Consider the following 107,480-nt stretch of genomic DNA (forward strand, 5'->3'; position numbering starts at 1 on the left):
ATGGCTCGGCTACTCACTAAGTAAACTCGCAGAGCCATCGGGGGAGCTTAAGTACACGCTTCTAAAGTTTCTCACATCTTCACTGTTAGTTTTGGCTTCAGTTCGTATTAAAGCATAAAAACTAACTATTCACCCACTTCCACGTTACTAATCCTTTGATATTCAGCGTTCCACCAGAAGTCTAATCTAGCATCAGCACCTCGGGGGGGGGGGGAAAGAGAAGTACAGGCAAAGCTATTACACATGTCCGAACGGATCGAGTTAAAAACATGGAGAAACTTGGGTGAAGGATCATAGCGTTGTCCTCAGGATACCCATTACCTGTGTCCTGTAGTCAATACCTTGACCCTTCAAAAAAATATTAATAATTTGGCCACTCAATCCACGGCTGTTTGTGAGATGCTGCTGTGCGCAATTGGCTGCCATGTTTCGCCCACAAAATATAGTCAATGCATTTGACAGTATATCCTGTGAAGCGCTTTGAGACATCTCAAAGACGTGATAAGGTGCTGTATCAAATGCCAGGATTATTATTGTTATGTTGTTATAATTACAGAGTCTAACAATACAGAGGACTGCAAATTGAAGAAGGAAGAGTGAGGCAGATAAAGTGCTGGTGCTTTAAGAGCTGGAGACGCTGCGATGAGTTTTTGGTAACAGACAACATACCTGTATAAACTGAGAATCATACCCATGACCATAATATAAGACAGCGCACAGTATGTTATCCTCCCCTAAGACCTACCTGGTCCAACCTGGTCGCCATCAGCGATGTGAGACTCTATCCTGTGATGGCCACTATACTGTTATAATAATCATAAATGATATAGCACCTCATCATATCTCAAAGCACTTCACCAAAGTTAACTGTGAAGTGTTGTTACCGTGTGTCTGTATGTGTCTGGGCTTAACGTTTCATCCAAAGGACGGTATCTCAGGAAGTGGCTCCTACATCAACAAAATAACTCATTACATTTGTATCGCGCCTTTCACTTACCAGCCCTGCATCAGAGCATCAGCAATGCGGAGCTTGAACCCACAACTCGCTGTCTCAGTGCTACCAACTGAGCCAGGCTGTCACCTCTGTTAGAAACACAGAAACAGGCCATTCTGCATATCAACAACAACAACAACAAGATTCCACTTATAGAGCGCCTTTCACGTCGGGAGGACGTCCCAAGGCGCTGGACAGTTGGACCCGAGCATTGAGGGGAAATGGTCAGGGTGAGGGGAGGGAAGGGAGAGAGTGAGGAGGGGGGAAATGGTCAGGGTGAGGGAGGGAAGGGAGGGAGCGAGGAGGGGGTAGAGAGTCGAGAGGGGAGCTGAAGGCACGGTCGAAGAGAAAGGTCTTGAGACCGGCCTTGAAGGAGGAAAGGGAGGAAGCGGCGAAGGCACTGGGGGATGGAGCTCCAGAGCAAGTCTGCATCGGGAAGCAGCAGGAGTTGGGGGTGGGGGAGGGGGGTGAGTGGGGTGGGGTGGGGGAGGGGGGAGAGTGGGGTAAGAGAGAAAGTATTGTTCTCCACTTGAGCTAACAATCTTCTCCGCGCACCCCTTTTTTTTCAAGGGATTATCACGAAAAATAATACTGATCTTTGCATTTGATACAGAGCTTCATCACGTCCTTGAAACATCTCAAGGATGTACGGTAAAGTGTAGTGACTGTGTGGGCAAGCTCGACAGCCAATCTGTGCACAGCAACATTCCACAGTCTGCCATGTGAAGTGAACGACCGATTTTAGAATGGACGGACGCTGTTTCAACCACAAGGGTTTGTGACAGTTTCCAAAACGTCACCAGCTTCTGTGGAAAAGAAATACTTTTCTCATCTCTCCTCGAATCCCTCCTGTGATTTACCTTAAGTGTGTACGTCCTCTCGTCAACGAATACCTCACCGGTGGAACTAATCTATTACTATTTGTCCCAGCGGGACGTAGTAATCTCTTAGACTTCATAATCTCAGGTCAGTGCTCAAATTTCTCAGCACTCAGTGAAAAAAAAGCTGTAATTTACCTTTACTCAGCCCCAAATAACTAAACACACTTGGCTGTACAAGTAAAAACGTCTGATTAATATATTCCATCGGGCACAGAGAGGAAATGCATTTAAACTGCCCCCCAGCCCGATCTCTCCCAGAGACGGTCCAGTCTGTCAGGGGAAACGAAAGCGACAGAGAAAATTACAAACCCTCTCTTTTTGAGATTTTATTCGGGACACTGGGATGGATTGCAAAAAAACACACGGTTTACCTTTTGCAACCAGTCAACTGCAGTGTAGGCAAACTGCGGCTCCCAACAGCACTACGCGAACCCCAGTGGGATGAAGTGCAGACCAAAATCCCACAACACCATGATTTGTGACTCAATGCAGAAATTAAGGAATGTGGATTTGACAAAGGGAAAGTTTATGATTGAAAAAAAACATTTAAAAGCGACAAAAGTTTGATACTTTTCACTTTCCTTCACCGTGAGTCAGGGAAGCAATTTAACATAGTTAGCAAATGAGTAAATATAGAACTTGGGAGCATTTATTTTTATGTACACACGCAAGTAGTTAGCATACGGAATGCCCTGTCAGGAAAAGTAGTTGACGCAGAATATAAATTAGCTTTCCCACCATTTATCTAGTTCAGTCTGTGGAGTCCCAGCGCTTTGGGACATCCTCCCGACGTGAAAGGCGCTCTATAAACATAATTTTGTTGTTGTATTGTTGTTGTTGTAGCATATTGGTTGGAGCATATTCTGTAAAGTGCTCAACAACGTAATAAGGCGCTATATCAAATGCAAGGATTATTATTTTATTAGGAGTGAACTGCAGGAGTTTTAGGGGTGGGGGGAAAGGAGGTGGGGGGGGGGGGGGGGGGAAGGGTAGGTAAATCGGACTGAAATGTTTGCTCTGTAAAAGAACCGGCACAGACACAACGGGATGAATGGCCTTCTCCTGTGAGTGCTGTAAATGTCTAGGCTCTATGTAATGTGTTTATATATAAACATTATTGGCTCAAGGAAATTTAAAAAAAAAATCAAACTTGCATATCTAAGTGGCAGGAGGATTAAAGAATTTAAAATAATACAGAAATTTGATAGCCTACCAAGGCAAGGTATTCCAGCTAAAGGGAATAGGAGAGTCGCACAGCGTAATTATAAGCAAACAAAACCACAAGTTGAAGGAAACTTAATAACTTTGAGAGCAGAACAATCGCAGCTCATTACGCGCGGGACACAGAATTTCCTAGGAATCAACTGCAAACCTAAACTAACTGCCGTGGCTGACATAATGTATGGAAGGACACAGGAAGCCCAATGACTGCACAATGTCACATCTTGCTGCACCCCGACTCCTCCAGGAGCGAGCGAGCAGAGAAAACTCTGGCGAATTGTGTGGGGTGCATAATTGAGCTTCTTTCTACTGAACACGCAAAGGCCACCCTGATTACAATTCCCCTATAATATATAGTCAAGTATATATACTATAGATATATATATACACACACACGTTCACGTCTAGGCATCTATTATTCCACATGTAAACCATGGGTTTGGTCAGTCTAACGTACTCCCCGATAACCGTTAATTCTCCCACAGGAGTTCTGTAGCTCAGTGGTTAAAGAGCACTCACCTCGCAAGCGAGAGGACCCGAGTTTGATTCCCGGGCAGGGGGCGAAACGTTGGGCAAGTTTCCTTATTTCACATGCCTGTTTACCCAGTAAGTAGTTAGTTTGACTTTTCTGGGGCTAATAATTAATCCCTTCAAAATAAATAATAATTTGGTCACTCAATCCCTGACTGTGGGTGGGTCACTGCTGTGCGCAATTGGCTGCCACGTTTCGCTCACAAAATATATATATATCCTGTGAAGCGCTTTGAGAAATCTTCACGTTGCAATAAGGCGCTGTATCAAATGTAAGGATTATTATTATTATTATCCAAACCGCGCAGTTTCAGCTGTTAAGTCTATCCCAAACTTCCCACTTTCTCCTCTCTGCTGAAAATCCGGATCAGAAGTGAAATTTCAAGTCCCGCTGAAGGTAAAAGTAACATTTTGCGGATCCGAAAGACATTTTTTCTCAGGACCATTTGAAACCGGCAGCATCACAAATCATTTGGCTCCAACAAGAGTGATCCAACCGGTGGCCCATGGGCCACAACCGGCCCACGATCCATTTCCGACTTCATTGTTTTACCCCCCCCGTACTGCCTCGAGCAACCACAGGAGAGGCATCGCGGGAGTGACTCAGCAGGAGTATTTTATGAAGGTATCAGTGCTTATGTTGCAACATTGCTTAAGCAGCCCATGGATGTTTCTCAAATCCAGCATCTGGCCCTCAGCAGCCAGAAGGTTGGACCACCCTGGCCTATATACACAGTCAAGCTGTGTAATCCCCGTCCTCCCGCCATAAAAGACACAAAAGCAAGGATTAGGATTAGGATTTATTATCATAAACCCCACCACTGGAATTCTGATCCTCAGCCTTTTTACAGAAGTCCGCAAGACAATAGGATATCACACATGGAGCAAATGACTTGGGATCTAATCTTTTAAGACATTTACCTGTTAGCCAGTCAGTTGGATCTTACTTCATCCTTCCTCATTGTGGGTTCTACCCCCCAGTTCTTCACCTGTTGGTGGGGGGGGGGGGGGGGGGGGGGGGGGGGAGAGAGGGAGCGGTGCAGCAATAAACCCACCAAAACAGGAAGAGCACTGAATGCCAGTAGACTTTTTATTAAGACAGAAAGCCATTCAATACCCAACATTGGCCAGAGAGATGGCTAATGGACAAAGGAAACGACTCAAACAAGTAAGACATAGGGAATGATGGCAGCAACACCCAATGGAGGTCAATCCTGCCCCCGCTACGGACATTTTCTCCTTGATTTCAGGTGGTAAGCCTACCATAAAGAGACTTCCAGCCCATTAGAGGAAGTGTGAGAGAGCGAAAGAGAAGGGAGGAAGAGGACGTCCGAAGGCACTGGACAGTCAGGGATTGGGACCCGAGCAGGGAGTTGGGATCGGGAGGGGTGGAGGGTAGGAGCATGGCTGAAGGCACGGTCAAAGAGGAGGGACTTGAGACATGCTTTGAAGGAGGCGAGGGAGGGAGCGAGGTGGAAGGACTGTGGGGTGGACGCAGAGAGGCTGAAGGACCGACCTTCGAAGGTGGGGCAGAATAAGGAATGAGAATAAAACTTCAGGCTTCGATAATGAACAACCAGACCATACTTTATTGTAGATACTCAGCTACAATTACAAAAAAAACTATTAAAGGTAATTGTGATCCATAAGGTGCAGAATGCAAACCTTTGCAGCAAGTTTACAGTATGAATGAGATAGAATTCTGTGTCCTTTAAAGACTGCTGCAGCCGGTGTGATGATGACCCAACATCATTCAGTTTCATTGTCTTCCTTACGCACTCCATTCGGCTACAGGTTTAACCATGGTTTAAAATCACATTATTTACAGTACAGCACACGCCCGCAATACTCCAATGTCTCGCAAACACGCACTTTATCTTCTTTTTTTAAATCAATCACAGTTAATTCTGCCATAAAACAGGAACATTGCCGTTGCCGCCTCCATTAGAATTCTCGAGTGCATTTAAAAACAGTCACGTGTTGTACAGTGAACGAGAGAGAGACCGCAGGCACGCCATCGATAGCAGTTAATTACCTTTGACAAATTTTAGTACAGCAGCCGGTACCCGGAACGAAACAAGAACTTTTCTGTAAGCGTTATTAACAAACAATTACTTTGTTGTTTGAAATGAGGTAAAGCATGATGCCAAGTGCAATGCTCAAATCGTGCTACATGTGGACAACAGCAAAACAAAATTATGCATCTTGTGTCCAACAAAATGATTCGGGAAAGTTTCGTTCAAAAACATTTTTTTTTGCAGCATGAATTAGGACATAAGGTTTGCGAATGGTTAGGTTTACAGTGAAAAAATATTGTTTGATATAAAACATAAATGTAGAGTTTTCTAGCCAACACTTTTTTTTGCGTGTTTTTTTCTTTAATTAAAAAAAGTGTGACCATGTGATAATAACGCGACCTGTGAAAGCAGTATCTTTGTGAGAAACAAAATCTCTCTCTCTTCCGAGAGAGAGAGAAGAGAACATGTCCCACGGTTACATGCATGGGAGTGGAAGGTGGGCTGGTGGGAAGAGAGCGGAAGAGGAAACGAGAAAGAAAATGAGACAATAACTAGTGTACGGTAGTCAGTCGGTCGGTCGGTCAGTCAGTCAGTCAGTCAGGAAATGGATACAGGCCCATCGTTTGGATTGTGATGCATATTTTAAAATGAGGTTGTATCGATCAAATGACACACGTCAGCAGTTTTAAAAAAAATTATTACTCACTTTCAGCATATATATATATATATTTAAAAAAAACTACCCACTTTACGTTGCCAAGTTCACAGGCTTAAACGTTTTTACTTTCTACCACCTCTCTCTCCCACCTACCTCCTAAATCAGACCCAATAGTGAAATGAGGAGTCACCGGGAGCTTGTTTTTGGTCAGCTGGATGTCTGACACATGCGGAAAACCCATCTCCGTGCTTTAAGAGTATCCAGGTTGGCAAGAGCCAAGGATTGGGGACCCCAGAGTGTGCGTTGGGGCACTGCTGGAATCTAACCAGCTAGAACCACTTCCGAGAGAGAGAGAGAGAGAGAGAGAGAGAGAGCGAAAGAATCAAAGACAGATAATGGGAATTAAAACTGAACACCTTAAATAAGCAATTCAAATTACTACCTCCAATTCATTAACAAAAATAAAAACCACTACTAGCTCTAGATATCGTTAAGCACATGATAGCGAGGTGGGAAGATGGTGGGGAATTTGCGCCTGAACTCTTTATTTAAGGATTAAACGGCAGGAAGCAACGCATAGATCGCCCCAATCTTTCTTTTTTAAAAAAAAGTAAAAATTAATTAAAAAGAGGTATTATAGTTACAGTGCAAAAACAATTAAAAAAACATTTCAAGCATAAAACATAGCACCAACAAAAAAAACAGAAAACAAATAATAATAATCCTTGCATTTGATATAGCGCCTTATCACGCCTTTGAGACGTCTCAAAGCGCTTCACAGAATACACTGTAAAGTGAATTGACTGTATATTTTGTGGGTGAAACGCAGCAGCCAATTGCGCACAGCAGTGTCCCACAAACAGTCATGGATTGAGTGACCACATTATTATTTCTTTCTCTTTTTTTGAAGGGATTTTTACCCCTGGAAAAGCGATCCGCCAATCGACTAACAACCGGGTTCCTATTTACTGCTAGGTAAACAGAGGCATGAGGAGTAAGGAAACTTGCCTAACGTCTCGCCCTGCCCGGGAATCGAACCCAGGTCCTCTCGCTTGCGAGGCGAGTGCTCTAACCACTGAGCTACAGGACTCCAAATGCAGGCAAACAAGAACTGAGGTATTCGAGCGACTAATTGCAACCTACTGAAAAACAAAACCGCTACCTTAGGCTGAGCCTGAATCGGATGCATCCTCTTTATAAAAAGCTTCCATGCTGGTGAAATCACCTCATCCCTTTTCCGTGCCCACCCACATCACATTCCTGGCTTCCAGGAGGGAGGCGGGGGGTGGGGAAAGACCCCCACTGACGGAGAAGGAGTACACAAGCTCCGCCTCAGTAACGAACGTGAATGCACAGCTTTGGTGTAAGTGAATTGTAAAACGCTTATGGCCAGACACCAAGGACAGTCTGTCAGTCGGTGGTTGATTTTCTCCACCCCTTCTTCTAAACGGAAAGGTGCTTATATCAATAAAAAATAAAAATTAACCTTTTTTTTTACAAAAATCTGCAGCATATTCTGAATATGTCTAAGGTTACCGTCATTCGAGTAAAAGTTCCCGACTGTGTTAAGGACTAAAGACTAAATGGTTTGCTGCATTTGGAAACACTTCACACTCGGATCGTAGGCAGAACACACCTGGGTTCCTAGCGAGACCACATGGTGTGTAAATTTAGCTACATCTTGCATCAAAAATGTTTTAATACCTTGTTGACTCTTAAGTATCTGAAACCATTTTATCTGTATTAAAATATATCTGTAGCTACCTCTTGTTCTGCTATAAATTACATAGCCACAACCGGAAAGGAGGTCAGTCCAGGGTAACGGTTATCATCGTGCAATGCGTATTAAATGGGAATGTAAATCGCTTATAGAAATGTATCAAAGGTTCAGGAAATGAAAAGAAAAGAGTGGGGGGTTACTTTCAATTAAGGCAAAACCCTTTTGATTAAATGCAAGACTTAATATGTGGCATTGTTAAGTTGAACAATTATTACTTTTTAAAAAAAATGCCAGTTGCTCTTTTAAGTGAAACCTGTTCCTATCAAATTAAGTGCAAAGAAAGGATTGGGAATGCCATCTCTAAGTGTACAGACGACAAGGAAACAGGGCAATACTGGCACACTCGCTCGCTCACACCAGCTCACACACAACAGCTTACACACTGAGCGACCTCGCACTGGCACTAGTGCACAGATCAAGAGTTTCAAGATTACTAAAAAAAAATGTGCAATCTAAAGAACTAAATGACTTCCAGCATAATAAGCTTCCTGGCTCACTAACACAGAGCAAAAGCTTTAAATTTAAACCAAAGTAAACATTATGAGGGAACCTGACGATGGTATTTAAAAAAAACGCTCGCAAATGATATAAAGCACTCTCGTGATTAAGCTAGCAAAAGAGGAGGAAAAAGATTGTGTTTGCGCAAAAAATTTACTATACAACTACAATTAATCCTAAATTTTACATACGGTAGTTACAAATGCTTTACACCATCAGAGAACGACTGGTTTCACTTTCAAACCTGATCCAGTCTGACTCCAGGCAAGCTGCTGATGAGGGTGTGTGTGTGTGTGTGTGTTTTGGGGGCTGGGGTGAGGTGGGGGGGAAGAGATAGTAGGGGACCTCTCAGCTGGGTTGTATCTGAGGTTGGTTTGCCTTCAGGCTACGCAGCGCTCTGCGAGCTGCCGCGGATTTGGCGATCCGGTAACTCCTGCCGACTCCTTTGAACTTCCCTTTGCCAACCACCTCCACCGTCACACGCACCTTGCCATCGTACGTCCTCTCCGCGGGGCTGGGAGAGAAGAGAATCAGTCACGTCATTCAATCAGAATGTCTGCCTGGACCGAGTGGCCTGCCTCTATGTGTCTATCAATCAGTCAGAGAATGCTAGAACAACTTGCATTTATATAGCGTCCCAGGGCGCTTATGCTGTTCAGCTCCCGCTCCCTCCAGCAGATCAACAATCAATCAACTGGTAGCTGCCACTCAGAGCTTCATTAAAATAGTAAATCATTGTAAACTTACCTGAACTTGGCCGTCTCTGGTTCCATCTCCAGCAACTCCCGAACAGGAGAACGCGGGACATTGGCTGAGAATTTCTCTGTAAGACACAGCACAAGACGAAGACGTCAATCGCTGAGTTAAGACAGCTGGAGCAATGACATCAAAAGCCATCAAGAAGGGACTGACTACCTATGAGTGGTCTCATCATGGGGTAGTAAACTTGCCAAACAGTTTCCAAGGACATCCCACTGTCCATATAGATGGCCCCAGCAAGAGACTCGAAAATATCCCCCATGGCTTTGGGAACCTCTATATCTTCCTCTTTTTCCTCATCCTCCTCTGATCTCCTCAGCTGTAGTAAACACAGGCAGAAAAAAACACTTTAGCAGCACTCTCCTACAGTGTGTCTGTGTGTGTGTGGGGGGGGGGTGGAGAGAAAAGGGAATTAAGAGTGACGTCGCTAATCAACAGTAAAAAAAATCCCATTGTTGTCTTTCTTTATATCAACGATCTGTGGTTGGGTCTGAAGTGTGGTGTGAAAATAGTGTTTATTGTTGAATTAAGTTAATGTACGGGTATTTTAAGCTGTGAGACACTTCCCACAAAACAGATGGTGTTAATTAATAATATAATAATCCAAGCATTTGAGATAGCGCTTTTCACATCGTCTAGATTAAATACTCAGTCACACAGTTCAGCCTTCAGAAGCCGCTCAAGTGCTCAGACAGTGAAATCAACAACACCCCCAACGAGTAGGCCTGGTCAGCCCCTCGGACATTAAATGCTTATAATAATCCTTGCATTTGTTATAGCGCCTTTTCACAGAATACACTGTAAAGTGAATTGATTGTATATTTTGTGGGCGAAATGCGGCAGCCAATTGCATACAGCAGTGTCCCACAAACAGTCTTGGATTCAGTGACCAAATTATTATTATTTTATTAAAAAGGATCGTTACCCATGGCATAGTGATCCACCAATCAACTGACAAACTGGTAAACAGTGATGTGTAAAGTTAGGAAACTTGCCCAAGATTTCCCCCTGCCCGGGAATCGAACCCAGGTCCTCTCGCTTGCAAGGCTCTAGCCACTAACCTATAGGATTCGATAATTTATTTATTTCCTTTTAGGGAAAATTCAGTGCAACCTTGTGTATACAATGTCCCAATATTTGAATTTAGCCTCACCATAAACCTGCAATTTTAGGTCACCATGGAACAGGGTTAAGCGGGGGTTTGTTCCAGTATTGCTAAGGGCCTTGAGGTATCCTCCCCACATGAAAGCGTGGGGATAAATGGAGTTTTGTACTGCACGTCTCACTCAACAGCTTTGAAAAGGTGAAGAAACCAGAAACAGCAACCAGAAGCGAATGGGATTAACACTTGGATTATTAAAGGGTAACAGGGGAGGAGGAGTGAGGAAGCGAGATTAGCTTGGGGTAGGGGGGAGCTAGCATCCGTATAGTTGGCTGAATGGCCGCCCCATGATAAAAACTCGCCTCAGAATCCATTCCTTGCATCTCGTTCTTCTCCAGTTGGAACTGAACAAAGTCGTCTATAACATGGAACAACTCGGGCGAGATGGCTTTAAAGTATTTGTGATAATCGTACTTCACAGCTAAAGAAGCAAAGATGGTATTGTTGACCAGTGCCGAGCGCAGGTCAGTCAGCACGCCGGGAGAATGCTGCCGTGGATCTTCGTAAAGGTGCTTGGTTATGAGGTAGTCCAGAATTGCATCTCCAAGGAATTCCAGCCGCTGGTAACAATCTGAACATAGAGTTTGAGAATATATTACTGAGCATTTAAGATGGGAGGTAGATTCTAAGATGCAAACGTTTAACATTTTCAAATTATTGCGATGCGCAATTTTCAAATTAAAAACACTAAGCCCCTTTCCAGGGAGCGATGCTATAAAGCAGGGCGGAGGTCGGACCTCTTGGCTGCTGAGAGCCGGATGCCCTATTTGAGAGTCATTCGCAGGCCGCATAAGCACATTTTTTTGTGTTTTCCTTCCAGAAACATAACGTATACGGGTTATGGAGGGCCAGATGAAATGGGATGGGCGCCAGTTGACACCCTGCAGCAATTAAGTCACTAACTGGACTTGGATTTACCAACAACTTGCACTTACATAGCACCCTCCACCCAGGGCAGTGTCTCAGAGCGCTTAACAGTGGCGAAGCCTGACTCCAAGGTGGGGGTGGGGGGGGAGGGGAGGAGGAGGTGACCATAAGCGCGGACGAAGAGGAAGGTTATCAGGTGGGACTTGAAAAAGAGGAGAGGGGGAGGCAAGGCGGAGGGATAGAGGAAAAGTGTTCCAGAGTTTTGGGGCGTAGTGGCTGAAAGCAATCCTGACCAGCAGAATGTTAGCAATAATAATGAACGTAAGGCTAATGCCATCATTAGAACCTTTACTTCACAATTGTTGCTCTAAAGATGACTGCACAAACCTAAGATTCAGCCTCTCAGCCCCGAGGCTCTGGAACTCTATACCCCAGTGCCTTCGCCGCCTCCTCCCTTTCCTCCTTCAAGGCCGGTCTCAAGACGTTTCTCTTTGACTGTGCCTTCGGCTCCCCTCTCGACTCTCTACCCCCTCCTCGCTCCCTCCCTTCCCTCCCCTCACCCTGACCATTTCCCCCCTCCTCGCTCCCTCCCTTCCCTCCCCTCACCCTGACCATTTCCCCCCTCCTCGCTCCCTCCCTTCCCTCCCCTCACCCTGATCATTTCCCCCCTCCTCGCTCCCTCCCTTCCCTCCCCTCACCCTGACCATTTCCCCCCTCCTCGCTCCCTCCCTTCCCTCCCCTCACCCTGACCATTTCCCCCTTCCTCGCTCCCTCCCTTCCCTCCCCTCACCCTGACCATTTCCCCTCTGCTCGGGTCCTGACCCAACTGTACAGAGCCCTGGGATGTCCTCCCGACGTGAAAGGAGCTCTATAAATGGAATCTTGTTGTTGTTGCAGTACAACGTAAAGCTTTGTAGGTCTCTGATTTGCAGAAACTGGCAATGGGTCAACTCTTAAGGGCAACATAATGTTAGAAAATCAGAATTTAGAAGCAAAGAGCAGAGGGTTTAGAAGCAAAGAGCAGAGGGGACCTAAAGCTAAACCAGCTTTATTGTGGCAAGTAGCTGCACTTTTGGGTTGCAGGCAAAAGGCAATGGCAGCTTTAAACCTACAATAATAATAATCCTTGCATTTGATACAGTAACTTATCATGTCTTCGAGACGTCTCAAAGCGCTTCACAGAATATACTGTAAAGTGAATTGACTGTATTTTTGTGAGTGAAACTCTGCAGCCAATTGCACACAGTAGCGTTCCACAAACAGTCGTGGATGGAGTGACCAAATTGTTATTACTATTTTTTTTGAAGGGAAAGCAATTCACCAATCGACTAACAACCGGTTTCCTATTTACTGCTAGGTAAATAGAGGCGGGTGGAGTAAGGAAATTTGCCCAATGTTTCACTCTGCCGGGAATCAAACCCAGGTTCTCTCCCTTGCGAGGCGAGCGCTCTAACTACTAAGCTACAGGACTTCACAGTCTAATTGTCAGGACTTTACCTGTAATTGTGTTGTAGTGGTAGGAGGCATGGGTAAATGCCTGTAAAAGGTAGGCCTTGTTCTTAAACTTATAGTTTATCTTCTTCTCAAAGTTTTCATAGCCAGATATTAGGTGGCTCAATGTCCTCTCGGCATCTGGGTGATCAAACATGCATCTGGGAGGAATCTGCAGGTGGCCATATTCAAGGTCTTTACAAGGAAGCGGTTTCAGACTGGGCAACAAGATATCATCAGCCGTTCCACTCTCAGCCTTTTCCTTCAGACGAAGGACGCTCTGCTCCTTAGTCGCTCCTGCTTTCACCAGGGAACCTATCTTTTCTTCCACCGGGAGGACTTTCAGCCCCAGAGAGCAGAGGAAGAGTTGGGCTGCTCTCTCTCCACAACTGGTTAAGTAACAGCCCAGCAGAGCCTCCACACAGTCGGCGATGCTCTTGTCGGCAATGCACTGCTCAGTGTGCAGGTCGTAAGAGATCGACTGTTTGCCCGCGTCCACCCCGCCATTCTCCTCCGATGGATTCCAGAATCCCACCACAAAATCGTCTTCATCTGTGGCCTTGCTGGGATCCAGGTAGCACATGGCATCCCAGGAGCTGTAGTCAAACTCATCGCCCTCCAACGAGACATGCCCGCTCCCCGATGTGGATTTCTTGGGAGCCTTCCACTCGTAGCTTCCCTCGGTGGGTGGGAAGGCTGGCAGAGAAATCTTCTTCCCGAAGGCACCAGACCCCATGAGCATGTTATCGATGAATTTGATGTGCTCCTGATCGTACTCGGAAAAGTCGTCTTCATACTCGGTTTCTTCCTTGTGTGCTCTCCACATCAAATCTTCACGGAATTCAGGGTCCTCCTCCTCTACCTCGTCGTCATCTTCGTCCTCTTCATCCTCATAGGGCGCCCCATTGGCCAGTTGTTCTGCTCCAATCTGAAAGGAAATGCCAAGGTTAGACATGGTTTAGTTCTTCCCTCCTCTTCCCCCATCACATCAGCTTGCTGCCTCACCGTTCTCTCTACTGGTGGCAAAGGTTATACTAGTTCAAAAACATGGAAAGAGATTATACAGCACAATTTACAGTTCTATGGTGCCTTTCACATCAGGAGGATGCCTCTTTCACACACGTTTATCGCACACAAACACACTCCACTTTACATTGTATCCTGTGAAGCGCTTTTAGACAGTCCGATAATGTAATAAGGTGCTATATCAAATGCAAGGATTATGATATTGTTATAGCCAACCAGAAAGTTAAACTTGTAGCATTTAGTGACAGTGAGAGAAAGTTACCAAGCAACAGATTGTATATTCTGTACTGCACACGTGCAGCTGCTTCAACCAGACTCTTTCCTCCACCCCGGGAGAGATTAAAAAACAAATTGCTCTCATTTTTAACATTGTAAAGAGCTCTGATGGTTTTCAGAAGCAACCATATGAGCTACACCACACCTACCACATCTTTCAGCTCACTCTTGTCGGCAATGCACTTGTCCTGATTCACCACATAGCCAGGAGGGAGCCAATTCACAGGTGGATCAAATATTGACACCACCATTCGACTGGGGAGTCCTTTCTTTTTGCCAAGACGATAAAGATTACAGTTGCTTACCTAAACAGATGAAAGAATTGAACAATTTACAGCCAACAACAAGCGTAATGAAAATAATCTTCCTGAAAATAAAGCGTTTATTAATCATTAAATTATCAAAAGATCATTTTCAGAAGTATAAGATATCATTCATTTTATATGGAGTAGGAAAAGCACAGAACTTGCAATTCCTATAGTGCCATTTACATAAAGACGTCTGAAAGTGTGTAACAATAAGAGCAATGTCTACAAAGTTGAAGGAATTTAGAGGAAGCCAAAGGCATTGTTGAGGAGATGACTGGGAGGAGAGGGAAGAGAGAGAGAGAGAGAAAGAGAAAGAGACTGTGAGGCAAGACAATTTTGGTTGAAAATTCCAGAGGTTAGAGGTGAGGTGGCTGAATAAATTCCATTACAAACTTGACAAAGCCGTGCCTTTGTCATATCTATGACTGATTTCTTCAGCAACAGTGGCAGTGAGGTAGGAACTACGAACGGCCAGTGCAATTCCATTACCAACACTTAACAGATATTGCACCTACAGCTTAAACTGAACAGCAATCGACAGTAAATAATTTCCATAAACCCACTGCAGTCACAACACATAGCATTAATCTTTCAGTGTCAATGTCCTCAACGTGGATGGTCATAACAGTATGTGTGGCCCAAACGTTGACCACAGAACCATGTAGCACAGAAGAAGGCTATTTGGCATTTTGTGTTTGTGCCGGCTCTTTGAAAAGAGCTTCCAAATCAATCCCACTAGTCCGCTCTCCCCCCATAGCCCTGCAAACTTGTCCCCCCCAAAAAATTATCTATTTCTCTCTTAAAAGTTGTTATTGAGTCGGCTTCCACCACTCTTTCAGCCAATGCATTCCGGATCCCAACAACTCGCTCTGTGAAAAAATTTCTCCTCACCTCGCCTCTGTTTCTTTTAACAACTATTTTAAATCGGTGCCCTCAGGTTACCGACCCACCCGCCAGTGGGAATAGTTTCTCCTTGTTCATCATATTTGAACCCCGTCATAATTTTGAAAACTTCTATTACGTCTCCTCTTTTAACCTTCTCTGCTCCAAGGAGAATAATCCGAGCTTCTCGAGCCTCTCCTGATAACTGAAGCCCCTCATTCCTGGTACCATTCTGGTCAATCTCCTTTGCACCCTCTCCAATGCCTTGATATCCTTCCTAAAGTGTGGGGCCCAGAACTAAACACAGTACTCTAGCTGAGGCCTAACCAAACATGAACTAGAACACACTTTAAAGCAGACGAGGTGGGAATTTCCTTGTAACAAAATACGGACACCTTAAAGTGATATCAAGGCTGGAATGTAAATTTCAGATTTAGACGACTGATCAATTTGCCTCCTCCGTCTAAAGATGACTAAAGCTGGGATAGTTACCGGGGCACCTTTTCCATGTGAGACGGTGCAGGCCATAGGAGTATCACAGCCAAACAAAATCCAATCTACACCTTTCCGACACAGTGGCACTTGCCAGGAGGTAGCCACAGTTACAAACCAGGAAAAGGAGCCACGATATTTTTCTCTCCTTATTATGAGGCACGAAAGACAATTGTAGTGGCCTCCAACCCCCCACCCCAGTCAAGTCTACTGAATCTGGGACCTTTCCACACTGTGCGGTGGTTTGGGTTTTTCAAAAAAGAAACCCAAAACTTGTAATGTATCCTCTTCTCGACGGTCTAACCAAATGTACACCAAGGTCAGACTTTCTAAATTTCATCTGTGGTCATGGGAAGGCACTAAGCAGGAGCAATGTATAGCTCAGCATTTGGGGCCTTGAAAGAGAGGAGGAAAGAAAAGAGCAGCGAGACAGAAAACTAAGGAAAAGCGACACTCATTGCTCTTGCAGACATCCCAAGTTTTAAGTAAGAACAGCACTGCACAGCTGAGAAGCAAATCACTGGTTTGTGTGCGTGTGAGAAAGTATGTGTGGAATCCTTGCATTTGATATAGCGCCTTATCACGTCTTCGAGACACCTCAAAGCACTTCACAGAATTTACTATAAAGTGAATTGATTGTATATGTTGTGGGTGAAACATTCAAATTATCCTAAACTTTACATTCAGATTTAAATATTATATTGAGTTTTCCCACAGTGCTAACGATTTTGGGTTACTGATAACCAGCAGCTTTAGTGTCCTGCTCAAACTGAAGGTACAATAATAATAATCCTTGCATTTCACATAGTGACTTATCACGTTTTCGGAATGTCTCAAAAGCGCCTCGCAGAATATACTGCAAAGTGAATTGACTGTCAATTGTGTCCCAAGTGGTGTCGCACAAACAGTCGTGGATTGAGTGACCACATTTTTTTTCATTTGACATTTAATTTAGTTAAAAGATTCAACACTATCTTATGTGATGTGTTTTATAAAACAACTTCATAAAAGACACTTTGCAGTGGTTCATCAGTGAAACAGGAAACAAGCAGAAACATTAAACACAGGCTGTGTGTGCCCAATTCACCCCGTTCTAAACATAAAAACACTTGCCACTGTATCGGGTCTCTGCACAGACATTTGGCTATGCTTTTACTGGAAAACGATCATCCAGTTTAGCTCCAAAACCTGTCATGTCAAACGTTAGCTAGGAACATCACAACAGGGTGTGGAAAGCAGGGCTTAATGAATCATCGTAAAAATAAAAAAAACCTCTGGAGGCTGGCAACAAAATTAGGGTGCCCGGCGAAGCACAGCGTTTCAAGGAGAGTTTCCAGTGAAGTTTTATGCATAGTGATAGAGATTTTAGGGGACTGTAAATTATGCCCACATGTCCCTCATCTTAAGTACTGCTTTCAATTTTCACTTTGTATGTTGTGGCTACGATGGTTGTACAGTGCATCAATTAACTTGCAGCCCACCCTTCACATTGAAACCCAGAGGCAGCTATTTAGGCAGAAACGGGTAATGTTTTCCAGATGCCCTCTTTCTATTTTCTTTAAAACTGATTTATTAAGGAAACAGCTGTAATTACAACAATATAATTTAGAACACATTTCCTGCTAAATCATCCATTTTATTCTTTACACACCACACTCCGAAATAATTAACACGGCAATATTCTCTCCAATCTGAAATTATTCTGTCAGAACATGGCTTCATAACAGCTTTTCCTGGAGAAAGATTGTATTATTCCAGTGTATTATAGTACAATGTATAAATATGCCTCTAACAATCTGTCATTATCATGACACCTAGAAGACTCTCTAGAATTGATGCAAGCAGACTCTATAATCATCCAGTAACTCAAATGAAAAGTACAAGTGTTGAAACGCTTAAAAATCTTGCCACCAATGTATAAATAATAATTATAGTTATGACATTTGATTTTTTGACAGCTGAGAACAGATGGGATTTTTCCAGTGGTCGGCAAATCAGATTTCCTTATATTTTCCTGTCTCACGGTTGAATACGTATCAAAAAGGCCCTTTTCATCTCCACATCGCCTTTTTATCGGGGTCCACCGTTTTAAAGACAGACAGGGTTAATTGTCCCAGGAATGTTTTTTTTAATAAGAGCAAAAAGGCCTTTCGAAAGATATTGATGTCAGACCATGTTGAAACCAGACATCTAATTTCATCCGCCCAGCTATCAGTTTGTGACAATTAAACTCTACCTGTCAGTTCAGACGGCTATTCATTGCTTAAAAGGCCGATAACCTGTTTTAATTTAATATAAGTCTTCAAATTAGTTGGAATTCAATAGTTGTTTGAGAAAGGAGCTCTGAATCGTGAGCCAAGCTTTAGAATCAAAACTTTACAGCACAGAAGACAGCGTTGATTCAGCCCATCGTGTTTGCACAATTTCTCGAGTGAATAAGTAAGCATTTTGCTCTGCTGGAGCTAAGGCAATATCCTCTACATTCGTTCCCATATCTCAGTAGAAATACAAGGATCAAAAGCTGCCATCTATGGTATTCATCAAGAATACATTCACCATACTTAATCACAATTACCCGTGAAGCATTTAGAAATGTTTTGACGTGAGGTACTGAATTAGGCAATCTTTAGGTAAGGATTATAGAAAAAACACTTGGGCCCCATTAAACACAACAGAGCTTTCCTAGATCCATTCAGCTAATCCTGTAACAGCCTTGGACAGGAAGAAGCTGTTCCCCTCCCCCTCCATCATTCCTCCATTACAGAGAGATGACACTTCTTACACCGCAAGTTCGGGTTGAATAAAAAGCATAAGATTTCCTTTTCCTTTCAATTCAAACCAAATCAGCCGGTGAAGAAACTACTTAAAGCTAATACTTAGTGAAATGCTTAGCACACGCATCGAAAAACTGTGTCCAGGCGATCAATCTGTCTCTTATATACAAGTACTTAGATATACATGGGAGTCCCGTAGTGCAGTGGTTAGCGCGCTCGGCTTGCAAACGAGAGAACGCCAGTTCGATTCCCGGACGAGGCGAAACATTAGGCAAGTTTCTTTACTCCACACACCTTTGTTTACCTAGCAGCAAGCAGCAATCCAGTTGTTAGCCGATTGGCAGATCGCTTTCCGGGGGTAATAATCCAAAAAAATAAATACTAAGAAGAATTTGGTCACTTAATCCACGACTGTTTGCGGAACACTGCTGCGCGCAATTGGCTGCCGCATTTTGCCCACAAAATACACAGTAAATTCACATACCTTTGAGAGGTTTTGACAATGCTATATCAAATGCAAGGATTATTATTATAAACATTGCACATTTGATCATACTCAATTTGCTTCAGCAAATGTCTAAAATGACCCTTTTTTTTGCCTATATAAAATCTACACACATTCAAAGCTATCTTAAAGGGGTAATAAAACTGTCTCAGTTTGCATGATAAGGGTGACCTCCTAGCAACGATGGCTGCTTTATTCTTTGAATGAGTCTACCCAGCTCTGATGAGTGTATTATTCCAAATTATGAACAATGTCCCTTTAAATTTTTTTGTGTTCAAATCATCAAGGTAAGGGATATCACTTCTAGGAAATGAGCATGCAACTTGCAGGTCAGTTACAGCATGGGAATAGCAAAGGTCCCTCTTCTCTGCTTTACTAATATACTTCAATCACCAAACTCCGATCAGACACTAAATAGATATGACAATTCGTTTTGAATTATGGGGTTAGAGTCAGAGAAAGAAAGAGAGAGAAAGAGGGAGAGAGAAAGAAAGTTAGAAAGAGGGGAAGTGTGGTACTTGTCAAACTCCCTATGGAACAATTTTTTGGTTCGCACTGTAGCCAATTTGCTTATTGAGTATATCTGGGCAAAGATAATACCCGAGGTTTAGATTTGATCAGGCAGTTCAAGCGTGCTAAGGAGCTGATCCTGAATAGTATGTGCTCTGTTTGGCGTAGATAACTTACTAATAAGAGGGATTTCAAATCAAAATTAATTATTCAGCATTTCAATGGCAGGCACGCAAACAGCAATGCGTTTAAATGTAATCTCCCCTCAACGGTTTAACAGAAGACATTTTACTCCATTATGTCAGACAATGCAATCAAGACTCGAGTACAGGTTTCTCGAATTGGGGGTGGTGGTGGGGAGCAGAATCTGACTTGCGACATCTCCCGTCAGAAACACACAAGAGCAATGCGGTGAAGTATCAGTTCTGCACCCCAGATTCGGTGGACTCCGGAACATCGCCAGACTACGGCACTACCTCACCCCTCACGCTGCTGAAACCCTGGTTCACGCCTTTGTCACCTCAAGACTGGACTATGGGAACTCTCTCCTCGTCGGCCTTCCCGGCCCTCCCTCCACACTGCAGGTCATTCAGAACTCTGCAGCTCGTGTACTGTCCCGCACCGGACACCGCGACCACATCACTCCCACCCTCGCCCTCACCCTCGCCCTCACCATCGCTCGCCTCCACTGGCTCCCCATCCCCCAGAGGATCAAATTCAAGATCCTCATCCTCACCTACAAGGCCATTCACGGCCTCGCTCCCTCCTACCTCTCCGACCTACTATCACCCTACCTACCTGCCCGTACCCTCCGTTCCTCCGGCTCTGGTCTGCTCCACGTCCCCCGCCCCAACCGCCCTACCATCGGTGGTCGGGCCTTCAGCCTCTCAGCCCCGAGGCTCTGGAACTCCATCCCCCAGTGCCTTCGCCGCTTCCTCCCTTTCCTCCTTCAAGGCCGGTCTCAAAACCTTTCTCTTTGACCGAGCCTTCAGCTCCCCTCTCGACTCTCTTCCCCCTCCTCGCTCCCTCCCTTCCCTCCCCTCACCCTGACCATTTCCCCCCTCCTCGGGTCATGACCCAACTGTGCAGCGCCTTGGGACGTCCTCCTGACGTGAAAGGAGCTTTATAAATGGAATCTTGTTGTTGTTGACTTCTTGCGCAAAATACTAATAATAATTTGGCCACTGAACCCACGGCTGTTTGTCGGACACTCCTGTGCGCAATTGGCTGCTGCGTTTTGCCCACAAAATATTCAGTCAATTAATTTTACAGTATATTCCGTGAAGCGCTTTGAGACGTCTCAAAGACGTGATAAGGCGCTGTATCAAATGCAAGGATTATTATTATTATTATTATTATCTTGTCCAATGGTGAACCGAAGCCCGAATGCTGTTTGAGACTGAAATCTGAACTCAACCCTTGTAGGACAGGGACCAAGACTCTGGCCTTTGAGTATGTAGAGCAAGTAAGGGGAGTGCACACAGCATCATTCATGGCTATTCCCCAAGCTCTGAATTCACATCTATTCTACTTTAGTAAATAGTCAGGCAAATATGTCTGGGAAAGGAATGTTCAAAAGCACAGTTTCACTATGGTTTCATCCTAAAGTTTCCAACATATTGAAGAGTCCCCACTTTGCTATTTGTAACACTTTGCATCATTTTAATCCTATATATACTTTGCCAACCATCATCACCACTCATCATTTTCCAGCTAGACCATAGTAGTACTGTTTTAATTGTAACATGTGTTGAGAAGACATTACAAAACCATTTTTTTTATATAAAAAGGCGATCCTGTCATGCTACAAATAATGATTTCTTAGTGAAGAGGTTTTGTTTTTGGTGTTAAGCCTGATGGGGAGAAAAGATGCTCTCTCGAATGAACGTTAATTTGAAATGCAGTGATATTGGATTTCACTTTACCTTAAAGGGGAACAGTATACCCTGTATATACAATACTGTGTGCTGTGCTCCCCTCACATCACAATCAAACTACTTTTGGCGTACAGCACAACTACCCGATACTTTCGTTTCGGCTGCCAATCTCAATGACTGTTAGCTTAACAAATGCCAAAGTGGCACAGTGCCAGAAACAGGCAGTAACTCCAGCGTTCAACCAAATCCCTAACCCTAACCCCCCACCACTCCCCGCCATGGCCAATTCTCAACAGCAGCCAGAGATATTTAGAAAGGTGTTGGAGAAAGAGAGAGGAGAGATAAGAGAGAGAAGAGAAAGAGAGGATCGAGCGAGAGGGAGTGAAGAGAAAGAGAGCGAAGCGGAGAGAGAGAATTAGGAGAGAAAAGGGAGAGAGAGAGAAAAGGGAAAAAGAGACAAACCCACAACCTCTCACACACACAGAAAATCTAATTTCATTAGCAGTAGAACAAGGTCAGCAGGTTATGTTGTTTGCTTGCTCACACTAGAAGGTGGATGTGCAGCCTGAGAACAAAACAAAGCCATTCCCAAAAGCAAGGAGACTCATTTCAATATTATATATCCTTGAAAGCATACACATGGCAACAGTTGGTCAGGAAAATTATGAAAGTCTGCTTTCAATATTTTTGGAATGAGAAAAAGCAGTATCGAAAATGAAGGCCGCAAAATATAAAAGTTGGAATAAATCCTAACGAAAGTAGTTTATTGTATCTTTTCAAACACTCACCAAACTGCCGGTTTAAGACTCACCTTCTTGCTCCTCATGTAGGACAGCCGACCTTCATGGGCATCAGGGTATGTACAAAAGAGATATGTTGTTATAGCATGCTTCAAGAACGAATCACCAAGCATCTCAAGACGCTCCAGGTTGAAGCCGTCACTGGCATTTGACAAGGTCAAAGCTTGCAGAATCAGACCAGGGTTAGGGCCGAGGGTTTCAGTTGTATACACACCAGAAGGGCAATCACCCGGATCCAAGATCCACTGTGGAATTGCCAGAGGCTGTGAGGAATTGGAGGAAATTGCCTCTTTTGAGCAACCATCTGAGGTAGATTTGTTAGTAATTCTATCAAGGTTATTACTTTGTAGATTACATTCAACTCGGGGCTTGAGCTGGTTCTCACTGTTGTGTGTATTTTGCGCTGGAACTGAGGTAGTTGGCTGTACAAGTACATCGTGCCTGTAGGAGTTCCTTTGATTCCGCTGACAAACACAATCTTCGTTTATGAACTGGGTTTGGGTCTCGGAACAGACGCCATTGATCACTGTGGTCCTGGTGACTTTGTCAGCATCGCAGAGCTTTTTGGGTGACGGGTTCTTGAGCGATGGTTTGCTGTTCACAGATGTCTGGCAAATATTTTCTAAGGAGGAGTTCTCGTTTATAGCACCTTGATGTGCAGCATCTTCAGGGGCTACTGTTGTGCTGTGCTTATTGTAACTCTCATTCTCTTCTGTACAGGGGCCAGTTGTCATGATATAAGCTTTGCTGTCGATAGACTTTTTCCACCCAAAGTCTAGATTGGGATACCTAACAACAGAAAGATCACAGGGTTACCAACAACAACAATAATAATCCTTGCATTTGATATAGTGCCTTATCACATCTTATACAGTCAATTCACTTTACAGTATATTCTGTGAAGCACTTTGGGACGTCTAGAAGACGTGAAAAGCGCTATATCAAATGCAAGGATTATTATAAGGCGTTTCAAAGTGCATCACAGAATATATTGTAAAGTGAATTGACTGTATATTTTGTGGGCAAAACGTAGCAGCTAATTGCACACAGAAGTCCCACAAACAGTCATGGATCGAGTGACCAAATTATTATTTCAAGCACAAAAACATCACTATCTGTCAAAATAAAACCATCTAGAAACCTACATATAAAAATCCATTGCTTTAAACTTGCATCAGTATTATTATATCAATAAATACATGCAGTAAAAACTGCTTCTGGACATCATAAACCCAAGAGTTACACGGCCTATAATCTACAAAAATCATGGTCTTGAAAATAACTTCATGGGAATTAGAACTTTATAGTGGACATAAGGAGTTGATGAGGTTACAAGGTTCTGGCTTATAAAATCATCAGAATGTAATACACAAAAGTTAGTAGTAGACGGTCAATTCATGCCAGATACTTCTCATTATATTCTGTACATACAGGTAGCAAAGTGGGTTAAACTGTGCAGCCTACCATAGCTGAACAGCTGATGTTTATAAACAGGACAAGTGACACAGTAGTTTGGGATTGTTGGGATATTTCCAATAGGTAGAGCAATTTGTAAAGTCTGGCAGGAAGGACTGAGAGAATAGTTTGGCTCTCCCCAACTAATTACTTTGACATTATAAATAATAATAATAGGATAGTGCCTTAGACACAGTCGAGACGCCTAAATTGCCTTATAGGACTTACTGCAAAATGTAGGGAATATGCATTTGTAGGCAAACACGGCCAATTTGTGCACAGCAACATTACATAAGCAGCCTTGAAATGAATGACCATTTTTTGTCTGGAGGATTGTTAGTGGATTGGATTGTTGGACACCGAGAGGGAGAGAAAAAAACTCCCTTCAATTCATAGTTGTACAGTTACAGAATCATATCCTTCCAAAATACACCAAGGACAGATAAATTGCTACCATTGCCACGGGATTGCAATAGCAACACAACATATTGTCAAATTATGCTTAATTCAAGAAAGAAACAGAGCCACACCCTACCCTATCTTCACAAAGGGTTAGTTTACAGCTCTCCAGCAGACCGCGATTTCAGTGTGAGGCACACACAACCTTTGCCCAGCTAAACCACAACCAATCGAGCATCTTCCAAACTGAAGTCTACAGTTGTGTCTTTGGTGGTACAACAAAAACAATACAGACTAAAAGGGATGGGGATACTGGACCACAAGGAGAGATTAGATAAACTGGGCATGTTCACACTGAAGAGAAGGTTGATGGGCAATATTAGCCTTTAAGATTCTGAAGGGACTAGACAATATAGACCATGATAAGATGTTTTATCTTGTACTGAAACAGTAAAATCAGAGGACACGGCCTGTGATTGAAGTGGGGTCAATTCAGAACAAATCTGCGGAGACTACTTCAGTGAAAAGGAGCAGGCTCCCTAGGGAGACAGCAGAAGCAGAAAGTATTTGTTTCAAGTAGATTTTTGCTAGAAAATAATAATCGAGAAACAATATAGTTTCAGACATGACATGCCAAGCGACTGCCAGGTTGGTGGAAGGAAAACTAGATTGACCATGGTCTTCTTTCACCTAGCAAATCCTTATGTTCTTATGAATTATATTGGTTTCACTTGGGCTTTCCCATTTATTAGAGGCTTATGCAGTGAGTTCACAAAAGCTACCCAAGACAATGGACATTTGGGGGGAGGGAAAGGGAAAAGAAGAGTTGTTCTGGTCTAATCTGCTTAACTTATTCACATTGGAAAAAAGTTTGAGAGGCAACATGATTGCTGTCTTTAAAGATTCTAAAAGGGCGAGCCAATGTAGATCACAACAGGCTACTTCAACTAGTCCAGAATAGTAAAACCATGGCCTGTGATTGAAGGGGGTAAATTTAGAACAGATCTACGGAAACACTATTTCAGTGAGCGAATAGTGAACCTGTGGAACAGCCTCCCGAAGGAGACGGTTGAAGCAGGAAGTGTTGATTCCTTCAAACACAGATTAGATAGTTTTCTTTTAGGAAATAGCATTATGGGATATAGCACACAGATAGTTTGGGACATATGTGCATGCAACAGCCAGGAAGGTGGAAGGCAAACTGGATGGACCTTGGTCTTTTTTTTGTTGAGCATTTCTTATGTTCTTATGGTCTAATCTGTTTAACATGCACCTCCAAATGGAATGAGATCAAGGCATATGGGATGACAATCCAGCTCATGATCCAACGCTGTGCTGCCCCTCAGTGGTCATTTCCCAACACGGTACACATCACACTTCAGTTTTCTTTAAGGTTTTCCTGTGTCACTCCTGCTTCCCATCACTCAATGAAGAACACCTCTCACAATTTCAGTTCTGTCAAATCATCAACACTTTTAAACAAATTCACCCCTTTCAATCCTTCCAGCCCCGGAGGGCTCCAGTCCTGATGCTCAAGTTTAAGTGAAGAGACTTTTATTGGACTGGCATTGTTAATACAAGATTGTGGTTCCGATGACTGAACGACATCAAAACCAAGGGGTAATATTACAGCCTCTAGGCAAACTATAAATGTACCACAAACAGACCCTCCCTGGAGTCTGCTACAAGTTAGCCACAAGTATTGCAGATAAGGTCGCAGAGGTGAACAGCCTTCTTTATAGGCGTTAGTTACAGCACGGAGAGAAACTCACCCGAAAGCAAGAAACAAAAGAAATAATCTCATACTTTAAAAATACACAGCTGATGAATTGTGCAAACAGACACTAACAAGCAAATTCAAGACTGTAATCCAATCTAAGGGTTCAGGTGACGCTATAAACTACTCCAGATTTGCTTTCGTGGGTTAGGACATCTGAACCCCCTCTATTAGATTAGAACCCTGTAAAGTCACTCCCAAGGGGACTGTTATATTGTATATACAGTAATCACCGTTAAAAACGTCTCTTTGTTGTATTTACTCTGGACCACAACCAGAATTCCTGACGTGGATTTCATCCACTCTCCATCTGCAACACCGCTTGCTGTAAGATGGCCAACACGATCCGATTCCTTGATACCACTAAGTGAATGATCAGGAATCCCCTGTGATTCAGTGTGGAGTTGGGACACACCAGGTGACGCCACAGGTCCATTACAGGAAACCAGGCAAGAGTGGCTGGTGCACAGCACTCTGAACTGGCCTTGAGCCATTTAACACAGCAATGTTCAAGTCCCAACAGTATACAATACCCAGCCTGTACTGAAGTCTTCGGGGCTCATATTGGCTCTCAACACTCACCACCATCAAGCAGCTCACCATTGGCATGGCCTAGTGCATTAAGCGGTAGATCTTGGTTACAATATCAAACCCAGAAATTCTCACAATTAAATGCGCAGAATTGTAATAACCTCCCCTTGAGTAATTTGCTCTTATTTGCCGGTGAGCATTTATTTATGTATTTGTTTGTATTTACCAGTGTAATAGCAATAAGCAGGACAATGATAAGTGAAGCGACAGACCTGAAGTTTGAAGGGAGAGCTTCGATTCCCACACCGGCTTCCTTGGCTGTTTGGGCTCGTAGCTCCTCGGCTGTTAATAGACAGTGTAGACGATAGAGAATACTGGGAAGGCACACTGCCTTGCGCCACAGGGAAGCTGGGATCGGATGAATAGCACAGAGTTCTGGGACCAGAATCTTTAAATAAAGAAGGAAAGTTAGTTAACTGAACCTTTAAATCACTAGAAATACAGAACAGCAGATCCCATACATATAATAATCCTTGCATTTCATACAGGGACTTAGCACATCTTCGAGACGTCTCAAAGCGCTTTTCAGGATATACTGTGAAGTGAACTGAGTGCATATTTTGTGGGCGAAATGCAGCAGCCAATTGTGCACAGCAGCGTCCCACAAACAGAATTGGATTGAGTGACCAATTTTTCTTTTTTTTTTAAAAAAAGGAATTATTATCCCCAGAAAAGTGATTTGCTAATCAACTAACAACTGGCCGCCACTGTCAAGCGCTCCAGGACGCTACCCTGTGTGAAGGCACTATAGATATGCAAGTTGTTCTTGTTGTAGTACCAACCATTCACAACACTCACTCTTTGGAAAAACGTTTTTCATGAATTCAGGATTCATTTTATACAGTCCCTTATGACACATATGAATCCAACAACAACCACAAATGACATTTACACAGAGCCTTTCAGGTCGGGAGGATGTCCCAAGTCGCTGGACTGTCAGAGATTTGGACCCGAGCTGGGGGTTGGGATCAGGAGGGTTGGAGGGAAGGGAGGGTAGGAGTAGGAGGGTGACCGAAGGTGCGGTCGAAAAGGAGGGTCTTGAGAGCCCAGTATCAGATCCCAGCAACTGAGAACGTGACCTAAAAAGTGGTTGAGCTTTTTCCAGTCAGTGTCCTTCCCATTACTGAACACTAATTACTGCCACCTAGCAATTTAAAGTCAATGCCAGTGGCAACGAATCTTGAGAAAAGTTACAATACTCTAAATGATTTACAAAATGTAGGCTTACCCAATCAGTTTATATAACCTGCATCAGGGCAACATGCTAACCGAGAAGCTGCTGAACTTCTTTCTTACCTGTTTGTTTTGCAAACTCTCCCATTTAGCCTTGCGCTTCTCCGCACTACTTAGAGGCAGTGCCTTTCCCTTTTGATTCAAGTGTCGTGGTGTTAGAAGATTCAGTCTGACGGCAAAAGCAGATGTTTTTATTACATAGCAATTCAACAGGAGAAAGTAATTCAGTGCTAACTTGAGCCAAATGACATTCCAAATGTAAGGCAATGCAACCTTGCAGGTTTACTGCTACCACGATAGATTTTGTGGTCTTTCCACTAAAGATTTTGAAGGGGAGCCGAGGAGAACGGTATAAAATTATTTCCGGTCTACATGACTCGACATGTGATACTTACACACAGAATATTATTCGTAGGACATTGTACTCTCAGAAATATTCAAAGAACTCAGAGCTATTTCAGTCCACAATAACTGAAAACTATTAGCAAATTCCTTGCCACTTGAAACCATCGGAGCAGGTTCATTCTTGGTTAGAGACATTAAAATAATGTAATGAGCAGTTCGCCATCAAGGCCCAGACTCAGATATCATACAGTGCAATACTATCTTAGCATCTGTGGATGGCGGTAGAGGATTTGCTGATCACCTTGCATTAGCTATTTAGACGCAGCAGGCCGCTGCAACACAGCCTTACCTCGAAGATGTGTGGTCCACATCCAGCAAAGGCTGGTTCAAGTTGGTCAGATCAAGGTTGTACTTGGTTTTGTAATACTCTGCAAATGTTTCATATTCAGGGGAGGGGAATTTACTGAGAGGCGTGAGATCGGTGTACACATCTGCCACGTAGAAACGATGAGGCTGGTCAAAGTTTCGATATCTGGGTGAAATAAATCACAAATTGTAAGTTAAACATGTCATTGAGCCACTGATCTGAAATATCAGTGGGTGCAATAAGATGTAATTTGCAACCGATTGCAGGAGTGAGAGATTTTAGATTTGTTGTTAACCAGTGTAATAGTGAACATTCGCGCCCACCCAGCATTGTCAAGCACTTTGAGATATTCTCCCGATGTGTAAGTCGTTACATAAATGTCAAGTATATAACTGTATTGTATTCATAGCTATAGTCCTCACATGAAATGTAAAACCCTTTACTGATCAGTTTGCTATTCATTTCATTTTGGAGATACAAACCAAAGCGAAACAAAAATAGACAGTCAATTCACTTTACAATTTTCTCTGTGAAGCGCATTGGGGCATCTCTACAATGTGATAAGGCACTATACCAAATTCAAGCATCATTATTATTATTATAATAAAAAGCATAGATTTGTCTGGAAGTGGTTCCAAAAGACAATTTTCCCCCAACTTATTTAAGGCCAAAAAGTCTAAAGACTGAGCCAATCGCATCTTAAATTCACCCAGGCAATTTGTTTGTGATAACACAGGAGCCTCGTCATTCAATCGGTTACTCTGCCGATACCCTTCAATCACTCTACCGTAGTGCAGAGGCCTAAACATGTGTGTTTGCTGGACCCAAAGCGGCCAGCATAAATAATAAACAGCACATACCTTGGAATGATCACTGCATCCTGGTAATCTTCCAAATTAAATGTGAAAGGCTTTTCCTTTGTGTACTGTGTATTGGGAATGCCTGTGCGTGCCTCCGATCTTTCTATATCTTCCATAAAGGTGAAGTCGATGTCCAAGTGGTTTGAACCATGAACTAAGGACACAAATATTTCAGCAGATAGATTTTCAGTAATTCAGTGATACCCAAACTTTTGTTGACAAAAGTGCACTAACTGATACATTATAATGATAATAATAATCTTGGCTATTGATTTCACGTCCTATCAAGTATTTGAGACATCCTAAATCGCTTCACAGAAAATACTGTAAAGTGAATTGACTGTATACTTTGTGGGCGAAACGCAGTAACCAATTGCACACAGCAGTGTCCCACAAACAGTCATGTATTGAGTGACCAAATTATTATCAATTTTTAAAATTTATTTTTGCTTTGATTATTACCCCAGGAAAAGCAATCCGCCAATTGACTAATAACAGAGTTCCTACGTACTGCTAGGTAAACAGAGGTGAGTGGAGTAACAAAACTTGCCCAATGTTTCGCCTTGCCGGGAATCAAATCCAGTTCTTCTCACTGCGAGGCAAGTGCTTTAACCACTAAGCTACAGGACTCCACATTATATCAGAACTCATGACATAAAAACATTGTCCAATTCTAAATATACATGTCGCAAATGAAGCATATAGTAGTTGGCCATTTGACCATAGTGTTTCTCACTGCTCAACAGTGCCCATCAAGTCAGGGTAGAAAGTAATGACTCCAGTGTTTGGCTGGAAATGACACTGAGGAACCGTGACCCGATTCAAAATGCTATGAAGGAAGAAATTGCCAAACTATACTCTTCCTGGCTGTGTTCACCAACACTGGCATTGCCCGAGGTTTGAATGAAATCATAAATCACATGGCGGGGGAGGAAGACCGAGAGAAGAGGGGACCACACATCAACCCTTAAAACGACTTAATTAAACACAGCAGTTAGTTATAAAATGTATACATTTAGCAAACTGCCACTTCGGGGGCACTGTAAATGGTGCCATGCGTTTACCTATATCGAGAGGTAGAACACAGTAGGCTGCATCAGCTTCTGTAGGCTTGAATTCTAGTGCAGGTTTCTCCAGGCGAAGAATGTGAGAGAAGATATACTGGTGTAGCCTAGTGATCAGCTCCAGCTGCTTCGCACCCAATGTGAAATTCAATTTGCGCAATTCAATAGATATGGTAACCTCCCCAGAACGGGTGTACACTGGAAAGTGAGGAATCTAGTAACACAAACACGTTTATTTGGTAAAACCTACTGCAACACAGAGTACGCCATTTCAATCAATTTGCTTTTATACATCGCAGAGTGATTTTTCATCTTATTATAATTACCCAGTACTGAAAGCATTACTAACTTACAACATTTTGTTTGGAGAAAATATTGATACTTTGAACATTTTAATCTTACAAAAACAAAAAAAATTACATTTGTACAGCGTCTTTCACGCTGGGAGGACATCCTAAGGCACTGGACAATCAGTATTTCGGACCAGAGCTGGGGTTCAGGATCGGGTCGGGTGGAGGGCGGGGGGGGGAAAGAGACCGAAGGCACGATCGAAGAGAAGGGTCTTGAGATGTGCCTTGAAGGAGGCAAACGAGACGAAGGGGCTGCAGGATGGAGTTCCAAAGGGTGGGGGCGGAGTGGCCTGAACGCCTTCAAAAAACACAAGACGACGATAGAAGAAGGAAGATTGGCTACTTACCCGAGGTATCGGTTTGGCAGTCAGTATTCCAAAACATCGCGTTGTATCTTCGGGGGGATATAGCTTTCTCCTTCTGAAATTGAGTTCGTCTGGAAGAGGAGTGGTTAACACCATGCCAATCACGTACAGGTAACAAGGCTGGTTAGGTTTGGGGTAACTGTTCCTCAGACATTCAGGAATCTGGTCAAAGGAAAAAAAAAACTTGAGTCACCATCAATTTAGTTCCTCAACATATCTGAAAAACTATAGTAAAGAATACTTGCATTCGAGAAGGGGTCGAGGTTTTTTGTTAGGTCAGGATGCCAAGGGATATGGGGCAAAGGTGGATAAATGAGAGTTGATGTACAGGTCAGCCATGATCTTATAGAATGGTGGTACAGGCTCGAGGGGCTGAATAGCTTATTCTGGTTCCTATGTCTTATCAAATGGAAAAATTTCACACAATGAATTGCTCTGAAGTGCTACTGCTTGTGCAGCAAATGTAATACCCGATCTGCACCAGTGTTTGCTAACAGTGATAAGCTGAATGACTTCTAGCCTCTGATGAAGCCTTTGAAATATTGTATAAATAAAGCTAAGATAGGAAATAGAACATTCTTGGCACCACTTTATAATCGACAGCTGTTGGGAAATGTTTCTCTCCAAAATATCCTATACTAGGCTGTATTCCTGTGGTTCCACAGCACAATGGAGTCCAGGATCACAATTTCACTCATAACACCACTAAGGACTGAGGCCCTACCTGACTGTAGCTGGGGGTAAAAGAATATTAAAAACAGAGTGAGGAGACTCTCACGTCACTAAGCCAGTTTAAGAGCAACGGCACTGGAGCAGGACAACAATCTGCATTTATGGAGCAAAAGCAGCCTTCATGTAGGAGAACAGCTGAGACTGCATCAGTTGGGAAAAGGGGGAAAGGGTAGGTGCTGTTGAAGAGGTAGGTTTTGAGACAGGCCTGAAACAGAATGGATGGGTAAGATGGAAGCTAGAGGAAGGCAGTTGCATGGATTAGGGGTGCAGTATTGGGCTATACACCTGTTCTGTTACTCACGGGCAGTTTAAAAAAAACAAAGGAGAAAAACAATGACACTCACATATCTGAACCAAGCACAAATCCCCGTGGGAAACAAAACATTTTCCTATATGGCAGTGGATGCCATTCTATGTTCACATCTCAATGTGAAGCAGGAATTAGATCAGTCACCATGAACAGGATTTCAGATAACATCTCAAGGGTCGTGTGAGCAGCAGCTTTGCGAGACAACCCGCACTCCACTTATTTGGCTGTGGAATAGATTACTGCTCCACAGAAACGCAAATGCTTAATGCGCACAAGGATGTCTATCTAAAGCGAGTTGGACGTTGCTACACTAACCGCTTTAGGATAGCACTGTCTGCGTTTTGTAGAGCCTGGTCTCCCAGGAATACTGGTTTCTTCTTCATCGTGCAAATCAAGCTCCTCTTCATATTTCACGGTTTCTTTCCCCACTGGCATCAAATGATCATCCAGCTCACCTGCTCAGACAAAACAAGGCATCGTTCACTTACGTTTTCATATCTGTCAAGAACAAAGACCAAGGAAGGAAGGGAAACTGATTGCTCACTCACCTATTTTGTGCAGTCTTTCACAACAGAGAAGGGCTGCTGCTTTCTCAGCTAATCTTGTACAGGGCATCGGAGGACCCTATTAAAGAGAGTGAAAGACACAAAAACATTATACAGTCCAGGTTCACGATAGTGATGCTGTCAGTGCTCGAGGTGTGGAGGGCCAAGAAGGAGGGCCTCGGTCTTGTCAACATTCAACTGGAGAAGATTAGCTCTCATCCAGGGCTTGATGTCTAACAGACACCCCGTCAGTACAGCAGTGGTCCTGCAGTCAAGGGTGAAAGCAGAGAGGTGGATTTGGGTTGGGTCCACCCCGGAGTCACTGGGTTCCTCCGCCTTGCCCACGCCTGTGCCTCCTTCAAGGCCCATCTCAAGACATTCCCCTTGAACCGTGCTTTCAGTCACCCACCCACCCTCAAGTTAGTGGCTGTGTATTTTTGTAGGCAAACAGCAATGAACAATTTGAAATAACGGGCAACATATTCAGTTGAACATATAAGGTGAATATACTGAACTCATCTTTCGAAAGAAGACTGCTAATAATACCAACAAGCGTTTACTTACAGTTACTGGGATGCGAAGGGGTGAATTGATGGGAAGGTAGAGAGTTGATTGAAAAGTACCGCTTGACAGTTCTTGAGTCTTGCATTTCGGAGCCAAGTGTGTGAATGGATCACTTGGCAACCGTGCACAGTATCTGTAGGAACATGGAGAGTTAGGTACTCACTCCACACTCCCAAGTACAAAATACATGGCAATCCCAGTACAGTACACAATTGGGGGAGCTGCTTATTCAAAGGACAAATCCGACCAAATCACAAACAGATATTCATATGCAATACATCAACGATGCGTATCCAATTTATACCATACGCATTAAAGTGAAATAAATGTAAATGTGTAATTAAAGAGGCAGAAACTCATGACAATGTAGAAGTCGCGACATCTCAAAGCAACAAATATTAAATTGGCAGCAGAATGGGCCCAAAGGTGATTAGTTGTTTGTTAATAGGCTTCAGTTCTAGTCAATCTGTAGATCTAAACTAAATTGTACTCCAATGGCAGGGTGTGTGTGCGTGTATATGAGAGTGTGTGTCGGTGGTGGGGGGGGGGGAAGAGAGAGCTTTAAAGAAGATTTAAACTAGGGAGGAAAGAAAATACAGGCTGCAATAAAAATGACGAAGAAAACAAACTTGGCTTCAATAAGAGAAATGAAAGATTGAAAACAGAAAGCACAAAGAGGAATGTTCAATACACCACTGTCAATATGGCACAAATTTCTCTCTCGGCTTAAAAGATCGGGTGCTCTGAAAACTCAAGGCAGGAGTTCCGAGGGCATCTTAAACCACAAGAACAAAGCTGGTTAATCAATAAAACCCCAAATCAGGATAGATCACCCCTTTACAGCACACACTAAGCTATACAATAGCACTCACAATGCTAATGAGAAACATAACAGCAGAGTGGACACAATGCCATCAGCAGTCACTTGTGCCCAACAATGAAGCTTTTCTGCTATGGAATGTTAGAAACCTATTACAAGTTCTGAAGGGACACACTGAAATGTTAACCCATCTTTCTCTGTCTGATGCTCATCTAACTGCTATGCATTTTATTTTTGATCATTTTATGTACTGAGTAAAGCAATCCGTCTAAAGTTTGTGTTTTTATACATCAATGGGAAAATAAGAAATAGAACTCCCCCCCCAATGTGAAGTTTGTTGTCTTTTGCGAACAACAAATTGCACTTATCCAGCGCCCCTCACGCAGAATAGCGTCCCAGAGCGCTTGACAGCGGCGGAGCACAACGTGAACATAGACATGTTGTGTTAAAGTGTTCTGAGAAATATTCCTTTAAGGCCACTAAACCCACATCATGAGGTCTCCCAATGCATTCACTGAGGAAATCATTTAATTGGCTTGCAATTATGATGCAACATGTACAAACCCAGGCCAATTGCAGTGCAGTTGTGAAATATCAGATTTTCAAGCTTGCATTCCATATTTTTGTCCACCAGAGGGATTAAGCTACACACACGATTGAAGGCACTGCATCACAGGGTTCAAATATATTGTTGCATTCTTGCTCTTATAGTTTTGAACGCATGAACCATTCACCTGTGTAATTGCTTCAACAACAACAGAATTACATTTGCATAGCATCTTGCAGAGAATTTCAGAGAGTTGCCACTTATCTTCACATATGGAACTCCCAGGAAAAAAATCCCTGGAAACTTGTAAGCATCACAAATAAGCCTCAAGTTATAAGCCTTTGAATATAACTAGTCACAAAATAATAATAATGTTTGCATTTGATACAGCAAATGATCACGTCTTCGAGATATCTCAAAGCGCTTCACAGAATATATTGTAAAGTGAATTGACTGTATATTTTGTGGACAAAACCAACAGCCAATTGTGCACAGCTGTGTCCCAAAACCAGTCATGGACTGGGTGACCAATTTTTTTTTAAAAAAAAGGGATTATTACTCCTGCAAAACGATCTGCCAATCGACTAACAACCTGGCTCCTACTTACTGCTAAGTAAACAGAGTGTAGGGTAAGAAAACTTGCCAAACATTTCACCCTGGCTGGGAATCGAACCCAGGTCCTCTCGCTTGCAAGGCGAGTTCTCTAAGCACTAAGCTCAGGACTCCACAAAATCCTGTAGTTTAGTGGTTAAGAGTACTTTATAATCCTCTAAATACCACAAGCCACAAAATGAAACCATGCAAACCCTTCAGAACATGGATAATGTTTGAATGGGTTGGAATTGGTGTCCACTCCGGTTACCTATTAACATGTCCAATGGCAGTGTTGATCGTTACTCGGGGGCTTCCGTCTTCTGGCCGCAATACATATGGTGGAAGCACATCATCGTCAGCAGCAACAGGCTCTACCTCCACGTCAGCAGAATCCACAGACTTTGAACACTTATTTCGGAGAATCTTAGGGAGAGACCGACACAAATACATAAATCTTCCTGAAAACCCAATCACCCGATGAGCACATAAAGGTACAACCTACGAGACACCAGATTTCCCGAAACCGTCTCTCTATCCTCTGCCTTGCCCCTTCCTTCCCCATCTTCAGGTCACGCCTGAAAACCTTCCTCTTCGACTTGCCTACGCTCACCTCCCACCAGCCTAGTGTCGTGCTCCGCCACAGTCAAGCATTCTGGGAAGCTACCCTGCATGAGAGGCGCTGTGTAAATCCAAGTTTCTTTTGTTGGGATGAACTATGACTAATAAAAATTCTAGTTCAGGCACAGTCCTAGAAAGCATACAACTATAGTACCAAACTGCTCTGAAACCATGAAGTACTCATCTCAGAAAAACAAGCAAAACAAATCTGAGATATGGAACTGTCAATGGTGAAGCAGTGGGCGAGGAGGAAGCTCATCGTTGTCCATAAGGCATATTATGGAGTCCTGTAGCTCAGTGGTTAGAACCCTCACCTCACAAGCGAAGTGACCCAGGTTCGATTCCTGGCAGGCCAAAATGTTGGGCAAGTTTCCTTACTCCACATGCCTGTGTTTATCTAGTAGGAACCCAATTGTTAGTCGATTAGCGGGTCGCTTTTCCGGGGGTAATAATCCTTCAAAAAAAATGATCACTGAATCCACGACTGTTTGTGGAACGCTGCTGTGTGCAATTGGCTGCTGTGTTTTGCCCACAAAATATACAGTCAATTCACTTTACCGTACATTCTGTGAAGCACTTTGAGACGTCTGTTCTATTCTGTAGACCTCATCTCTTTACCTGGCTAGGGATGGGGGGGGGGGAAATTAGGATGTGTGGTGGCTCGTGTGCTGTATAAAGCCTCCCCACGGTCTAGTCAGTCTAAGTGAGCGGCTTCAGTACGGTATGGTAGATTCTCTGGGAAAAGACGGTTACAACCCCGATAAGAGAAAAATAACAGCCTTTGATGTGCAAGTTGTGCACAATTGGCTGCCGTGTTTCGCCCACAAAATACAGTCACTACACTTTGCAGTTTATTCTGTGAAGCACTTTCAGACGTCTAATGACGTGATAAGGCGCTATGTCAAATGCAAGGATTATTATAGTATATTAAGTTCAACCAAGTGGAGTAAACAGCTATCTGCTCCCAATAGAGCCGATTTAGTATTCCTGCAGCAAATAAACATTGCAGCGTATTACTCAACATTTTACCAGCACTCGACAGAATAATAGGCAAGTACGAGTCTGTTAATTCTTTCTGCATTCCGAGACTGCCTGAGTTACAAAACTGCCAAACCACAGGTACCTTCTCAATTGCTTTGTAAGTTTTAAGATCCTCCTTGAAGTCTTCGATTTTATCAGAATCCGAAAGCATGATATAATTCGAGATGGGTGCTCTAGCTCGGCCTTTGGATTGCACGTAAGAGCGATATTCTGTAGGCAAATCAAACCGAACCACCAGGTTGCATTTTGGAATATCTACTCCTTCCTCAACAACACTAGTGGCAATAAGTAAATTGGTCTCGTGAGCACGGAACTTTCTCAGCACCTGGAACAATTTGAGAGAGAGAGGGGGGGAAAAAAAAAACTTTATTACGTTGAACTTCTGGGACTATAGTAGTAAGGCTGCTCCGACAATTAAGTCGGTTTGACGCTGGTCAGAATTGTGCATAATAATTTCTCTCTCCCATTCTCCTCTCTTTTTGAACAGTGTCACAGGATATTATTGTTTCATCTGAGGACAGCACTGCTGACCTTACAGTGCTCCACCATTCCTATACTATTCGCCAACAAAATGCACAATCACACCACTTTACGGTACATCCTGTGAAGCACTTTTGAGACATTGAGACATTGACGAGGTGCTATATCAAATGCAAGGATTATTAGGAGGACCCATCAACAAGACCTGACATGAATCTTGACCACAACTTAACGATCCAGGAGGCAAGAGTGCCATCAACTGAGCCAATCGGTCACCCGTCAGCATCAGCTGTGCATGTGGAACAGGTGGATGCTGGGCAAGAATAGAATGTGGCTTGGGTATGATGGTCATTGTCAACTAGCTTGCATTCAATCACTTCCAGGCTCATGCATAAAAATAGGCTATTAAGATAAAAATGTGTGTATTGGGGGTTGGGGGGGGAAGGATAGGAAAGAGGTGTCAGATGTTTTAGGACTGGAAGGGGGAGAAAAGTGGGAGATATCATAAGGCTAAAATCAACAAAATATCTGTTTGGTTAAAAAAAAGAGTAAAAAAGAAAAAGGCAGGCTTTACAAGTTAGATTTTTTTACCTCTTCCTGCTTCCTGAACTCCACTTCCATTTGTTTGTTCCGAGGTTGGTTCTTTCCGATACCATGACCGGTTATGAAATTGCTGCTAATATAAGACAACTCTGGATCCTGCTTGCCAGCTTCCTTTATTAGCCTGGGAGTTAGACAAGAGGTTCATGTGAAACTGCACAAATTGGAGAGGTAGAATACAGAACTACAATGGCTTTATTTGTGCTGAAATGTCTGTTTCAATGAAAATCTGAGATCCTCATCTTAGCCTGAGGGACTATGTTGTCTTTAAAGTTTAAGAATGTGCAGCGATGTGAAAAATTCTTAAGTCAAAATTTGAAACCACATCAGTCTGCTACCACCACTTAGCTGGCTCCGGCCTGTTCCATGTCACCTGTCCAGCCCACCATCGGCAGTCGGACCTTGAGCCTCTCCATCCCACAGTCCCTCCGCCTCCCGCCCTCCCTTGCTTCCTTCAAGACCCGCCTCTTCAACCGTGCCTTCGGACACCCTTCTACCCTTACCCTCCGTGCCTTCAACCCCTCCTGATTCCAACCCCCAGCTCGGGTTCAAATCCCTGACTGTCCAGCACCTTGAGATGTCCTCCCGACGTGAAAGACACCGTGTAAACATAATTTGTTGTGGTTGAAACTCGTTTCTTAAGAACTGCAGCAAATATAGTACACAAAACTAGGACTCCTCAGTAAGGCATGGAAAGACCAAAATTATACATCCAACGCATGTTCTGCCTAATGAGTTACCTCAAGAACAAAAGAAGTGAAAACTATTGGGAGAATCTCATCAAGGGATCCAAATACTTCCACCAAAGACTGGAAAGAATCTGAAGCAGCCGAATCCTGAGATCAGACAGAATATTTCCATCGCAGACTCGTGCTCAACCTTTTTTTATATAAACACAGCGGTATTATGAATAATGAAAAGTAAATCAAATCTGACAGGTTATCAGTTACAGAAATAAAATTAATGAAAGGAGAGTCAAGACTTGAAGTGCTTTGCATTTGTAGAAGAGCAACAGCACTTAGCAAAGCAATTTTATAGTCTGAAATCTGCAGGACGTTTTAATGGTGTTTTCACAGGCCTTCCATGGGTGAATGTTGACAGCTGAATGCCATCCTTAATGGTTAAATTTGTGACATCACAAACTGATTACAGGCATTTAATCTGCCCAAGATACTTCAAAACATTGCTCTAGATATTCTAAAGCGGTAACACATTGACGAAGACATAAATGGCAAGGGAAACACTTATCCAGCCAACCTCATCTAAATCCTAAGCCGGTTCACTTGGAAGCTTTTTGATTTGTGCAAAACTGTGGGAGTTTATAAGCTGCCTTCATGGGTTCCAAACTGATGCTTTTGTTGTCACAGCAGACAGCATTACTAACAGTGGGCTTCTGATACATCAACTCCGAAAACACAGAAAAGCCCCTTCAGGTTATTAAAACCATAAAGTTTTACTTTGAGTTTCAACTCGAAACTTATCACTTACCTGTTTAAGACAACTGCTGTATAGCGTCTCTCAACAAAAATAATTCCACACAATATATTGGTGAATGGGGATGGGAAGTTCGTGTCAGTTTTCTCCTTTTCCTCAATCTCTTCATCCTCGTCCTCATCCTCAGAATCGCTCCACGAGACATAATTGTCCTGGTTTCGGTTGTTGTACCACTCAACGCTTTCAAATTGCTGCCGTTCAAAAGGTTTGTACTCGTGGAGGATTTCAAGCAGCTTGTTGACTTTGGGGGTGACGTATTTCAGATCAAGCATGGCAGGCGAGAAGTGCTCTTCACACAGTGCATGGATTTTTCTCAGAAGAGTGTCTGTAAACAAAAGGAACTTCCTGTTCAACTCCTCCTGCTCATGTTTGATGTATTTCTGCAGTTCTCGGACCATCATCCCAGCTACTTTATCTGCACACCAAGGTCCTAGAACAGTCAATACTGCACGGCAGTCTACCAACACCTAGAGCAAACCACAGGAAGGTTACTCAACAGGGGAAGAGACACAGCAAAGACAAGTTACATATTAAATTGCAACACACGCACATTATAGTTATCTTGCATATAATAATAATCTTGCATGTGATATTGCATCTTATCATGTCTTCGAGATGTCTCAAAGCGCTTCACAGAATATACTGAAGTGAATTGATTGTATGCACAATTGAATTGAGCACAGCAGTGTCGCACAAACAGTTGTGGATTGAGTGAATATTATGGTCACCCTCCCCATTATCCCCCATAAGCATCTTCTAGAAAACGAGCTGGTCTTTTAATAAGCTGAAGAAAGTATCATCAGTTAAAAGGCGATATATTTTCCATGCTTCTCAGAGAAGGAAAAATAAAAAATAAAATTTAGAATAAATCTTTTTACCTAATAAGGTTCCCTAGTGAAATCAAAGATCTTCCCTATGTCAATTTGAATCCCCTGCCACCACCCTTTTCCTTCCATTGGTATAATATCCTGTGAGCTGATCTCCTTCAAGCACTTTACAAAAGCAGCAATTAGTCGTGTATAAGGCCTTAGGCATTGACTATTGCCAGAGTTTTCAACAGTGCCTGATCCTGTCTTCACCGATATCTACATTTTCACTATTTCATCCTTCCAAAATACCAACCCTCCTGTTTTCCCATTATATCATTGAGCAGTTTCTTAAACAAGGACTGGCCTCAACCACCCTTCCTGGTAACCAGTTCTACAACTGCACTCTTATTTTGGTCTTATGCTGCACCCAAAAATGTTCCTGAATCTCTGCCAATCTGATTTTGCATTCAACCATAGAAACACAATGAGAACTCTGGAAAACTATTAAAGGGGAGTCAGTCTAACATTCTTACCAGAAAAACTTCAAAGCTACATCTCAGTTTCCAACTCCTGCTACCATACCTGCTTAGGAATTAAAGTTGGACCTCGATCATCACAGTGTGCAGGTATGTTATTGACGTCATTGATAAAATTAAGTGCTTCGTCCAATTCCATTAAAAGTTTTTCATATAGGCCACTCTTATCCACGTATGGTCCACAGTCTAACACGACTTCATGAGGCTGAGACGAATATCTGAGGTCAAAAGGAATGATGAATTACAACTTCAGAAATCACCAGCAACCTTCCAACAATTGGTAACAATCCCGACCCCTCTTCCCCCAACATAAAGGCAAACATTTCTCAGCTTTCTGTATAGAATTATCATGTCAATTATCCGTATACATGGGCAGACAGGGACCTTACCCCAAACTTTGGCAAACACTCACTGAATCTGTTCAGAGCAGATTAATAATGATAGCAAATATCATTACCTTGATCCTGAATTCAACTGTTTACAACTCATAGGAGCAAGGCACCAATGAGAGCGAGATGTAATGTAAATCCCCCAACACACCTAAACATTTTATGCGGTACTCATTCAGCCAGCACATGTGGAATAACTAAAAGAAAAAGATTCATTCCATCATCCTTGAACCAAATTCAAATCACACTACAGCACTGAAAGAAATCACACTTCTGCCCCAATGCCCACAAAGTGCATCTTTGCATCAGAAGCACACAAAGTGAGAACCTAGAAGGTGTCTATAACTCACTTGTCCAACACCACCAAGTCAGTGGCAGTTTCTGCACTGCTTCGGAGAATCTTTTCCAGCTTCAGAATCTTCTCCTCCAATTCAGAAGGGTCACATTTACCATTTAATATCGAGGCAGTAAGTCCCAGGATTCGAGGGCATGATGGGTTCTCCTCACACATCTACTTAACAGAAAGAAACTGCCAATGACAACGCTCCTTCTGGCTACACAAGAACTCAAAGATGCAGTGAATCACATCCTCTATAAGCTGTTTTCACTACACAGATTCAGCGTTGCAAATTAGACTGGCCAACAAAGGATTCACTCAAGCCCATATGCAAGTTATATCTCCTTAGCAATACAGTACCTCAACATAGCAATTCAACATGCTTTTTCCCTGCACAACATTACATGCAATTCAAGACTAGATGAATCACGTAACATTAGCAATTCTATAGTCAGTCTAACGTTCTTACCAGAAAAACTCAAATCAAATTAAGCATTTAAGCCCATTTAATAAGATTTCTTTTTGACTTCACATTGCACCCATCAGAATTCAACACATGTACAGCAGCAAATTAAATCACTGACAGTAATTTGCACTTGATTGAATTTAAAGATGAGAACCGTTAAACATAGTGTGTGTGAAAAGACAGCTTATATATTTTTAACAGTATTTTATGTGCAGTGGGTGGGGAGGCAAATAAAAGTTGTTCTAAAACAAGAAGCAAGCGCTACAATTCTCACCCGCTGCAATAAAAATTCCAACAAATACTCCCATAGCCTCTACACCCACAGGGTTAGTCAGAATCAATCAAACTGACACATTCAATAATGCAAATGAATTCCACTTGCAACAAAGAACAGAAATGGCAGATGAAAGCCAGTAATGAAACCTTCCCTCTGAAGCCCTGTCTGAATGCATGTATGTCTAGCACAGCAAGGTGGAAGAGACGGTAAGGGAGAAAAAGAAACAACTGTTGGATCTCTATCCCTGACTTTAACATTAAACAAGCACTCGGGGAGTACCTGATTACATTAGAATGATGTGGGTCAGCAATGATGCTGTACAAAACAGCAACATTCAAAGACACTTGCATTTCTTGACATTGAGACAATCCATTGCATTGTCCCTCAAATTTTAATAATTAAAACCATTCAGATTCCACTAGTCAGCTCATTCACTACCAGACAGAGGTGGAATTTTCATGTTCAAGATCCCCTGGTTCTCTGACACTACCAATGTGAATTTCCCTCCCCATCTTCTATCTATACTAATAAACACAAAATGCCCGTCTGTCTGCCAATAACACAATACCCAATTGATGTAGAGACATAAATTATACCTCATCAGAAAGGTTTTGGATGGGGAGTGCCATGGACATTTTTTGTTGGGGGGGGTGGGATTTCCTATGGTTGATGAGCTATGACCTAAACAAGATTATCACATGTGTATGGCAGTTTTGCTGAAGGTGTACACAGTATTTATGCCATGTTAAATGGTTTGTGAGTGGTTTAACTGAAATCTACATTCCATGTTGGATCCTTCGGTTTCAAGACCAGAGAATTTATCCCTATCTTCTTTCCCTTTCTCTTCATAATACAAATTACAAAATCCAAGTAATCCAACAGTTCATTCTTAATCTCATTTTCTCCATTCCTTTCAACCATTCACTTAAAATTCCTAGAAAGGGTACTGGTTTATCTGGGATAGACTATGAATGTTGAAGGTCCTACAACTTTTTTTTCCCCATCCAATCCCCCACTGGACTTCTAGAAGTACTTTACGGCAAGACATACTTCTTGGTCGGAGCAAAGGACTTACCGAATTGCAGATCCGACTCACTTATGAAGTGGAAACAGTATTTGTAAAACTACGGGATTGGTTAAAGGAGTCTAATCTTTTTCAAATTACTTTGTTTGCTCCCCAACTGCTCTCCGAAATAATTAGTTAAAACATAGGCAGTTGAGGAGAACACAAAACTCCATGTGGGTCATCTTTCAAATAATGTTGTGGGCAAATGCATCCTGGAATGCCCCCACTACTGCAATAAGGCTAAGTGCTGGAAGTGCAATGGCTAAATGCTTCATCAGCCACAACCTGGGCATGGGTGAAATTAATGCACGTATAACACAACGGTGAAACAGTACTGTTGACATCCTACCTTCATAATCTCCTGATAGGGATGATCTTTAATTGCAAGATGGCATTCATCAAAAACCAGCAGGTTGATTTTGGACAGGAAAAGGAAACCCTTTCTCAAGATGTGCAAGAAGACATGGCAAGTCATTACTAGCACCTAGAAAGACAAAACCAATTAGGGGGACATGCTCTTTACATACCGACTTTCTGCACCAATCAGGCTGAATTGCGTGGAACATCCTCCCAACGTGAAAGGCGCTATACAAAGGTAATTTTGTTGTTGTTGCTCTCCTCAGTTTCTTTAGAAAACTCCTTGTACTGTAGCACACATGTTAAATTATTTACTAGCAACACCGAGGTTGCCAAGGAACTAAACAACAACTTGCATTTATATAGTGTCCTTCATACAGGGTAGCGCTACTTACTCAGCGGAATAAAGCCACGTGCACCATCCTGCTTAACTTTAGGGTTGTACTTTTTGTTCAATTAAATAAAAAGCCACACACAAATCTCTAAAGTTATTTGAAGAACACTTTGGATTGGGCAATTTGTCAGACTAATCTGAAACCATACTTGTAAGTATGTTTTGTTTGTAGCAAAAAAAATTGCTAGTCACGTGAAAAATGCTAGAGCTAGCCAATGGGAACACTTTTCACATCAGAGTCCAGACCGAGCATTCGCAGGTCAAGAGTAGACAATTTTGAGGTACTAGAAACAGCTGATTAGTTGGATTCGCCAATTTCTAACCTTAGTTAGCGAGTACAAACTTTTTGGGCAATATTCCAAATACCAGCTGGACCTTGAAATGCTGATGAAATAAATACCTGTTGTCCAATGAAGCATTTGTGCCATTCTTCTCTTGTCCATGACTGAACGTCCTCAATGCTGGAATACTCCCCCACCTTCAGATCTGAATGGGTCTTCACAGCTGCTGCTAGTGGAGCCACAGAAGGTGCTAGAAAATATGACAATTTTGTTTCTAAAGCTTGATGAGTTACTGTAAGAACAAAGTTTTATTGGGACACATTTCTTTAGAACAACAACAACACAATTACATTTGTATAGCGCCGAGGACGTCCCAAGGTGCTGGACAGTTACGGACCCGAGTTGGGCGTCTGGGTGGGGGCGGGTGAAGGGCAAGGGGGAAAAGCAGGGAGATCGAAAGCACGGTCAAAGAGGAGGGTCTTGAGGTGGGTCTTGAAGGTAGCGATGGAGGGGGCAAGACGGAGGGACTGCGGGATGGAGTTCCAGAGGGTGGGTGCAGAGTGGACAGAATGCCCACCTACCAATAGTGGGGCGAGCAAGGCGGGGGCATGAAGCAGGCCGGAGCCCGCTGAGTGGAGGGAGCTAACAGGATGGTAGGGGGTTAGGAGGTTGCAGATGTACGGGGGAGCAAGACCACGGAGAGCTTTGAGGACCAGGATCTTGGAACTGTATCCTGTGTGATGGGAAGCCAGGGGAGTTGGGTAAGGATGGGGATGATAGGGTCGCGGAGCCTAGTGCTAACAACAACTTGCATTTATATAGCACCACTCACGCAGAGTAGCGTCCCAGAGCGTTTCAAAGTGGCGGAGCACAACTCCGAGCCAGGAGAGGTGACCGTAGGCACAGTCAAAGAGGAAGGTCTTCAGGTGCGATCTGAAGATGGGAAAGGAAGGGGCAAGGTGAAGTGATAGAGGAACAATCTTCTCTTGGGGATCTAAATCCTTGTTGGTACGCATAATAAATAGACAAGCCTTTGGTTGCAAGCGAAGCTGCAACGGGTACAACTCATAATTTATATACCAAGAGGGCTCCTGATCTCATTTTGCCCTAGTGCTGCACGTACTAGAGTTAACCAAGAACACAGTCCGAGATCCATTCTTGTTGAATTGTCCCCTGATCTGATGAGACAGCTCCTTTGTAAGTAGCACTGCAATGAAAGTCTTCCCTGAGCCAGTATTTAAACAAACTATGGTATTGTGTTCCAAAGCTGCTTCAAGAAGTTCAACCTGCAAATAAAAACATACCATAAGTACTGGAGTGCCTTTTCAAAAAAATTTGTGATTCATTCAACTCCCTTGACAACTAAGTACATTAATGGATCCAAAGATTTTCTAAGCAGTTTGATACTTCAGAAGTTCCAGAAATTCAGTTTACTTTATTCACAACACTGCTTTGGTTCAGCTGAGAAGTGAGGCAAAATGAATCCCCATTCTGTAGGATGATCGCCTTGAACCCGTGTCTCATGGGTAGCATATATGATGCACTGTGAACAATATAGTGTTGTAGGTAGGTGGGGAGATGGGGGGAAAGAAATGGAAACAAATGAAAGATTTCATAATAGTGCCATCTATTCAATTTGCCTCACCTTTATTGACAACACATACCTGATATTTCCTTGGTGTAAAAATGTTATCATGGATAGCTTCTTGTTGCCATGGCAGTCCAAAAAAGGGACCCATTGGTGATGAAGCAGGTGTCATGAGCTGTAAGCCTGCCATGCTTAGGTTTCACAAAGCAGGTCTTATCATTCATCCAGTGTTTCCATCATTTCATATGTTCCAGCAAAACCTAGGAGGTAATCAATCATACAAACAAAATCAATGCTGTGTTTATAGGAATTCCTCTGTTCACCCCCAACAGAATGTTGTCTTATGTTACCCTAATCCTACTTTCAAATGGACAAGTGCTTCTTAAATAATGTATTGTTCAGAGTTAGAGGCACTCTCTTCTCCTCTCCCAAGTGACGTCATGGGCTGATATTGCAACCCTTCATTAATCTGCTCAGCTCCTGAACTCTTTTACTTCGAATTCAGATACAAGGATGTGGATCACAACCCATCATGATTCAACCGAGAAAATGTAGAGGAAGATTAAATATTCTGGAATTCACCTTGTTACCCGAGGATCAGAAAACATTGATGCAGAAGCAGATAACACAGGTGTGACAACAACAACAAGAACTTGGATTTATATAGGACCCTCCACGCCGGATGGCGTCTCAGAGCGCTTCACAGCAATGGATCCCGGGACTGAGCCTCGGGGGGGGTGGAGGGAGGAAGGTTACCAAAGGCACAGTCGAAAAGAAAGGCCTTCAGCAGAGACCTGAAAATAGGAAGGGAGGGAGCGAGGCGATGGGAGTGAGGAAGGGAGTTCCAGAGCCTCGGGGCATAGTGGCTGAAGGCACAGCCACTGAGGGTGGAGTGGAAGACTTGGGGGACGAGGAGGAGGCCAGACCCGGAGGAACGAAGGCAGCGGGCGGGTACTGTTTTGAGGAGAGGAGTTCAGAGAGGTAGGGGAATGCAGCAGAGGAGTGCAGGGACTTGAATACAAGGGTGAGGATCTTGAAATCGATCCTCTCTGGGATAGGCAGCCAGTGCAGTCTGGCAAGAACGTTGTGACAGAAGCTACAAAGCAGCAGATTATGCACAATCTGTGGAAGCAACACGTTTGATGGGCCAAATAGCCTTTTCTAATTCCAAGCCTTTGTTTAAGGAGCCGTTTTTAAAAAAGAGTACTTACAGTTTCACAGACGACATCTACATTTGTCCCGTTTGCGTTAAGTGTTAGCATTGTGAGATCTGCCCTCCTGGTGCAATCACATCATTGCTCATTCTATAATTCCTGTGAGAAGGGAAGGGAAACTGAGCATGCTGCAAATACAACTCTACAGCATGTAGTTCTAACGATACCCCATTTCCACTGGAAAAAAATGAACTACTTTTGCCATCACTTTCACACAATCTAACAGTTTCAATTCATAGCTATTTGTGGGAAATTACTATGCGTAAATTGGCAGTCACGCTTGCCTACAAAATGCAGTTGCTACACTACTTTATTACTATTCACGGTAAACTCCTGCAAAGTGCTTTGAGATGTTCTCATGACGTGAAAAGCATACATCAAATGCAACGATCACGATTATCATCTACAATTTTTCACATTTAGCATACTTAAAGACCACTGAGTTTCTGATGAAACTAAGTCCAGAGCTTCAGAAGCAGGTTGTGGTACAAATCCAAATAACTGGGAGTATTGACAAAGGATGGCCAGAAGAGGAGGAAATCTGCTGCCATCCAGAGCAGATTCAGGACAAATGTATTCCATATTTACAAAGATTTCCATGTTTACACTGACCAATGATATGTAATTGTCATGAAAAGTACTTCAGGTTCAGACAATGCTGAATGATCAAGGGAATATGTTCCATTAGTCTGAGACAAATACAGAGACAGAAGGGAACCTGGATTACCGGTCTAACCTTCAATAAATATTGAGAATTGAATATTAATTATCCCTCTATAGGAAGATATTGAGCGAGCATCCCACTGGTTCATTCTATTTCTAAGACAGTATACATGATTCCAGTTGTGGGTTCATATGAGTCCAAATGCAGACACTCTTCTAACCCAGCAACCCAGAGCAGATGATAATCTTGTTGTAATAAATATACCCAAAGTTATGAGTCTTACCTTGAACATTGATGTTATGCTGGTTTGAGTTCAAGGATCCAATTTTCTCTGAGCAGAAACTGACTAAGGAATAAAAGAAATAAATTCAGTATCGTACTCCATTGATTTATCCCTAATTGACAGCTTTCTTGGTAATTTTTTGTAGTTTTGTTTGCCTTCTCTACCTTTTTCAACCACCTCCTTATAATAAATCCTTGTTTTGGCAGCGGAAGAAGCCAATTCAAGAGGTGTCAATAACAATCCTCCCCATGTATAACCAACAGTCTATTCTCTTCCCGCCTCTTTCGGGGTAAGTTGTCTTTAGTGGATAGTTTGAACAAGTTCACTATAATTTGAATTGTATTTGTCATCCCCCCATTCCTGGTTTAACCTCAAACAATGTCCAACTGATAATAATAATAACTTGATATAGCGCCTTATCTCAAAGCGCTTCACAGAATATACTGTAAAGTGAGTGGCTGTGGATTTTGTGGGCGAAACATGGCAGCCCATATGCTGCAGGATCCGTGTTCAAAGACGATCTGATGTGCTTGGGATGTGCACTGGGAATGCTCCCATCATAGTAGGTAGAGAGTAGCATTATCCAACATCACAAAAATGAAGCATATTAATATTTATTATCTAATATAATAAGGCTAAACTTGCCCCTTGCCGACGCACTAAACTGTATATGATTTTTTCATTTTGGATGAGGAATTCTATTGTGTGATATCTAATCTCTGTGGTGAATGTAAGTTTTCAAGACAATATTAAGTAAATAAACTCTACATTAGTGATTAATTTTACTACATTTACTAGGGATTGACCAATATATGCATTGCACTGTCCAGATTAGATAATGCAGCAATGCAGGGACAGGTCTAATCCAATCTAATCTTGAATCTACTGAGTTCTGCCAAGTCATTGTGCCATTGCCCTTACACTACACTACAGTCTATGCTGATTTGCAAGCTAATTAAAGATAGACAACCAGCAGTCACCAAAACAATAATCTCTTAGTAAATAAGAGTACAATAACCCATCTTCACCAGCTGCATTACATTTTATGAAGGGGGGGGGGGGAGAGTAAAGATTGTACTGCAATCAAATTACCTGCAGGTTACAAATATGACACGCTTAAGATCAGAGAGGAACAAGTCAAAAAAAACTTGGACGATTTTATTCCACACATTTCCCCCCCACCCCCCCAGACAAGCATAGAGCCCAGTCTCAGCTCATTATGCTAATGCCACCAGCTCGACGGCAGAGAGAGAAAAATATGTTTTGGGTACAGACTGTTAAGTAAAAAGCACAACAAAAACAACATTGAACTGAGGACTGTGGGCGTTAATAGGGCTAACTTCTGGCCAGACAGGTCACATACCACAGACGTGGTTTGTCAAGTTCAAGCAAAAACTCCCAGCAAGCTTAACCCATATTAGCATGTTAATAGTGCACAGCACCTTCTGGAACAAAGCATTTCTCTTGCAAACAGCCAACTCTCGCATTCTGAAAGCCCAAATGCAGCTGCTGCTTCCCTGTGGATCCCAAACAATGCAGCACAGTGAATGGAGACTGCAGCAATGAACGTGACCTTTCGCAGTTGTCGTAGATTCCGGCAGCGGCAGACACAGCCAAGGGCAAAGGACTCGAGGAGAGTGGAATCTTATTGAAAATTCAAGCAAATTAGCAGCCAGCCAGACTACTCACCAAAGGCAGACTAGATACACTAAATGTGTTTCGCTCCAGCAGTTTAAGAATCCAAGACAGGCAAGGGCAGAAAACACAGACATTGTAATTTGCACGCTTGCCGAGCAATCTCTAGTAATTCACCATCTCTCCCTTTTAAAATATAGCTAGTGAACAGCTTGTGCAAACATCTGAAATATGCACCAACACCCACCACCCGCCACCACCCCCAACCTTGCTATTGCAGGGCAGTAAAAAGAAAATTCAAGGCAAAAAGAGGAAGCCACAACAAGACAGCTGCTCCCTCCACAGAAACAAATATGGCAGCAGACTGCACGCCACCCCCCCCTACCCCACATGACTTTGAAATTCAGTTTTCAACCAATTCCCACCTTACGACTCAAACCACATGCTTCTCAACAACAATCCACTAATTAGGTGCAAATTTTTCCAGAGTGAGCAACAATACTCTCTCTGAATTCTTCAACCAGTAATGCAGGATTATGCGGAATATACAAACACCATTGGAAGGTGATAATAATCCTTGCAATTGATTTAGCGCCTTACCACATCTTCAAGACCTCTCAAAGCACTTCACAGAATATACTGTATAGCAAATTTACTGTATATTTTGTAGGCGAAATGCAGCAGCGAATTACGCACAGTAGTGCCCAACACACAGTCGTGGATTGAGTCGCCAATTTTTTTAAAAGGGGATATTAACCCCGGAAAAGCTATCCAGCAATCGACTAACAACTGGGTTCCTACTTACCGCAACAGAGGCGTGTGGAGTAAGGAGTGCTCTAACCACCAAGCTACAAAATTCCAAGTAATAACAATAATTCTTGCATTTGATAAAGCACCTTATCACGTCTTCAAGACATCTCAAAGCGCTTCACAGAATATACTGTAAAGTGAATTGACTGTATATTTTGTGGGTGAAAGCACTTAAAGAAGGCTGCGTCATAAACAGTTAGCAAGAATTAAACACACTAATATCCTGCTGCTTAATTAAGCAGCATGCATTAATTGCTAGTATACACATATGTCTGGGAATTAATTGTTTCAGATTTAAATATAGTACAAAAGGGAAATGCTAAAGAATTGATTATTCCCCTGTTTTTCACCTGTTATTCTATATTTTGGGGGGCACGGAGTGACCAATTTCAACTTCAAGTATTGATTGATGTACGCAACATCTCTGACCTCAGGGCAGTGTGCAGTCCAGTAGCTCAGTGGTTAGAGCACTCGCCTAACAATCGAGAGATCTCGGTTCAATACCCGGCAGGGCGAAACTTTCGGCAAGTTTCCTTACTGCACATGTCTGTTTACCTAGCAGTAAATAGGAACCCCATTGTTAGTCGACTGCAGGATTGCTTTTCCAGGATAATAATTCCTTCAAAAAAAATGATAAATTGGTCCCTCAATCCACGACTGTTACACAGGAACAGGAGTAGGCCATTCAGCCCTTCGATTAATTTAGTTATATCATGGCTGATCTGTACCTCAACTAATCCTTTCAATTCCAATTCCCTGCTTACTCCTCATATCCCTTAATACCAAAAATTCTATAAAACTCACTCTTGAAAGTGTGGATGGATCCAGCATCCACGGCCTTTTGGGGTAGAGAATTCCACCACCTTTGAGTAAAAAAATACTTCCCAATTTCACTCTTAAATGGCCCGTGGGACACTGTTGTGCACAATTGGCTGCCATGTTTTGCCCACAAAACATAGTCAATTCACTTTACAGTATATTCGGTGAAGTATTTTGAGACTTCTCGAAGACATGATAAGGCAGCATATCAAATGCAAGGATTATTAATAATCTTTGAGCCAAAACAAGGATGTATTCTGCTCGCCAGCAACAACCTTTCTTATTTTTTAACATTGTGATTGGGAAATTTCATTACGCTGATGACACTGATGGTTGTTGCTTGCTTTGAGCTGAATGCAAGAATAATAATAATAATAATAATCCTTGCATTTGATATAGCGCTTTTCACGTCGGGAGGACGTCCCAAAGCGCTTCACAGAACACACTGTAAAGTGAATTGACTGTATATTTGTGGGCGAACGCGGCAGCCAATTGCGCACAGCAATGTCCCACAAACAGTCGTAGATTGAAAATGACCAATTTATTATTGTTTTTGGTTTTGGAGGGATTATTATTAGGCTCTGTGTGGAGTAAGGAAACTTGCCCAAGGTTTCGCCCTCTGCCTGGAATTGAACTCAGGTCTCTCGCTTGCAAAGCGAGTGCTCTAACCACTGAGCTACAGGACTCCACAAAGTATAAGTAGTTGTGAGATTTCTCTCTTATTTGGACATTAAAGATTTTTTTATAGGAATTTGGATGACAGGATAAACTGATTGATATTATATCCTGAACAGGTTATTTCAAGGTTTTTTAAAATTATTATTATTGTACACAAACTAATAATCCTCAAGAGATGGGGGAAGCGGGGAGGAGAACCAAAAAAAAACGCAAGTAGACAGACTACAGATAAACGTAAAGCACCACTGACAACTGAGAATAGACAATACAACACCTTTGCTTTTCTAAGATTGAGAGCTCACTGTGTTAAGAGGGAGAACATCTGGAAGATTTATCTGGCACAATATTCACTGTCATTATTCAGCACATCAAAAACATCCATGCTGTAGGCCTACTACATTTTGGTAAACCAGAACCAATTCTGGCAATATATTTAATCCCCTATTTACAGCAGAAAATCAGTCAAGAGAATGCAAGTTCCAAATCTTATTTGCCACAGAGCCTGACTTAAAGATCTGATGTAAAGATAGAAAGTACTAAATAGGACCATTTAATTTCACTATTATAGTCAGTGGCACCTGGAACAAACACATCATCCCCACTGCATGTGCACACAGACAATTAAAACAAGTAAAAATAATAATCCTTGCATTTGATATAGTACTTATCACATCTTCTAGATTCACCGAATATACTGTAAAGTGAATTGACTATATATTTGTGGGCGAAACATGGCAGTCAATTGTGCGCAGCAGTGTCCCGCAAACAGTCGTGGATTGAAGTGAATTTATTATTGTGTTTTTTTTCTTGAAGGATTATTATCAGGCGTGGGGCGTAAGTTAACTTGTCCAAGGTTTCTCACTTGTGAGGAGAGTGCTCTAACCACTGAGCCATAGGCCTCTCAAGTCAGCCCAAAATGTGAGAATTCAAGAAGGTATGCTACCAATCAGTTATCAGTAGTTGGAGCTGTAGCCACGTTTTTTTGAGTACTTTGTTCACCTTTCTCGAGGTGAAACATTCTATAAAAAAGGTAAAATACTGAACATGTCTATGAACTTTTTTTCAAGTAACGCAGAACTCGTCATTCATTCGTTTTTTTCTCCCCCAACATTCAGAGCATCATTTTTGTCTTAATTCACCACTACCCATTTAATACCTTACAATAATTATACAGAGTTCACAAACATAAATCATGGAAGAAAAGGGCATTGGCCAATCAAGATCTTACTCTGCAGTCATAAAAATCTACCCCATTATTAACATGACCCTTCGTGGTCAATCTAAGACACCCGACTTCTCTCAATCTTCTCTCAATCTAAGACACCCGACTTCCTGCCCATAAATTGAATAAAACTACCATGTAAAGTATATAGCGAGTACAACAACAAATTGGGTTGATATAGCACAATATAAAAATAAATGCTGCCCTGTAATAACTTCAAGACAGCTATCTAATTATTGGGTCAAAATTATAAACTGAGCTCCACTCAGTGTATGACATCATCTAAATTCTATATTTGAAATGGTTTGTGAATTTTGTGTTCATCAATGTGAGGGATTTTAGTGCTCAGGAACAAATTCACAGCAATTTGTAAAATAACACATAAATAACGCTCCTCAGATCCTGTCATTTCATTTCATTTTGAAAGCCTGCCCATCACTGCCCACCTCCCACCACACAACACATGGATTAAGCTGCATACCAAGGCTCACTGTTTTACACTGCTCCGGGAGTACAACAGTCAACAAATCTCTTCTAGGTTCACCCCAATCCATCAGTGGGTTACCTTTTATGCAGAAGAACGTGAGACTTCTTTTGGGGGAGGAAAAGGATTTTTATTTACACTAGGAACTTTACAGTTTTAAATACATTTCTTCAACTCTTAAATGAATTACAAGGAATAAAATCTCACAGGAAATGTGTGAGATTTAACAAACCGATCTGCTCGTGAAGGGTTTAAGCAGGCTCATGGGACCAAGTCTGGACATGTCATGCTCTATTTATGCTAAGCCTCTAACATTTTTAAAAAAAAAAATTGTGCAGGTTTGTGTTATACACGGATATCAGGCTCCGCCACTGTTAGGACTCCGAGACACTGCCCCTTGTGAAGGGCGTTACATAAATGCAAGTTGTTGTTTCTACGTACATATAAAATACACAAAAAAANCAAATTGTGGTGTTTAACATGAAGTACTGTATTTTGATTCAAGGAGCTTCATAAATATAGAACTTTGTGCACCCAGTGAACTCCTCTTACAAAGCAACTCCCGCAATAGGAAAGGAAAGCGGGCATCCAAAGAGATTAGATGCTTCCTCTTTCTCCCTCAACCAAACACACATTCTCTCTCTTTCTCTTATCCTTAGAACTCTCAATCCTGTTCCTATCTATTCTTTCAACTCTGCTGAACTACTGCCCTAGTCACTTCTGTGGTTTGTTTCAGCCTGTGAAATGTCCAAACGTAGATTATCAAAACTTATCAGAAAAGAACACTTTAATGATGTTACAAGTCACAAAGCAATACTGTAATGAGAGCGTTCTTCTCACTGAAACCAACTGATAAAAAGGTAACTGGGTCCTGTTATCTGTCTTGCACTAGATTAGTATTTCACAATCTTCCAAGAGAATGTGATGCATATATAAACAGAAATAGAAATGACTAAAATATCACAAGATTTAAAATTATAAGCAGTTACGTGCTCAAAACATATTACCCAAATAACACCTAAAAAGGTACTAGTCTTGGGGCATAGTTAATGACTGCAAGGTAATTTTTAAATTTGACCTTGGTTGAATAGCTTGGCATGGAAAAGCTACCACGAGACTCAGTAGAGAACCGAAAACTTAACAAACAGCCCCAGGTAGGTGGCAGTTATCCAAGCTTCGTCTACGGTTGAACGACCAGTCTGGCTCAGCAGGCGAGACTTGGGAGGTATAGACATGCCCGCAACTGTGCAAGTCAAAGCACAGCGATTCAAGCTGAGAAGTACCATTCCAACCTGAAATCAACTTTAAAGTCACAATTTATGCATAAAAATGGATAATCGCGGACATATGTTGAGGAAAATAATCTCCCAAACACCTTTTTCTAATCTAACTCAGGAAGGATTTTCTGAGCCAGATTTGTTCCACCAAAAGACTGAACAGTACTGCTAATGGCACCAATGCTTCCTCAAGTGCTGCCATGATTAATAGACGTGGCACTCCTAAAAAAAACATTAATACAAACACTCACTTTTCACGTGTAGCAATTAATACCCCTATAAGAAATAAACAGTAAACGACTTGAAGGTATGACCCCTGAATTTGACTTAACCCACTTGTATTAACGGACACTCACTCACCAGCTGTTCACCAGTCTCATCATTCTCGAATCAAATATGAAAAGAAAATCGATTTGATTCAATGCATCACCCTTCTAGACCATCTGCACTGCACCATCAGTTCATCTCTCGAGGTGAGAAACCACAGACAAAAAAGATTAATAAAGTGAAAGCTATAACATGTTTTGTGCTTGCTGAAGACGATCTAAGGTATCAATGTACATGCTGTCTAGTTCCAGTCCACAAATGCAGTTTCATACTGGACATGTGACACCTCGATACAGGATACCCTGCTGAATAATAGTGTCGAAACCAAGAGGCAAACACGTTTTCTTTCTAAACTTTCAGAATTAGAAAGAGCATCTTAAAATAAGCATTTGTTATAGCTAGCACTAGAATGATGAATGTATCTCCACTCATGGGGCCAACAATAAATCACCTTTGTCTTTGTCACTTCCCAGTTATTACGGGAGGAGATATTTATCATCTCACTGTTTTCTGTGACAGATACATACTGCTGCATGGCAAACTATAACCATTTACCTTATGCTCATCACACCAATACCATAAAATGTAAAGGAACAGATCAAAACTAAAGCCTCACTTAAAACAAAACTTTCTATTCCATTGAAGGTCGTGTTGTATAATTACTAAGATAAGTTGAACAATCAAAAACTAATGAATTAATATTTCAGTATGGTCGGGTTTATATTTCCCACCCCAAACTAATAAGCTGGCTAGACAGAGTATCCTCAGGGAGAACATAAATTCATAATTCATTAGGTTCCCTCATGGTACCTTCAATAGAGCTAATGAGCACTTTTGGGGGATGGGAGAAAAAGCAGGTCCCTAAAATCACAGCCAGTATTTCAGGTTTTAAAATAGAACTGTACAAATATAGCCTAGATGGTGATAACCTAAGAGTAGAGGAGGAAAGAGATCTGGCGATTCAGATCCACAAATCTAAACTACAATACAATACACAGGGAGATAAGGCTATAAAAAGATCAATGGAGTCTTGGGCTTTATATCCAGAGGGATATTATATAAAAGTGACTTAATTTGTATAAAACCTTGGTTAGACCACATTTGGAGTACTGTGTCCAACGCTGTTCACATTACAAGAAGGATATAGCAGTGATGAAGAGCATAGTATAGGTTTATTTGGATGAAACCAGGGCTGGTAGCTTACTGCTATCAGGATAGACAGGCTAGGTTAGTTTTTTTACTAAAATACATTTAAGAGGGGAATTAATAAAGCTGGTTAAAAAGATGTTCCCACTGGTTGGAGAATCCATAACCATGGGACACAAGTATAAGATAACATAAAATAGCTGAAAGCTTCCCATATTGTTGGTAAATTGCTTCCTATACTGTAAGAGACCCCAGTTCCATCAATCTGTGTTACACTACATCATGCAATGCAGACTGGAAAGTCGCTGGTTTGCAATTCATTCACTCAATTGGGGAAGAGGACGGAACGTCTTCATGTAGACGTTGGAAGGAATAATCGACCCATTCCTTTCCCAAAGGTAGAGACTCAGTCTGGGGGAAACTATCCCACTGGAGGCTTCAGATATGATACACAAATAATCATTATTCAAGTGTAAACTGAGATAGCGCAAGAATCATTGAAGAATGTTATTGTCCGCAGCTGACAAATGTGTACTTTCCAAAAAGGGTAAATTGGATGTCGATCAGGAATTCTGAGCGATTTTTACACTTACCTGGTTTGGGTAATGAACCAAACTCAGTGCATCTGGAATCTAACACCTTCCTTGTCTACATGGCCCAGTTACACACTCTGTGGTACATCACCCGCAATACTTCTTCCTTTACTAGGGTTCCACAACACTCGTGAATGAATGAACCGAAGGCTGTTTAAAATCACCAGATCGCCACTATGGACTCAGGACAGGGTGAAGAAATATTCATAGGTACAACAACATGAACGGTTTTCTCTCCTAAATTACATTTATATATTTAATACCCGATATTTCATTCACTAACTTATATCAAGAAAACCGCATTCAGCTGCCCTGACAATGTGACACCATCACATCTTCGCGTAAATTTAACCTTCTAAAATCCTCTTGCATCTGCAATCAATCCAAATACCTTATAAGGACATCAAACCATCCACGTCATATTTTTTGCATACTGGGCCAATTTACCTTTGCCCAAAATTACAACCTGGAGATGCCCTTGCTGTTCTGGAAAGCTGCTGAGGCTATGAAGTTCACCCCATGACAGACACAGTAAAGACTAAGATAACGACATGTCAAATCTACAGCTATCAGAAGTAACAAAAGGTGGCAGAGCAGATGTCACTTAGGGTACTCGTGCAGAGCCATGCAAATTGTATATCTGTGCCATCTAAATAAAAAAAATTTTATGTGCCTGAACACGAAGGCAATAGGAAATCTGAGCCAAGATGCAACACCTGGAACTATCCATCACCTTCCTCCTGTAAACATACCAGCTGACACCAGTTCCAGTTTACCTACTGCTCACACATTAAAAACCTCTATAATAATAATCCTTGCATTTGATATAGCGCTTTTCACGTCTTCTAGATGTCTCAAAGCACTTCACAGAATATGCTGTAAAGTGAATTGACTGTATATTTGTGGGTGAAACGCGGCAGCCAATTGCGCACAGCAGTGCCCCACAAACAGCCGTGGATTGAAAATGACTAATGTATTCTTGTTTTGTTTAGGAGGGATTATTATTAGGCGTGTGGAGTAAGGAAACTTGCCCAAGGTTTCGCCCTGCCTGGAATTGAACCCAGGTGTCTCACTTGCAAGGCGAGTGCTCTAACCACTGAGCTACAGGACTCTACTTTGAGCATTTGCACCATTTAACTCAACAACCCTGGTAACCTTTCAGCAGCCACGATACTGTACCATATCTGTGATTACCACGTGGTTTCCCTCAATAGTTGTTGAGTAACATGAAGTACAAAATCACATTATATCAATGAATATGCAAATACAGATGCTGTCCTGTGCAGATCATTCCAAAAGCAAACTCCCCATAAAGTTTCCGATTTCAGAAACATTAAAACAATATCGATGTGCATCTCAGCATAGCTCTCTCCACTATTCAAAGTGCCATGATAACCAGAAAGAAACGCGAGTGGATAAAACATTGGCTTTCCAAGTTTCCTTAGGTAATCCCTGGCTATGCCTACAATCCACTTGACCAATTGTTGTGAAAGAACAAATAATCAAAATACAAAAGGCAAAATACTCCAGATGCTGGAAATCTGACATAAGTCGCTGGGAACACTCAGCAGGTCAGGCAGCATCTATGGAGAGGAAAATGGGTTAATGAAAGGTCATCAGCCTGAAACATTAACCCACTTTCCTCTATCCACAGATGTTACCTGACCTGCTGAGGGTTCCTACAATCAACAGAATCTGTATTTAATTAATTAATTAATTATTTTTATATACAGTACAATCGATGCAAGGAGCATTATACTTGTGGGCTGAAAAAAAAGTTATTTCTCCCTCAATTAAACTACAGTGTCAAAAGACCTGCCACATTCGTCTTCTACTTAGGCGACACAAAATCATAATAATAATCCTTGCATTTGATATAGCGCTTTTCACATCGGGAGGGAGTCCCAAAGCGTTTCACAGAACACACTGTAAAGTGAATTGACTGTATATTTGTGGGCGAACGCGGCAGCCAATTGCGCACAGCAATGTCCCACAAACAGTCGTAGATTGAAAATGACCAATTTCTTATTGTTTTTGGAGGGATTATTAAAATATAGGTTTTGCCCACAAAATGTACAGTTACTACACTTTACTTTACAGTATAATTCTGTGAAGCATTTGAGACGTCTAGAAGATGTGATAAGGCGCTATGTCAAATGCAAGGATTATTATTATTATTCCCAGAATAAGGAAATTCGTCACACAGGCCAATGGCAGGCTTTGAGAATGGTCTCCAATAGGGGGCGCAGCACTTCCTCATCAGGGTGATCCCTGTACAATACAGAGATGTCATATGCAGCGGGCTATTTAATTGCTGTAACCAGGGTTGACAATGATCTACAGGCAGTGATGATTATGGATAAAAGCAGACGACTAGTGAAATCAACAATACATCCTTGTTTAAACCATAAAATCTGTGCCGAGCAAATCAGATGTGGATTGACCCATAGATGCTAAAGCAAAGGCATGTTTGGTTGTCTTACTGCCAATCTGGACTTCAAGAAGGTGAGCTAAAACTGATTCCACAGAGTAACCGGCAAAAGATTTCAAGTGAAAAGAGGCACCAGAGACAAGAGGAGATGCTGATCACTTTGTATCATTCAAACAGAGATTGTGGCTCCCATATCAATCAATTATTGCCCTTCACACAGGGTTGTGTCCCAGAGCATTTTCACTGCATCACAGACAATCCATTTAGATAAACATTTTAGGTAGTTCTGTACAACAATATTTGCTGTTCCAGTCCACAGAAAATCTTGGACAAGGTTTCCAGGCAGGAAGCCTTTATAAGCATAAAACATGTAGCATTTGATTCTGTCCTCATATGATGCCTCTAGCAGGCAAGGAGATTTCCTCTCCAAAGGAGCGGCCCAAGCTCAGTAATCGAGCCTGCAGAAACTATGACGGAGCCAGCAAGGGCCTTCAAATCAAGCAGACCATCGAAGAGGATCTTAATCCTCAGCTAACTTAGATCTAGCACTTCTAAAACAGAAGAGTCGACCAAAGAGCTAGCAAATCATAAGGTTATTATAACATTACAAGAAGTAACAAAGGTGAAACTTTCTGAGATTTCTGAGAAGGTGAAGGCTCAAATGCTGTTAAATTAATAGAAGGGTTGTTACGTTCTATACTCAAAAGACAATTTAGTTGGTATAGAAATAACCGAGTTTAAGCTTAAGCAATGGTGATGATTGTTCACTCTCAATCAACTGAAGATGTTCCGAGTATTTTATGCAAGAACTACGATTCCAAGGTACCACGATTACTTATGACAACTTTTCCCAAGATTGATGTCCAAACAGAGAATGGCAGAATAAAGAGGATTCACCATCAAAGGACATTCGTTATCAACTCCTTTACCTGGCTCGTCTTGAGATCGTAACAGAAGTTAAGACCCACAAAGCCTCACCACTTTGTAAGGAACAGGCTTTCACCTCCATCAAGATCACAGGGTACTTCCGTTCACTCCAACTACAGTGCAGGTTGGATGTTGGGATAAGGGTTAAAGGGAAAAATCATGTTTAATTTAAATGCACTTTTCAGGGCTAACCCCACATCCGTGCCATGACCAGCTCTGCCTTGCCCCACCTCTGCAACATTGCATGTCTCTCACCACAGGGCCGCCAAGACTCTCATCCACCACACCCAGGCACGACTGCACAAACTCCCTGCTTGTTGGCCTCCCCAACTCCTCCCTCTACAGACTGCAGATCATCCAGAACTCTGCAGCCTGTGTCCTAATCTGCGCCAGGCTTCACAACCCTATCACCCCCATCCTCGGCCAGCTGCACCGGTTGCCATCACTCAGAGGATATAGTTCAAGATCCTGCTTCTCACCTTCAGCCTCTCTGCCCCCACTCTCTGGAACTCCAACCCAAAGCCCCTCCACCTCACCCACTCCCTTGCCTTCTTCAAGATGCTCCTCTTCAACCGTGCCTTCGGTCACCCTACCCTTCCCACCCTCCACCCCTCCTGATCCCAACCACCAGCTCAGGTGCAGATCCCTGACTGTCCAGCGCCTTGGAACATCCTCCTGACTTGGAAGGCACTATAGAAGTGTAATTTATTGATGTAGGAGATAATTACAAATTCTGATTCAGCATGTTTAGGTAATGTTCACAGACAGCTCAAAACACCTTACCAAAAGAAAATATTGTCATTATTTCCCTGCTCTATGTTAAATAATAAAAACGGATATTAAAAGCCTATGGAGTGGCAGCTTAATTCTACAACTCTCTATTTTGTCAGCATTCATGAAGGCATAAGAACGATAATTCCTGAATTTAGGACACAGAACTATGAGGAAAGGATAGCTATCCTGAAACTTTATTCTAACACGAGAAAGCTGAGTGCTTCACATTAAAGAGTTTAGATTGAGATTTTTTTTAATGATCAGGCTCAAGACCACACAGCGATAACTTCAGAATAACTACAAAAGAGCGTAAGAAATGCAGAATAATTTTTTTTAGTAAAACAGGCACCTGGAACAAATTACCAGCCTAGGTGGTGGAACAACAAGGTACAAAGGATTTCAAAAACAAACTAGACAAGTTGCTGTCAAGTAAAAGGGTTTGGCATTATTAGATTTAGTGGCAGTTATACCAAGGGAATCTTGTGGGAAATTGGATGAGTAGGCTAGGTGGACAGATGGTCAATTCCTGACTGAAAATGTTGCTTTCCGATTTGTAAAGTGTCTCTATGGAATCTTACATAACCTCAAATACTGAAGTGATGTGAACAACATGGATTGTGTATGCTTTCTATGAATTGGCATAATTAGAATCAGTGACCTGAAGTTTACAAACTTTTTTTTAAATTCAAGATAGTCACTTGTGAAAACTGCCACACTAAGAATGAAGGAGACAGAAAACTGACTCAAGATTCACAACAAAATCCATGGCATGAAGAAACATTTGGCCAAATAATCACACCAATAATACAAAACATATGCTGCATCCCACTCTCTTAATGTCCCTCACGATCAAAGGACGGACATTTGCTAGCAACGTCTTTACCAGGCCCAACTTGAAATCTTAAGGAATCCGTTCATTCCAGCCTATACTTTACAGCCACTGAACAAGGTAACAAGTGGCCTACTCTGTACCTTACATTCCCTGACCAGTCTCTCTCACTCAATCCCATTTACAGCATATTTTGCTCAGTCCCAGTTACAGCATATTTCTTAGGAACTCCCCAATCACACCAAAAAGGAAAACACGGACCAAGCAAACTCTCCAGAACCAAATACGGGTTTAAAAGTTATGCCCAGGCTCAGAAGGGAAGAGTAGAGCAAAGCACCACCCCACCATTCGTCTATCCTCCTGGTAAGCATGTGTGAGTACCGGAATGCCAGACATGGCTATAACAACTTCCATCAATCAATAACACTCACTGTTCATTCCACTTTACTGGCACTGAACAAGGTAACAGTGGGCTCAATTGTACCTTACAGTCTCTCTCGCTCTATCCCATTTACAGCACAGAAACCACAGGACTTCCCCTCTTCTGTCTCCCTATGGGTATCCTCCCGACGTGAAAGGCACTATACAAATGTAATCTTGTTGTTGTGTGCCCATTTAAAGTTTATGGAAACTGTAAGTGTTACAGCTCCATACCTAGTCTCTGTCTGATCCCATTTACAGTATGTAAAGCCCCCCCACCACCATCCATCCCTCAGGTCTCTCATAGAAACAGGAGTAGTCATTCAACTCCTTGAGCCTGTGGCACTATTCTCTACAATCATGACAACACAACACGATTATATTTGTATAGCGCCTTTCATGTCGGGAGGATGTCCCAAGTTGCTGGACAGTGTACAGCATTTCAGACCTGAGCTGGGGTCACGGAAGGAGAAGGGAGGTGACCGGTGGCATGGTCGAAGAGGAGAGTTTTGAGGCAGGACTTGAAGGAGGCTAAGGAGGAGAGTTTTGAGACAGGACTTGAAGGAGGGTAAGGAGGGGGCGAGGCGGAGTGATTGGAGGATGGAATTCCAGAGGTTGGGGGTAGAGTGGCTGAAGGCTCTCCTGCCAATGGTGGGGCGGGTGGGTCGGGGGGCGTGGAGCAGGCCAGAGCCGGCTGAGCGGAGGGAGTGGGCGGGCTGTTAGGGAGTTAGGAGGTCGAAGAGGTAGGGTGGGGGGGGCGAGGCCATGGAAGGCTTTGTAGGTGAGGACCAGGATCTTGAACGCTGGTCTATACCTCAACTCCTCACTTGAATCTCTTGATACCCTAACCTAACAAATATCTATCCACTTCAGTCTTGAAAATGTGAATGGATCCAGCATCCACAGCCTTTTGGGGAGGGAGATCGTCCTAGATTTCCACTACTTTTTGGGAGAAAAGCTGTCTCCTGACTTCACTGGCTTAGCTCCAGTTTTAAGTCGATGCACCCTTGTTCTGGATTCCCCCACCACATGAAATAGTTTCTCTGCCTGTCCAGTCTGAGCCCCATCTACAGTGTGTAACCCCCAGTCTCCCCCTGTCCAGTCTGAGCCCCATCTACAGCCTGAGCCCCATCTACAGTCTGTGACCCCCAGTCTCCCCCTGTCCAGCCTGAGCCCCATCTACAGTCTGTAACCCCCAGTCTCCCCCTGTCCAGCCTGAGCCCCATCTACAGTCTGTAACCCCCAGTCTCCCCCTGTCCAGCCTGAGCCCCATGTAAGTACGTGTGCACAGTGTGAACGTACAGTGCTACATCTGCCACCTCCACCTCCCAGGCCCAACAAACGCGGAGAGGAGAGGAGAGCGAAGCCTTCCCCCCACACCAGCACTGAGTACCCAGGCCCGAGCACTAGGCCTCGCTCCCTGCGACCAGGGCGGAAGCCACGCTCTCTCCGCTCCACCCCCGCCCCACTGTCCCTGACAGCACATCGGGGGCCCGGAGTCGGGGTGAGCCGAGCTCTCGAGAGGCGGACGCCCAGAACGGGGGGGTGTGGGCGACTCCAGGCCCTAATGGCGGCGGCGGCGACGAGGCGAGGAGTGAAACCCCGGGGGGCGGGGAGAGGAAGGGGGAGGCTGTCCTCTTCCTCCTCCTCTCTCTCTCGCCACACGAGGGGCAGCTCGTGAGAGAGTGAGCGTGTGTGTGTGTGTGTGAGGGGCACCGAGCGAGCGAGCGAGCGGCGCGGTTAAAACAATGGCGACGGCGCGGGGGGGGGGGGGGGGCGTGGAACATTCTGGCAAACGCGCCGCCCTCCCGCGCGCTCTCTCTCTCTCTCTCTCTCCACACGGAGCCGTGTGTGTGTCCGTCCGTGAACGCTCACGGTTCTCACCCGTGAACAATGGTAACGGCTGTTAAAACGGGGCGGGCGGTGAGTGAAGGCGGTGAGAGTCGCTGTGTGGCTCTTACCCCCGGGGCCGGTGCTGCTGCTCACTGGCTGCCGGTGACGGGCTGCATATCTCGCGCTCGCTGCGCTCGAGCGGCCGCTTTTTTTATTACTAAGCGCCTGCGCGGGAGGGAGGGGGAGGGAGGGAGAGAGGAACGAGCTCCTCTGACTGGGTTATGTGCCGCCCCCCGCCATTGGTCGCTCACCACACCCCCCCCCCCAGCTGGTCGGGCTTCTCCAATCGGACCGGCCGTACCTTGCGTCGGCGGCGAAGGAGCGCCTCTCCGCTGGGTTATGGGCCGCCCCCCGTCATTGGTCGCTCACCACACCCCCCCTCCCAGCTGGTCGGGCTCTTCCAATCGGAGCGGCCGTACTTTGCGTCGGCGACGAGGGCGTTCCTCTGACTGGGTTATGAGACGCCTCCCTCCATTGGTCGCTTACCCCACCCCCAGCCCCCATCTGGTCCGGCTCCTCCAATCGGAGCGGCCGTACCTTGCTCCGGCTGGCGGACGGTGGGTGGGAGGGGGCGGCTGTGGCGCAGCGTTGCGGGAATAGAGCACTTTCACCCGCCGCCATCTTTTTTAATGACCTTTGACCCATGAAGGGGGTAACAATGATGCCAATAATCCACGCGTTTGATACCACGTGTTCGAGACGTCTCAAAGCGCTTCTCAGAATATTACTGTAAAGTGCTGCAAAGTGACCGTTTTTTTTGGGGGGAGGGGGTGAAACGTATGTCCTGCGAAGCGCTTTGAGGCGTCCCAATTGATAACAAAATGTAATTTTGTCGTTGTTGTCTCACCGGCGTGACAAGGCGCTGTATCAGATTCAAGGGTTATTAATACTGTAAAGTGCAGTGACTGTGGGGGAAGAGCAGCAGCCGCGGGGTGGGGGGGGGGGGAGTGTCAGTCAGGGCAATCCCTCAGAGAGAAACTCTCTTCTCTTTTCGAACAGCGCCCCGACATCTTTAACGTCCACCCGAACAGGCAGACGAGACCTCCAAACGTCTGCTACAACAACAACAACAACAAGATTCCATTTATAAAGCGTCTTTCACGTCAGGAGGACGTCCCAAGGCGCTGCACAGTTGGGTCATGACCCGAGCAGGGGGGAAATGGTCAGGGTGAGGGGAGGGAAGGGAGGGAGCAAGGAGGGGGGAAATGGTCAGGGTGAGGGGAGGGAAGGGAGGGAGCGAGGAGGGGGGAAATGGTCAGGGTGAGGGGAGGGAAGGGAGGGAGCGAGGAGGGGGGAAATGGTCAGGGTGAGGGGAGGGAAGGGAGGGAGAGAGGAGGGGGGAAATGGTCAGGGTGAGGGGAGGGAAGGGAGGGAGCAAGGAGGGGGGAAATGGTCAGGGTGAGGGGAAGGAAGGGAGGGAGCGAGGAGGGGGAAGAGAGTCGAGAGGGGAGCTGAAGGCTACTCGCAGTAATATAATAATATCACCATAATAATGCACAACACTCGTGGCTTTAATGTGGTTGAACCATCTCAAAGCCTTGCAGCAGGCGCTTGCTGTCAAGTGTCGCGTCACGAGTTATCTTTGCTGGCTCAGTTGAGTAAAAGCACTCCCGCATCTCTTGCAGAGGAGCATTAGCGACAACCTGCATTGTTATAATAATAATCCTCGCACTTGATCCATCACATCTTCAAGATGTATCAAAGCGCTTTGCAGTATATATGTAAAGTGAATTGACGGTATATTTTGTGGGCGAAACGCGGCAGCCAATTGCGCACAGCAGCGTCCCCACAAACTGCCGTGGATTGAGTGACCAAATTATTAATTTTTTGAGGGATTATTATACCTGGAAAAGCGATCCACCAGCCGGGTTCCTAATTACTGCTAGGCAAACAAGTGTTTGGAGTGAGGAAACTTGCCCAACGTTTCGCCCTGCCGGGAATTGGATCCAGGTCGTCTCGCTTGAGATGCGAGTGCTGTAACCACTAAGATATTGTATACTGAAATGCTTCATTCATTTTTAAAAAAATAAATAAAGATACACAACCAGATATTAAATTAAGACATGGTTTTATTAACGGCTTGAAATAGCTTTTTATTCCCGTACAAACGTAAGTGTACAAACCCTTCCCGAACCTTTACAGAAAATATACAGGACTCTGCCAACTCTTGTAGTAAAAAGATTTACCATATAAAAGTCATTGTATCATCTAACCACGGCCATATTTCTTTGTTTTGGAATAAGTACATCTCAATGGGAGTCAGAAAGTCAAGGGCATTTTCTATATATATATAAATATATTCTCATCCAAATGATCTCTAGAGTGGGGATAAAACACGACACAGAGTGCCATGCACGGCAATGTGTACCTAACATACCATACAGCTCCTCTTTTCCCGTCAATACCATGCACAGTCCTGTGTTCTACATTTAAATATAAAACCTATCTCCTTTTCTTATATAAAGCAATTATTTTAGTGTTCAATTATTTTCCTAATTTCTTTCCCGCCCGTTGAGGGCCGGACCTCAGCCTCTCCCTGTTGGGGTTAGCTCCTGGAGTACTGGTTGCCCTTTGGGACAACAACAACTTGCCTTTATACAGCATCCCCCCCACACAGGGTAGTGTCCCAGAGAGCTTGACAGTGGTGGAGCGCGATGCCAAGCCTGGGGGAGGGGACCATAGGCATGGTCTTCAGGACCTAAAGATGAGGAAGGAGGGGGAAAGGTGGAGCTCGAGACTACACCCCCACCCCATGTAGGGGTGTGTGTTGGTGTGTGTATATATGAGTGTGTGTGTTGGTGTATGTGTTGGTGTACGCGTATGGATGTATGTGTTGGTGTATATGTCTGGGGGCGTCCGTGCGCGTGTATGAGGGTGTGGGTGTTGGTGAATGTTTGTGTGTACGTATGAGTGTGTATACGTGAGGTGTGGCAGTGAGTGTCGGCCGGCCACTCAACCCCTCACCAGTAGAGGGCGTCACAGCCGAGCCAGATACAGATACAATCAGCAGCGGCACCAGGAGCAGGAACTCTGACTGCTTTTCCCAACTGAGACCAGCACGGACCGGGGATTCGAACCCAACACCCACCGTGGGGGCTGCCCCCAGAGACAACATGGCTGTATATCAAGATGTCGCTTTTTCCTCTTTACGTTTGGTGAAAATCAGCAACAATTGAAGCTCAGTTGATCTTTTTTTTGACAAAAGTACGTGAAAGGAATTCTCTGAGCCGGGCGCGGAGACCGTATACAGCTCACGAGAAACTCACCGCTCCCGAAGGGGTGTCGTTCATGCCCTGGCACCTCCCTACCTCTCCCACCTTCTTACCCCCCACAACGCACACCTCTCAACTGGCTCCAGCCTCCTGCATGTCCCTCGTGCTCTCCATTCCACCATTGCCTGCCGCGCTTTCAGCCACTACTCCCTGAAACTCTGGAACACTCTTCCTCTATCCTTCACCTTGCTCCTTCCTTCCCCATCTTCAGGTCGCACTTGAAGACCTTCCTATTTGACCAGTGCATATGGTCACCTCCCTTTCCCCCCGGGTTGGGGTTGTGCTCTACCACTGTTAAGCGCTCTGGGACGCCAGCCTGTGTGAGCAGAGCCGTGTGAATGCAAGTTTTGTTGTCTAAAGCATCCCAAGCTCAGAAGCGGTCCATTTATATATTATTATAATAATAATAATCCTCGCATTTGGTACAGCCCCTTATCACGGCTTTGAGACGTCTCAAAGCGCTTCACAGGATACACTGTAAAGTGAATTGACCGTATATTTTGTGGGCGAAACATGGCAGCCATTTATGCACAGCAGCGTCCCACAAATGGTCATGGATTGAATGACCAAATTATTATTTTTTTGTAGGGATTATTACCCCCAGAAAAGCGATCCACCGATCGACTAACAACCGGGTTCCTACTTACTGCTAGGCAAACAGAGGCGTGTGGAGCAAGGAATTTTGCCCAACATTTCGCCCTGCCCGGGAATCAAACCCAGGTCCTCTCACTTGTGAGGTGAGTGCTCTAACTACTAAGCTACAGGACTCCACAATATAGCGGATTTATATAGTGCTCCTCACACAGGGTAGCGTCCCAGAGCATTTGACCGGTTGACTAAGACCTGCCGGGTGCCCAGTGACAATCTGTAAGGGTTCATTCCATTTCATCCCGAGCTGGGTCAAAGCAAACCGTTCTTTCTTCGTTTGAAAGAGAAATGCTTCCAGCATTTGCAAGCAGATAAGAAAAAAGGACCATTGTTGGTCTCAAGCAGAAACAACATGGCTGGTTTCAGTGTAAAGTACTCTCCTCCTCACCCCAACTCACCCCACTCTCCATTTCCCATCCGTTTGACAAACATACATCCGCACATCACACACACGCAGGGATATAGAACACGGAACATTCAACACCGCCTGTGGTGGCATTCACAAGCAAGATCCCAGTTTCTCCAGCTCAAAGTTGCCGGCTGATATTCCGGGTGGGGGAGCGGAGGAATAGTCACTGACACACACTCAGACACACAGACACCTTTGGTAAAAGAAAGTCAAAACAGGAAGGAAAGACCAGGAGCGAATGGCGCAGAGAAACAGGTTTGAAGCCCGGTCACAGCACACACTGACACCATCAGCTCCACACTGACTGCATCAGTGAGTCCATGTCCAGATGTAGCAGGACAATCAAACAGTAGATGGCCATCCAGATCAGGATAAAGAGGTACGGAGGGCCGGGAGGCCGTTGGGGGCCAGAGGCAGGGTCCTCAACCCTCTGGGCCAGTGACGAGAGCGGCACAGCTTCCTGGAGACCCTCCTCTTCCAACCTTGTCCCTGAGCCGTCACTGGTAGGAAACAACCACGTTCATCAGTCAGTCGGCACAAGCACTGGCAATCTTCATCCTCAATCACACAGCCTCACCATAGACTGTCTCTGCCTCGTGTACACACATACACGGACACACACACGCTAACATGCACACAGAGACACACACAGAGACAACACACATACGCACATGCTGATACACTCACTCACACTCAAAGACACACACACTCATACGGACAGACAGACAGACACACTCACATACTCATACACACATAGGCACACTCTCACACTCGAAACACACACTCATACAAACACACAGACACACATACTCATACACAAACACACAGGCACACATACACACACAGACAGGTATAGAGCAGGAAGTCACACTGCTAACCTGGTCCGCTTGCGAAGCCCCTCACGAGTTGTCGAATTCTCCAGCCACACGGCACTGTGAACGGCCTTTGTAACCACAATCGGCTCAGGGCTGGGGGGAGCCTGATGGAGACTGGGCTCCATTTCCCGGGCAATCGTGGTCCTGGTGGAATTGGATGAGCTGGAGAGAGGGAGAGAGAGACAGAGAGAGAGAGGAACATCATTTCACTCTTGTGGCAAAGCTTCCCGAAAAGTCTCAACCGAGCAAAAATTCCCAGCTCCCAGCATTCAAGGTTCATCCTTTCCTTCGACAGCCCGTCAACATCACAATGTCCGAAAGCGCCTCTCATCTCACTGGCGATCAGTCATGTGTAGTGACTGTTTGTTGTAAATCGTAACAATCCTTGCATTTGACACAACGCCTTATCGCGTCTTCGAGACGTCTCAAAGCGCTTCGCAGGATATACTGTAAAGTGTAGTGACGGTATATTTTGAGGATGAAACGCGGCAGCCAATTGGGCGCAGCAGCGTCTGGCAAACAGTCGTAGATTATTGAGTTGCCAATTTTTTTTAAGGGATTATTACCCCTGGAAAAACTATCCACCAATTGACTGACAACCGGTTTCCATACTTACATCGTAAACGATTAGCAAGAATGGGGAGAGTGATGGGAGGCAAATATATCTACGGTGGTCTCACCTCTCTGGGGCTGACCCCTGGACGCCAGGTACTGTGTGTCTGTCTCTGTTGCACGTGTCGGCGGTGTTGTCCAGTTGGCGGGCGTGCCCTCCACCTTCTTCGTCCCACGTCTCCCCGGCCCCCCGCTCCAGTACATCACAGATCTCCTCCTCCACCTCCTGTAACAAGGTCAGAAAGTCAGCCAAGCTCAGACGTCCATCGCCCTTCTCTCCCCATCGTGTCTGTGCTGGTGCTCGCTCCCCCACTGGAGCTCTCTACTCTAACCCCATTCCCTGCTCTCTCTCTCTCCCCATCGTGTCTGTGCTGGTGCTCGCTCCCCCACTGGAGCTCTCTACTCTAACCCCATTCCCTGCTCTCTCTCTCTCTTCCCATCGTGTCTGTGCTGGGGCTCGCTCCCCCACTGGATCTCTCTACTCTAACCCCATTCCCTTTCTCTCAGATCTGATAGATGTTCTGGACTGTGCTGTCCAACAACCCAGAACATCACACATATTGAAGCGTTACCTCCGAATTGTCGCTGTTTCCTGCCTCCTCTTCAGGCTCCAGTATTTGAAGATCCTCGTACTTCGGCACTGCCATCCCAGCTTCTAACTCCATCTCAATCCTCTGTCCACTGGCTGCTGGGGCAGGTGCAACTCCAGACACCTCCAGCTTTGAGGGAGAAAAGCCCCCCTTGGGTGGGATAGAGGAGATCCTCGCAGGTGGGAGAGAGGGTGAGAGAGAGGAGGTCTTTATTGGTGGGGGAGAGTAGGTCTTTATGGGTGGGGGAGAGGGTGGGGGAGTGGAGGTCTTTATGGGTGGGGGAGAGGAGGTCTTTATGGGTGGGGGAGAGGAGCCCCTCACGGGTGGGGCAGAGGAGACCCAGGTGGTTGTGGCAGAGGGTGGGGGAGTGGAGCCCCCTGTGGGTGGGGGAGGGCAACCATGTGGCTCACTGTGAGCGAGTTGCCCTGTGTTCCCCAGTGTGAGCCCCTGCTCGGATTCGGGGGTGCCCAGGGCATTGTCAGAGCGAGTGGGGCTGAGCTCCGGGGCTGACAGTGTGCCGCTCAGCTCCGAGCACGACTGGTAGGCCTCGTCTGTCAGTGGCGACGAGTCCTTGTCCATGTGCGAGTAGTACAGTGTCACACGCTCTTCCTCATCATCCTCCTCCTTCTCTTCCTGCCCCGACAAAGTCTCCAATCGCTCGGAGACTTGGTAGTGAGGGTAGTACAGCTGAAGCCTCCTGGACACATCCTCATCGTCCACCTGGGTCTCATTGTCCAACGGCTCATCATTCCAGGGAGGTGACTCTCGGCCAGTCATTGTAAAGGGCCGGTTAGAGGGATCCTTAGAGCCCTTTACAATGACGTCTTGGGAGACACCTCCCTGGGATGACGAGCCAGGCCTCTCCTCTGTCTCTCCGCTCTCCACAGAGAGCATCCGGCCGGGATCGCCGGCAGTCTGGCTGTTGATAGGATCTCTCCAGCGAAGGGATAGGTTTTGGGTTTGAGGTTGGGGGGAAGGTCCTTCCAAGGTCTCGTCATCCGAGCAGGAGCCAGGCCAACATTCAGGGAGAGACGGGTGGAGTTCAGCATGCTTTGCCAGCTTGGGCGCTGGTGGACCTGGCGATGGTGGGCTACTGAGATCTTCAGAAGAAGAAATCCCCAACTTCAATTTTCGACTCTCGGACCTTTCTGGACGGAGCACGACATAGATCTCCTCCACTGACTCGATCAGGCTGTCGCTTTGGTCAGAGAGATCTTCCAAAGACAAGTCACATTCTGCAACCGATGGTTCAGACTGAGAGGACCTCGGGCTGACCTCAGTTCTGTTGCTGACAGACTCTTGCCCGGCCAGAGAGCAATCTTGGGCCACAGCCGGTTGGATCTCTTGTCCCCACAATGGGAAATCCAAATGGTCAGAGGAGAATCCCGGCCCAGGTTGCGAAGGAAGTTCTCTGGCCTCCAGCGCAGAACGAGCCTGGACCTCTGGGCTGGTTGGACCAGAGGAGGTGTTGGTTACAGCATCTCGCTGCCCGAGGGGAGCCTGAGGGAGGGTAGCCTGAGGGAGGGTAGCCTGAGGGAGGGGAGCCTGAGGGAGGAGAACCTGAGGGAGGGGAGCCTGAGGGAGGGGAGCCTGAGGGAGGGGAGCCTGAGGGAGGGGAGCCTGAGGGAGGAGAGCCTGAGGGAGGAGAGCCTGAGGTAGGAGAGCCTGAGGGAGGGGAGCCTGAGGGAGAGAAGCCTGAGGGAGGGGTGGTGACAACAGGTCTGCCACATTCATCTGAGTGGTTCGTAACTGGGCTTCACTGGAATCTTCCAGAACATCTTCCTGTGGCCAGAGAAAATGGAATATAATGATTAGTATAATAATAATAATTCTCGCATTTGATACAGCGCCTTATCACGTTCTCGAGACAACAACAACTTGGATTTATATAGCGCCCTCCACGCTGGACAGCGTCTCAGAGCGCTTTACGGTAACGGATCCCGAGGCCGAGCCAGGGGGAGGGGGAGGAAGGTGACCAAAGGTGCGGTCGAAAAGAAAGGTCTTCAGCAGAGACCTGAAAATATGAAGAGAGGGAGCGAGACAAAGGGAGTGAGGAAGGCAGTTCCAGATCCTCGGGGCGTAGTGGCTGAAGGGGGACGAGGAGGAGATGTCTCAAAGAGCTTCACAGAATATACTGTAAAGTGGACTGGTTGGGTATTTTGTGGGCGAAACGCGGCAGCCAATTGCGCACAGTAGCGTCCCCACAAACAGTCATGGATTTTTTGTAAAGTTACACCACGTACCTCATCCACTTCAGGGAAATGCTCGAGAAACTGGGAGACGTAGGTCATGATGGACTGTTCTTCCGGGGAGTCCACCATCACATCTGCAGAGGAGACAGAGAGTCCAACCACAAGGTCCACGTGGATGAAGAAGGCCCTTTACTGATCTCCTCCCTCCAGAACACCCATCCCATCGACCACCCACAACTGTATCAAGCTGCTGTGTGAATGAGTCCCAGCGTCCTGGCCTCTACCACAGTGGAGTGTATCCCTGACCTGGGGGTGTAGATGGACAGTGTAGAGGGAGCGTTACTGTGTCTCTAACCCTGACCTGGGAGTGTGGACGCACAGTGTAGAGGAGCTTTACTGTGTCTCTAACCTGACCTGGAGTGTGGACGCACAGTGTAGAGGAGCTTTACTGTGTCTCTAACCCTGACCTGGGAGTGTGGGCGCACAGTGTAGAGGAGCGTTACTGTGTCTCTAACCCTGACCTGGGAGTGTGGACGCACAGTGTAGAGGAGCGTTACTGTGTCTCTAACCCTGACCTGGAAGTGTGGACGCACAGTGTAGAGGAGCTTTACTGTGTCTCTACCCCTGACCTGGGAGTGTGGACGCACAGTGTAGAGGGAGTGTTACTGTGCCTCTAACCCTGACCTGGGAGTGTGGACGCACAGTGTAGAGGGAGCGTTGCTCTGGTGAGATAGTACCTTCTGGCTCCAGTAGGGGGCGGATTCCCAGGCTCAGGTGAGCCACTCTGAAAGCCTCCTGGATGTTGTCGCGGCTGGACCTCTCCAGGGCTCTCCTCATATCCACCAGGCCAGGCTCGATGGTCTTGATGAGAGCCAGGAAGGCCAGGCCACTGCGCCAGCTCCTCCCAAAGTCCTGCACGGCCACTCCGTACCTGCGGCCGGTAAAACCACACACCTGGCTGGTCACCGGCGGCAACAACACACCGACTGACCAACTCTCCCCCCCAGGCTCCTGGCTCTGTGTCCCAATGCCAAGCGTCATCCCTCCTGATCTCTCACCAGAGCGGCTTCGCTGGTCTCCGCAGCTCCACTATCCACAAACTCCAGTTCATCCATTACTCATATTCACCAACACTAAGCTCCGTCCCCCCCATCGCTCCGGTCCTCACCAGCTCCACTGGTTCCCTATCACCGAACGGATCGGATCGACTTCCAAGATCCTCACACTCGTCTTCAAATCCCTCCGTGGCCTGGCACCTCCCTACCTCTCCGACCCGATAACTCCCCAACCCACGACAGGTCGCCTGCTCCGGCTCGTCCCTCGTGCTCCCCGTTCCACCATCGGCGGGGCCGCGCTTTCAACCCATAACCCTCCCGAGACGCTGGAACTTTCTATCTCTATCCCTCCGCCTTGTCCCTTTCCTTCCCCATCTTAAGGTCGCGCCCGAAGGGAGTCCTTCCTCTTCGACCGTGCCTAGGGTCACTTCCCCCTCCCCCCCCGGCTCGGTGTCGTGCTCTGGGGCGCTATCCTGTGTGAGGGGCGCTGTGTAAATGCAAGCTGTTGTTGTTCCCCACAACCTCCCGACTCCTGAGGCCAAAGCCCAGCTGAGTGAAGAGCGAGTGCAGCTCCTCCATCCCATCCCATCCCATCCCCACTCCCTCCCCATCCCCACCCCCCTTCTCCCTGTAACGCACTTCCTGGTTCTCCGCTGCACGAACTTCAGGAGGGCTTTAATGGTTTTCCTCTGCTCCCTGAAGGGAGTTGGTGGGGCTTTGTCCCTGGGTGTGGGGGAGTGGGCAGCCAGATCGGGGTCACTCCCGCTGTGGGCGGACGACAGGCTGGAGCAGGAGGAGGAGAAGATCTTCAGGTGGACGGTGGCTTCCTTGATCTGAGAGAACATCAACAGGACGTGTCAGCGAGACCCGGCCACTGATTATTATTATTATTATTATCCGCCCCCTCCACCGTCCTCCCTCCCCCACCTCCGTCCTCCTTCCCCCACCCCAACGCTGACTCCAGCCACTCAACCAGGAGGTGGAACCACCACCACAGCCAATAATAATAATAATAATAATAATCCTGGCATTTGATACGGCGCCTCATCAAGTCTTCGAGACGTCTCAAAGCGCTTCACAGGATATAACGGAAAGTGGAGTGACTGTGTATTTTTCTCTCGACGACGTGATACGCAGCTGCATCCAATGCCTTTATTATTGTTGTGACTTCTGCGGTACTTGTTGGAGTGGCTGCTTCACCCACCCGTCAGCGTGGAGGCGTTTACAGGGTTTATTACCTGGAAGTAGAGGATGATGTTCCAGATCAAACCCAGGATCATGGCCGGGTTCCCATTGGCAATCTCCGCAGCGTCAATGCTTACCAGCTTCACCTGCAACACCAGCACAGCCCTGGTTAGTGCCCACACACTCTGGTTAGTGCCCTCACACACTCTGGTTAGCGCCCACACACTCTGGTTAGTGCCCTCACACACTCTGGTTAGCGCCCACACACTCTGGTTAGTGCCCACACACTCTGGTTAGCGCCCTCACACTCTGGTTAGTGCCCACACACTCTGGTTAGTGCCCACACACTCTGGTTAGCGCCCACACACTCTGGTTAGTGCCCACACACTCTGGTTAGCGCCCTCACACTCTGGTTAGTGCCCACACACTCTGGTTAGCGCCCACACACTCTGGTTAGCGCCCTCACACTCTGGTTAGTGCCCACACACTCTGGTTAGTGCCCACACACTCTGGTTAGCGCCCACACACTCTGGTTAGTGCCCACACACTCTGGTTAGTGCCCTCACACTCTGGTTAGTGCCCACACACTCTGGTTAGCGCCCTCACACTCTGGTTAGAGCCCACACACTCTGGTTAGTGCCCACACACTCTGGTTAGTGCCCTCACACTCTGGTTAGAGCCCACACACTCTGGTTAGCGCCCTCACACTCTGGTTAGGGCCCACACACTCTGGTTAGTGCCCACACACTCTGGTTAGCGCCCACACACTCTGGTTAGCGCCCACACACTCTGGTTAGTGCCCACACACTCTGGTTAGGGCCCACACACTCTGGTTAGTGCCCACACACTCTGGTTAGTGTCCACACACTCCGGTTAGTGCCCACACACTCTGGTAAGTGTCCACACACTCTGGTTAGTGCCCACACACTCTGGTTAGTGCCCACACACTCTGGTTAGTGCCCACACACTCCGGTTAGCGCCCACACACTCTGGTTAGTGCCCACACACTCTGGTTAGTGCCCTCACACTCTGGTTAGTGCCCACACACTCTGGTTAGTGTCCACACACTCTGGTTAGTGCCCACACACTCTGGTTAGTGCCCACACACTCTGGTTAGAGCCCACACACTCTGGTTAGCGCCCACACACTCTGGTTAGCGCCCACACACTGTGGTTAGTGCCCACACACATTGGTTAGTGCCCACACACTCTGGTTAGTGCCCACACACTCTGGTTAGTGCCCTCACACTCTGGTTAGTGCCCTCACACTCTGGTTAGTGCCCACACACACTGGTTAGTGCCCACACACTCTGGTTAGCGCCCACACACTCTCGTTAGTGCCCACCCACTCTGGTTAGCGCCCACACACTCTGGTTAGTGCCCACCCACTCTGGTTAGTGTCCACACACTCTGGTTAGTGCCCACACACTCTGGTTAGTGCCCACACACCCTGGTTAGTGCCCACACATTCGGGTTAGTGCCCACACACATTGGTTAGTGCCCACACACTCTGGTTAGCGCCCACACACTCCGGTTAGTGCCCACCCACTCTGGTTAGTGTCCACACACTCTGGTTAGCGCCCACACACTCCGGTTAGCGCCCACACACTCCGGTTAGTGCCCACCCACTCTGGTTAGCGCCCACACACTCTGGTTAGTGCCCACCCACTCCGGTTAGTGTCCACACACTCCGGTTAGTGCCCACACACTCTGGTAAATGTCCACACACTCTGGTTAGTGCCCACACACTCTGGTTAGTGTCCACACACTCTGGTTAATGCCCACACACTCTGGTTAGTGCCCACACACTCTGGTAAGTGTCCACACACTCTGGTTAGTGCCCACCCACTCTGGTTAGTGTCCACACACTCTGGTTAGCGCCCACACACTCTGGTTAGCGCCCACACACTCCGGTTAGTGCCCACCCACTCTGGTTAGTGTCCACACACTCTGGTTAGCGCCCACACACTCCGGTTAGCGCCCACACACTCCGGTTAGTGCCCACACACTCTGGTTAGTGCCCACACACTCTGGTTAGTGCCCACACACTCTGGTTAGTGCCCACACACTCTGGTTAGTGCCCACACACTCTGGTTAGCGCCCACACACTCCGGTTAGTGCCCACACACTCTGGTTAGTGTCCACACACTCTGGTTAGCGCCCACACACTCCGGTTAGCGCCCACACACTCCGGTTAGTGCCCTCACACTCTGGTTAGCGCCCACACACTCTGGTTAGTGTCCACACACTCTGGTTAGCGCCCACACACTCTGGTTAGCGCCCACACACTCTGGTTAGTGCCCACACACTCTGGTTAGTGCCCACACACTCTGGTTAGTGCCCACACACTCTGGTTAGTGCCCACACACTCTGGTAAGTGTCCACACACTCTGGTTAGTGCCCACACACTCTGGTTAGTGCCCACACACTCTGGTTAGTGCCCACACACTCTGGTTAGTGCCCACACACTCTGGTTAGTGCCCACACACTCTGGTTAGTGCCCACACACTCTGGTTAGTGCCCACACAGTCTGGTTAGTGCCCACACACTCTGGTTAGTGCCCACCCACTCTGGTTAGTGCCCACACACTCTGGTTAGTGCCCACACACTCTGGTTAGTGCCCACACACTCTGGTTAGTGCCCACACACTCTGGTTAGTGCCCATGGTTGCTGCACCACAGCACATACTCACGTATCCCTCCTCCAGGAAGCTCAGGGCTCTGGCGATGTTGTTCAGTCTGAAAATCCGGTGGGATGAACGTCTGTACTCGTGGGTCTGAGAGAGAGAGAGAGAGAGAGAGAGAGACAACGGTGAGGCAGGGCGAGCAGTCACCGTAATCTGCCCCCACCCCCATCGCCGTCCACTAACCCTTCGCCCAGCGAGCAGTCACCATCACCCGCCCCCACCCCCAACCTCCATTCCAATCAACTCTCGCCCCCACTAATCCCCACCACCCGGCAGACAGTCACCATCACCGCCCCCAGCCCCCCCCCACTCCTCCACACCCCCTGTCCCCACCCATTCCCCATCCCACCCCATTCTCCCCACCCCCAGCCTCACCTCGCCCTCGGCAGCCCCTCTCTACCCCAACTGCCAGTAGTCACCGTCACCTGCCCCAACCCCACTTTTACCCTACATGAGCGAGGGGCCAGCCCCCGGCTCCTCTACACAGCCCCCACCCCCGCACACCCCCCGCGAGGCTGTAACGTACCAGGCTGCAGCCGGACAGCACCTCGAGCAACGCCATGAGCACCCGCCCGTCCTGAACATCCGCAAACAGATCTGTCACCTCCAGGGGTGGCGAGCACTGAGAGTGAGAGAGAGTGAGAGAGTGTGAGAGAGTGTGTGAAAGAGTGAGAGAGAGAGTGCGAGAGAGAAAGAGACTGTGAGAGAGAGAGTGTGAGAGTGTGTGACCGAGGGAGAGTGTGAGAGAGAGAGTGTGCGAGAGTGTATGTGAGAGAGTGTGAAAGAGAGAGAGAGTGAGAGTGCGAGAGAGAGAGTGCGGCAGAGAGTGTGTGTGAGAGTGTGAGAGAGTGTGAAAGAGAGTGAGAGAGAGTGAGTGTGAGAGAGAGAGTGAGAAAGAGAGATTGTGTGAGACTGTGTGTGAGAGAGGGGCAGAGATAGAGTGTGAGAGAGAGAGATGAGAGTGTGAGTGAGAGAGTGAGTGAGAGAGAGTGAGAGAGAGAGAATGAGAGAGAGTGTGTGTGAGAGTGTGAGAGAGTGATTTTGAGAGGGGCATAGAGAGAGTGTGAGAGAGTGTGAGTGAGAGAGAGTGTGAGAGAATGAGTGAGTGAGAGATAGAGTGTGAGAGAGAGAGAGAGAGTGAGAGAGAGTGAGAGTGTGACAGATGGGGAGAGAGAGAGAGAGTGTGGAAGAGAGAGTGTGAGCGATAGTGTGAAAGAGTGAGTGAGTGTGTGTTAAGAGTGAGAGAGAGCGAGAATGTGAGAGAGAGTGAGGGAGTGAGAGAGAGTGTGAAGGAGTGTGTGTGCGAGAGAGAGAGAGAGAGAGAGAGAGCGTGAAGGGGAGTGTGAAAGAGAGGGAGTGAGCAAGCAAGAGAGTGAGAGGAAGAGACAGATAGCGAGAGAGAGAGAGAGGGAAAGAGAAAAAGCGAAAGAACGAGAGAGCGGCGTCGGAACAGTGGCGAAACCCCTCTCCCTTCATAATGCAACCGCCCAGACTCTCCGCAGTGGGGAGGGGGTGGTGTGGTGATGGGGGGGGGGGGGGGGTGGGGGGGTGTCTTACCCTCTCCAGGTGGAAGTTGATCCATCGAGTGAATGTCCTCTTCTGGGTCCTCTCTCTCTCCACTTGGGGAACAAAGCAAGACGTCTGGTTACTGCGATCGCCGGGTATTATACACCTGTAGCTCAGTCTTTAGAGCACTCCCCTCGCGAGCGAAGGGGGCCCGGGTTTGATTCCCGGGCAGGGGGCGAAACGTTGGGGGCTGGCGGGTCGCTTTCCTGTCTTAACAATCCCTCAAAATAATAATAATAATAATAATAATTTGGTCACTGAAATCCACGGCTGTTGGCGGGGACGCTGCTGTGCGCAATCGGCTGCCGCGTTTCGCCCACAACATACGCAGTCGCTACACTTCACGGTATATGCGGCGAAGGCTTTGAGGCGGCTCAGCAACGCGAGCTCTCCCACCACCCCCCCCCCGCACCCCCCCCCACCCTCCCCGTGGGTTAATGGCTGAGGCTGGACACGCTGTTCTGGATTGATTGGACGGGTAATTATTCACAGAGTCTCAGAACCACCAGGAGGTGGCAGAGCGCCGTCACACAGACACTCGTAGAATTGTAGAATTATACAGCGCAGAAGGAGGCCATTCGGCCCATCGCGTCTGTGCCGCTCTTCGAAAAGAGCTTCCAAATCAACCCCACTCCCCCCCGCGCTCTCCCCAGAGCCCTGATCAACCCCACTCCCCCGCTCTCTCCCCATAGCCCTGATCAACCCCACTCCCCCGCTCTCTCCCATAGCCCTGATCAACCCCACTCCCCCGCTCTCTCCCCATAGCCCTGATCAACCCCACTCCCCCCGCTCTCCCCCATAGCCCTGATCAACCCACTCCCCGCTCTCTCCCCATAGCCCTGATCAACCCCACTCCCCCCCTCCCGCTCCTCTCTCCCCAAGCCCTGATCAACCCCACTCCCCCGCTCTCTCCCCAGAGCCCTGATCAACCCCACTCCCCCGCTCTCTCCCCATAGCCCTGATCAACCCCACTCCCCCGCTCTCTCCCCATAGCCCTGATCAACCCCACTCCCCCGCTCTCCCCATAGCCCTGATCAACCCCACTCCCCCCCCCCCCCCCCCCCCCTGATCAACCCCACCCCCCCGCTCTCCCCATAGCCCTGATCAACCCCACTCCCCCGCTCTCTCCCCATAGCCCTGATCAACCCCACTCCCCCGCTCTCTCTCCCCATAGCCCTGATCAACCCCACTCCCCCGCTCTCTCTCCCCATAGTCCTGATCAACCCCACTCCCCCGCTCTCTCCCCATAGCCCTGATCAACCCCACTCCCCCGCTCTCTCCCTATAGCCCTGATCAACCCCACTCCCCCGCTCTCTCCCCAGAGCCCTGATCAACCCCACTCCCCCGCTCTCTCCCCATAGCCTTGATCAACCCCACTCCCCCACTCTCTCTCCCCATAGCCCTGCAAATGTGTCCTCCCCAAATAATCATCTACTTCTCTCTTAAAAGTTATTATCGAACCGACCTTTCAGGCAATGAATTCCAGATATAAACAACTCGCTGTGTAAAAATCTTTCTCCTCACCCGCCCTCTGTTTCTTTTAACAACTATTTTACGGTGTCCTCGGGTTACCAACCCACTTGCCAATGGGAATATTACTTCACCCTTTCGAACCCCCTCATAATTTTGAAAACGTCTTATTAAGTCTCCTCTTAACCTTCTATGCTCCAAGGAGAATAATCCTAACCTCTCTCGCCTCTCCTCTCCTTTCGATAAGGTGCCGCATAAAAGGTTAGTCCAAAAGATAAGGGCCCGTGGAATTGGGGGGAGCGTATTAACGTGGATTGGGGAATGGTTAATGGGTAGGAAACAAAGAGTGGGGATAAACGGGTCCTTTTCAGATTGGTGGATGTGACCAGTGGAGTGCCACAAGGATCAGTCCTTGGGCCTCAGCTATTTACCATCTACATCAACGATTTAGATGAGGACATCGAAGCTAATATATCTAAATTCGCGGTTGACGCAGAATTAGGAGGAAGTGCCAACACAGAGGACGACATTAAAAAAATGCAGCACGACATAGATAGGTTAGGTGATTGGGCAGGTGGGTGGCAGATGAAGTGTAATGTAGGGAAGTGCGATGTCATCCACCTCGGTAGCAAAAACAGTAGAGCGGGTTATTTTTTAGGAGGGGAGAGATTGGAATGTGTTAGCTCCAGAGGGACTCGGGTGTCCTTGTACACCAATCACAGAAAGTTAGTCTGCGGTGCAGCAGCAATTAGGAAGGGGAACGGTATGTTAGAGTTCATTATGAAAGGATTAGAGTATAAGAGTAGGGAAGTCTTTGCTGCAACTGTATATGGCCCTGTGAGACCACACCTGGAATACTGTGTGCAGTTTTGGTCTCCTCATTTAAGGAAGGATGTACTTGCCTTGGAGGGGGTGCAGCGTAGATTTACTGGGTTAGTACCCGGGATGAAGGGGATGAGTTATGAGGATAGGCTGACCAATTTGGGCCTATATTCATCCCCGTTAAGATTGTACCATCAGCTTATATTGCTTCTCCTCATTCTTCCTCCCCAAATGCATCACTTCGCATTTCTCCACATTAAACATCATCTGCCACGTGTCTGCCCAGTTTCCCAGTCTGTCTATGTCCTCTTGCAGTCTGTTACTATCCTCCTCACTGTTTACTACTTTTCCTATCTTAGTATCATCTGCAAACTTGGAAATTGTCCTCCCTGTACCCAAGTCCAGGTCATTTATATAGATCACAAACAGCAGTGGTCCCAATACCGATCCCTGGGGGACACCACTGCACACTTCCTCCTGTCAGAGAAACAACTGTTCACCACCACTCTCTGCTTTCTGTCTCCCAGACAGTTCTGTATCCACTGCCACTGTCCCTTTAATACCGGGGGCTTCTATTTTGCTGACAAGTCTTTTATGTGGCACTTTATCAAACATACACATCAGCGCACACTCTGAACCCAGTGCCAGCCCTGAGTGTGGGTGTCTGTGTGTGAGTATATGCGGGTGCCAGTGTGTGTATATGCGGGTGCCAGTGTGTGTATATGCGGGTGCCAGTGTGTGTATATGCGGGTGCCAGTGTGTGTATATGCGGGTGTCAGTGTGTGTATATGCGGGTGCCAGTGTGTGTATATGCGGGTGCCAGACACCTCGAGAGCCAATGTGTGTGTTACTGCTCTAGTGATTGACAAGATCTTGTTGGCATAGAAACTGGTGCTCGTAACAGAGATGCCAAGCTTCCTCCTCGCTCTCGCTGATAAACAGGCTCCACGCAGTCTCTCTCTCTCTCTCTCTCTCTCGCCCACGCTCTGCGCTCAGCTCCCCTACACCGTCACCCACGGCACATTCCACCGTTTGTTAGTGGCAGCCCAGCAACAACCCCCACCTCGTCCTGGCTCAGATACTCGCCCCCTCGTCTCAGGGTCAGGAGATTGTGGGTTCGAGCCCCACATTGGGGACTTTCAGTTTACAACAACAAATTATGCGTAGCGGCCCACTCCCAGTGTAGTGCGGGTGGGTGTGGGTGTGGGGTGGGGGGGTCAGTGCTGGGGTGGCGAGGCAACGTTACAAAATGCGAGATGGGAAGGGCGTGTGTCTCCCGATAAACCTGGCTGCTTATAGAAACGTCGCTGTGCCCAATTTGCCGGCTGTCTTGTCCTACGAACACACAGTCACCACACTGGGCATCTTCCCTGAAAGTGCTGCGTTCTGTCTGTGTCAATACAGATGGTGGTTGTTGTTGTTGTTGTTGAGTGCTGCGTCCAGCACTGGTCAGGCCGAACCTGGTCTATAGCTCAGTGGTTAGAGCCCTCGCCTCGCAAGCGAGAGGGTTCGATTCCCGGGCGGGGGGGTGGGGGTGTGGGGGTGGGAGGGGAAACGTTGGGCAAGTTTCCTTACTCCGCACAAACACCTCGGTGTACCCAGTAGGAACTCAGGTGTTAGTCGACTGGCGGATCACTTTCCTGGAGTACTAATCCCTTGAAAAAAGAAATTTGGTCACTTCGATCCACGGCTGTTAGTGGGGACGCTGCGGAGCGCTATTTGGCTGCCGCGTTTTGCCCACAAAATATACAGTCAGTTCACTTTACAGTACATTCTGCGAAGCGCTTTGAGATGTCTGGAAGACGTGATAAGGCGCTGCATCGAATGCGAGGATTATTATTATATTTCAGTGTGAAGGGTATAAAAAGCACCTCGTGTCTCTGCCTCCAGTGAAGGACTCAGGCACCACTGAAGCCAACACAGGAGGGGTCTGGCCCTGAGCTACAGCGGTAACCGTGTCCCCTGGTGTCAGTGAGCGGCTTAATCCCCGCCCCGCGCCCCCACTGGGAGCTGTCTCTCCAGCTCGGGCAGTCTGTCAGTCGCGCTCCGCTCGGGGTTCCCATCTCCCACCCCCCGCAGGGACTCGGAGCTCGGTCTAGCCTCAGCCCTGGCACAGCCCCGGGGGGTGGGCAGAGGTAACGTGTCTAAACACACACCAGCCAGGAGCACAGAGCGGCCCCTCAACCGTACACACTATACAACAACAGCAACAACAAGATTACATGTGTATAGCGCCTTTCACGTCGGGAGGACGTCCCAAGGCGCTGGACAGTGACGGCATTTCAGACCAGAGCTGGGGTCGGGGGGGGGGGGAGAAGGGAGGGGAGGGGAAGGGGGGTGACCGATGGCGTGGTCGAAGAGGAGGGTCTTGAGGCAGGACTTGAAGGAGGCTAAGGAGGGAGTGATTGGGGGATGGAGTTCCAGAGGTTGAGGGCAGAGTGGCCGAAGGTTCTCCCGCCAATGGTGGGGCAGGTGGGTCGGGGGACGTGGAGCAGCCCAGAGCCTCATGTTCTCTCCTTGTATCATCTACACCCCACCTACACCCATCTACACCCCTCCACAGCCTATCTACACCCCTCCAAACCCCATCCACACCCCTCTGCACAAATCTATTCCCATCTACACCCTTCTGTGCTGTAAGATGCTACGATTCTCGTGTTTGACTCCATATCAGAGCAACACAAAGTGATTCGCAGGTTTCACCTTCCAGTGTAGTGACTGTGGGTGGGTTTTGTAGGTGAAGAAACGTGGCAGCCAATTTGCGCACAGCAACGTCCTGAACGGGAGTATATGAGCGTGTGTGAGAGCAACAGAGAGTGTGAGTGAGACGGAGTGAAAGAGCGAGAGAGCGAGAGAGAGAGAAGGTGTGAGAGAGTGGGGAAGAGAGAGAAATATACTCTCTGATGACCTCATTCCAGGAGGCCATGTAGAGACATGGAAATATACCCTGGAGCAGGCACTGGGTGTGGCGGAGCTCAGGTGAGACCTGTGTGCTCAGTCACAGACACACAGCACACACGCACACAACGCACACACCGCCACAGTGCACATACACATACACACACAGCCAAAGCACACACACACACAGACACACACACACAGTCACAGCGCTCACACACAGCACATACACTCAACGCACACCCACACAGCCACAGAGCCACATATACACGCAGACACCACAGCGCACATACAGCACACGCAATACGACAGAATCTGCCAGTAACAGTGCCAGGTTGGGGGAGCATGTTTACTCTCGCCTCCGAGTCAGAGGTTGTGGGTTCAAACCCCACGTTGGGACTTGGAATCACATAGTCTAAGCTGACGCTCCAATGCAGCGCTGGGGTGGGGGGGGTGGGACTGGCATTGTCAGAGGTGCCGTCCTTCACATGAGACATTAAACCAAGGTCCCGGCTGTGCCTGACCAGGTGGACGTTAGAGATCCCACAGCGCTGTTGGAAAAGAGAAGAGAGTTCCTCTCTCCTGGTGTCCTAGCAAGAATCCGCCATATACAAATTGGTCACTGACCCCATAGAGATTTGTGGGGCATGCCTGGGTGCAAACTGGCTGCCGCCTTTTGCCCGCAAAATACACAGTCACTCCATTTCACAGTATATTCTGTGAAGCGCTTTGAGACGTCTCGAAAAAATGCAACGTTTTATTATTATTGTCAGAGAGGTTTCTCCCTGTGCTTTTCACAAGCATCGTATTTGATAACATCAAACCACCACAGTCACAAGCATTCACAGGGATTCACTGTCAGGTGTAGTGACTGTGTGCTTTGTGACTGTTGTGAATGCGACAACTAATCTGTGCGCAGTAGCATCCCACAAACTGGGTGGCCGGGAGAGAGAGAGTAACTCCCTTCTCATTTCCTAACGTCCGCCTGAACAAACAAGACTATAATGTCTCATCCAAAGCTCGGTGTTCCCGACAGTATGGAGCTCTCTCCCGCCAGCAATGCGCTACAGTGTTAGCCTAGACTGTGGGTTCAGTGTCCCTGACGCGGGAGGGGGGAGGTCGAACCCCCAACCTCCTGACTCCGAGACGAGAGTGTGAGTGACTGAGCCCCAGGCTGACATTGGTCACTGAAGGATCCTTAGAACACAACAACAACGCATGATATTCACACGGCGCCTTTCATGTCGGGAGGACATCCCAAGGCGCTGGACAGGGATTTGGACCCTGAGCTGGAGGAAGGGATCAGGAGGGATGGAGGGCAGGGGGTGGGAGGGTGACCGAAGGCGCGGTCGAAGAGGAGGATCTTGAGATGAAGTAGGTTCAAGGCCCATCTCAAGATCCTCCTCTTCGACCGCGCCTTCGGAGGGAGGGAGGGAGGGAGGGAGGGAGGGAACGATGTGAAGGGACTGTGGGATGGAGTTCCAAAAGGTGGGGGCAGAGTGGCTGAAGCCCCGACCGCTGATGGCAGAGCAGGCCAGAGCGCGCTGGGCGGAGGGGATGGAGTGAGTGAGTGAGTGAGCGAGTTAGTGAGTGAGTGAGCGAGCGAGCGAGTGACGGTCTGGCTAGGAATGTCACTATAACAGTGACAGGTGGCAGGTATGTGCTACCGTGGGTAACATCACGGTAACTAAGGGAGTGGTTGATAATCAGAGGCATCAGTGACAATGGGGCCATTGTGCTCCCGACTGACACAAGTGTGACACGTCACCCGAGCTTCTTGGGAGAGGTGTAACAGTGCAACTCGCACAACAACAACAACAAAATTACACATGTGCAGTTCCTTTCATGTCGTGACCAGGTCCCAAGGCGCTGGACAGTCAGAGTTTCGGACTCGAGCTGGGAGTCGGAATTGGAGAGGGTGGAGGGCAGGGTGATCAAACGCACGGTCGAAGAGGAGGGTCTTGAAGGAGGCGAGGGAGGGGGCGAGGCGGAGGGACTGCAGGGTTCCAGAGTTCCAGAGGGTGGGGGCAGAAGGCCCGCCCGCCAATGGTGGGGCAGGTGAGGCGGGGGACGTGAAGCAGGCTGGAGCCAGTGGAGTGGGGCGAGGATGGGGGTGATAGGGTTACGGAGCCCGGGGCGGGAGAGGACACGGGCTGCAGAGTTCTGGATGATTTGCAGCCATGGGAGGGAGGAGTTGAGGAGGCCGACAAGCAGGGAGATTGCATAGTCAAACCTCGATGTAATGAATGTGTGTATGAGGGTCTCGGTGGTATAGTCCTTTATAGCCTGATATAGCGCTGTAAAGCTCTGTATAGCCCGTCTTTATAGACCCGGTATAGAGCTGTATAGCCTGGTATAGCCCTGTATGCGGATGACACCCAACTCTATCTTTCTACTTCCTCCCTCAACTCCAGGACCACTGCTGTCCTGACAGACTGACTGTCGGACATCAAGTCCTGGATGAGGGCAAATTTCCTACAGTTGAATGTGAACAAGACTGAGGCCCTCCTGACTGGTTCGCGCAGCGCCTCCGCACCTCCGCACCTCAGGCTCTGGCAGCATCAACCTCCATGGTTATACACTACAGCTCAGCAACTCACCAGCCAGTCAGGAACCTGGGGGTCTTGTTCAACCCTCAACTGTCTTTACTTCCAAACATCCAAGCCATGACCCGCTCTGCCTTCCCTCACCTCTGTAACTTCAGCCAACTCCGCCACTACCTCACCCCTCAGGCCACTGAAACTCTTGTTCATCACCTTCATCACCTCCAGGCTCGACTGTGCAAACGCCCTCTTGTCGGCCTTCCCAACTCTACCATTCTCGCCCGACTCCATTGGCTTCCTATCCTTCAGAGGATCCAGTTCAAGATCCTGGTCCTCACCTACAAAGCCCTCCATGGCCTCGCCCCACCCTACATCTGCGACCTCCTAACCCCCTACCAACCCGCCCGCTCCCTCCACTCAGCCGGCTCTGGGCTGCTCCACGTCCCCCGACCCACCCGTCCCACCATTGGCGGGAGAGCCTTCAGCCACTCTGCCCCCAACCTCTGGAATTCCATCCCCCAATCACTCCGCCTCACCCCCTCTTTAGCCTCCTTCAGGTCCCACCTCAAGACTCTCCTCTTCGACAATGCCATCGGCCACCACCTTCCCCTCCCTTCTCCCCCCCTGACCCCAGCTCAGGTCTGAAATGCTGTACACTGTCCAGCACCTTGGGATGTCCTCCCGACGTGAAAGGCGCTATACATGTAATCTTGTTGTGGTTGTTGTATACCCTGGTACATACCTGTATAAACCTGTCTAATAATAATAATAATAATCCTTGCATTTGATATAGCGCTTTTCACGTCGGGAGGACGTCCCAAAGCGCTTCACAGAACACACTGTAAAGTGAATTGACTGTATATTTGTGGGCGAACGCGGCAGCCAATTGCGCACAGCAATGTCCCACAAACAGTCGTAGATTGAAAATGACCAATTTATTATTGTTTTTGGTTTTGGAGGATTATTATTAGGCTCTGTGTGGAGTAAGGAAACTTGTCCGAGGTTTCGCCCTCTGCCTGGAATTGAACTCAGGTCTCTCACTTGTAAAGCGAGTGCTCTAACCACTGAGTTACAGGACTCCACATATAGCCTCCACGTATAGCCTGGTATAGCCCGGTGTAGACCTGTATGTATAGTCCGGTGTAGCCTGGTATAGCCCTGTATAGCTCTGTCTAGCCCTGTATGGCCCTGTATAGCCCGGCCCTCAGCTCCACCAGCCCTGCCCGTTTACAGTGTGATGTGTAGGGTTTGTTACTGACAGAATCCTGACATAAACCCCAGTGGCGCAGACAACAATAGTTTGGACATTCTCCCCTCGGCCCCAACAAAAAGCTGTTGGGAGTAACATCCTTCACCTCGTGGCTTTGTGTGTGTGTGTGTGTGTGTGTGTGCAGGGGGCCAGTGTGTGTGTGTGAGTGCGTGTGTGTGCAGGGGGCGAATGTGTGTGTGTGAGCGCGTGAGTGTGTGCGAGGGTGAGTGTGTGAGGATGCATAAATCACAAGGAGGCTGTCACGTTTGCTCACACACAAACTGAGGGTCACACACACATACAAAGACACACACACAAATACGCATACAAACACACACACACAGACGGTCACACACACACACACACACTGAGGGCCTCTTGCGTGAGACCGTTTGACGATCATTAACTCGGTATCTGTAACCGGCCATAACATTCCACCCCCCCAGAACATACCATTCCGGAACATTCCAGCTGAGGAGGTAACCTGCGTGGCGTTCGGTTTGGTTCTGGTCTTTAACGTTACCCCCCACCCCCGTACGTACATAGATACTGTGTCCTGGGAGGGAATCACATACACCCACGTCCATGTATAGCCTGGTATAGCCCTGTATAGCCTTGCACAGCCCGGTATGTATAGTCCGGTGTAGCCTGGTATAGCCCTGTATAGCCTGGTATGTATAGTCCGGTGTAGCCTGGTATAGCCCTGTATAGCTCTGTGCCTACTGTGTACAGGCAACAAAATACACAGTCAGTTCACTTAACACCATAAACAAAAACAGAAGTCGCTGGGAACACTCAGCAGGTCAGGCAGCATCTATGGAGAAAGGATACGCACATACATACATACTAGTAATTATTAGCATGTTACCCCTCCCCTCAGCTCCCACCCCCAGGGGCAGGTCTCTGACCCCCCTCCCCACCAACTCCCCCCACCAGGCGCTGTGTAAACGTAATAACAACAATAATAATCCTTACATTTGAGATGTCTCTAAAAATGCTTCACAGTGCTAATGTTTTGCATCATTAACCCCTTTAACCCATCATCCCCTGTCCCTGTACCCCATTTTCTCCTTTGACTTCCTTGCCCTGCTTTTCCCCCTCTCTGTTTGTCTTTAAAAGCCTCTCCCTCCCAACGCGCCCCAGTTCTGACGAAGGGTTGTGGAACTGAAACGTTGACTCACTTTCCTTTCTCCATAGATGCTGCCTGACCTGCTCACAGCAGGCACTCACCTCACACCCGCCCCCAACTGTACACTACACCTTCCACCACACTAGGTTGTACACACTGGCTGTGTAATGTACAGCGTCTTGTACACACTGGCTGTGTAATGTACAGCATCTTGTACACACTGGCTGTGTAATGTACAGCATCTTGTACACACTGGCTGTGTAATGTACAGCATCTTGTACACACTGGCTGTGTAATGTACAGCTTCTTGTACACACTGGCTGTGTAATGTACAGCGTCTTGTACACACTGGCTGTGTAATGTACAGCGTCTTGTACACACTGGCTGTGTAATGTACAGCGTCTTGTACACACTGGCTGTGTAATGTACAGCGTCTTGCACACACTGGCTGTGTAATGTACAGCGTCTTGCACACACTGGCTGTGTAATGTACAGCGTCTTGTACACACTGGCTGAGTAATGTATATTGTCTTGCACGGTGGAACAGAAATAGCGAGAGAGAAAGGTGAGAGAGCGATAGAGAGAGTGGTGGGGAGGGATGTGAGGAGAGAGCTGGACAGTGAGAATTACAGCTGCGGACGGACACGATGGGCTTATTAATCTTAAAATTGGAGCTCGGTCATTTACAACAACATTTAGGAGTGAAATCAGGAGGTAATTGTTCTCCCAAAGGAGAGTGAAAATCTGGAACTCTCTCACCCAAAAGGCTGTGGATTATGGTGGGATCCATTCACATTTTCAAGACTAAGGTGGATTCGCAGTTTGTTAGGTCCGGGGGTCAAGGGCAAGAGCTGGTAAAGAGTACAGATCAGGCATGATCTTAAAGAATGGCGTCACAGGCTTGAGGGGCTGAATGGCCTCCTCCGTTTTCTATGTTCCTTAACCACCCCCCCAGGGAGAGGAGAGGGGGTGTGGGCCCTGATGGACGCGCGTTCGCCCACAAATATACAGTCAATTCACTTTACAGTGTGTTCTGTGAAGCGCTTTGGGACGTCCTCCTGACGTGAAAAGCGCTATATCAAATGCAAGGATTATTATTATTATTATTAGGTGAACAGGAAATCAAATGTCAGTTACTGTCCAGGTTGCTAATTCGAGGGGGGGGTTTACTGTCTAGCCGGGGGGAGGACTGAGCAGGTCAGGGTCCTTTCTGGCTCTCTCGCTCACTCCCCCTCTCTCCTCCCCTCTGGAAAATCTGGACCGGTCAGGATTCCAGAGGAAATCGGGATCAATGTGGAAAACAGTCTCTTATTCTAAAAAAAATCTGATTATACAATACACTGCATATGCAGAGAGGGGGAGAGAGAGAGAACAGAGAGAGAGAGAGACCCACACACAGAGAGAGAGAGAACACAAGAGAGAGGGAGAGAGAACACACATACAGAGAAGACACAGAGAGAGAGAGAACATGAGAGAGGGAGAGAAACACAGAGAGAGAGAACACACATATAGAGAACAGAGAGAGAGAGAGAGAGAGAACATGAGAGAGGGAGAGAAACACAGAGAGAGAGAACACACATATAGAGAACAGAGAGAGAGAGAGAGAGAACATGAGAGAGGGAGAGAAACACAGAGAGAGAGAACACACATAGAGAACACAGAGAGAGAGAGAGAGAGAGAACATGAGAGAGGGAGAGAAACACAGAGCGAGGGAACACACATAGAGAACACACACAGAGAGAGAGAGAGAGAGAGAACATGAGAGAGGGAGAGAAACACAGAGAGGGAACACACATAGAGAACACACAGAGAGAGAGAGAGAGAGAGAGAACATGAGAGAGGGAGAGAAACACAGAGAGAGGGAACACACATAGAGAACACACAGAGAGAGAGAGAGAGAGAACATGAGAGAGGGAGAGAAACACAGAGCGAGGGAACACACATAGAGAACACACACAGAGAGAGAGAGAGAGAGAGAGAACATGAGAGAGGGAGAGAAACACAGAGAGAGGGAACACACATAGAGAACACACAGAGAGAGAGAGAGAGAGAACATGAGAGAGGGAGAGAAACACAGAGCGAGGGAACACACATAGAGAACACACACAGAGAGAGAGAGAGAGAGAGAGAACATGAGAGAGGGAGAGAAACACAGAGAGAGGGAACACACATAGAGAACACACACAGAGAGAGAGAGAGAGAGAGAACATAGGAGGAGAGAAACAGAGAGAGAGAACACACATAGGAACACAAGAGAGAGAGAGAGAGAACATGAAGGAGAAAACACAGAGAGAGGGAAACACATAGAGAACACAACAGAGAGAGAGAAGAGAGAGAAACATGAGAGGGAGAGAAACACAGAGAGAGGGAACACACATAGAGAACACACAGAGAGAGAGAGAGAGAGAACATGAGAGAGGGAGAGAAACACAGAGCGAGGGAACACACATAGAGAACACACACAGAGAGAGAGAGAGAGAGAGAGAACATGAGAGAGGGAGAGAAACACAGAGAGAGGGAACACACATAGAGAACACACACAGAGAGAGAGAGAGAGAGAACATGAGAGAGGGAGAGAAACACAGAGCGAGGGAACACACATAGGGAACACACAGAGAGAGAGAGAGAGAGAACATGAGAGAGGGAGAGAAACACAGAGAGAGGGAACACACATAGAGAACACAGAGAGAGAGAGAGAGAGAGAACATGAGAGAGGGAGAGAAACACAGAGAGAGGGAACACACATAGAGAACACAGAGAGAGAGAGAGAGAGAACACACATATGGAGAACACACAGAGAGAGAGAGAGAGAGAGAACACACATACAGAGAAAAGAGAGAGAGAGACCACACTTTTCTCCCCCCGTTAATCAGTAAAGTTTGAGCGAGAGTTCGGTTCTCTCCCTCACTCCCCTCCCAATCTCTCTCTCCCTCACTCCCCTCTGTGCTCCCTCCCTCCCTCCCCCCTATTTTTCTCTCTCCCTGTGTTCTCTCCCTCCCCCTCTCTCTCTCTGTTCTGTATCCTCTCTCTGTGTTCCCTCTCTCTCTGTGTTCTCTCTCTCCCCTCTGTGTGTGTGTTCTCTCTCTCTCTCTCTCTCTCCCCCTCTCTGTGTTCTCTCTCTTTCTCTCTCCCACTCTCTCTCTGTGTGTTCTCTCTCTCCCCCCCTTCTCTGTGTTCTCTCTCTCTCCCTCCTCTCCCCCCTCTGTGTGCTCTCTCCCCCCCCTCTCTACCCCCCCTCTATCTCTCCCCCCTCTCTGTGTGCTCCCCCCCCCTCTCCTCTTCCCTCTCCCCCTCTCTGTGTGCCCCCTCCCTCTCCCCCCCCGTGTGCTCTCTCCCCCCTCCTCTCTCTCTCTCTCCCCCCTCTGTGTGCTCTCCCCTCCCCCCCCGTGCGCCCCCCTCTCCCCCCCTTTCTCTCTGTGTTCTCTCTCTCTCCCCCCCTCTCTCCCCCCTGTGTGTGCTCTCTCCCCCTCTCTCTCCCCCTCTCTGTGTGCCCCCCCCTCTCTCTGTGTTCTCTCTCCCTCCTCTCTGTGCCCTCTCTCCCCCCTGTGCCCCCCCTCTCCCCCCCCTCTCTCCCCCCTCTCCCCCCTGTGCCCCCCCCCTCTCCCCTCCTGTGCCCCCCCCCCTCTCCCCCCTGTGCCCCCCCTCTCCCCCTGTGCCCCCCCCTCTCCCCCCTGTGCCCCCCCCCTTGTGCCCCCCCTCCCCCCCCTCTCCCCCCCCCCCCTGTGCCTCCCCCCAGCTCTGACCTTGTAGGTTCTGCACTCTCATGTCGCTGATGTGGCCGATCAGCTCCTCCCGCTGGAACCAGTCTCCCTGCGGCTCAGCCATGGAGTCTCCTCTCCTCTCCTCTCCTCTCCCCCTCTCCCCCTCTCCCTGGAGGTGGTGGCGCAGGAAGGCTGAGAACTGCCTGGATCTGGGCGGAGAGAGAGAGAGAGAGAGGAGGGACTGACACCCCGGGGAGCACTGCCCCCCCCCCCCCCCACTCCCTGTGTGCACACACACCCCAACACACCTGTACAGAAACATCACACACACACACACCACCTCCACACACACACACACACACACACCACCTCCACACACACACACACACACACCACCTCCACACACACACACACACCACCTCCACACACACACACACACACACACCACCTCACACACACACACACACACACACCACCTCCACACACACACACACCTACACCCAAACACAAACTCTCTATACCACACACACAGTGATACACACACATACTCTGTACAGCACAAACTATACCACACACACACTATACCACACAGACACACACAGTCTATACCACACAGACACAGTCAAAACCATACGCAGACACACACACTATACCACACAGACACACACAGTCTATACCATACACAGACACACACAGAGTCTATACCACACAGACACACACAGTCTATACCATACACAGACACACACAGTCTATACCATACACAGACACACACAGAGTCTATACCACACAGACACACACAGTCTATACCATACACAGACACACACAGTCTATACCATACACAGACACACAGTCTATACCATACACAGACACACACAGTCTATACCATACACAGACACACAGTCTATACCATACACAGACACACACAGTCTATGCCATACACAGACACACAGTCTATACCACACACACACACAGAGTCTATACCACACAGACACACACAGTCTATACCATACACAGACACACACAGAGTCTATACCATACAGACACACACAGTCTATGCCATACACAGACACACAGTCTATACCATACACAGACACACACAGTCTATGCCATACACAGACACACAGTCTATACCACACACACACACAGAGTCTATACCACACAGACACACACAGTCTATACCATACACAAACACACAGAGTCTATACCATACAGACACACACAGTATATACCATACACAGACACACAGTCTTTACCATTCACAGACACACACAGTCTATGCCATACACAGACACACAGTCTATACCACACACACACACAGTCTATACCACACACACACAAACTATATCACACAGACACAAACTATATTCCACACACACAGACACATGCACACAAACTATACCACACACACACAAACTATACCTGAGGTGTCCACTAACTCGGTGTGTGTCTCAGACAGACACCTAGTTAGTGTACAGCTCACACACTACACACACTGTGCACACACCTGCTCACTCTACAGCGAACACTACACAGAGACACACACACTTTACAACAGCGTGCACTTATACAGCGCCCTCCATGCAGTGTAGCGTCTCTACCCCACATACACAGAGACATACACACACCTGGTTACTGTACAGCAAACACGACATACACACGCAGTGTGTGTATCTCTCCACCAGATACACACGCTCTACATCAGATAATAATAATAATACACACAGACCCACACGCACTCCACACCCAGAGAGACACAGCCAGACACACACACTCACATGTACATACACTCGCTGTCCAACACACACACACACACACGCGCACGTGCTCTTGCACATTTACATATACAACACCCACTCATGTATGCATTAACAGTCCTGCAGCCTCTCACACTCACAACAGTGCGCACTCCCAGCCCAGTGTGTGCATTGCTGCACACCTCACTCGTGTCACAGCTTTGCGCACATGCGAACGTGTGTGTGTGTGTGTGTGGGGGGGGGGGAGTGATAGACCTCACCCAGGGCCTGGAGGGGGAGGCGGAAGAAGCCGGGTTAATGGGGAGCTCGTGGGGGGGGGGGTAGTGGGATATACTCTCACCCCATAATCCAGTGCTGAACGCTGATGACAAGATATAGTGGCGTTAACACATCATCGCGATGTCTCAAAAGCGCTTCACAGTATTTACCGCAGAGAGTGACTGTGTATTTTGGGGGCAAAAGATTGAACTGTGTTTTTTTTACACGCTCTCCCTGGCAGAGTGAGCACTCTCTCTCTCTCTCTCTCTCCCTCTCCCTCTCTCCCTCTCGCCTCCCACGCACAGTTCCCAGATTAGAGTATGTAACAGCAGCTTTGCCTGCGGCTCTGGCTTTGAATAACATTGAGAGTTTATATAAACCCTCATCCCATATCATCGCGTCCCCCCACACTCCTTTCCCCGCCCCGCCCCCCCCCACTCACTTCACCCCCCACCCCCACCCCCTCACAGCAACGATAACAATGTTCATTTACATAGCGCCCGTCACACAGGGCAGAGTCTCGGGGCTCTGGGAGGGGGGGCGGGGAAGCGTGTCAGAAGCCGAGCGTGGGGGGGGGGGGGTGGAGGGGGGGGTGGCCTCACAAAGAGGTGGGTTCGAGTGGGATTTAAAGACATAAAGGTGGGGGTTTTGGGGGGTGAGTGAGGCCTTGGGACTGAGGTTTGGGGCGGAGTGGCTGAAGGCATGGCCACCGATGGTTGAGTTGTCGGTAGCTGTTCACCCACCCCTGATCTCACCCATCGGGAGTGCTGTCCAGTCATTGTGACCCTGCCACCCACTCCCCCCAACCCTAAAACACCTGAATAATAACAATAATCATCCTCAAATTTGATCCAGCTCCTTGTCATGCCATCAGGCCATCTCAAAGCGCCTCTCGGGATTTACAGTAAAGTGTAGTGACTGTGTGTTTGTGGGCGAACTCGGCAGCCGATTTGTGCTCGGCGATGTCCCCATGAGTGAGTGAGCGAGTGACGTGGGGCTGGGAGGCGAGAGTGGTGTTAACAGATCCACGCTGACACCCTCATCACAGTCAGTCACCTAACTCTCACCCGCTAATCCAGCTCATCCCATAATCAGCTTTCCTTCCCCCGCCTCCCGCCCGCCGCCCGCGGCAGTCCGTGCTCAACGCACACTGATACCAGCTGTGGCCTTCCTCCAATACAGCATGTGTGTGTGATAGTGAGTACAGGTGTGAGAGAGTGAGTGAGTGTGAGTGAGTGAGCGTGTGAGGGTGAGAGTGAGCCTGTGTAGGTGAGGTGAGAGTGAGCATTTGGGGGAGGGTCCGTGGGGGTCTTTGGTGATCTCTCCAGTCCTATTCGAGAGAGAGAGAAACTCCCTTCTCTTTTCCAACTGCGCCGCGGGATCTTTGACGTCCACCTGCACAGAGCACAAATGTCTCAACTTCTCACTCGAAGGACAGCGTCTCTGTCAATGCTTCTCTCTCCCTCTCTCTCTCCCCCCCCCACCCCCTCAGCGTTGCGCTGGAGTGTCAGTCTGGACTGTGAGCTCAAAGTCCCCGATATGGGGATAGACCCCACAACCTCCTGACTCAGAAACGAGAGCTGCAGGCTGGGCTGTGAGCTGACATACCAGAATAACATCATTAGGCAGAGCTTCGAGGCGGAACCCAAACTGCAGCATGCTAATTGCTGCCCACGCCCAGGGAGAAGAGCCTCGTCCTCACACCAGCCTGCCTTTCCTGAGCCCAGCGTCACATCAGTCAGTAACCCCAGCCCAGCCCAGGAAACACCCCTGGGGAGAGAAGAGGGGAGAGAAATAGGTCATAATAAACTTTGCATTTGATATGGCGCTTTATCACATTGTTGAGTTGTCTCAAGAGCGCTCCACGGGACATACTGTTAAGTGCAGTGACCACTTTGTGGACGAAACGCGGCAGCCAACTGCGCACAGCGGTTTTTGAGGGGATGATTACCCCCGGAAAACGATCTGCCAATTGACTAACAACCGGGTTCCTAGGTAAACAGGAGTGGCTGTGTGTGGAGTAAGTAAACTTGCCTAAGGTTTCGCCCTGTCCCGCCCGAGAATCAAACCCAGGTCCTCTCCCTTGCGAGGCGGGCGTTCTAAACACTGAGCTACAAGACTCGACGATGGCAGAAAGATGGGTTGAAGCTCTGAGTTTTGTGTTATCCCCTCAGCAATTGAGCCACTTGTGTGGTTGTGGGCTGGGTTGAGCAGTGACAGGTTTCCCAGGCGGTCAGTGCTGTAATCAGTCAGGATGGTGCACTACGTATGGGCGGGCGAGCAATCATGGTGGGACAGGCAGGTGACGGGATATCCCAGACAGCAGTGGTGGAGCGGGGGGCACGGGGGACAAACAGGAGGCCGGAACCAGTCGAGCGGTGGCAGAGGGTGATGGGTTGGGGAGCGAGCAGGTCGGAGATGTGGAGAGGTGACAGGGCATGAGGGGAAGCGGCAGCACAGCCCGGTCACTGTCAGTGCCACCAGCACCTCATCAGGGTGTTTCGCTGGTTGCTGAGTCAGTCACCGTAGGTGCAGAGTGACTCACACTGGGCAGGTTAGGAAACATGTGCAGGCACAGAGGGAGCTTCTCTGTTGCAAACCACCCCTGACTCTCCGACAGAGAGAATCACTACAACAATTTGCATTTATATAGCGCCCTTCACACAGGGCGGCGTCTTGGAGGGCGAGTGCGAGGGGATCAGATCAGATCGGGAGGAGGCAAACTCCAGTGCAGATCTCTGTGTGAGAGTAAGCGACTCTCAGAGCAAATCTGGTGTTCACACTGAGTCAACAAAAGTGAGGCAGATTGCCCAGGGCCCAGGCAAGTCACATGTGAAGGTACAAAGTACCAGACTGTGCTGCCAATGGTAAGATGGGTGGGTTTAGCTGCTTAAAGTCCAACAGTTGCTCCACTGCCCACACTGGGTCTCTGAACTTGCACAATAATAATATCATCCAGTACTCTCCAGCATTCGGTATACAGAATGCATTCCCCAGAGAGAGAGACAGAGTGAGTGCATTTTCCATTCCTGACACACAGAAGTTTGCATGTGCAAGTGGCAAACATGTAGATTTATAGTTTATTGTACTCTCAGTCTGGTTTAAATACTCTTAACCACAGCCACGTGTTTCTGCATGTCAGACGTCCTCTAGCTTAGTGATTAAAGCACTCGTTTTGCAAAAAAAGAGACCTGGGTTCCTTTTCCGACTCGGGCGGAAAGTTGGGCAAGTTTCCTCTCTGCACACCCCTCTGTTTACCTGCAGTAAATAGAAACCCGGTTGATAGTCGATTGCCGGATCGCTTTTCCCTTCATAACCCCTTCAAAAAAAATAATAATTTGGTTACTCGATCCACAACTATTTGTGGGACACTGCTGTGCGCAATTGGCTGCAGCATTTCACCCCCAAAATATATAGTCAATTCACGTTACAGTATATTCTGTGAAGCGCTTTGAGACGTCTCGAAGAGGCGATAAGGCGCTTTATCAAATGCAAGGATTATTATTGTTATATTATTATCCGATTGAGAGTGATGATGGGTTTCCGTGTGGGTCAGACACCCGGCTGATCACAGTGACAAGTTTCCGTGTGAGTCAGACAACTGGTTGATCACAGTGATGGGTTTCCGTTTGTGTCAGATACCGATCTAACTCCCGCCCCGGCTCTGAGAGGAAAAATCGCTGACGTTTCGCCACAAAGTGATGTTCACAAAGCTGATTTCTCCCCCTCACCCCATCCCCTCTCCCCCTCCCCCACAGTCACTACGGTTGACAGTGAATCCTGAGAAGCACTTTGTGACATGATGGTGTGAAGATTAATACTAATCTTCTAATACTAATACTAGTCTGAAGTGGAGATTAATACTAAGCGCTCGATCAAGCCAACAGTGTTCAGAAATGAGTCGGGCATAAACAGAATGAAATATATGGTTTGGGGAGGGGCGGGTTGTACAATATCCAGAGGCAAATCCAGGCTTTCCTGGAAGGGAGGGGGAAGTGAGGGGGGAGGTGGGGGGACAGACACACTGCAGGTGGAACCTCAATTACACGGCTCAGTGAAACGACAAAAGGGCTGATGTGTAAATGAATAATAAATGGAGAGAGTGTGTTAAGCGTTAATATTGGGTGTAAACAAAAGCAGCCACTGAATGAATTATTCAGCAAAGGCTTGTTAAAGACAAGGTCTAATCACCCGGGAGTGAGAAGTCCTATAGAGTGTAGAAGGAAGGGAAGAGCGAGGGAGGGAGGTGAGTAGGGTAGAGTGTAGGAGGAAGGGAAAAATTGGGTGGAACAAAAGAGGAGAGTTAAGGGAGCAATGGACAGCCATGAGGTGGGGATAGAACAGATAAAGATGAAAGAGGTCAGGATGGCGAGAGGTTGGGAGGTCAGAATTGGGAGGTCAAATCCTGGATAAAATGAGATTTGGGTCCTGTCCAGAACAGTGTGAGGGGCCGGACATGGGAGCCGGATTACTGTGTCAGACGTCACTGGGATTTGTGGAAAGTGAAGGAAAGGTTGAGGGGAAGAGAGTTCAGTGAGAGAGAGAGAGAGAGAGAGAGAGGGTGACAAGAGCTGTGTGGAGTGATGGAGGAGACGGCCAGGTAATAGACTGGAGGCTTTGGTGTTAAGATATGGAGTCCTGTAGCTTAGTGTTTAGTGTGCTCACCTTGCAAGCAAGAGGACCTGAGTTTGATTCCCGGGCAGGTTGGTGCGAAACCTTAGGCAAGTTCCCTTACGCCAGATCCGTCTTGTTTACTTAGCAGCAAGTCGGAACTTGGTTGATAGTCGATTGCCAGATCACTTTCTGGGGGTGATAATCCCCTAAAACAAATGTGGTCACTCAATCAACTGTTTGTGGGACACTGCTGTCTGCAATTGGCTGCCGCGGTTCGCCCACAAAGTACACGGTCACAGTGTTTGCTGTGAAGAGCTTTGAGCCGTCTCAACGACGTGATAAAGTGCTATATCAAATGCAAGGATTATTATTATCATCGTTGAGGGGAAGAGAGTTCAGCAAGAGAGAAAGTGAGTGAGAGAGAGAGAGAGAGAGAAAGAGAGAGCTGGACGGGAGCTCTGTGGAATAATAGTAATAATAATCCTTGCATTTCATATAGCACCTTATCACGTCTTCGAGGTAAGATGATGGAGCAGACATGAGATTGCCGGCTGAGATCAGAGAGAGAGAACTAGCCCAATCAGGAGATGATGGGCTTTGAGACTGGAACCATTGGTGATAAGCTATAGCAACTGATAATTGTAGTTTCACTTGAATTTCACAAGAACCAGTGGACGAGTGCCAAGTTTTGCAACCCTGTTGACTGTGGAGGTCAAGCTGCACCTCGTACTCCAGCTTCTGACTTTCTGTTTGCCAATAGCACAGAGACAAGGATATGGTCCAAGGCTCCCTCAGCTCCCAGTCATTGTAAACAACGTCCCACGTGGGGGACTGGGAGCTCACGCTCCAGCAACAACAATGCAACACATTACATTCATGTAGTAATAGTAATAATCCTTACAGTTGATACAGCGCCTTATCACGTCTTCGAGACGTCTCAAATCGCTTCACAGGATATACTGTAAAGTGAAATTGACTGTGTATTTTGTGAGCGAAACGTGGCAGCCAATTGTGCACAGCAGCGTCCCCACAAACAGTCATGGATTGAGTGGTCTTATAATTCTTATTTATTTATTTTGAAGGGATTATTACCCCTGGAAAAGCGATCCTCCATTCGTCAACCGGGTTCCTACTTACTGCTAAGGTAAACAGAGCTGTGTGGAGTAAGGAAACTTAACGTTTCCGTGAAGCGCCTTGAGACGTCTCAAAAACTTGATAAGGCGCTATATCAAACGCAAGGATTATTAGGATTACTTCACAGTATAAAAAGTGCTTTGAGACGCACTGTGATATTGTGCAGTAATAATTGAGGTTTGCTGCCCTCTTGTGGAAACAAAGGGGCCTGACGTTGGCGGGGGAGCATGGCGGGTGGGGTTTGAAGGTTACTTGATGTGAGGCTGAGAGAAGATCCATAGGGTATCTGCTGGCCCGAGAAGGAGGGACGCAACCGGATGGGGTAACTGCTGTAGTACCCCCATGTAAATCCACACAGCTTGTCACACCAGCATGAGGACCACCTGGCCGGCCGGGGTACGCTGGACTTGCCGTATGGGAAACTGGGGAATGCCAACAACAACAACAACTTGGATTTCTTGAGATTTATTTATGTCTCAGAGCGCTTCACAGTAACGGATCCCGGGGCCGAGCCCGGGGGGAGGGGGAAGAAGGTGACCAAAGGCGCGGTCGAAAAGAAAGGTCTGAGCCCTGAAAATAGGAAGAGAGGGGGCGAGGTGAAGGGAGTGAGGAAGGGAGTTCCAGAGCCTCGGGGCATAGTGGCTGAAGGCACGGCCGCCGAGGGTGGAGTGGATGATTTGGGGGATGAGGAGGAGGCCATCCCGGTGCAGAGAAGGCAATGGGCACTGTTGTGAGGAGAGAGGTCAGAGAGAGGTGGGGGGGGTCCAGGTGAGTGACAGCTCCCACCAGCCAATCACTGTCCAGAGCCCACCCACCAATCCTGAGTGACAGCTCCCACCAGCCAATCACCATCTAGAGCCCACTCACCAATCCTGAGTGACACCTCAGACCAGCCAATCACCATCCAGAGCCCACCCATCAAGCCTGAGTGACAGCTCACACCAGCCAATCATCATCCGGAGCCCATCCATCAATCTGAGTGACAGCTCAGACCAGCCAATTACCATCTAGAGCCCACTCACCAATCCTGAGTGACAGCTCAGACCAGCCAATCGTCAGCCAGAGCCCATCCCACCAAGATGAGTGACAGCTACGATAGCCAATCACCACCCGGACCCCGCCCTCACCCCCCCCCTATTTTACCTGACAATCCTGAGCTCCTTCAGGGCACCAATGTGTCAGTCACACACAAACCTCCAGGGACGGGGGTCTGAGTGGGAAGAAAAGACCACGTTGTGGGCACCACACGACAACACTCTCTCCCCCACCACTCCCCCGCACTGTGATCTCGTGGTCGCCGTTACCATCCGCACTTCGTTACTGTACATTGCGCAATTGTGCTATCATCGCGTTTGCCTGTAAATACATAGCAGAAACTTGCGTTCCGTTCACACATCGCGGCCTTCACGTCGGAGCCCGATGATGCCGAGCCGGAGGGGAGGGGGAAGGTCTCCACGGGCACGGTCAAAGAGAAAGGCCTTCAAGCGCCACCTGAAAATGGGGAGAGGGCGAGCGAGGCAAAGAGATTGAGGGAAAACGTTCCACAGCTTCAGAGGGTATAGTGGCTGAAATCATGGATGCCGATGGTGGGATGGAGGGTCAGGGGGAGCAGGAGGAGCCTGGAGCCAGTCGAAGGGAGGCAGTGGGGAGTAGTGTATGGAGAGAACAGGTTGGCGAGAGAGTGGGGGGTGGTGGGGGGGAGGGGGGGGGTGCCTGGGCATGAAGGGATTTAAATACAAGAGAGAGGATCTTGAAATCGATCTGCTCTGTGACAGGGAGCCGGTGGAGTTTGATGAGTACTGGGGTAATGGAGGTACAGAGTTTAGTGCGGGCAAGAATGCGAGCGGCGGAGTTTGAATTAGTTGAATTTTGTGAATAGTGTAGCAGGGAAGACCATAGTCACTACACTTCACAGTATATTCTGAGAAGCACTTTGAGACGTCCTTTCGACGTGATGAAGTGCAAACCCAAATGCAAGGATTATTATCATTGTCATCTCTCTCCATTCATGACTGTGTTTAGCCATTGCCATAGGGACGGTTGCTGGTCAATGTCAGAGGCCACAGAGTGTTTGACAGATCACAATGGCCCCTGAATGTCCCCCCTACCCTACCTCGCTCGTCTCAGCAACCACCCCCTCCTCCACCGGTACTGCTCCCAGTCGAGCGGGCCGGTGGGCGGCAGGACAGAGGGAATGAGAGAACCGGCTGTCAGATGGAGCGTGTGGACAATGACGTGGATGAGCCAGTGAGTCTGACCCTGAACTACGACTCCCTCCCAACTCCTTCCCCTCACACTCGGCTCAACCCCTGCGCCCCCCCCCTGCTCACCCCACACCCAGACCTCCTCCCCGCTCAACAATAATTACATCACATTTACACGTTGCCTTTCACATCGGGAGGACATCTCAAGGGCTGGAATGTCAGGGATTTGGACCCGAGTTGGGTGTTGGGATCAGGAGGGGTGGAACGCGGGGAGGGTAGGGGTATGAGGGTGGCTGAAGGCGTGGTCTTGAGCTCACACCCACACCCTCTGCGCGCACACACCCCTCCCCCGACCACCCCCTGCCCCAGGCTGATGCTCTCCTCTCCTCAGGATGAAGATGTCTACAGTCGCTTCTTGCGGCTACACCTTCAGCAATACAGTCGCTTCACAGGTCAGTGCAGGGGGAGTGGGGGGGAGGGCGGACACCGGGTGGGGTGTGTTTGAATGTGTGTGAGCGTGGTGGTGTGTGTGTGTGAGCGGGGATGCATGTGTGTGAGCGGAGTAGTGTGTGCAAGCGGGGTGGTGGTGTGTGTGAGTGATGCAAGCTCAGTGTGAGGCTCCACCACCATTAAGCGCTCCAAGACGCTAACCTGCTTGGAGGGCACTACATAAGTGCAAGTTGTTGTTGTGTGAGTGAGTGAGTGAGTGTGTGTGTGTGAGTAGTGTGTGTGCGCGTGGGGGTGAGCGGGGGTGTGTGTGGGGGGGTGGGCAGTATATCAGCAGGGGTGTGCGTGTGAGCGGGTGGGTGGGTGGGGGGCGGTGTGCGTGAGTGTGGGGGTGTGCGCCTGTGAGAGGGGTTGTGTGCGTGCGAGAGGGGTTGTGTGCATGAGCGGGGATGCGTGCATGAGCGGGGGTGTGTGTGAGCGGAGTAGTGTGCACGAGCAGAGGGGTGTGTGTTGTGTGTGAGTGGAGTAGCGTGCGCGAGCGGGGATACGTGTGTTGTGTGTGAGCGGGCGGGCAGGGTGCAAATGGGAGGGGGGGTTGTATGCCTGGAGGGGTCTGTGCTGACTCGGTCTCTCTGTCCCCACCCTCCAGAGGAAAAGGCCGGGAAGGGGGCGAGGATGAAGCAGAGTGACGGGGGGTCTCTGACCTCGGAGGAGGAGGATGAGATGGAGGCGACCGAGGACTCAGAGGAGGAGTTTGAGGAGAAGGAGGTATCCCGGCACGGGGACGGTGAGCCCCTCACACTCCTCCCCCCACCTCCTACCTCCCCCCCCCACACACACACACACACATAGCTGCTCCTCACATCCTCACACCCACTTTACGCTTCCCTCCCCCCTCACACACAGCCCCCCGCCTCACACTCCACTCCACCCCCATACACACCCCCTAACACACAGCCCCCCCCTCACATCCCACACCTCCCTCACACCCTCTTTCCCCTCATAGCCCACTCCACCCCCTCAAACCTCACTCCCCCCTCACACTCCACTCCCTCCCCCTCCACCCACTCACACCCACTTCCGCCCTCAAACCCCACTCCACACCTCACACACTCTTCCCCCTCAAACCCCACTCCACCCCTCACACCCCCTTTCCCCTCACACCTCTCTCCACCCACTCACACCCCACTCCCCCCCTCGAATCTCCCCACTTTCCCATCCCAATCCCCACCCTCACCCCCTCCACCCCGCGCCTGGCACGACAAACAGAAAAGGTGTCGTTAGCAGCTTTGTCCAGGAATAGAGGTGACCGAACCCTGGAGAGACAACAACAACAATTGACATTTACACAGTGCCTTTCACGTTGGGAGAATGTCCCAAGGCACTGGACAGTTGAAGGTTAGCACCTGATCTGGGGATTGGGAACAACAACAACAACAAAATTACATTTATTGAGCGCCTTTCACGTCGGGAGGATGTTGCATGGGTGGGGTGGGGGTACACCCCCATGAATACGACTCTCCCCACTTACTTCCCAAGTATCTAGACAGATATCCTGGAGCTCTCTACTCTAAACCCCGTTCCGCGCTCTCTCCCCATCATGTCTTTGCTGGTGCTTGCTCCCCACTGGAGTTTCTTGGTAAGAAATCTATAATAATAAATTATCATTCTTGCCTTATCATTTTGTTGAGAGGTTTCAAAGTGTGGATCCAACTCACGTACACATCAGACTGAACTATTCCTTTCTGCTCTTAAAGAGTCTATCTACGAGCAACTGGGCTCCCGCACCACACAGCTTGTCCTAGAGAAGCAGTTCGGTCGGGAGGTGAGACGCCTGCGGAAGCCACGGGACCTGTATGGCCTTTCAGCTCTGCGCTCGGCACAGGTGCCCTGCTGGCCTCAGGAGTGTGAGGTTCTCAAAGAGAGGATCAGGCACATCGGTGAGTGGGTCCACCCAGCCCAGAGCTCAACATCAGCCAGGTAACAGATACAGTAACACTCTCTCCACACCGTCCGTCCACTCCCAGGTCAGGGTTAGAGACACAGTAACGCTCCCTCTACACTGTGCGTCCACACTCCCAAGTCAGGGTTAGAGACACAGTAACGCTCCCTCTACACTGTGCGTCCACACTCCCAGGTCAGGGTTAGAGACACAGTAACGCTCCCTCTACACTGTGCGTCCACACTCCCAGGTCAGGGTTAGAGACACAGTAAAGCTCCCCCTACACTGTGTGTCCACACTCCCAGGTCAGGGTTAGAGACACAGTAAAGCTCCCCCTACACTGTGTGTCCACACTCCCAGTTGAGCAGTATGCCCAGTGGAGTGAGTAGATGGGTTTTGCTGACGAATTGTGTCTCCACAGAGGGTATTTTCCCGGAACCGGAGCCGCTGTACAAGCCGACGGGACAGGAGCAATCCCTAGAGTGCCTGGCCCCCGAGGAGGGGCTGCTTGTCTACGTCTCCAACAAAGGTACATGTACATCACCCCTCCCACACGCCATCAGCCCCCAGCCTCAACCCAGTCTACACGGCCTGTATTGGTTGAGTTTTTGTCACTCCCCCCTCCCACCCCGCCCCCAAATCCTGATTTCTAGTATCTCCCCAGCTCAGCATCAACTCCACAGGGTCAACAATTTGCATTTGCACAGTGCCCTTCACGTGGGATACAGTCCCAGAGAGCTTAACAGTGGCGAAGCCTGACTCCGAGCTGGCGGTGGCCATAGGCATTGTCGTTGAGGAAGGTCTTTAGGCTTGACCTGAAAATGGGGAAGGAGGGAATAAGGCAGACGGATTGAGGGAGCGAGTGTGACAAGAGCTTCAGGGGGTAGTGGCTGAAAGCGCGGTCACCGATGGTGGAATGGAGGGGACGAGGGACAAACTGGAGGCCAGCCAGAGCCAGTCGAGAGGAGGCAGGTTGTTGCGTTGTGTATAAGGAGCTGTGCATATACAGCGTGTATATTAATGAGGGTGTAGTACTGCAGCGTGTCTTTAGAGTGTATTTTAATGTGGGTGTTGTACATAGCATGTATTTAGGGTGTATATAAATGTGGTTGAGGGCCATCAATGTAAAATAGTCACAAATAGATCAAAGAGGGAAGTTAGAAGAAATGTCTTCACACAGAGAGTAGTGGGAATGTGGAACATGTTACCACAAGGAGTCGTTGAGGCAAATAGCATAGATATTGTATTTAAGGGAAAGCTCGAGAGGTACACGAGGGAGAAAGGAATAGAAGGTTCTGCTTGAAGGGTCAGTTGAGGAAGGGAGGAGGAGGCTCATGTGGAGCACAAACACCAGTTGGGCCGAATGGCCTGTTTCTGTGCTGCATATGCTAATGTATTCTAATGTGTTGCAGTGTATGTTTAGCGTGTATACAAACCCGGCTGCTGTATTGCAGCGTGTATTTAGTGTGTATCTAAACCCGGCTGCTGTCCTGCAATGTGTATTTAGCGTGTATTTAGCATGTATGTAAACACGGCTGCTGTGTTGCAGCGTGTAAGGAGCCATACTTCACATACTCCCGTGTGGGGGGCAGCCCACGGCCGCTGAGACAGGCCACCTATAATGTGGACAAGCAGAGCGACACACTGCTGTTTGAGGCTCGCTTCGAGAGTGGCAACCTGCACAAGGCCTTCAAAGTGTGAGTCACGCCTCAACACACATCACTTATTGTCACGCTCTCTCTCTCTCTCTCTCTCTCTGACTCCGTCTCTCTCACTACTCGTCATTCTCTCACTGCATCACTCTCTCACTCTGCGTCACGCTCACTCTTTCCGTCACTC

At 47.1% G+C, this 107,480-nt stretch overlaps 3 protein-coding genes across 5 annotated transcripts in view; 1 reads left to right on the plus strand and 2 right to left on the minus strand.

Moving 5' to 3' along the window:
• Window positions 1–7,363: 7,363 nt before the first annotated feature.
• Window positions 7,364–64,517, minus strand: dicer1 (dicer 1, ribonuclease type III). Of its 3 annotated transcripts, none has more exons than XM_007911355.2 (29): window positions 64,456–64,517; window positions 48,123–48,185; window positions 47,173–47,274; window positions 46,038–46,221; window positions 45,497–45,659; window positions 44,493–44,623; window positions 43,691–43,825; window positions 41,546–41,706; window positions 40,853–41,024; window positions 39,456–39,928; window positions 37,959–38,091; window positions 36,970–37,212; window positions 35,497–35,651; window positions 33,268–33,400; window positions 32,707–32,782; window positions 32,474–32,613; window positions 31,099–31,278; window positions 30,402–30,615; window positions 29,338–29,491; window positions 28,460–28,642; window positions 27,829–27,934; window positions 26,745–26,920; window positions 22,322–23,099; window positions 14,312–14,467; window positions 12,867–13,788; window positions 10,805–11,073; window positions 9,497–9,659; window positions 9,329–9,404; window positions 7,364–9,095 (listed from the first exon to the last, which is right to left on the minus strand). In XM_007911355.2, the coding sequence occupies exons 4-29, from the start codon at window positions 46,149–46,151 to the stop codon at window positions 8,930–8,932; spliced, it is 5,772 nt and encodes a 1,923-aa protein (XP_007909546.1). In that variant the 5' UTR covers window positions 46,152–46,221; window positions 47,173–47,274; window positions 48,123–48,185; window positions 64,456–64,517; the 3' UTR covers window positions 7,364–8,929. The 3 variants fall into 3 exon arrangements, with proteins under 3 accessions (XP_007909546.1, XP_042193798.1, XP_042193799.1); XM_042337864.1 differs by lacking the exon at window positions 64,456–64,517 and adding an exon at window positions 63,797–63,865; XM_042337865.1 differs by lacking the exons at window positions 47,173–47,274; window positions 48,123–48,185; window positions 64,456–64,517 and having other exon boundaries at window positions 44,493–44,647; window positions 46,038–46,215.
• Window positions 64,518–68,437: 3,920 nt separating this feature from the next.
• Window positions 68,438–71,012, minus strand: LOC103190525. The gene is made up of 4 exons (XM_007911354.2): window positions 70,776–71,012; window positions 70,272–70,429; window positions 69,595–69,753; window positions 68,438–69,216 (listed from the first exon to the last, which is right to left on the minus strand). Exons 1-4 carry the CDS (start codon window positions 70,866–70,868, stop codon window positions 69,006–69,008), a joined length of 621 nt encoding a protein of 206 aa, XP_007909545.2. The 5' UTR covers window positions 70,869–71,012; the 3' UTR covers window positions 68,438–69,005.
• Window positions 71,013–103,262: 32,250 nt separating this feature from the next.
• Window positions 103,263–107,480, plus strand: part of LOC103173239 (cytosolic carboxypeptidase 3-like) — a 12,577-nt gene continuing 8,359 nt past the window's right edge. The window contains exons 1-6 of the mRNA XM_042338152.1: window positions 103,263–103,295; window positions 103,644–103,704; window positions 104,349–104,486; window positions 105,457–105,647; window positions 106,065–106,170; window positions 107,191–107,338. Of these exons, the coding sequence (XP_042194086.1) occupies window positions 103,263–103,295; window positions 103,644–103,704; window positions 104,349–104,486; window positions 105,457–105,647; window positions 106,065–106,170; window positions 107,191–107,338 (677 nt within the window). The remainder of the gene's footprint in view (window positions 103,296–103,643; window positions 103,705–104,348; window positions 104,487–105,456; window positions 105,648–106,064; window positions 106,171–107,190; window positions 107,339–107,480) is intronic.

This window comes from Callorhinchus milii, unplaced genomic scaffold (genome assembly GCF_018977255.1).
Source record: "Callorhinchus milii isolate IMCB2004 unplaced genomic scaffold, IMCB_Cmil_1.0 Scaffold9, whole genome shotgun sequence".
NCBI classification, from domain to species: domain Eukaryota; kingdom Metazoa; phylum Chordata; class Chondrichthyes; order Chimaeriformes; family Callorhinchidae; genus Callorhinchus; species Callorhinchus milii.

Bases quoted from the DNA above. Each gene is read 5' to 3' on its own strand.
- dicer1 (XM_042337865.1), bottom strand. From the start codon at position 46,151: ATGGCAGGCTTACAGCTCATGACACCTGCTTCATCACCAATGGGTCCC. The intron at 31,279-32,473 runs GTTAGTGTAGCA...TCCTTTGACCAG, and splicing joins GACAGTGCTATCCTAAAGCG to ATTCCTGAATGTCTGAGGAA. The intron at 29,492-30,401 runs GTAAACGCATGG...TTGTGTCCTTAG, and splicing joins TGTTCTACCTCTCGATATAG to TTCATGGTTCAAACCACTTG.
- LOC103190525 (XM_007911354.2), bottom strand. From the start codon at position 70,868: ATGGAGTTAGAAGCTGGGATGGCAGTGCCGAAGTACGAGGATCTTCAA. The intron at 70,430-70,775 runs GTAACGCTTCAA...ACCTTGTTACAG, and splicing joins GAAACAGCGACAATTCGGAG to GAGGTGGAGGAGGAGATCTG. The intron at 69,217-69,594 runs GTTAGCAGTGTG...GTTTCCTACCAG, and splicing joins GGGCTTCGCAAGCGGACCAG to TGACGGCTCAGGGACAAGGT.